Here is a 144,179-nt window from a genome sequence, read left to right as displayed (position 1 = left end):
TAGACACCTCTTTAGAGAACACTTCGAGGAATTTATTCACCACCCCTATTCTTTCAATTCCTCCATCATAAGTAGCATGAATGAAATGAAAACCATATATGCCTGGCATCCATGTTGGATACACCTTGATGCTTACATCACAGATAAAAACCTTGACTGACTCGATTTCACTGTAGGTGCAATGTACATTGGCAAGGATATCATCTTTCTTGCACAATCTAGCATCGCATTATTTGCCGATAACCAGTCCATGCCAACTACTACATAAATCCCAATCATGGGTAGGCAGATTAAATCAATGGCGGTCGATCTCTTTTCAAACCTCAAGTCAATATCCAAACAAGCGTGGTCGGTTTTAATAAAAATTCTTGCTGGCGCAGACACTTTAATCATATAAGCTAGGGTATGCACAGACAATTTCAACATCATCACACAATCATCAAAAATACAAGAATGAGTAACACTCAAATTAAACAAAGCATCTATATCATAATTATGTAGAGAGATTTTTTCTCTAATCAATTTGGAGACGCACCTGCCTCCTCTTGAGGGAAGGCGAATACCTCCCAAGAACAGTCGATCTCTACTCTGTGGTACCTATTCTGCCCTCTTTGCAATATTTGGCAATGTGTCCCATCTTGCTACACTTGAAGCAAGCCCAACACTTTCCTATATGGCATCTTCTATACTTTGAGCACTGAGGGGTTTTAGCCGTGCTAAGAGTCGGTACAGGCATTATAGAAGCTTGTTGAGATAGCTGTGTACCACTGGCACTATTCTTTAACTCACTACTTGAAAAAACCTTGAATGTGATCCCTTCTGAAAGGTCTTATTCTTCGCGAAGCTCAAGAACTACCGGAGCTAAAATTAGATCTCTTACTAACTCTACCAGTTAGGCCAAGCGATTGTGAGAATCTGCCCTAACTATCCCTTCTCTTCTTAGTCTCCGCCTTTTTGCCCCTTCTTGCAGCTATTCTCAACTTATTGCACATCTCATTATAGGAGGTAATCTCAAATAGAGCCAACTGTTGTTGGTGCTCAAGCCTTATCTTCTCAAGTAGCCTCTCTACCTTCTATTTTGAGTCATCATTTCCTATGAGGTAAGTGGAGTACTTTGACAATTGATTGAACTTAGTAATGAAATCTTCTTTATCAAAATTTCCCTACTTGAATTCATAGAACTCAGCCTCTTTCTCTACTCTAAAGGCCATTAGGAAGTAGAAGTTGAAGAACCTCACTTTAAATTCATCCCATATCCACCTGACTCCATCCATCGATCTCATTGACTTTCACCAGTGTTTAGCCTCCTTTATAAACAACACGGAGCCAAAATCACCTTCTGTTCCTCAAATATGGCACTACCTCAAATATTATCTCTATCCTTTCAATCCACTCCTCGACTTCACCCTCCTTCATTGTTCTGTTAAAGGTATGTGGATGAAACTGTGAGAAGCTTTTCCATGCATGATCCATGAAATTTTGTGAATCACTACTACCCATAGCTCCAGATTGCTTGGGTGTACTCTCTTCATATGCTTCATCCTCCTCTTCATACATGTCCTTTTCATTTTTAATGGTTCTGCTATCACCCCTTGCTCTATCATCCCTCGGTGTACCTTGTCCCTGTATTGTATTACAGATCTCTTGTATCAAATTCCTCATTTCAAGTAAAAGGGCCTCATTACCTTACGGCTCATTCCTCAGTTGTTCCAAGTTTTAATAACTAGAATGTGATTCTCTAGCGGTAGCTTATTGATCTCTGGTACTACATCTATGTTAGATGGGTTACCACCTGTAACAGTTCTAGCTAACCATCTTCTTGCCATCCTCTCTCCCCTCTTAAGGATGGAAGTAACCACACAAAAAGTGAGTACTAAATTAGATAATCATGCAAAGGGAAGGTAAGTGCAATGAATATATATGCCAACTTCTAGACATGAATGCAACAAAAAAGATAATCAAACACTTGAATCACACATATACCAATCTCGAAATGCTTGAAATTGATACCAAATTGAAATTTCCACTTTGACATTACTAGGACAACACTCTAACATGTCATTATGATAACCTAAATTAATTAAAATCCCTAGAAAAAGTTATCACAACCTAAGAGTTTAAAGGTAATTAGTTTAAAACATTAGAATCTCGAGAAAAACATTTTTAAAATATTATTTGAGCTCAAACTATAGTTTAAAATCAATCAAATATGATAATGAAAGCATGAAAATACAATTTTCACTTAAAAAGCACACTTGGAGCAAAAATGAAAAATCTAGAATTTGCACTATCTGTTGTGAAGGATAGCACCGAGAGCCATACCCTCACTGGCTCATACACTATAATGCATTGCTGCTGTCATGAAAGCAGCTACTATCATGATAGTACCTCGGACTAATTTTTCAAGCGTGTCATTTTACCATTCAACGTTCCATTTGAGCTGTTCAAGTGTCTATATGAAGCTTTTTGAGCCCTATAGCTAATGGTACTGGTCTCAAACTCAAATAATCATTCGTTAAAAAGATGGATACTTGAACCCAAAATGGTTCATTTTCACCTCAAATCACATTCAAGGGTGTCCAAATCATACTACCAAATGCTATTAGGTTCAGAATCACTTTGGCCACCTTAAATAGACCACGCACAACACACAAGACCAATCATATCACACAAATAACTAATTATACTCATACACCAAGCCCCTAAGCTCCTCCTCTATCGCTCCCTTCGATTTCTATCTTTCTCCTTTTTAATTTTAGGTTTGATTTATGATTGATAAAATGCAGAGTTTGTACGTGCACTGTGGTGCATTGACATATCGGTGCATGGCATAAAGAGCCCCATTGAAATTCAAACTTCCCTCCATGCCATGGCCTGTTTGAACTTCAAAATAGCCTTCTTTTAAGGCTGTCAAAAGATCCAAACACTATATTAATCTCCCTTAAACAGCATCAAGTAATCATTTATCTAATTTGACTAAAATACCCTTAGAAATATTGATAATTTTCAAATTGAAAACTTAGGATGTTACAATATACACATAAAGACTCAAAATAGAGAGGCCTACTAATAGGATCACAGTCCTATGCCTCAGGTTGTTTTCCTTTATCTGGTCTTCTTCAGCTATTTCCTATAATATTGAAGATAGTGAGATGAGTACAATCACTCAGTAATCAAGGCCTAACTAACTTATACTAATGCATGTTAATTAATTTAAATATAAGTGGCTAATTACAATAAGTTTTTAAATCACAAATCATTCTCTAGAATATAAAATCTTCATTTTCAAGTATAAATGCACAAGCTCAAAGGATCATGATTTGTGAGCACCATTTCATGCAAGAGACATAACTCATCACATAGTTTATCAATATAATTTCTTATGGAACCAAGTTATACTCACATTTATCCATATTAGGGTCATAATATATATAACTATGTGCCACCTCCCTTATATCCTCCTTATTCCTTTGACATGAAATCATGGGCTATAGCACACTGGATAGTCTATAATCCAGGACTTCTTTAGCCCAAACACTTATGAGGGGTTGCTCAACTGAGGCTTTTCCAACTCACTTGTGAAACACGATTTCTCCCATTTCCTCACACTACGGGGTGTCATACTCCCTAAACTAGCTTCCTCACTAAACCATTGGATAGTTAGCTAGGTTCGAGTCTCTTGTTGAACTAGTAGGACAGTCCTTCATTGAACAAATGTGACAATATGTATATAAAGAATTCAGGTAAGCCATCAACTCATATGGGAGCCCTACCATGTGGATTTAATTCTTTACTGCTCTTCCTAGGCGAACTCCTGCCTCTTATGATCATGCGATGCATAAATATGCATTATTACAAATAATCATTTACTCATCATTGTAGCTAATCATAAATAGGACAATCACATAATACAAACCCAATTAATTTATTAAACTTCATTTATCTATTTCATTGAACTTCTCATTCATAAAGTCATTGAGCTCCTTAACCTCACGTTTTCATTAAACTTTACAAATTTTGACTTCAGTACCATACACATATCAGTCATTGAACTCACATGTCTCAAATTCATTGAACTTCATTATCAAATTGTATCATTGAGCTCTAATTTAATCATTTAACTCACAATTCACATCATTTAACTCCCAATTAAATAAGTCATTGAACTTCATGTTTTCATACCTTACACATTAACAATCATTAAACTTCATTAAATCACCACTTCATAGTGGGCTCTTCAAATAAAATAAGCCACATTTGCATTTTAATTAATCTCACACAATTCGATAATCAAATATCAATCAATAAACTAATTAATACATAAAAGTACAAGATAGAATTCTCCCAATTACCTCAAACCTTTAAGAGGTTAAAGGTTTCACCCTCTTCTACTTACTCCCAAAACTTCCAAAAAGCTTGAATGGTGCTAAGGATAGTCACTCTACAAACATTCACAATGAAGTTAATCAATATCCATAGTTGAGCTAATTCTTATTATTAACTTAACACTTCTTCATGCTTAAGATTCATTTTCTACTTGTATAAAAATATTTATAAGATTTCTTAGCTTCCTTTGACCCTCAATAACATCATTGAACTCTTTAATGATCATTAATGGGACTATATTTTCCCCAACCAACTTATTTATGAAAATTTTGCATATTAAATGCTTCTCAACTACCAGGCATCATAACTCCATAAATATCAAGTTTCATTAGATCAATCTACTTCCATTACCTTTATTTAAGTTAATGGGTTCAGACTCATAGCTCATATGGACCGAAAATCATCATTATTAACCAAAACCTAATTTCTACCACTAAGAAAATAGAAGAAAGGAGGAGAATTTAGGTGTATGAAGCTTACCTTTGATATTTATCAGCTTCAAAACACTCCCAATAATTGAACTCTTCAAGCCCTAGTAGAGCATTTTCATCTCTCCTTCATATTCCTTATTTTTCTCTTTGTTGTATCAGTTTTATAATCTTATTATAGCAGAAAATGACCATACGCCATGGCGGATGCACAATACATCATAGCATATGGCATAGAGAGGGCTTCCCTAAGAATGTTAGCATGCATGCACCACGACGCTTGATCCACAAGCCGCAACGCATGGTATAAAACCTCACCCTTTATATTTCTTCCTCTTCGCATTCTCGGGTGACTTGATTCTCATTTGAACTTGTGTTGAGGGCTAGAATTTAAACTAAACATGCATGTTAGGCCTCTCTAGCCACACACCTCACTAATACACTTAATTAATATAATCAGGATTAACTAATCCACTTTAAAAATTGAGGATGTTACAAGAACACCTATACTTGACTGAGTTCTTAGTCTATACACACTCTTAACAGACCTAAGATCTTGTGAATGTTGCATTAGAGTGAGCTAACCTCTTTATTTTCTTCCAAAAGTTGATAGGGTTAGAATTTTTTGGGACTCTTATATAGGGGAAAGTTCATTTGTTCTAACTTTTTCAGTCACTTGACTCTGTCAGTTTGTAGTGGAGGCATTCTTCTTCTTCCATCCTCTTGTCTCTACTGTGAAGGTGGTAGATGGTGGCCTCTATAGTACATAAGAAATATATTAGTAATAATTATATGTAAAATAAGAACTAATTAAATATATGACAACTTGCAAGTTAATTTGTTGTGACCAAGTTGTTTATAAAAGCTGCATGTTTGAGGTCTACTCCTCTTAGGGGTTTTTTTGGTTGAGATGCTGGCAAGTTAAATGGATGAGTTACCTCTGATAAAAGGGGCCCTCTTGTCTATTCTGTAATCCTCTTCCTTCTCCTAGTAGGCTTTTTCATGCTTATCCTCTTTTTTTTTTAGTCTCCCTAGTAAATTAACCACTTCAGGTGGTTCTATTAAGAAAGTATTATCCAACTTCTAGAACCTCTTACCCTTAACAGGCTATAGCTTTGTCTTATAGGTTTCAAGGTATGTACTTTTAAGGTAGTACATCGATATAAGGCTAAATGCTTCAATTTTGGCATGGTATGTAGCAATAATTGCATGTTGACATGGGACTCCAGCTAAGTCCCATGCCTTGTATGTGCATACCCTCCTATTTAAAAATACTATATGCCTATCATTACTCTCTGTGACCTCATATCCTTGGTCCCCATTAAAATGCACTCGATACCCTACTGTTAGCTCCCTGTTACTCTTAAACAAGTTCATACTTTTTGGACTAAATTCCCCTAACCATTTCTTAACATTACTCTCACTATTTACCCACCTTTTTATCATTTTATCCTAATGCTATCAAACATTCTAATGACTGGTAGAAACCTAAAATCATCTACCCAAGCATTAAGAGACTCACTTGAATTATTATTAATAGCCCATGACTAATTAGGATCTAGTTGAGAAGTATGCTCTTAGCCAACATTGTGGGGGGTATGTAAATAAAGAATCTATAACGTCCTTACTTAATCCTCCAAGAGCCTTCAAGCTGTCCTTAAATTGCTCTTTATAAGTTGACCAAGCACAAGTGTAAAATTTCTTCCTCAGCTTTATTCCCCTCTATCTTTTTGACTAGTTAACATATATATGTCTTGCACAAAGTCTATGTTTTGCTATTGAGAGGATAGATTGCACTGTTGTGTTCAATCCCTGTTTATGTGAAAAATAAATTGTTAATAAAGTTGAAATCTTAATGGATGAGAACAAATTTCAGTGTGTGTCCAAACCTTCTGCATGTCTAACATTAGAGTAACATTAGATGATCATCGAGATCTAATGACTTTTGAAGCCATTGTAGTAACCATAACCAGTTAACAATATTTTCTTTTCCAATCAAGCCAAATACTAATGGGAAAAGGGAGTCATCAGCATCTATATCAGTTGCAATTAGGCAGATCCCTCTTGCATGTCCTTTCAAAAAGGTCCTATCGAGTCCTATGAAAGGCCCGCATCCTGCCTTCCATCCAGTCTGCACATAGCACCAGTCAAGTCACTAAAAGATCTAAATAGTTAAGCAATATTAAAATAACTAAAAGTTACTCTTTGGAAATAGATAAGAGCAACTTACTTTTAAAGCATCGAAGTGGAGATACATTCTTCCAAATACCCTTATGCCTTCTTCTAAAGCATCTATGCTAAGCCTTACACTCACATCTAACCTACGATTAGACTCCCTTAACTTATTACAGTAGGCTTCAAGATTATTAAAATCATCCTTATAGCTACTCTCCATCTCCTCTATTATCATTTTCTTAGCCCTTTTACACTTAACGAGACTGACATAAACCTTCAAGTCATCTTGCACATCTTTCTTCATGTTACTTATTTTGTACTATGGTCTTTCCTGCAATTTCCTTCTAAAATATCCTACTAACCACTTTGCAGTTGCCTTAATATTCTTGTAAGCCCTAAGGTATTTATGGTCACAACATAATATCTTCACTTTAAAGCCAAGATTGGACCCATCTTTTGAGGCGTACAGCTAGAGTGGATACCCTTCTTCACATATGACATTCATCCTCTGTGGTTCACTTCAAATTAGTTTAAGACTCACTCCAGTTGAAATTGCATATCTATCTATAGTGTTTATGATCTCCTTTTTGTTGGCAAAAGTCATACCCAACATGAAAAATAGCCTATTGTCTGGTCCATAGTAGTCTGTAGGCCTCCTTGACTCCACTATAGGCCTAAATTCATCTTTAAAGCCCAACCTATCAATGTCCTCAAAGTCATTTTCATCTTTATCTTATTCTGATTCATACATTTCTTCACTTCCTCTTTCATCCCCTTGCTTATATTCTCTATCATTAGATTCCCTATTACTCAGTTCTTCTTCATCCCCCACAGTATTAACATCCACCTCATCTATCATTCTCTCATACTCATTTATTATCTCATCCAAGTTTCATTGCAGTTGTGTACTAGCCTCCCCATAGACATCATCTTTATACCCCTCTGCTTTCTCATGATCTAATTCTCTCCCTTCACTTCCTCCTTTGTCATATTCACTAACCTCGCTTTACTCACCCATGCTGTCCTTACCTATAACAATCATGAAGCCTAATATCCTCATTCTCCTTTACTTTTCTCTCTTTCTTTTCTTTTTGAGTATTAAGTTCATCATCCTTGGGTATAGTGTAATCCTTTGGTATAGTATAATTCTGAATCTCATCAGCAATAGAGGGACACTTATCACACAATTTATCATGTGTCTCCTCCCACTCCTTCTTTCTTCATTCGAACTTAGATATTAGATTCTCTACCATACTCCAATCCACATTCTTACCTTGACCCATATCCCTAACTTTATCATCAGACCTTTCACTCGACATTTTACTAAGACATGCCAGACAAAACAACAATCAAAGGACTTCAGTGCCAAATTTGTGTGATTCTAAAGTAAAACGAGGTGAAAAGAGGTTCACATTAGGGATTCCAATACTAACCTGTAACCTTGGCATAGAGTTCTCAACTCAATGAGATTTCACAATGCTCCTAATCCTAACTAAACACCCATACAACCTCTAGTTTGAGAGTGCTTCTAGAAAGATTGGGGTTCAAAGACAGGCTTGGTACAGTTCACAATTGGCTTAATGATGGTTTAAGAAGGACTAAGGTTTAAAGACAGGCTTGGTCCAGCTCACGATTGGCTTGACGATAGTTTAGGAAATACTAGGGTTCAAAGATAGGATTGGCTCGATAGGGCTCAATAATGGCTTAACAACGATTACACAATAGCTCAATGGGGCTCACAAATAGCTCGACAAGAGTTCAACAATAGCTCGATAGGGCTTAAGAATGGCTCCATGATGGTTTACAAATGGCTCGATGATGGTTCGCTCTAGAAAAGTCAAAAGGTCTTTGTAACATCCCAATTTAAATTTTAATAGTTAATTTAGGTTAATAGAAATAAAAAAAATAATATTTAGAGGTAAGAAAATTAGTAAGAGATGATTATTAAATCTAACTTAGGATATAATTCTAAAAAAAATTAATTAAATAAAAAAATTTAAAAAAAAATAATTAAAAAAAATATATTATTAAATTATTATTATAATAAAAAAAAAGGAAAAGGTTTGCAAAAAAAAAGGAAGAAAACGTGCCGCCGCCTCAATAGTAACAATAGTAAAGAAAAATAATAAAAAAAAAGAAGAAGAAAGAAGAGAGAGAAAAGAATAAAAAAATGTGTGGGACCCACTGAATTTTTATAAAACTCACCCGTTTCCTTTCATTTCTACAATTCTTTTCCTGCGCGCGAGCTGAGGCGGAGAGAAGCGAGTCGCCGGTGCAAAATATCTAAATTTTTAAGGTAAGAGTTTTTAATAGGATATTTAGGGTGTGATTTTAAGCTTTTCAAGACTAAGTAAGTGTTCTAAAATTTTTTCTTAGTCATCCTTCTTCTTTGGTTTCTGAGTTTGTAGTGGTAGAAAATTTAAGATCTGGAAGAGGGATGAATTTATGTTGAATAAATATGATTTTTGAGGTTGTTAGTAGTATAATAAATATTCTAGAGTATAAATTTATTGGTGATCTTTGAATTTGTGGCTTATGGATCAAATTCTAAACTAAATCTGAAAATATATGTTGATTTATTGAGGTTTAGATGATTATTTGGGACGAGAAATGAATTATTATTGTTATAGGATTATGATTCTAAGCTAGAGACTCAATTTTTAATTTTTGGGTATTTTAGGTACGAATTTATGAAATAAAAAGAAAATTTTGATAATAAAAATTAGTTTAGAAGTTGATTTTTAGATTATTAATGTTTATTGATAATTAAAAGAGGAGTTAAAAAATTTACTTAATAGTATTGACTCTAGATTTGTATTAAGATTGAGATTAGGAATTATGTTATATTTTTAATTCTATTATTAGAATTATTTTATTAGTTTCAAAAATTGAAACTAATATTTATAAATAATATGTTATTTGTAGATTGTATTACTGGTGAAGATTGTGGTGAGAGAGAAATTTTAAGGAATAATTTATTGAAAAAGCCACAAGGTAACCATGCTTTTAATTTGTGATTAGTGTTACTTCATGTTAATTGGGTGATTATTGAGAAAATTATGAATTTTGTAATATTGTATAATTGTGCAATATTATTATGAATTTGTTTAGTTATTGTGGGAGGTATTGGGAGATTTGCTATTATTGTTGTATTTATGTGCCACGTGGTACGCCCCTATTGGAGCTCAATAGGTGGCTTGTAAGGGCTCGGGCTAATCTACCTTTGGCCGGGTAATTTAGCACCGAGTGAGGGCTACGGCTCGAGGTTAATGGAGGGATATAAGGATGGTTGTTTGTGTATATTGTAATATTTCTTATATTTGTTGGAATTATATTATTTTTAATTCTCACTTAGTAAGCACACACTTAACTGTTTGTATACACTATCATAAATTGGCTTTGGTTACTGGGACTTTTGAGTCTCATTATGTGGTTAACAATTTTCAGGAGAAGAGCCACGAGTGACATGTGGAGGAGTCCCAGAGGCTTAGTGGTATAGATCCACTGTCTCTTTTGGGTATTTAATTTATGATTTATAATGTGTTATATTGCCAATATTAGGGCTTTTTGTTTATTGTCAATTATATGAATATATAAATGTAATCATGCTTTTCAAACTATTTCTATTTTTGGTACAATTTAGATGACTGTAATTTTAATATTTGGTTTACTTTGGATTAGTTAAAATGGCATGATTATAAGACCAAATAACTGGCTTGTGTTGAAAATTGACTAAATTGTTTATTTTACTTGTTGGGAGTATAAGGATGGACAAATGTGATTTAGTTTACTTGTTGGGAGTATAAGGATGGACAAATGTGATTTAGCCTAATGGCATATGGGAGGTAAAAATTTATCTGAAATGTTATAGTGTGTGAGTTGAAGCCAATTATAAAATATTTTATATCGAAATTATTGATATAAAAATGTGTTGGGTGGCTGTAACCCAACTATGGTTGAGTTAAATTATTTAAAAAAAAAATATTTGGTGTGTTACAGTCTTGGGTTTCATAGGGCTTCAAGTGATAAATGGAATTAGGGCTAAGGGAGTTCACCATTTCATGTTTCTAGCCATTTGCGAGGATGTGGCAAGTTAATACACTTGTCAGGTATGGCAAGTGTGGAAACATACGCGGCAAGTAATGTGGCTACCATATAAGCTATTGAAAGTCAAAATGCCTCACTTAATGATCAAACTGATGCCTCAGTCATGATAGGGCAAATTTGTGTGATTTTGAAAAATGTTAAGGCACATTTGTGCCACTAAATACTTTCAGACACTACATGTGCCTTAGAAAAAACTTCAAGGGTAAATTTATATTTTCACCCTTTAAAATATTAGTTTTTAAATTTTCAAAAATAATTTTAGGTATCAATTGAATTGATGAATTTGTATTTTAAGTTTGAAATCTTATATTTCAGATCTCACATTTGAAATCTTATTTAAAATTATTTATTTAGATAATTAAAAAATTCAAATAAAAAAGATAGATGAATCTCGAAACAAAAGTGAAAAATTTTTATTTTTATTTTTAATTGATTCTAAAGATTGACAGGCCTGAAACCATTAGCCAATGTAGGCCCATAAATTTATGTAACTTTGCTTATAAAGTAATTTCCAAGCCACTCGTACAAAAAAGGCTTTTTTAAACTAGTTAAAAAAGGCATTTTATATCGATTCTAGAATTGGTGTAGAATGAGAAGGTGTAGAATAACATCTTGAATTGAAAATACTGAAATTTTAAGTATTTAAGGTCAAAATTAGTGATCTATGAATTAATAATTGTAATAACCCAACAAAAAATGATTACAAAAAATAAATAAAATTATAGATAAGTATTTTGACTTGGTTTATTTTTACCTTAGAGAAAGTATTATAAGAAAAAATTATAGATAAATATTACCATACTGCCCCTCATATTTTTTTTAAAAGAAACAAGAAACACACGTACACATGTCAGATATCTTTTTCTCCCCTTGCCTTATTTTTTTTTTTTTTGTGAATTCTCTAGAACTAAGCTTGAGGGAGAGGGCGAGCTCGGTCCTTCATTGTTCATTCTCTACCCTTCCTTTGCCTTCTTTCTTGTTCACTACCAACGACTATAAGAGCACCAGAGCTGTCTTCTTCCATCTTTGTCCGAGTAGCTAAGGGGGTGCATCGATTTGCTCTATTTCACTCTTCCCTGCTCTACATATTCTCCTTCATTCTAGCTTCTTCTATTTTCTCCTCCTGTTATCGGCGAGTGTGTGTGTGGAGGCCGAGAAGCCTAGCTTGTAGACACTGCTGACTTTTAATTTTTCCCCCTGTTTTGCAATGCTGCCCTAAGGTGCATGAGAATCTCCACATCCTTCATTTTTTTTCTGATGCTGTGTGTATGGGTATGTTTTGGGTGATTGGAGTTTCCTTCCTTCATTCATCATTTAATTTCTTGAGATGTTAAACCCTACCTCCCTTGCGCTGAATCTACTTATGCGTATGATGAATGTGGCTATCTTAAAATAATAATAAAACTAAGTGCCTCTCATATTCTTTCTTGGTGCGTGAATAGAGAGACAATTAGGATCTAAGGAAGTTGAAAATAAAATTTCAAAGGCATGACTTTATTTATAATTTAACTATAATTGGTTAGTTGATCTTTAAGGAGGATGGGAGTGGATTTTGAATTTTATGTGAACTTAAGCTGTTACTTAATGGGAGATGGGTTTAAAAACTGTTCTACATCTAAGTATTAATGTTGGTGATTATTGGGTATGAAATTGGAAACTTAAAAGGCTTTGGTGAATGGGTTGGAAAATGATGCACTCAAGATGTTTGGCATAACACCTAGGAGGAAATCATATCCTAATGAAGTAATTAGCCATGGCTGAAATTATATGGAGAAACCTTAGAACTGGGGAAATTTAAACTATTTAGGTTGATTTTGATTATATGAACGTTGGGAGGGAATTTATTTAAATTATAGACAGTTTATTAAAAATTTATTTTTGAAAAGTTGATGTTGAGATATTCTATTCTAATTTTCTAAATTTGTTTAGGATTGAAGATTTTAGCTTTATAAAGTGTATAATAGAAATAAATAAATAAATAAAAGATGTTCCTTTGGACATCAAGGAATTAAGGAAACAATGTTACAAAAGTGGCTAATTAGGAGTAAGTTATATTTGGAAATATCTCAGATAAGTGGATAGCGTCTCAACTAATTTTTCCAATCAAAATTTTCTTTACTAAAATATTACATTTTTCTGCAAATCATTTTAATAGCAATAATACAATTATTAGATATTTGTTGATTAAAATTACTTTATTTTGAGAAATTAGCTATACCAGATTTGAAATGTTATTTGATCAATCAAAAGAAGTTTGGACTTTAATTATGAGATTTTTATTTTATCAAATATTGGATTGTTACAGAGAATGATTCATGTGAATTTGACTTTGAAAATGAAAAGTTCATTCATTACTGATGATTTTCTCGCATATTTGCAATTAGATTTAAAAAAGGACTTATTATAGAACACTGATTGCCATTGATAGTTCCGTTAGCCTTTGGCGTGCCATGGTTATGACTAGTTAGTTTAACTTTTGTGAGCATCGCACTCACGTTTGTTATTCGTGGGTCTCATACCTGCGTTTGTTTTCATGGCTTCGAGCCATGTTTGGTTAGCATTATCCTCGTGGACTGTGTGTCCACGTTTACCTCCGTGGCATAAGGCGCATTTGGTTATTTACCCTCGTGGACTGTATGTCCACATTTGTTAATTGTTTTGATAAGTCTCTATAATTATAGTCTGATTATTTAGTAATTTTATATCCCATAGGTTCTTACTTAGTAACTTATTTATAAGTATTTATTTCATTTATATGCTTTCTTGAAATCAAGTGATAATAACATTTGCTATGATAGCTTAATGGTTTAAGATTTCATTTAAAATTTTATAGAGCCAATTTATTTTTAAGTTTATTAAATTTTTATGAAAATTATTATCTCTTTAACTCACATAATTATTTTAAATTTTCCTTTTGATTCATATTCAATTTTTTATTGTTGGGACGTTATTCACTAAAAAAATATTTTTGGCCTTAAATACTTTAACTAATGTTGATCCTTCTATCGACCCTTGAGGACTTTTAGATGTGGTAGGTGAAAAATTTATCGAGATCCCTCCTTTTGATGTAAATACAACCACTTATGTATTTATTTTGAAAAGTATGATTAGATGCTCCACGTAGCCTATAGCTAGATTTTTATTTTAATATATGTTGTTTGCTAGTTAGAAGGAGCTAAATTTCTGACTGACACCATATTTTGTGTGAAATATTGTTATAAAATTTTCAAGAGATTCTATTTACAAGAGAGGTTCAACCAAAATTTTTAAATATATATATATATTGAATCTTTTATTATAATGATTTTTATTAGGTATGTCATTATTTTAGTACAAATTTAACTATATTTTAAAATAAAAAGATTTTTTAATTTAGGGCTTAAGGGATGTGTGATATGGTTTACATCCCGTGTTGATTATCCTTTATTTTTGGAGCTTATGGGTGTTAAGGCTTCATCTTGAAAGCACTTTAAATGCAATACAAGCTTAAGTTATCATTAGGTAAGCTCCGTTTCCCCTCTCTTTACCCATTGTGTGAAATTTTTGAGTTTTAAGGTTTTATAGGATCGATCTCGTGTTTCCTTAGGTTTTGACCAAACCATTAGCTTGGTTAAGGTCTTAGGGAGTTAAATCGAGTTTCTAAACCTTGGTTTATGAATTTTGTAATTATTTGAAATTTTTAATTAGGGTTTAGACGAGCCTTAAGTAAAATTTAGGAGTTTTGGATAATGTGAGTAAAGGATTGGTGTTATTAGTGTATTTGGGTATTAAATAGAATTAATGGGGTTTATTGAAAGTGTTGATGGTGTTAAAATGAAATTTTGGGTAATGTGGGTACTCGAAATTTAGTGATTTAAAGGGTTTAGTTAGAGTGATAATTGATAATTAACGCTCAATCGTGTAGATTAAATTTTGGTCAGGTGATTACGTGAAAGGACCTTGTTGAGCACATATTAGACCATGGTAACCCTTTCCATGACAAAGGATTGATAACTAAATAATTTACTCTATTTGATTAAGTGCTTAATTATGTGAGTAAATATGTAATTTTGCACACATGTGTTTGAAAGTGATTCATATTGTGAAATGAGGATATTGTGCATAAAAAATGACTATTAAAATAATGAATTTATGAATATAGTTTCACAAGTAATTTATAGTTTGATTACAAGTATGTGATCTTATATGAGAAGAGTGAGCATGATCATGATAGAGGATGGAAGTTCACCAATAGGAAGAAGTAATGGAAGTCAATATGACATTTATCTCCTTCGTACCTAATAAAGTGCGATGTTAGAAATTATCTTCTTATTACTCAAGTGGGATACGAGGTTGGAGATTTATACTCCTTAGCATTAATGTGATGTGGTTTTGGAGTAATGACACCCTGAATCATATGTGAAAGGGGAAAACCATAGTCTAAAAGTATGATAAGACATCTTTGGCTAGGTGATTCTACCATTGAAGGTGCGCTCAGGCTAACGTCTATGTGTGCTTGGTCAATAGAGCTTTTGGTTTCAGTCGAGGTGATATGGAGGCTTAGATGGTAGAATTGAAAGTGTATGTGAGTATTTTAAATATTAACATCTTGGGATCCCATTTATAATTTTTAAAATTTATGTATCTCATTTGTAAATTGTGAAAACTTGGTAATCTTTATTGGATTTATACCCTTAATTACCTTGGCTTTTGGAATTAATGGTGATTAGAGAAATGTGATTGCACAAATCATGTGTGATAAGGGGAACCATAATTTGAAAGTAGGATAGGACACCTTTGACAGGGTAATTCTACTACTGAAGGTGTGCTCAGGCCAATGTGTATGTGCGCTTGGTCAATAGAGCCTTTAATTTTAGTCGAGGTGATATGGAGGCTTGGATGGTAGAACGATCATGCTAGATTGTAAAAAAATGACTTATAGAAAAGAAAAATGCTTTAGATTGAATATGTTAAATAGTATTTTTACATATGAGTTTTTCTTGTTTATAGTTGCGCATGTTAATTAATACTTGTGAGTTATTTTGTTATTGAGATGTCCCGTGGTCATATTTTATAAGTGAAGGCTTCGATAAGGGAAAAAGGAAGGAAAGGACTATTGAGGATTGAAGTGCACTAGTTGTATAGCTCTTCCCCTTTCTATTTTGTCTTATAATGAATAACCTATGAATTCTATGCCAACTTAGGTTTACATGCATGTTTTGGGTCACTTGCACTAATACATGTGAATTGTGGGTATCTCGGCTTATGATATTGTGGATTGTAATGAAACTATTGTTAGGAGTCAAGATACTAGCACAAATGATGTCTTTGTAATGTTTTACATGTATGAATGGTTAAGGATGGTTGTGTGAAATTATAATATCACGCCTTCGAGTTGTTGAGAAATAGGGATTTAGATGGCCAAGTTGTTTCTAGAATGTTATTATTGTTGTAGATTGGTTTATCAAGTTGTGTATAGTCCATTTGAGTTAGTCCAAGAGGTTCCAAAGCTATTTGTACTAGATTTGTGGGTTTGGACACCTTTGTGTGTGTTTTGGAATGAAAATAGACTGATTTATGTCCCAATGTCCAACTTTTAAATGGCAAAGTGTATGGGTGTGAGATCAATACTAATAGCTAGGTGGCTACAAGAGCTATGTGTGGACATTTGAATCACTCAAATTGGATATTGGATGGTGAAATAGTGCACTCTAGAAGTTATTTTTTGAGTGATATCTCTGTCGTGACAGCAAGGGTGCACCATAACACACTGCATATAGAAGAACATGGTCTTCTCTACACCATCCATCATAGTGAGTAATACCTGCACTGTGTCGGATGTTGCATTTATGGAGTATTTTTAGAATGCCCCATTTGATATTTTAAATGGTTGTAATTGATTTAAATATTTTTGCTACTTTGTTTAACTTGTTTTAAACTACAGTTTGAGCTTAAACATCTTTTCAAAAAGGGTTTTCTTAAGATCCCAATCTTTTAAATTATTTCTAAATCCGTTTGTTATGATAACCTTGTATAAGATTTTAATTAATCTTGGTTATCATAATAGTAGTTGGAGTGTTGTTCTAGTAATGTCAAAGTGAGCATTACATGCAAAAATTCTTAATTGTCTACATTGGTTATTGAATTGGTGTAAAATGTTTGTTTTACACTGGTTAAGACACCTATGTACAAAGTCATTTAAGGGATGAGAACAAAAAAAATAAGCTATGAGGAGCACTTTCTACACCAGTTATACCAAAAATCGATATAGAAAGTGAAACTTTCCATGCTGGTTGTTGCGTTAACAACTAGTGTAGAAAGTGTTTTTTTTTCAAATATTCTATCTATTTTCTTTCCAAAACTCCTTATTAACATGAAAATCACCAGTACTAGATAGCCAAAAACCGAAATAAAACATCATATATTTATTATTTATAATCTAATCCACTTACAATATTTACATAGCTAATAGCCATTTCAAACAAACAAATAACAATTAAATTACAAATTGTTCCATATCAAACAAATTATTAATTAAATCTAAAACATGATAACACTTAAACTCACAAGTTTGTGAGTTTTAAAAATCCTTCCACCAGCAAGTGCAAATCTCTTTTATTTCATCAAATGACAAAGGATATGTGTTGTCAAACATTTATATTCAAAACCAAAAATCATAATTGGTTACATGTAAGTCTATATGAAAAATAATGGGTAAAAACATAAATACCTCTTTAGAAAAGTTAGTAGTCCTGACAGTGATGATATTGATGAAGTATAACATCGCGTAGTAACTGCATTCAGCACTAAGCTTGGGTTGCCTATATGGAAGAACATATGATTAGTCTTATTTATATATGATAATAGCCTATTTCAACTTGACAAATTAAAACTACCTTAGGCATTATCCATATAGGTTCCTTCAATTGAAATGGTTTCTTTTTGTCTTTCATGGTTTGATAAGTCATCATAACCCTATTTAAAGTAATATGCAATGAGTTATCTTTTATGGTTTGATAGTAACTTAAACATTATAAAAACAAAAGTAACTTGTGTGTTCATTGTCTTCTTTATCTCCTTTCTTGGCTTGCTATGGGTAGAGCATAAAAACAAAATATGGTTCAACTTTAGACAAAGAACGATTAATTTCCAATGATCCATGTAAAACATAAAATGAAATTGATTATCCAACAACAAGAAGAGTTTATAAATCAAAAATTTAAAACTGTTTCTTATAGGTCAATATGTGATGCCAAGTAACACTTCTAGTTTCCTTCACTCAATGTTATCCAAAGAAACTCAATTTTGATTTGATCTTCATTCCTAACATTTTAAATGTGTTGGGGGCAAACAAAGCCTAATTTATGGCTTTTTCTCGATGAGGTACAAAGGTGATGAAGATACTTGCACAAATCAATCATCATATCAGTCCCAAGAGTTGAAATTAATAATTAGATATTAATAAAGAATGCTTACATGAGAAACACATGCATCATTTGATAGGTAACTCTATCTCTCATCAACAATCTCACCAAATCTTCCCTCTCAATACAGACATTCAACTTTTCCTTACCCAAACCTATTGGATCAATCGACAATGTTAAATTAGAGAAAAATAAATAAATGAAGTTGGGCGGTTGGGATTTTTTTTAGGTGGGGGTTGGGAACGAGGAATGTGGGGTTGGGGTGTAGGTTGTGGGGTAAAGTTAGGGGAGCTATAGAGAAATCAGTGTAGAAAGTACTTTTTACATTGGTTATATGCGGAACTAATGTAGAAAGTGTTCTATCTAGTCATTTTATTTATGAAAATGCTACTGCTCACACTTTTTACATCAATTACTTTTTAATCGGTGTAAAAAAGTGTTTTTTTAGTAGTGAGCTTTTAACTAATAGACTTAAATATGTCCTGGACGTTTGCATCTCTTCTCAATAAAGAGCTTTTGTTCCCAATCATCTCAGCCAAGATAATATCTTTCTTGTTCATGAAGTTTTCCATTTTTTGAAAAGGCGAAAATCTAAAAAAGCGTTTAATTTTGCCCTCAAAATGAACATGAATAAAGCTTTTGGTAGATTAGAATGGAGGTTTATTGAAGGTCTTCTCTGCAAACTTGAATTCTGTGATGTTTGGATACCTTGGGTGATGAAATGTTTTAAAACCCCTCACTTTAATATTCAAATTGCTAGTAAGACTATTGCTAAAGTTACCCCTGGAAGAGGTGTTTGGCAAGGTGATCCTCTTTCCCCTTACCTATTTATTATTTTAAGTGATGTTTTTTCAAAAATGTTAAACTTTCATGTAAAAAGGGGACACTTGTAGGGAATAAAACTTACTGAAAATTGCCCAATGCTTACACACTACCTCTTTGCAGATGATACAATCTTGTTTTGAATATCTCTAGACAAAATTGTGGCATCATGAAGGAAATTCTAAACACATTGCAATACCTCAAGATAGAGAATTAACTTTGATAAGTTTTCTCTTTTCTTCTCTGCCAACAACCCTACGAATATAAGGATGATGTGTACCAATTCTTGCAAATCCTTATAGTTGATGATCTTGGCTCATACCTCGGCCTTCCTATACTTTGGGGTAGATCCAAATTTGCTGCTCTGGCTTATGTACAAGATAAGGTTAGGAAGAAGATTCATGGTTGGTGAAGCAAACATATCTCCTTTGTTAGACAAGAGGTGATGATAAAATCTGTCATTAATGCAATCCGTATCTTTCCGATGCTATGGTTCAAGTTTCCTAAAAGAACCTATAAGGAATTAGATAGTATGGTGGCCAACTTCTTCTAGGGCAATCTGAAGATCACAACAAAATTCATTGGAAAGCTTGGCATAGACTATGCAATTCAAAGAGAGAGGTTAGTTTGGATTTTGTGACTTATGGTGTTTAATGATGCCCTACTTGCAAAATCAGCTTGGGAAATGCTCCATAATCAAAATGATCTGTGGGTTAGAATTCCATTTTCTTGGTTGCCTCCACCTATTGCTGCCATAAAGGTTTTGGTGGTTCTTTTTCAAATTCATCAAGTAGAGCTGGTTTTAAATTCAAATTTAAATTGAAATTCTTATTAACCCCAACATACCACTAACTCTTATAATTTTATTTTTTAAAACATAGTGACTGGTATTAAAAGTGTAGGTATTGAGTTTTACATTGGCAGAGTCACATGCAATTGAGACCTCACTTGGGAAAAAAAATTCGTTTGGGGTATGGGTTTTTATATTTTGCAATTTGCACCATCTACTTATTATACTTTACACTCCTTTATTTTTATATTTTAAACTTTAAACCCTTTTCAATCTTACTTTTTTAGCCTAAATCTATTCAATTTTTTAACTCAAAGCCTCATGAATATTAACCCACAATTTTACTATGCCTAAATACTAATATTATTTATTAATCCTTTAAAAATATAAAAAAATCTAATTTGATTAAACTAGACTTGCATCATCTTTATCTTAAATACTATTCAAAGACTAGTCAGAAAAATGCAATGATGAATGAAGATTCAAAATTCAAAAATAAACTAGTAGAATGTCTTTTGTTAACTCATTATACTTATAAGCCCACAATTAAAAGTTGAATTGAAAAACAAAGAGAAAGAAAAAAAGAAAGAGAAATAGTGGATTTGAAAGAGGTTAAGAGGCCTTCCTTGTACTGAGAATTTTAGCTCCGCCATTGTCTCCTGACCTAAGATCTTAGCTTTGCCGTTGGAGTGATATCAAATCAAAGAAAGAGACTGAGTTTTTAGTAAATGTAAATCTGTTCCACCCAAATTGCAGCTTATAAATAGAAGATTATTCTTTGTATGTTTTGGTTATAATCATAGTTTGATAATTGAAACGTCAATTAAGCCGTGGATTGGTCAGAACCTGAATATGAATTTGTGACGTAAACGCGACCAGCAAATGGATGTTTGGTTAATTCGACGTGCTGATGACTCTTACGATGAGAGAGGGTGGGTATGAGAGGGGCCCCGCCATATCACCGCTTATAATATCACTCGCACGTGACCACCTCCCCTTCTACAGTTCTACGACTCATGTTGCATTCTTATCCTGGTCTCTTTTCACCCCAACGCCAAATTAGCTTTTTACAAATATCTTTTTCACGTTCATAAATACATTAATAGTCTCTCTGTTCAAAAAATATAAATTATTTTTAATTTAATTTTATCTTTCAATAAAATAGTTACCTACTTTCAAATTAATTTTATCTTTTTATATTTATTTCTATTAAACACCCTATAATAAATATAAAGTCACTATCAATATGAGCACTTTTGAAAAAAAACAATAATTACACCTCGAAATATTAAAAATAACTTACATTTTTTAACATCCAACTTCTCAAAAAATACCTTATATTTTTTAATAGAAGGAGTATATATTCCAATTAATATTAACATCAAATATATATATATATATATATATAACTTATTTTTCGGACTTCATAAATTATTGTACAATTGTATGCATAAAAAGTTGTCTGAATACAACATAACTTTCGCCGCTTTGAGTTATCTATCTTTTTAAATATATGTTGTATGAAGCAATAGTAATGAATAAAAGTTTGACTTTTGATAAAAAAAATTATCTATCTTCGATGATTAACTCATGATGACAACAGGACATAAATTAAAAAAAAAACATATTTGTGAAAAAGTTTGGTTTTATACCAAGGATTGAGGTTGAGCTCATGTTTTCTTGCCAAAGCTTTGTTAGTCATAACTCACAATCTCATAGAAAATCTTGATATAACGGAAAGCTCTAATTATAAACAATCCCCTTTTGATTAATTTGGTGAAAGAATCAAAGAATTTATTATGTGATTTGGTCAGCCACATATACTCGAACTTCATTCCTCTTCATATATAAAATATTTTGAATTAAATTTCATATACTAATAAAAATTTGTTATTTAATTCAAAACTCATAAAATTATAATTTTTTTCAATTTTACCTCTAATAAATATCATAATTAATATTATCATGGTGAATAAAGTATACAATTAATTTATCTTTCCATTTTCAAGATAAAGGTATAAGTATTCAATTACTTAAAATTATGATAACCCTTTTATATTTAAAAATAATATAAGTTATAAAAAATACTTTATATATGAGGACAGGTATATTATCTTTCAAAAAAATAAACATGTTAACAAATTTGTTTAAATGACGCATGAGATGGATACAAACTATGCAATTACACTAGACTTTGTCTGGAATCTCATAAATGTCTTGTTTTATGACTCAGGCTTTGACTATTATAACACTAATGATTAACTATTATATTTTTACTTTTGCCTTAAGCTTATACTTCTATTAGAGAATTTATGCACCTCAAATTTTAATAGTCAATAATTTCAAAATCTAAAATTATGTAAATAATTTTCATTTTTATTTAATATGTTATTTTGAAAATATTTTTTAAATATTTCAACCGAAAAACTGTAAAATTGTCAAAGTTAAATTAAGAAAGGATGAAATATTACAAAAGTACGGAGAATGGTATGACCTGTGAATAAATACAAGTCGTTGTCGTTTATATAAACCACAGAAGCATGTTCCCGCATACAGGTTCTCAATGCAAATTATTCAAAGCCAAGAGCGTCCTTCCGGCTGACGGCCACGAAAGAAGAAAATATCGTGGATACGCTTTACGCCTCATATGTGTTAAAAACCGATACAAACTAAAAATACCAAATCAAACCGACCCAACTCTTAATCAACCTATCAAAATCCATCATTAATCAACTTCAATTTTTATGACATATAAAGTAATTGATTCAGTTTGATTTTAATTTCAAAATCTGAAAATCAAACCAAACTTAAATCAAGCTTGATTAAAAAAATTATTTATTTATTTATATAATATTTATCTATCATGATATTGGAAGATGGATATTATGTTTTGAATATATATGTATAATGTATGGAATTATAAATATAAGTATTAATATTAAATAACGTAATATTTGAAATTTTAACTATTTAAAATTGAGATATTTGTATGTTTAATACTTGCTATTAGGTGATGAATTTTTTCCATGAAAATTCAAATACTGCATCTAATATAATAATGAAGATGACTAGTTGATCACCATCATTATTTTAATTTTTTTATTGCTTGCAATAATAAAATCAATTTGCATTACATATATATATATATATATATATATTGGATGGCACAAGAAAATTGATGAGATCATGAAGTTGCAATACATTCAAGGCTAATGAAATGAAAAGATTAATAATATTTATATAATATCAACATCTTTAATTCATTTTGAGACCAAGCAAAAAATAAATAAAAATTAAATAAAAAAGAATGAACATGTACCTATAAGATATATAACTAATTAAGATTCAAGAGCTTTCCATAAATAAGTTATGATTGAAATAAAACATGAAATAAGTAAGGACTTTTTCATATAATAAAAGAGCCAACAATATATAAATTAATTTAAATTAAAGAAATCTAACTATTATAAAAATAATAAATAAGTTAAATAAATTTATTAAAGAGAAAATCAATCTAAGGTCCCATGGAAGCACTTAAAATATGTTGAGGTCCCATGAATTTAAGAAATAACTGTCAGGTCCCCAGGGACCTAAGAGTGAATAAGTCTAAAAATAAAATTACCCATTTGTCCTCTAGCATTGAATAGAAGATTTTGCTTGCGTACGCATGTCTCACAAAACCCATGATCAGCAATAGTGAAAGTTGTTGCATATCCATGATTGTTGATCATGGTAGGATCATCTTCACTTCCTCATATCCATGATTATAGCCCTTGTCTTCATCTAAGTGAGTTGGGAGTGTTTCTTCTACAACAGCAGCATTTCATTGACAAAAAATAATTTTTCTAAGTAAACGATTGTTGGCCGTAAACAATTATGTAAATTACTGATTAACAATAGCATATCCATTATTAGCTGGGTAAACAATTTCTTGTGCGTTAATGATTTTATTATTGTTTAAGGGTAGGATAATGCTTTCTGGGTAAACCTGCGATCATTCAGTTTGCATAGCTAATATATGGAATAATCTGGCACAACCCTGATACATTAACAAATATCTGATATAACTATCTCTACATGTTGTCAATATGGTATGAATAGTTGTCAATACACTATACTGTGCAGGCTAACCAGTAAGAAAGCAAGTACTACTAGAAAACATGTATTATATTATGTTTTTTCATATAGGACATTTTATATATTGTTCCCAAGCATTTGAGGTAAGCTTGTTTTGTTGAAAAATCTTTGTTATTAAACAACACTGCGTCTTGTCAATAGTGGATAAATGTGTTGTTAATACACCTTTTCTAGTTGTCAATACACTGTGTGTGGTGTAGGTTGACTTGTAAGATGGCATGTTCTTCTGGAGAACATATATTATGTTTTTTCCACGTAGAGGGCATTCTCAAAATGATGACTAAGGAAGTATGCAATATGTTAGGGGAAGTGTTAAAACAAGAACAATAAAGGAAGGGACAACATATGAAGAATTGACAAAAATGATATCATCAAGTATAGGGAATGAAAGTAATATAATCCAGTTAAAATTCACAGTCAATGTTGATGCAAGCACACTTGTAGATCTAGTTGATGATGATGGAGTAGAACATCTGATCAAGTATAACAAACAAAGTGGACATGTGTATATAGTTACAAATGGGAATGACACCATAGAAGCATCAACAGATTGCCTATTAGAGAACCAACATGTGAAAGTTGTGTAAATTTTTTTGTTAATGTAAATAATGTTGAAAAGTACAATTCTAATATTGTCGTTGAATATAGGATTGACAATTTATTGAGTTTCAGATAGATGCTCTTTATCTCCACCAAGTATCTATCCTGAGATTGAAGACTCGAAATTGGCATGCACTGTACAAATGGTACCTACACCAATACTTGAAATGAATTCTATGAAATGGAAGGATTTGTTAGTAGGTAAAGGGTAGTTTTTTTTCCTAATGTTGATGCCTTTAGATAAGCATTATACAAGTATAGCATCTTCCACAAGTTTTCATACAAGTTTAAGAAGAATAACAAAAACAAGATCATTGCATATTGTAAGTGGAAGGCTGTGAATGGAACATTGCAGTATATTCAATAGGGAAAGATAATGAGATTTTAAGGGTTACAAAATTCAACAATGATCACACCCATAATGCGCAAGACAACCTCATTGTGTCACACCCGACAAGGTCAAAATTAACATCATCAATCATGGTTAATGCTCTAAGGTCTAATATAGACAAAGGTGCCAATGAATTACAAGAGACTTGTATAGAGAGTATGATATGTGATTGAGCTACAATCAAGCCTATAGGGGAAGAGAAAAGCATTGCAGGAAATACATGGTCGTGCAGAAGATTCTTATAGCATAATCCCTTAGATGTGTGATCGATTAATGAAAACTGATCTGATGACAATTGCAAAATAGAATGCCTTAAATAATAGATTTGAGAGGCTATTCATTGCTAATGGATGCTCTATATCTAGTTTTTTAGGAGGTTGCCAAGCCATACTTTATGTGGACGGATGTCATCTAAGCAGTCCATACAAGAAAAAAATGCTATCAGCATGTACATATGATGCTGATAATGACTTAATTTCGATAGCATATGCCATTGTTAGTAGGGAAATATTAGAAGATTGCTCTTGGCTTCTTTAAAATCTCAAAGACATAACAAGATCAGTGGAGTTAACAATTGTTTCTGATCAAAATAATGCAATTATTGGTGCTGTGCAAGCTATATTTAGTGGTAGTGAGAGACATACATTTTGCTATCATTATGTGAAGGAAAATTTTAGCACAGCATTTATGAAAATTAATAAAGGTAAGAGGCGTACCTCAAGCAACATGAAAGATGATGTGTTAAAATTGCTTGATGCAATTGCCTATACAAGGCATAAGGCTAGATTTAATGTTGCAATGGGGAATCTAAGAATGTTTTGTCCATAGTTGGCACAATGAGTTGAAAACCAAGGGGATGTAGATTGATGGGCTCAATGCAAGTTTGGATATAAACGATGGGATAACATTATAACTAATCTTGCAAAATCCTTTAATGATTGGATTGTGAAAGAGAGAAAACACAATATTGATGTCTTGATACATAAGCATAGAGAGAAATTAGCAACGAAGATGGTTGCTAGCAAAGCGGCTATAGGAAATTGGAAACACGGTGTCGAGCCTAACGTTGAGGCAAAAGTTATGGAGCAAGTTCATTGATTGCAAGCTCATTAGCTACTCTCCAATGTTAGACACAAACGACAACACTTTTTTGTATAGCCTCCTTACTTCCTGCAAGACAATTTTTAACTTAGTGTATATACAAGACCATATATATCTATCTATTGTACTCAATTTTATACATACTAGGTGAACAAATGCTGATTCTTGACACACCTTGGTAGATGAACTACAATCTATAGTAGTTGGCTCATGCAAGATGTCTCGGTTGCTCTTTTTCTCTAGCTTTACTCTTGTATTCACTTTATCATCGTCCCAATATTTTAAAGCATCTATGGCTTTTGGACAACCTTCATTAATTGAAAAATTTTGGAAGCCCCATACCTAAAACCTTTACAAATCAATATAAACATAAAAATTTTAGATGGAAAGCTTTGAAAAGCTATCACTTTGGATTAATATAAATTAAACACACACTTATCATTACAAAGTAGATACATCTCCCAACGTTTTTCCTCATCCTTCCCTTCCCTTTGCTCAGCTGTTTCTTATAGTCTTTGACCTCCTTGCAAAGTTCATTAAAAATGAACGTAGCCCAATCATATGCGCTTAGTTTCTTTTATGTCTCATAAATGACCTTTAATATACGGTCGCTAACCTCAAGACTTGCTGTTGGCAATGGCAAGGTTCCCAATGCATACATTATAAAAAGTAACTCAAATTTAGCTGCTTCCTTTCCAAAATTTAAAATCATTATAAACGCTCTTTTAATTTCCATTAATCAACACTTTAATTATCCAAAATTTTAATATCTTGCACTTAAGCATAACCATTAGGTTAATTAACTCCCATAACTCTAATTAGCTCCCATTAACTTGAATAATCACTAACATAACACCCAACAATCCAAAATCAAACTTTAGAGGTCTAGGGTTCGTCTAAAATGGATTACTCAAGCTTATAACTTTGTAAAAACTTTTAAACTATGTTTAGAATACTTAAACAATTGCCATTAGTCCCATTTAGACAATGGGATCAGACCCATGGCCTTAAATCAAAAAATCATCATCTCCCAACGTTAAATATCACTTTCAAAATGTGGAGAGGGAAGAAGAAGAGATAAGGAAGGCATATCTAGGTGAAATCAAGCTTCAAACACCTTCAAAATGTCCAAAAGTTGGTACTCTAATAGAGAAAATACTCGCTTGGTCACACTCTCTTTGTTTTCTGGTCTAACTTTCTATTTTTGAATTGATTCGCGTTTTAAAAAAAAAACTGTTCAAAAAATTATGCTAAAGTGTAATGCACTATAAGCTAAAAATCTAATTTGTTTATATAATTTGAGCTCGGATAACCCAATTTACTTTTGAACCCAATCCAAAAGCTAAAGCCAAAATCAATAACCATCTTTAACTATCTTCAAACCCAATTATATTTAAATTTACATAATTACTCTCCATTAGATTAATAAATTATGGAAATTTTTTTTGGAATATTACAATGTGCACTTATAGATATGGATAGTGATCCTAATCTCCTGGGTAATAATAGTCATAAATCAATACATCACTGTATTAGCATATCATGATCAATATATTTAATATAGTTTGGCAAACCGTATTATTAAAAGTACTAATCTCCTGTACTATAAATAATTTGAATTCTTTTTAGACATAAAAAGAAAATGGGAGCAGTAGGTAAGGTGAAAAGTTCTAACGAGAGATTGAGTCCTAAGAATGTAATAGTATTATTTAGGGGTGTTCACGGGACAGGATGGGATTGGGACACCCCCGTCCCCTGTCCTATCTCAAAAAAAAGATCAGGATTGAATTTTGGTCCTGTGTCTTGTCCCGTTCCAAAAGTCGTCCTGTCCCGTTAAGAGTCGGGACAAGACTGAGATAAGATTGGGACGTCCTGCCGTCTCGATAAATGGAATAATATTAAAAAAATCTGAATAATAACGTTCATTAAAATTTTAAATCATATAATTTATTAAGTTTAAAATCAAAACAACACAAGCACATAAATAACAATAATTTAAAATCAATTATTAAATTATATTAATCACAACTACATATTATAATAACAAATACAAGTGATCTTTACGCTATAAGATTAGCAACAACAGGCAAGTCAAATACAACATCAAATCATTATTCTTCTACTTTAGTGAAGATGTACTAAGCTAATTACTCTTCTAAAAATAAGCAAGAAATATGTTATAAATAAAAGTTATTAAATAGATAGATATAAGAATAAATTGTATTAATATAATTAATATATTATAAAGAAAGATATCGCCATGTTTACTCCATGTCATTAAAATTATCAATATAAAAAAACTTTAGTTTTAAATAAGAATTACAAGTATTAAAATTATAATTGATGTAATTAATATAAGTATAAATTATATTAATATAATTAATATATTTAAAATAAAAAATAATATATATAATATTTAGGACGGGACGGGACGTCCCGATGGTAATCCCGTGTCCCGTCCCGTCCCGAACCCCTTTCCTGTCCCGTCCCATAAAGTCCCGTCCCGATTATTTTCGGGCCAGGACAAGACCCGTTTCGATATGATCGGGATGATACCGGGCCAATTGGGACGGGTCCATACTGAACACTCCTAGTATTATTCATAGAACTTTCGGTCAAAAAAAAATCCCAGATTCAATTCACATTAATCAGAGCTGTTGGCTTTAAACACTAAATGATTTGCTGAAAAAAAAATCACTTACACTCATGTACATCACAAAAAGTTATTAACCTTGGAGTCATTAGGAGTCATGTAAGTGGTTTTTTTGTTAAGAAAATTGATTGTATTAAAGGAAAAGAAAATTTTGAATATTTTTTCAATTAACACTTTCTTTAGGGTATATACAAACTTTTATTATATCACTTCTGAGTAATCTCGCTCTTTTCTTGTTTAAGCCACATATTTCTTGTTGTTGTCGTGTCACTATTCTAATCAAAAGTGAAACTTTAAATAAAATAAAAAAATACTAAATTAAAAATTAAGAATATATTTTATGCCAACATGTCATTACTTAATCCTGGCATCAGCTGCTTGTATGGTCCATATTTTGCCTAATTTATGGCATTGCTTGGTACTTCTATGAGTGTAGTGTTATGATCCAAATCTCTGGTATGATCTTAGATGGTCACACACTGCCTAACACAAAAGACACTTAGCTATTTGCTAAATCCAAAAGGCCAAATTTTCCTTGGCCATTGCTTTTTTCTTATCCCATCCTCCATTGAATTCATAAATGACAACTGACCATCATATATATACCAAAAATAAACTTATCAACAATAATTTTTATGCTTTGATTTAGAAAATTCAAAATTAGTAAAAAAACAGAGAGAGAAATATCATAAATTTTATGGGCTTCGTTGCATTCTGCATAATTAGAAAAATGCGTTTAATATTCACAATTTTTTATAATTTAATTTAATTTATTTTATCTTAATATATTGATACCAAAGATGTTTGTATTGATAATAGTAAATTGTTAAAAATATTAAGTGTTTTAGTTTCCATGCAAGGAAATATACTATTGCAATATCAATAACACAAGGGTCTCTGTTTTTCTTAAAAGAACAATTTCTTTAAAGGTAATAAATATTTGACTTGCTAATGGTAATAACATCCCTATTAAAAAACTCAGCTGCACTAGTGAGATGTGAATTTAGGATTATTTTAGCATCATGATAATTAAAATATGCCTTTTTGTCATACAAAAAAGGTATGAACGTTAACTATTATCCTTGTAAAAAATTTATGATCCCCATTTTACTTTATTTTTATTTCTTAGTCCACGATCCCAGGTAATGTCATTTTATGAAACTTGTGTTTGACATGCAAACAAATTGGATATTATTTGGGCTAAATATGAAACGTCACTTGTCAAAGCGTTTGAATAGGCCATTAAGCCATATGGGTTAAGTGATTGAAGAGTCAGGCTCAATCAACAATCTAAACAAATGAGCTAGTCTTGAGCTCAATGGAAAGCCACGACTACATAAGCATGTCAAAATCTCACCAGTTGAAAACCCACTCAGTGGACCATTGGTACATAAAGACATGATCTCAAATGATCTCGGATCTTGAAGGAATAGCATCATTGTGCCCAAGTATCTTGTCAAAATAGGCTGGTTACTAAAAATGGAAAACAATGATTAAAGACCGTGCCAGAAGTTTTATAGAATCCCTTATTATTCATAAGAACATTCCAAATTCTAAGGAAGAAGCTACTATTACTCTATCACTATAAATAGAGCACCAAATTGCAGAAGAAGATACGAACAACACTCAAAAGACTCGTACTTTGCACCCATAATTCTTAGGCTTATTAGTTAGTTTTTATTTTCATTCCAGACTTGTAACCATTTACATTTTGTACCTTTTTAGTAGCAATCAAACACTTGTTCTACTAAGTCTTACGTATTTTCTTAAGCTACCATTACTCTGTCACTATAAATAGAGTACCAAATTGCAGAAGAAGATACAAACAATACTCAAAAGACTCGTACTTTGCACCCATAATTCTTAGGCTTATTAGTTAGTTTTTATTTTCATTCCGAACTTATAACCATTTACATTTTGTACCCTTTTAGTAGTAATCAAACACTTATTCTACTAAGTATTGCATATTTTTTACATTTGAGTAAATTGTGGTAAGAGAGTTTGAGAACCCTTTATTATCAATTGAGACTCAACGTCACTAGCATGCCTGATAATTTATTGAGACTCAACGTCACTAGCATACTTGATAATTTGTTGTTCCTGACGAACAGATACATATTTACAAATGTGATGTCCAAGAATACAATGATTTTTGCGTTCCTAGAAATCTCATTAACTGATTTGACTCTATCCTTAAATCAATTACAATGATAACATGTTTGTTTTTTTTTAACTGTATAAAATTTTTTAGGTCATATTATTCATAACTTATAGATAATATGACATATACGTCTTATATTAGTAGTGGCTTAAAAAATGCATTACTCCTCTAGTCTTATTTATAGGATAAAGAAAGAAAAAAATTTGATCATATTTATAGAGCACTTGTCAATTTTCAATACTCTTTTTTACATTTTTATCCTTATTAAATGCTTTGAATAAGAATACTAGTAATGTGATTTAAGAACATTTATTAGGAGTAAAGGTAAAAACTTGTTAAATTATAAGCCAAAGTTAATAAGGTTTAACATTTTCCTTAGTTATGATGAAACATACTAAAAGTGACTTATAAATAGGACTAAAGAGAGTATTTTTTAGTTTCCCACAGGTATCCTCCTATTAGATATAATTAACCTTTACTACCCTATGCAACATTATATGAATTTAATCATATTCAACTACAAAATGTTTAATCTAAGCTATTCTTAAACAATTACTAAAAAATCAACAAAATTATCACATCAACGTATATTAAAATTGTAGCTTTAATAGTCATGTCTTATAAGGATTGCATTGATTGAATTACATATAAAATGAAACATGTCTTTATTGATTTAAAAAACAAACACATGTTACACCAAATTTCTAAAAATCTCTATGTAAACAACATTTGTTGTAGTAAATGTCCTATGAGGCAAGAGAATTATTAGGCCATCCTTATTCTTAACTATTGATAGTGCTACATATAATTGATCATATGTGAAGACTAGCTTTGGTAGATATAATCCAACATTTCGCACTAATTGGCCTTGACTTTTATTGATTGTTGCTGCAAATGAGACAATAATATGGAATTGTTTCTTTGCATGTGGAAAAACCATCTATTTTTTGAGAAATTCATGTTCATTCAATGAATTAAGACTTTGTCATTTTGCTTTATACCATTCAAAGTTATGGCTTCTGTGACATTTCTTCCAACATAAGTGGTATGTAACCTTATGTCATTGCATTGACCAAAGGCTTGGTCTATATTTCAGAGTAATATGATAAGAGTCCCAACCTTTAAGTACAGCTTATGAGGAGGTAATCTAGAGTAAGTGATTGTGTTAAGAAACTCAGTACTGTATAAACCATCAAAGGAATCACTATCTTCTGTTGACTTGCAAATGGAATCATAACTTAAGAACTCAGCAGATTCACCAGGAAGTAAAGAGCACAAGTAATCATTAACTTGATTAACAACTTCAATGGTAGGAGCAAGAATTGCTATGTCATTGAAATATTGAGTGTTAGATAAATTATCAAGCAAATCTAGATAAGTAGATGACACAATTGTTTCCATTGTGTCATCATAGTCAGAAAGCAATAAATTATGAGAAACCTTTATCTTAGCTACATCATCATGTGGTTAGCCCAAGTTCCTATCACCTTCATTTAATAGCCATTATGAAAATTTCTTCAAATCTTCATCATTGTTATTTGAAGTTGATCTTGATAAATGCATATTCTTCTTAAGTCAAAACTTTACAATGGTCTCACAACGGTGAAGAACTAATGCATGCATTTACAATTGATACTCTTGTTCCTTTTAGAATGACAAGAAGGATTTAATGAAAATCACCACCCATTACAACACATTTCCCACCAAATGGATAATTAAAATGCATTATATCTCTAAGTGTGCAGTCAAAGGCTTCAACATAATAGCATTGCACCATTGGTGCTTCATCCCATATGATTAACTTTGTTACTTCTATTAAATGTGCTAATGCAAAGTTTTGTTTCATGCAACAAATAGAGCCTTTAGTTATTTGTATAGGGATTGCAAATCTTGAGTGTGTTGTCTTACCAGATGGCAATAAAGTTGCTGCAACTCCACTTAATGCCACGATCAAAACTATATCTCCTTTTGCATGAAGTGATGAAGATAATGCATTCCACAAAAATGTTTTTCCAATGCCTCTATAACCATAGACAAAGAATAATCCTCCAATTTGTGAAAATGTTGAGGACATGACAATATTATAAATACATCTTTTCTCATAATTGAATGAACTAATTAGCCGTGAAACTTCTATATACAAGGTATCTCAATCATAGTTCAATTATTGTAGTATCAGATGGTTAATGATTTCAAATATCGAAGCTTCTTGAGGCAATAGTAAATATGGATAATCTTGAAGTGATCTCCCATTACTCTTTAGAAAGCGATCGATCTCACGTAGTGCAGCATATTCTTTCTCAAAGATTGGCACATTAATAGCTATAATGTATAAAAAAATTAAATGATTATTCATAAATATTGTGCAAAACATTTTAATTGATAGAAATTGGATTAAGAAATATTCAAATTGCTTGATAAGCTTTGATCATTTCTAGAGATATATAACAGATCTTTAGATAAAAATTTTAAAGTATTATTCTATACAAAGTCAAGATGACTCAAGCAAGAACATAGTAACATAGTCACAAAATGTTCTTCTCAACAATGTTCCTGAAGCCCAAGTCGCAGCTTCATGTATTGCATTTATATATTTCCTATCATCATCTAGTAACCCTAATGCAAAGCAGGAATCTTTGAATGTTTTATGGACTATTCCATTGACATTTTTAATGGCATCATATGAAGAAGGACCTCTAACCTTTGTCAAAAGAATTCTAAGATAATATAGTTCTCTAGATGATGGAGTTATATGAGTAATCCTATCAATAACAAAACCACATTCCCTTCTTTTCTAGGATCGTTTTATTCTTTGATAAACATAATGATGAGGGAATTCAATATATGTAAGTGTTTGGGCAGCTTCATCCCATTCATTCCTTTTCATCTAAGCTAGAAACTATGATTCATATACTCTCTGTTTATCTAACAATTCAACTACATCATCATTATTAGAATAAATAACAAATTATTGATTGAGAAGATGAAAGCATAATCTCTTAACAGAAGGAAATATGTGATGTATATCAAAATCAAATATACGCCAAGATCCCTCATATGCAAATATGTATCAATAATTATAGTATTGTTAAATCTCATCATAATTGTAATATATTATAGTAACCACCATATCATTCCCTTTGTTTATATACTTAAATAAGTACTTAATGGATGTAGATTGATTACATTTCTCAACATTAATATATGCTTGGTACATGCCTAATAGCATTGGTTTATATGGCATGACATATCTGTGATCAAGAGGAATACCTTTGACTTCAATGGTATTACCATCATCCCTTCTTCTGTATGTAGGATAGCCATCATCATTAATTTGTGTCGCATCATTGAATTTCTTTAAGAAGTACTTACTACACTTCTTATCTTGCATACATGGTGATTTTAGATTGCTCTTCCCATAAGGATCATAGATTATAAATTTCTTTACCAGTTCATGCAGCAATGATGATGATGTTTTATCTGGAATTTCAATCAAAATAATTTTGTCAACCTCAATTGCATCTGTTATTTTATCTTTTTAATCCATGAATAAGAGAATGTGTGCCTGAGGAAGTCGTCACTTTTGAAACTCAATGGTATATATATATATATATATATAAAGAAATGTAACAATATATTCAAATGAAAGAATATAAATGTAGTAGGCAATACATAAGTTTTGAATTCCAACCTGCTTTGATCATTCTAAAATTTTTTTTCTCTTTGGTGATCTTCATCAATGATTGCAATTTCAATTTAAAGATTCTACACATTATGTATGGGTGATCTAAAGGAGATAAAAAAAATGTTTCTAGCAAAATATAGTAATTTCTGCCAAGCAGGATTACATGTAACTGTCAAAAAGATTTTTGGGTATCCCGACTAATGATAAATAGCCATTGCATTTTAGTAATTTTGAATCATATATCTAGCTCCACTAGTGAAAGATGAAGGTAAAATTATTCATCTTCTTGTATAATTGGCAGTCCTTTCACTGTTGATTAAAGCATCAGACAAACTTTGATATAAATCAACCCATAACTCCTTTTGATGAGTCTTCATCCAAAGTAATCTTTGAGTCATTGTATAACCATCAACTATAAATTGCTACAATAATCTACGTGCATGTTGTGTCATGAGTCAAAATGAGAAATATTCCCTCATGCTAACCCTTTTTTTTCTTCTCAGTTGAGCTGAGAGTGTCTTTATAGTGATCAATATCATCCCTATATCTGTCCTCACTAAACGAAAATAGTATGGGAAATTGAAGAGGGATATAAGATGGATGTAACTCATTCATACACTAGGGTGATCCTAATAACTGTTCCACAATAACATGTCTTATACTGAAATTCATATTAATGTCGCCAACAACCAATGTTGTAACCTCTAATGTTGTAGGAAGATTATATATATGATTATTATGTTTTTGAGTGCTAATCAAGCACCACTTAAATTGTTCATGCTCCCTATTTCTTAATAATGCTGATGATGTCCTATATTGTAGCATGAAAGGATTTACTTCATCTAAAACATCCTTTATTTTTTGAACAATTAATGTGTCAATGCTCAATGACTTATGATGATTGTTGCATCATATTATTAATCAATTAATATTAATTTTTCTATTAAATTAAAATTTGAAAGATAATTAAAAAAACAAAGTTTAAGAATTACATACCTTACAACAAAGATTCTTATTTTGCAACTTCATTTTCAGTATCATAGATGTATAACTGTGAGTAAAATGGTTTAGCTCCTTCTAATGGCAATAGACTTCAATTCATTTAGTAATTCATGCATGATATTCCAAAGGAATAAGGCCCACCACTACTATTAATTGAATGATTGACCCTTTCACCTATAGATGTAAAGGAGAACATGTTATTATATTGTCTTATATTAAGATGAAAATTCTTTAACTCATTTGACTTCTTGTCAAAGAATAGCCAATGTAAAAATACTAGTGGTGTATGCATGGTTGGTAATACAATTTTCCCCTTAAAGCAACAAAGTGAGAATGACAAGTTTGTATGGAATTTGTCCTTCTTAACTCTTTCATTAAACCATAGCTGAGCCTAATAATATTGCATGTTTTTACAAGATCTCCTTCATCGATATAAACTGTTTATGATAATAGCTAAGAATTTAAGTCATTCATCAACATAAACTACACGTCATTACTTTTTATATATTTTTTAAATTACCAATAAAAATAGTATAATTGTTATGATTAAGTGTAGGTCGTAATTGATTGCAGAAAAAAGTAACACAACAATATTAATATATGATATTCAATTAAATATTTAGGAAGTAATATTGATAATGATGGAAATAATTCTGATAATATATTTTAATATTGTAAAAAATATGATATGTTGTACTAGTTTCCTTGATCAGTTCCTGAACATCTTTGGATAAGATATGAGCAACTTCTTGAGAATTCTCTAGCAAGTGGAATATAATGGAAAAATGCTTATTCAAAAATCTTAAAAAATAAATATTGTGAAAGAAAGATTATGAATTTATAATAGGATTACCTCTAAGGACTTCATCATTTGCATCACTATCTTCATCTAGATTATTATTGTATGAAAATTCTATTTCTTCATAATAATGTTCAAGACCTATGAATCACCCAAAAAACATTATCAAATTGTTATAGTTCATAAGGCACAAACTATTAGGCATTTTGAGACAACTACTTTTTAGTAAATTTTCCATATTTAGTTAATCTCATATGGAAACTTATCTAGGCTTGATTTTTTGCGTCGTTGAGGAAATGTTGAAACCAAAGCCTAATAAAAAAATCCAAAGAAAAATGGACATGACAGTAAGGGAGTGAATAGGTCTAATTATTCTAAACCCACGTGGTTGTAATTCTTAAAGTAAAAGTAAGAACTCAAATTTTATGACATTTAGTTATGTGGGCTTAAGAATATCGTGGCCCATAAAATAAACACTTCCAAGTAAGTTGGCCTATAAATATATAGATCATTTCATTGTCTATTTTGGACTTTTGGCCCATGCTCATTTCTTTCATATGGTTGCAATAATTCAGGCCTTTTGTTCATATGGCCCATAAGATTCATATGACTGTGCAAGTAGGCCTATAGCTATGCAAAGTATTTTCACCTATAGCTATTTGCTGGGGACTAATTTTGTATTGCTACACATAGGGAACTAAGATCGAAGCTATAGAAACCTCTTGCAAATATTTAGTATTTATCTACATATTTATGAATTACTAATTGTAATAAAACTTTATGGAACTGAACTCAAACATTTAATTATCACCAAAAAAATAAATTGTCCTCTTATACTAAACTCTCCAAATCAAAGGACTTAGATAAATTGATACAAATACAGGTGAAATATCAAAAGGCTTGAAATTACTTGTTGAGTTTTGAAACACTGCAATTTTCCTGGCATTTTCACAAGCTGCGTTTTCCTTATGAACTGTCCAATTAATTGACTTGTCTAAACTCAACATACGTAGGAAGTTGTATCAATTTGTTGACACTTAATTACATTGTTATTTTGACAAACATGCATGCCTCCTTATTTTTATGCACTATCAAATATAGTAAATGAAAGTTAAAATTTTAAAACTCCACCACTGACCTCTTGACATTTCACCTCTTGCATTTTCTTTCTGCTATGTCAAATCTTAATTTTGGTCTAAACTCAGCATTGCACAAAGTCTTTCACTCCTCCTCTTAAAAACATCTAATGAAAATGGTATTGTTTATCAATGTGACTGTGTGCATGCTGTGATTTGGTGGAATGAAAGTAGTTGATAAAGTATTAATAACTATTTGATAAATGCAACCTGATAAGGAGTCATTTGAAAACTTCAAAGAAAGGTTTGTGGCAACATTCATTACATCTACTGGAGCTACTCTTCTTCTTTTCTGTTTGCTTTTACCTAAACCATTTTGCAAATGTATGTCCTTTGGTTGAGTTGTGCATTCCAAGCTATTAATTGGTTGCAAGGATGAACTAAACTTTTTACATGGTGTATTCTGCCAACAATCTTGATTTGTGAAAACTTTTCCAGGTTGGGTGCAATTCAAGTTCTTTGATTAATGAACACAAGAGGAAGAAAAATGCATTAAGGAATAGGAAAATGACAATTAAGTCCTAAAGGACCAATTTTATTCAAGGTAAGTCCCAAGACATTCTGAAAGGCCAATTAACTCCCTAAATCATTGAGTAGCATTTTAATATAATGAGAAATGACCAAAATATCCTTATTTGGCTAATGAAAATTTGAGGTTGCTCCTTCTCTACTCTTCCCTGCCCTGTTCGTCGTCCCTTCCTTCCCTGTCTTGTTTGTTATCTCTTCCTTCCCTGCCCTGTTCATCGTCTCTTCCCTGTCTCATTGCAAGCAAGTAAAGCTCTCTGTCATCTCTTCCTTGAGCTATCCAATAAAGCTACATGTCATCTTTATTCTAGTCCGGTTTGACGTCTCTTCTCTGCCCTAAGTGATCAGTTGCTTAGGTTATTAATCTATAATCTGTTTTGGTCATTAATCTTTAATGGGTATGATGCATTTGCCTAGCTAAAGAGTCTGATCCTCATCAACATTCACCATTTTGATTATACAGAAATTGCTTCTTCTTTAATTTTTTTCCCAGAGTATCTTAGCTGAAGGGGGACTATATAGTTTGTACAAGTGATGACATGCTCAAATGGATTTTAAGTTCAAAGTTATACATTATACCTAATTAATCAAGTTTGCAACTTTGTAACTCTGTAATTTGTTTTCACAATTTTATTCCCAACTTCTAATATTGAAACGTATTATTTAATGTTCAAGTTATACATTATACCCAATCAATCAAGTTGTCAAGCAACTTAGGTACCCAGTTTTGCAACTAGCTCGAGACAAATTTGCCATTGCTTGTTAAAATTTTGGGTGGAAGAACCATTGAATTCTTAAAAAAGTTATTATTCTAGGACAACGCTCCAATAATTTGTAATTCTGACACCAGATTTTGCAACTTTCTTATGAATAATTTGCAACTTCTTTTCAAAATTTTGGGTGAAAGAACTATTGAATTCTTAAAGTTATTATTATAGAATAATGTTCCAGTAATTTGCAATTAAAACATCAGATTTTACAACTTTCTTACAAATAATTTGCAACTCCTTCTCAAAATTTTGGGTGGAAGAACTATTGGATTCTTGAACTTACAAAACTACTAAATTATTTTAGGACATGGCTCTAGTAATTTGCAACTGACATATCAAATTTTGCAACTTTATTACAAATAATTTGCAACTCCTCAAAATTTTAGGTGGAAGAACTATTGAATTCTTAAACTTGCAAAGCTACCAAATTATTTTAGGACATGACTCCAGTAATTTGCAACTGACATACCAAATTTTGCAACTTTATTACGAATAATTTGCAACTCTTTCTTGAAATTTTGAGTGAAATAACTTTGAATTCTTGAACTTTCAAGGCTACTAAATTATTTTAGGACATGGCTCCAGTAATTTGCAACTAACATAGTAAATTTTACAACTTCCTTACGAATAATTTGCAATTCATTCTCAAAATTTTGGGTGGAATAACTTTTAAATTCTTGAACTTGCAAAGCTATCAAATTATTTTAGGATATGACTTCAGTAATTTGCAACTAACATACTAAATTTTGCAACTTCTTTACGAATAATTTGCAACTCATTCTCAAAAGTTTGGGTGGAATAACTTTTGAATTCTTAAACTTGCAAAGCTACCAAATTATTTTAGGACATGGCTCCAGTAATTTGCAATTGACATACCAAATTTTGCAATTGCCATACAAATAATTTGCAACCTCTGTTCAAAATTTTAATACAACATACTTTTAGTGATTACAGAAGATATAAACTGTACATATAAGTTACATGTATTAATTCATCTAATGCATCTACACATATTAGTTGTCTACATACACAAAAGCATGAACTTGGATTTATAAAAGAGGGGTTGCTATGTACCAAAAAAATCCCTTAATACTACTAATATATATGTATAAAAACTTATATGTGTTAACTAAATCTAACTTGATCTAAAACTACCCACATATGTATATCACGCAAATCCAAGTTCATGCGGTAACCCATTTACAATAACATCAACTTGGATTTGGATTTATACACCTCTTCCGTGTACGACCTACTTCATGATAATGAGAACAATGATAAACCTTCTTCTACTGATATTGAGACTCAATCCTCACATGATGAGGTCTACCAGCTGATCGAGATGTTCTAAGAGGCAGCAAAAAGGTTTGGCTTATGAGCTTAGATACTGTCAATACATTTGGCTTTGACATCTCATGGGTCTCAACATGATGCATAGTGCCAGTGTATATTTTCTCCTATGAGCTACGAAGATAAAATGCATAATGCAATACTATACTTGTAGATTGCTTGTCTACAATCATCAACACTCGTAAAAATTTGCCCATGTCTTACTAGCAAATCCTTCTACTTTATTGCATTTAGCTCAGGCATTAGTGTTGGGATACTTTATATTGCACATGGTAGAACTTCAATCTTTTGTAGCAGATGAATTCCCAGCTGAACATCCTGCTCTACATTTCCATTCAAATCATATTTATTACTACCATTCATATTCATATTAGCATAATATTAATCATGCAACTATTAAAAAAACTTACCCATCAATTGAATCTCTTGTTGCCCTTATACTTTGCTGTATCTTCCCAATGATGTACACATGAGCAAAATTATCATTCAATTTCATTAATTGATTTATCCCTTCATCATCTTTAAAGTCTAAAAGAGCATTACAATCAAACTTTACTGTGTACTTCAACTTTATTCCATTTAAATCACAATTCAAGCATGATGAAATCAATCTAACAAGTCCTTCAAGAGACATTCCTTCTCTAATCATTCTTCCATTACAACTCCCCCTATCATAATGCATTGTCCTATGCATATCTTTTACAATATCACCACCAAAATGAAAATAACAACAAATTTCCTTAAAACAATTACTTTCCATCGTACCCAATAATATCAACCTACAATAAACAAAATAAAATGTAATAATATATCACTTAGAAATAAGTTACTTTTGATATAAGTGATTTTTGTATCAGTGAAACAGTGACAGCATTTCATCTTAAGATATGGCCACTCGATGATAAATTCTTACACTTTCAGTTACAAAATGTCGAATCTTTATGCCAAATCTTTAGAAACATGAAATAAAAAAAAAATCTTTCATGTTCAATTGCAATAAACTGTTCCATCTTTTCCCTTACGAGAGCCATTTTGCAAGAAATCAGACCTTAATGGAGTAAACTTTTTTGTTCAAATGTAGGGAAATGTAGGGATTTGAAAAAAAAAAGACACACCTGTCTAAATGCACCAGCACAACTCCTTGAGTTTTCTTGAGTCAATAATTAAGGCAACTCCACCTCTTTCAAGCACAACTCTGTTTTAGGAATGGTATTCTTCAATGTGCAGCCCTACCACTTACATGCAGCTCTCATTAATGACGGGAAAGAGACAAATCGAGAGGGAAATGCTGGAGCTGATAAGTGTACATGTTATATTTAATCATAGGGGCATTTCGTCATTTCCTTCGTAAGTCTGATTTGTGAAAAATAGCATGGGACTTAACTGGCCTTTCAGAATGTCTTGGGACTTACCTTGAATAAAATTAGTCCTTTGAGACTTCATTGTCATTTTCCCTTAAGGAATTAACTTCATGAATAATTGATTAGGGAATGAAGTTCATGAAGTTACTTACCAATGTTAGCATGACAAGGAGTTGAGCTGCATGATATACTTTCCCCCATATTATCATGGCAAGAATATTTTGTAGATGGAAGCAACATATTTCATAAGAAATAAATTGTATGGACTAATTGGCTAATATGTAAAATTTATAAATAAAATGCCATTTTGTTTTGAGGAAGAGTGAAAAAGTAAAGCATATAAGAACAAAGACAAAATTATTGTGAGCTGTCAACTTTAGCATGTATTCTTTTGTTATACACATCCCTAGTAACATTAGGCATAAAGTAGAGGGTCAAACATAATGAAAAGGACAAAAGTAAGGGGGCCCATTTTTTTAATAGCATATACAATTGTTGAGAATTACACAGGATCTCAATATTCCATTCTAATGTTCAAAGGTGAGTAATTGTCAGCTTAGTTTTTAGCGTGTAGCCCACAAAAGGTGTATACAGTCCTTCTTCCAACGAAAAGACACTAAAGAGATTGTACTTTTATGGTTTTGTCTTGTCTTCCAAGGCCCATTTTGTTTTTTAAGCTAACTTCCAGTGTCAAAAGTAGACTTTGATGATATTATCCATTTACTCATTATCCAACATCACATGAGATATATTTCATAAGGCCTAATAAAAATGATTAAGCTGCAAATAGTATCCACTTTTTTGGTTTTGGCTAGAAAACAGTATTCACTTTAGTAATGAATTATACTTGTTTTGGTAAGTATAGTGTTGGTGTCTTATAATTTACATATATGCCAAATCTTAAGGCCGACTTTATTGTGAGAATTAATTAAAGAAATGTAACTGAGCCTATGTCATATAGGATTATTTTAGTAAGCCAATTTATGCCTAAATTTAGTAACATTTACCCATAAATAAATTTCAATTGGTAGCATCAATATAATAGGTGCAAGGCTATTTAAAAATGCATTAAAATTCTATGAATTACTGAGTATAGAAATTGAAATCCACAAGAACTAAAATAAAAGACATAACAAACCATATGGAAACAGCAGTCTGCCTTTCCATCAAAACACTTGCAACAGTTAACATGCAAAACAACAAAACACACTACTAACTACCTAATAAAGACAACATTAATTGAACTTGAAAATAAAATCCTATAAGACTTTTGAGTCTTCTATGAGAAAAAAATAATTTTTCTCCTACTTGATAATCTTCACACTTTTAGGTAGTGGTCTAGATAATTGCAAATTGTCAAAAGATTTAGCAGCCTCTTTTACCAATGGATGCTTCTTTGTAGCGCTTTTCCTCTTCCCCTTAATAGGTGCAGTAGGAAGGACAGTTGGTGGCATTACTAACTCAGTGACTATCATCTCATCAAGCCCAACGTCATCTTGATTAGCCTCTTGTTGACCTGATAGTTGCTCCTTCTAAACAAGCCCCCTCGCTTTTAGTTTCATCCATGTCTTGGTTAATAACCTATAATTACAACATTCTATTAATAAGTTTCAATGAAAATTCCTTTAGATATTAAACATGAAAATAGATTAGACTAAATCTTTTTCAATGCAACTCTGAAATGCATATTGTCTCACTTATAGACAATAATTAAAAGGCATTCATAAGGAGGCAATAAAAACTAATAAAAAATAAATATTTCTTTAATACGTATTAAAATTATAATATATATTATGATTATAATTAATAGAATTACCACTTGCATCTTTGAATTGGCTTCAAATTGCAACAGGAATTAGTGAAAGAAAATAAGAAATTAAATCACAAAAGGAACATCACTCTCTAACACTGTGTACTGTGTGGATACTAAGGAGACTTTCTCCAATGCCATGCCTCACTAGGCACTAAGGCCATGTTTGGTATGTAGGTTTTAATTTGGAGGGATTGAGATTGGGATTGGGATTGGGATTGAGATTGGGATTGGGATTGGGAATAAAGTTTTAAAATTATGTTTGGTATGTAGGAATATTTTGAAGGAATACCTTATTTCATTTTATTTTTTACTTAAATATAAATTATAAAAAGACAAAGATACCCTTAAAAATAATAAAAACAGAAAATAAAAACCAAACGTGATCATATTCATCCCTTTGTCTCGTCATTTCTTCTTCTCACCGATGAACTTCTGCGACGGTGAACTCGAGAGATCTCCGGCTTCCATTTTCGATCGTCGAGCTCCATATTGTGAAGGGTTTCGTTCGCGCCATTCTGATTTCTCTCAGCTCCATCAACTCATATAAGCGCCTTTAAGCCGAAAATGAAGAGCCAAGGAGAGCGTGTCAGGTATGCTTTGAAGCCTTCGGACTCTGCCTTTGATTTACTTCGGACTCTGCCGTTGAGCGGGGAGATGAGCGAGGGGCCCACCTTGAAATCTGAGGTGTCGGTGAAGCTCAGGTACCAGGGCTTGAGGGAGTCGAAGTGATGGGAGACGGTGAAGGAGAAGCGAGAGGAGGAGCAGGAGCCAATCTTGGCCGTCGACTTGAGGGGTCGAATCGGAGGGAGGAGCAGGCTCTCGGGTAAGCCGCCATGTCGTTGAAGTCCAGCGATTCCTCAAAGTCTAAGGACGATACTACCATTGTCGCAGTCGATAACTCCACAAATGCCCGCACTCCCTGCAGCCAATCTTCATGCTCACTTGGTTGGTTGATGTATTTGCAGGTGAAACCTGGTCTTCCTTATTTGGATATCATAAGGTTGCTGAGGGATAATTCTCCTTTGCCAATTGCAGCTTATCAGGTTCTTCTCTGGCTCATTCTATATCTGAATAAGAAATTTTTTGATGAAAAGATTGATCGGATATTTAATTAACTTGGACTAATGCTGTAGTAAGCTGCCTAAAGGTGACTAAAATCTTCTTTTGGTCTCACTATGGTGTGCTACTGATAGTCTTTCTTTTTTGTTTTCTTGAATGGGTTGGGATAAAATGCCTGCTTGATACCTGAAAAGTGAAAACATATTTACGTTCTACTATTTATCTTGTGTGCATAGGTTTATTTATGTGAATTCATAATTTGCACTGCCTATGTTTCTAAGATTGTACTAAGTCGCTGAGTACAATAAGTAGGTCAGAATCAATGTGATTTGATGGATATTGTTGAGGTGGAATATGAGAGCACAGTTTTAAACGCAGAGTCTCAACGCTGCCATTTATCTTTCGCTGCCAATTAATTTCTGTAGTCTCGTGAAACTAAGTAAAAGGATTGAGGGGGAGCATTGTTTATTTATTTAAGAATGTAAAACTTGAAGCTGACTTTAGGATCGATTGAGAAGCACACAAGTGGTGATTGTACTATCTTCCAAGCCGTTAGACTTCCTTTTCTGATTTAGCATATTGCGTGAGGTGCAACTTTATATAGGCTTTTAGACATTTGTAATTATATATAGCTCAAAGTTGAGTATTGAAAGGGAAAAAAAACTCACTTATATTAAATATCTTTAGAAATTCAGCACTATTTATCAGGTAGTGCTGAATCTCTGGCCCTTTAATTGTGCTATGTGCTTATGGTTCCTTTTATAGTTCTTATATGGCGAGAAGGCTTAGTAGAGTAAGGAACAGAACATATATTGCCACTTTGGCTCCTCATTTTACTGTTCTCAAACTTTGATTTGGTTGGTTTGAATTCACAAGTTGTCCATCAATGCCAATGCTTGAAATTGAAGTGCCTCAAAGATGTTTGGTGAAATGTCTGACCCAAGAGATGTGATATATCATTACAGTCTTTTACTGCATATATACGAGGTACTTCGTAGTTAATGCCCCATAACCCTGTCATGCTTTCCCCTCTCTCTTCGCTGTTTCGTTTCTAATTATAATAATATATCAGCACCAATTAATTCCTTTTGCCTCTGTCTCTCCCTCTCCCTCTAGTCCATTTACAAGTATATAATCCTCTGTGGGTCTTTCTCTTCTTCTCTGCCCTTCATTTCTTCCATGTTTTTGAGCTTAAACTTGGTTCAATGAGATTGATATTTTTGGTGTGTCTTTTGGTCTTGCCTAGATCTTAGGTCCAACAACACAGTATCTGCAAGGAAGAAGACATTCCTTGTCTCTGATTTGATTGAGGGCAAAAAGAAGAGCTCAAGTGAGCATGAAGATGAAAATGTCAACAGGTGTGCAACTCCAAGAGGTGCCGTTTTAGCCATTCATCTTGTAGCGTAATGACTAGAGACTCATCCCTACTGGTTCAAATCCATTACACAACAGGTAGAATAATAGACAAAGACCCATCTTCCTTGTAGCGTAATGACTAGGATCCTGTGTTAGTGCTCTAAAGATTATGTGTCCAGTATCAGTTGACTTCTTCAGAGATTTTTTGCTTCACTTCATTACTCATGCTTCAAACATGAAATATATTTTATCCTCATTTAAGATTGCATGATATAATTCAAGCATGTTTAGGGTGACAGAATTAGAACAAACTGGTACAAAAAATCTACAAAGAAGTCAATTGGGTCTGAGTCATATTCACTATATACTCAGAGACCAAAAGGGAATTTTAGTCGACCAAAGTGGACAGTACAGTATGATCTTCATATTTGTTTCAGGAAGTTGTATTACTTTGCTGTTATATATCAATGTAAATTCTGGAAGAAACTAGCGTGTATTACATTCTTCTTCTAGAGTTGAAAAGACCCCGTAAAAGAAAAATGTGATGGAATATATTTCATAAATATTCACAACAGTTTAAAATCACGATACTCCATATGGTTTAAAATCACAGGATTTTTCATAACAGGATTTCTGCAAATAAACATACAAGATGGAAGCTCGCATTCACTTATATGGTTTAAAATCACAGGAGACACTGAAGAAGAGAAAATATTAAGCAGACTTTTATGGAAAAGAGAAGCGAACTGTGGTTGGAAATGCAGGAAATAAGGAGTGAACCTTCAATTGCTCGGCGAGGCATTCTGTTATAGGAAATGAAGCCTTCAGCAGGTTCATCAACTATCCGTGTCATAGTCATCACAGCCGAAGATGAAGCATTCTCAGTGCATTTCCCTTTCTATTTCAAGAGGGGCACTTGGGGGCGAACAGAAACATCCAAAAAAATCCATCAAGAAGCAAGCTTGTGTTCTGTGGCTAAATTAAATGAGGTGTATGTATATATATAATATAGCATTTAGATTTATTTATGAAGTCTGTAGCTATATGGCTCCAATCTAGTGGTTATATCTCTGATTCTGTGGAATTTGCAAGTGTTATATCACAAGTTTTTGTAAATTTTGCAAGTGGTTATAACAGCCATGGATCTTTAAATGTAAGTCTGAACTTGAAGCTATAGTTTCTTTATTTTCCAAGTTTTATGCTGCATCAGTCTCTTCGTCCACCTCATAATTAACATTCAAAAATGAAAATTTCAGTATTGTTATAAAATAAAATCAAATTTTGCAATATTTTGATCAAAACTTCCCCCCTAATTGATAGAATTCCTGATCAAATTCTTTCATTTGATGGCATTTTCATATGGGCAAGGAACCAAGTTGCAACTTTATGATCAAATTAAGCTAGTGTATATATACTTGTATATATACTACTATTATATAAACTTCCAATAGATGCTCTATAAAACATGAAACAAAGGATGTCATTTATCATATCATAATTAATAAGGTCAAGGAAGCAAGATACTCTATATCTTACTTTAAAACAAAATATAGTCAATGGTGCTACTCATATATCCAAGCACCCAAGTAAGATATGCCATATCTTACACAAAAAATTAGACATCTAAACATGACATTACATATAAAGGATCCTCTTGCAACTTTACTAAGGATCACCAAAAAATCGAGATACACCAAAATATCAAGTGACACTAATACTAGCTTATGCTATTATTTCGCGAATCACATCAGCTTTATCCTCTTCAGGCATGGAATAAAAGCCAATTAGCATATTCTCATCACCAATAATCTTCACATATGCCTTGAGACGTTCTTGGTGGGAAAGTCCTTCAACCTTCTTCAACTCAACAAGGAGAGACGACCTCATGCCATCAATACGTTTCTCACGTTCAACTCTATCAAGGTGCATGCCAAAACGCTCAGATGACTCCTTCAACCCATCAGCTAGTGTTTGAACAATCATTTTCATGCCTTCAAGCATGGAAGGTTGAGCTTCAGTGCTGTTTCGCTTCCTCTTTTTCGCTCCGGAAGTTGCATCAGAAGGGGACAGCTCAGTTGGAGAGTTCTCTTGTGGTGAAGTATTGGCATGTGATCCATCCATTTGAGAATCAGTTGGAATGTGCTCAGTAGGAGTATCTTCTACGGGTGAAGTAAACCCATGTTGATCATGAAACTCTTCAACGATATCTTCATACGTTTGAGCATCCTTTCCATTTGCCCTATCCTTCCCAAAGATATTAGATAGCTCATCATAATGGGGGAAAGTCTTGTTTCTCCATTTAGCAGCTTTCTTGTTTACCTGCGACAGAAAAAAACAAATAAACTGCAGAAAGAAACAGCAGAAACTAACAGCCAAAAAACCAGAAAAAATAAATAAATAGCAGAAGTTGAAACAGCAAAAACTGACAGCAAAAAAAACTAGAAAGAACAAATAAGCAGCAGAAACTAACAGCCAAAAAACCAGAAAAAACAAATAAACAGCAGAAATTGAAACAGCAGAAACTGACAGCAAAAAAAACCAGAAAGAACAAATAAGCAGCAGAAAGAAATAGCAGAAACTAACAGCCAAAAAACCAGAAAAAACAAATAAACAGCAGAAATTGAAACAGCAGAAACTGACAGCAAAAAAAACCAGAAAGAACAAATAAGCAGCAGAAAGAAACAGCAGAAACTAACAGCCAAAAAACCAGAAAAAACAAATAAACAGCAGAAATTGAAACAGCAAAAACTGACAGCAAAAAAAACCAGAAAGAACAAATAAGCAGCAGAAAGAAACAGCAAAAACTAACAGCCAAAAAACCAGAAAAAACAAATAAACAGCAGAAATTGAAACAGCAAAAACTGACAGCAAAAAAAACCAGAAATACCAAATAAGCAGCAGAAAGAAACAGCAGAAACTAACAGCCAAAAAACCAGAAAAAATAAATAAACAGCAAAAATTGAAACAGCAAAAACTGACAGCAAAAAAAACCAGAAAGAACAAATAAGCAGCAGAAAGAAACAGCAAAAACTAACAGCCAAAAAACCAGAAAAAATAAATAAACAGCAAAAATTGAAACAGCAGAAACTGACAGCAAAAAAAACCAGAAAGAACAAATAAGCAGCAGAAAGAAACAGCAGAAACTAACAGCCAAAAAACCAGAAAAAACAAATTTACCTTCACATATTCATCCCAAACAGTCTTGGGAGCTGTCACACATTTCTTTTCAGGGTCCCAACCAAAACCAGATAAATTAAGAAGGTCAGAAACCACACCATAGTTAATTTTTAACTTCTTAACTCTTGACTGAATATGGGGATGGGCTTTAATACCACTTCCAGGTATCAAACCATCAAGCATGTCCTTCAAAGTGTTTAAGACACGTGGCCTTAAACCATTGTCAGATACAAGTTCTCCCTTATCATGTAGCACCATCATGGATTGAATTAATAATTCATCCTCTTCGGGTGTCCACATGTGCTTGTCTGATTTTCCAGACCTACTTGACATGTTTGTTCAGCTAGAAGAAGAAAATGTTAGAACTTGAGAAGAGGTTAAATAACAATAAGACAATATGACAATATATTATTATTAAGGACATAACAATAATACATGTTCTATCATACCATACACCACACTCAAAGAAACAAAGAAAATTAACATATTCAAACAAACAATAATGTTTAAATGAAATAACTAATTCATCTAGATATCCTATTAGAAGAAAAAGTGGTGAACATTTCATTAGCAAGAGTATCCCTAAAGGTAGCCCATTCATCAGAAGCATCCATGTTTTGAATTGGGGTGTTTTCCATCCCGTCCATATCAACACCCATTTCTGGAACTTCATTTTCAAGTGGATCTACACCTTCTTGACGAATTAAGTTGTGTAGGAGGCAACAAGCAATTATAACTCGGTTATGTGTTCGAATGGGATAAAAAGATGCGCTTCTTAGTATAGCCCACCTTAATTTCAAAATACCAAAACACCGCTCAATTACATTTCGTGCAGAAGAGTGTCTCATATTAAAGCACTCTTGTGCACTTCTAGGATGTCGCCCTTCTCTCCATTCACTTAAGTGGTATCTTTGCCCTCTATACGGTGCAAGAAATCCCTTACAGTTGGTGTACCCAGCATCAACCAAGTAATAGTGACCTTGTGGAACCCTCAAGCCATTCCTTCTACTTATGGCATCACGAAGAACCCGTCCATCTGCTGCGGACCCTTCCCACCCAGGCAAAACATATATAAAGAAACCATCTTGTGAGCAAACACCCAACACATTTGTAGTTATCTCTCCTTTCCTATTCCGGTATCTTGCCTTGTCAAGAGAAGGAACTCTTAACTTGATGTGAGTTCCATCCAAGGCGCCTAAACAATTCTATAAAATAGAAAAGTAAAAAAAAGTTAATACAAATTGTTCACACAACTTTCAAAAATAATGATAAATACATAACATATATATTTACCTTAAACCACTTCCACCTTTCGTCGCTAGAGTCATCAGCCACTGGCTCTGGTTTCTTCAACAACATATCTCCAAGTCTCATCATACTAGTAAGTACTGAGTTGAAATGCCTACTAATAGTTTCTCCCGATCTACCAAAGTTATGTTGTATTACTCTATTCTTCACATGATGTGCTAGTATGTGTAAAAACATGGCAACTTGTTCATCTACAAGCATGTTCTTACTAGGTTTAAGACCACCCACATCCGTTAGCATAGAACACAACTTATCAAATGTTGATCTATGCATTCTAAGTAAGTTGTAACAGGCTACATCACTGCTAGACATCATTCTCTTTAGGTAAGATCTCTTAGCAATAAAATCCATTTTGTAAGGTATATGTCTGATTCTTCGTCTCCTTAGTATGATAGTCATACACATACAAATACAAAACGCATACACTGCCTCAGTCATGCTCATCCAGAAGAGAAACAAACGTAATAGTATTCTCTTTTCCTCAGATAGTGCCATAACTGTGTACCAATTATACAGATATATAAAAGATTAATATTTAACATATGTAATGGAATAAAAGTAATTAGTGGTTAACAATAAATCACAGTGATAACACTCTTCAAAAAAAATAATAGATGAATTGCTGTGCAATATAAAAGTATAAAATAGTATTAGTATAGCAAATGATCAAGGACCTGTTTGATTTATTTTATTCTGCAATTAGTTTTTCTTCCCAATTGTTTCTTAACTTTGTCTTAATATCAAAACAAAACAAAACAAAAAAACAAAGGTATGGTTTCTATTATAAAATAAAAAATTAGATAAGTGTTTCAGATTTAAATATTTAAAAAAATAAAAACATGTCTTAGAACAGTATCTTTATGTTATTTTATTTTATTTTTTTTAAAGCACGTTATTTATATTTGAATTCAAAACTATCATCAGGTATGGTTAATTATTATTATAAACATAAATTGATTTTTCAACTTTAAAATTGTCTTCACATTAACATAATTATAATTATAGATTTTTTTTAAGTAGAAGAGGTGATGTGTGTGTCCAATAGGTCAAATAGATAATAAGTTATTAACAAATTGGTTAAAATATTGGAAAATTAAGCAGACAGATATTGTTTGATTGATTCAGAGCTGCTTCTTTTTTGTTGCTTCAAAATGCCGTTAAACAATATTTAATACAAAGCTAAACAATATTTGATGCTGCTGAAAATGATAAGTAATGAAGCTGTTGAAAATGATAACACTTTTATATTGCACAGCAATTCATCTATTACAATTACAAAGCTAAACAAGATTTGATGCTCTGAAAATTTAATCTCAGCTTCAAAAACTACAAAATAGAAAATAGTATCCTAAACTAGTAATACGAAGAGGAAAGGAAAAGACACTGAACCCACAGTTGAATTTATGCCTAAGTAAATGAAGAGAATGCCTATTGATTTCTTGACGTATAGACTAAAGAAAATGAGATTGAGGTTTCCTGAACCCACAGTAGGTATGTACGCAATATCTGCCTCTCATATACATTTTGTATTATTTCTTATGCAATCGGTTCTGTTTTCTTGACAGATGTAATAGGATTCTTGAAAGGGTTTGGCTCTTACAATTTCAAAAAATTTTAAAGATTATGCAGATAAAAACCTACAAACAATCATTTGTGAAGGAGAGGACGGAGCAACAGTACCTGAAGGAAAAGGAAAAGCCAAATACAAAGAAGATGGAAGAAGAATATCGACGAAGGGGGAGGACGGAGCAACAGTACCTAAAGGAAAAGGAAAAGCCAAATACAAAGAAGATGGAAGAAGAATATCGACGAAGGGGGAGGACGGAGCAACAGTACCTGAAGGAAAAGGAAAAGCCAAATACAAAGAAGATGGAAGAAGAATATCGACGAAGGGGGAGGACGGAGCAACAGTACCTGAAGGAAAAGGAAAAGCCAAATACAAAGAAGATGGAAGAAGAATATCGACGAAGGGGGAGGACGGAGCAACAGTACCTGAAGGCGCGATGAAGGAGATGGCAACAGGGCAGATCGATGGACGATGGATGAGTCTCTTGCGGCGCCGATGGAGATGCGTTCGACTTGAGGTTTGCAATGCTGATGACTTTTATCAGGGCAAAACTCAACAGGGGCACTATTGTCAAAAAATATTATAACCATGGATAATATTGTCATAAAATATTATAAACCCAGGTTTAATTTTTCAGTACCAGGTAGGAGATGGGTTTGTGTAATCCCACCTAAGTGGGTTTCAGCAAACCCAAATAAGAGCCAATGCTTTATACCAAACACATTAAATTGGGCCTTATTCAATGCCAATGCCAAACCCAACCCTTCAATGCTGCATACCAAACATGGCCTAAGGAGTTACATGCCATATGGACTTTTACTACTCTTTCCTACGGGTAAGCTTCCACCTCCTAACATGATCATGCTCACACTCATCATATTTAACATATATACATTTCAAATTCATTAACCAATCTATATAAAACTTTTACCATTCTCACTGTTTGCAAATAGTTTTACATGCACAAAATCATATTTTGCAATATGCAAGGTTATCAAATCTCAAGTAACAAATTAATATATCTACTCAAACAGTTAAGTAATATAATCAAATACTGTAAGTTATTTTGTTACCTTAACCCTTTGTCACAAAAGGGTTACCATGGTTCAACCTTAGCTCCACATGTCCTCACTCATATAATAACAATTGAACAATTCTTAATCTACACAATTAAGTGATAATTATCAATTATCACTCTGAATAACTCCGAATTCACTAGGTTCCAAGTATCCATAACTCTAAAATTTCTTATTGACAACATCAACTCTTCTAAAACACTTTAACAATCCTATTTAGCATTCGAATATAGCAAAATCATCATATAACCATCCATATTGTCTAAAAACTTCCAAATTATACCTAAGGTTCGACCAATCTCTCAATAAAAATTTCAAATCACCATGAAACCCATAAACCTAGGGTTAAAGGCTTAATAACTCCCCAAGACCTTAAATAAGTCAATGTGTTCGGTCTAAACCTAAGGAAATCGAGATCAAAACCCCCATTAACACAAAAGTTAGAAATTTTGCATAATGAGGGAAAGGGAGAAGAAAGGGAAGCTTACCTAATGTATATCAAATTTGTAAGGCCTCTAAAATCATGTTGGAAGCAAGCCTTAGTAGCCACAAGCACCTTCTTCGTTGTTCCTTTTGATCTCTCTCTTTTTTCTCTCTGATTTCAAGTCTAATTCGTGATTGATAAAATGTAGATTTTGCAAGTGCGCCGTGTGTTGGATAGGGAGGTGCAGTGAAAGATTAAAATTTTAAAGTTCCTATCCTGATATAGACCAAACGAACTCATTTAAGTCAAGGTGGATAGAAGAGTTACCTTTTAATTCTTTGAAGTTAGCACACGCTTAGATCTTAGGAGTTGATAACATAGATTTGCTCCCTCCACCAGTATCCACATGAACAGCTCTCTAACTCAAAAACATGCTAGCGCTCTCAGCGTCTGTTCTTCTTTAAACGTTAATTTTCCTTTCTATAGGGTGTTTCATGGCTCTCAGAGTGTTTTTATCATCAGAACTTTTCTAACTCTCTCATCTTTCATAAAGACGTCCCTATCTATATATAGTATATAGATAAGGGTTTTCATCTTCCACTTAAAAGCTCACAAAAATTTAATTAAATTTATCTCAAAAATTTAATCCATAATATCATATCTAATTCAAATTTATTTTATAAATTCAAATTATAAAACTAACATGATATTATCTCTTATCATATTAGTTATTAAATTTAATCTATTATATAAAATTAAATTTAAAACTAACATACGATAATATAATATAATATAATATAATATAATATAATATATATCACAAATACATATTATATTATATATATATATAAACACAAATATATATACATATATATATATATATATATTATATTATCTATACTTAATTTTATATATCATATTCATATATCATTTGGGCTATTCTTATGTATGACCCTGTAAGCCCATATGAAATTGGCAGTAGGCTAACCATTCTATTAGCCCACAAGTCACAAGTGACCTCTAGCAAGACATTGCAACTACCCAATTCACATGGGGATCGATGATCTAGTGTAACCTATCATGCAACCATATCACATCCTTTTTGTCACGCGATATTTCGGTCAAGTACGAGACATGAAATTGTCATTCTTCTTTACCTAACCATTACTTTCTTAATCTTTGAGTAGACTGACAGTAGCAATGAAAAAAACCCTTTCCATTGTAGTATGCCCATATATTTTCTCAGTTTTACTCATCGAGGGGCCCAATAATATCTCTCACTTAATGTGAGGGACAAATTTCATCTTGACCACTCATATTCCTCTGCATGAATATCATTAAACTCAATCATAGCCTTTATGATCACCCGATCAAAGGTGACTTTTGACTAAGTCAAAGTTCAATGGTCATCATGTAGGAATCTATGATGATCTCAGGTTAAAGGGCTTAGTGATATAGTTACATATGAGATAAGCTTATGACTTGTACCATGCAGCTTTCTCATAGCAGGTTGATCCAGCACCTTGTACTCTTTCAAGTGCCTATGACTTTAATTTGTATCTCTATAATTAATTAAAGTCATACTAGTCTTGTTTCGTCTATGATCTCTCAAAAATGACCGACCAAGGACATTTAGGACAATCACTATAGTTTGTCCAGGGATACAATAATCATATTGAACATGAAATTATTATGATAATGAAAGAGAAATTCATTAAATAACAATGTGCATAGTATAATGATTGGCTCTAAGGCACAATTTCTAACACCGTGGTGCATTGACACATCTGCCACGATGCATGGCATAAAGAGCCCTACCACGTTTTAAACTTCTCTCTGTGCCATGGCCCGCTCAAACTTCAACCTAGCTTCTTTTAAGGCTATCCAATGATCCAAAAACTATACTAGTCTCCCAAAAACACTATCAAGCAATAATTTATCTAATTTAACCAAAATACCCTTAGAAGCATTGATAATTCCTAAATTGAAAACTTAGGATGTTGCAGATCACCTCGGGATTTCTGAGGCTCAAGGAGGAAGTATAAGGAAAGAAGATGAAGCTGGTCTATCAAGATTTAAAGAGGGTTGAATTCATACAATTAACTCTTCCTCAGCTTCTAAAACCCAATCTGACCCACCTCATTCACCCTTCCATATGCCTTCCCTACTTGACCCTTCCTCTCAAAAATAAAAAAAACCTTATCACCCAATAGGACCAAGGATCTTCTATCCACCTATAACTAGAAACTCAACCATAGGATTCAGCTCAACACATAAAGTCACACATTGAATCCCAGAGCCATCAAGACACCTTATAGCCTATTCATCCATTTAATGGCATGCCAATCTCTCAGATTCCCTCTCCACACAAATCCACTAGCATACTCAAATTAACTAAAACTCTAACTTTTGAGGAGCTATATAAAGATATAGCTAATATGAATATTACTAAACTTATAGGTCAACTCACTTAACATGTTAGAGAACCAACAACCCCATCTTCCATCCCTATACTTATGCCTTCACCTGCCCTTTCGTTTGCCCAATCAATAAACAAAACCTTTTAGAGAAAGAAATCCATTCCAAAACACAAACACACTAAGCCTTCCCTTCACCAAGAACACCTAGCTATTGAGAAAACCATTATTGAAGATCCTAAGTACTAAGGAAATGAAGGCCAGCCTTAACAAACTCAAGTCCCTTTAACTACTAAAGGTCAGATTGAAGATCTTGATCCAAAACTTCCACATGATTCTCCTCGAGCTACTGAAGGCTTAGATGTTGCATTAGATCCCATTCCTCTAATAGATCCTAATGATTCTTCTACCTGGGCTATGATTCTTGCTACTCAACCCTTTGATCTAGATTCTCTGTCTAATATAGACGTCTTGAAAGCCCATCTCAAGCATCAAGTTTTCTCTCTCTTAGGAAGGCCTGGATCTTTTTTATGATGCCAAAGGGGGAGAAGATATACTAAAAGAGATAGGCTAGACTTAAGGGAGAGTTATAATAGAACATAAACTTACGACTTGTTTTGTATTTTCATTGATAATCCATTCGATCAACTCTTGTACTATATCTTTTATTAATGAAATTTTCTAAGTAATTCATTCATGTCTTCAAGCTATTGATTGCAAGTTTAAATTTTACTACACCTATAATATTTAATTCTCATATTTGATTAAGGGGGAGTTTTTATATTGAACAGAACTAAAAACCTTGATCTTAAGATTTTGTCATCATCAAAAAGGGAGAGATTGTTGGATCATGTATTTTGATGATTATAAAACTAAGAGAAGAGGTATTTGTTATGTGTGCAGAGAAATAAAGAATTATGGATGAAGACAAAACCTCAAGAACATGAAAAATCAAGAGAAGAAGAAGATTTATAGGATAAGTTATTTAATTCTCTTAGATTCAATGTGAAAACTTTGAGATCTTAATCACATATCATTATCATTAAAATAAATGCATCATCTTTAGCTCATGAGTCTTAATTATGCATATTAAGACTCATCTCAGTATATTCAAGCTTGCAAGTTATGTTATTTTAGCTTGTAATGGTTCATAGAAGTTGAGCTTTTTACTGTCTAAAGAATCACGCATGATTTAATATAATCATATGTGTGAATTGTCATGTTAGGCACACCAACTGACATTTCATACTTGAGTCAGAGAGTGATCCAAGCATGATTTGTCACTTATGTTACCTTGACATTACTTTTTGTATTCCAAATCACGCAAGCAACCCTTAAGTATACACGCCTGAATTGTCAAGTTGTGTTTCGTTGCATTTAGTCAAAAGCCATTTCACGTGTGAGAGCAAATGGTAACCACGCGTAATTTGTCATTAGTCCTTTTGAACATACTTTTCCAAATTGAGTCTTAATCCATTTCAAACCTAATTTAAACTTGCACGTTTACATGATTTGTCATTCATAGTTCCATATCTCTTGATCATGTAAAACTTTCTTGAGTGCATAATGGTTCCACGTCTGATATGTATCCCAAAATGGTTCAAGTTTTGTAACTTATCATTTCATGCATAAATGTTGTTGTGTTCCATGCATAATCTGTCTTCCCAAATGGTTTAGGTTTGACACAAACCATTCCACACATGATAGTCTATTGCTTCCACATAAGTTTTGTTACACAAAATCAACCTTGACATTCTGCCAACCAAACCATACGTGAAAGCATCTCGGTTCCACATAAGTTTTATCATATAGATTTAGCCTTAGCATTTTGCCAGCCAAATCATGCGTGAGGACAAGAGGGTCACACGTAAGTTTTGTCACACAAAATTGGTTTTGGCTTTCTTCTAACCAAACCATGTGTGAGAGCATAAGGGTCACACATGAGTTTTGTCACGCAAAATAGGTTGTATATTCATAAATTTCAAAACACGTGTGAGACACCCTGAGGTTCATGCTTCAATTGTCATATATGCATGTCCAGAACTTTGATACAAGCCATTTCACACATGATTTATCAAGATGTACATAAGATATGTCACCAATGGCTAGTGACACTGTTCTAACGATCTGTCAACTACCAAAACTATATATGTGATGCAATTCAAGCCTTGCATAGAACTTTTAATCCTTGAGCAAACTTTTATTTATCTGAGCATTCAAAAAGCTTTCAAATTATGCTTAAACATTTAGCATTAATTTATCATTCTTGATAAAGTTTGTAAAAAAGTTCTCACAAGTTTATAAACTTTCATTTGTAATCTATCAACTCTTTAGAGAGTTTTTATGTGAAAATTTCTATTATTCATCTAAGATCTTGAAAAGGTATTTTTCAAGTGATTATAACAACTTGCTAGATTGCAATAAGGATTGTTGAATGAATTAAGACAAATTAAGTCTTGTAAATTATACTGTGGTGGCAAGCATCCATTGAAGTGTGATTTTAGTTGAAAATCTCAAGTGTGATTTTGAGGACTTGATGTAGGCCAAGTTTGGATTGAACTAAGATAAATCTCACATATTTCATCTCTTTCCTTCTCACTCAAGTTCCTCACTTTTTAAGTTTTCAAAAATTGTTAAGTTTTACCTAATTCACCCCCTCTTAGGTGCTAGCCTGTCCAATAAATAGTACTTGATAGAGGATGCAAAAGCAAAATTATGCTAATTTAGGAACAAAATATTGAAACACAACAAAAACCCAAGAACAAAAATAAAGGAAAAAATTTATGATGAAAATAAAGAAAGAAATCAAATAAATAATGGGATAACGATCAAGAAGAAGATCCTTTAAAGTACTTGCCTTTAGGAATCTCAACCTTCAAAGATACCAAAAGATTTTATCACACTCTTGATCACATCTATTTCTCATATAGGATGCCACCATAAAGCACTAAGACTCACAAGAGTTATAAACTCTAAAATGAATAATTTCATTCAACTTCTCTTCTGTTTACAAGAAGAAGCACGCTTAATATATATACATATATATAGGCTCATAACGAAGATTATTTTCTAAAATTAAAACCCTAATTTCCTAATATTAAAAAGGAGAATGAAAATAATATAAAATAAAGGAGAAAATATTTAGCCACATAAATTAGGAAATGTGATCCTTAAATTATAGGATTACAAAATATAGAAAAAATAATATAATTAATCCTAATCTTTGATTAGACTTAAAATAGAAAACTATAGCTAGTCTTGCTCTTTAAGAAAGGAAGTCAAGTCAAAGGGCTACTAAATTAGGAAAAAAATTAAAGAGACAATTAAGGGATTATAAAGGACTTAAAATCACATCACCCTTGATCTCTTCACTAGGGTTTCATGTCTCCTTGCTTGCAAGAAGCTTCACTTATAGTCTTCCTTACATTAAGGTCAGGTTTATAGCTCTTGAGCTTAACTCTTCATGGATTTGGATCTTAAGCACATTATACATGCCTAGATGCTCTTCTTTGGGCTTGAGAGGAGTGCTCCAATGCTCTCCAAGCTCTTAGGCTTCTTGTACAAGATTGGACAAGGCTTACTTTGTGGCTTTCGTTTAGGCTTTTATCATTAGATCTCCAATATGTTGTAAAGGGTCTTTAGGCACGTTGGATTAAAAGTGTTGGGCTCTTTACTCCTCACCTTAGATTCCTGTCATGCCACCATGCTCATGCTTGCCATCCTCAAGCTTTGTTGCTATTAATGCTATGTCGTCCATACTATAAGGTCCATCATTCCCTCCCAATCAGAAAGAATTTGTCTTCAAATTTGCAAAATCATATAAAGACAAATCAAAAACCTTGAATGTGGCCTTAACATTGCCATAAGAGCTAGGCAAATCAATCTTATAAGCATGACCATTAATTCTTTCTAAAACTTAAAAAGGTCCATTTCTTTGGGCTTGAAGTTCGAATTTTCCTTGATTAGGAAATCTCTCTTTCCTTACATATAACCAAACCCAATTTCTAAGCTTAAAGATCACATGTCTCCTACCTTCATTAACATGCTTGGCATATTGGTCATTCTTTCACTCTATGTTTGCTCTAACCTTAGCATCTAGGTCTTGCACAAACTCAGCTTTTCTCTTGCCATTAGTGTTAGCATACTCAGAAAAAGATAAAGGTAAAATATCAATAGGAGACAATGGATTGACACTATAAAAAATTTCAAATAAAGAATAAGAAGTAGAAAAATGAACAGCCTTGTTGTAAGCAAATTCAATATAAGATAAACAGTTCACCCAATTCTTTAAATTCTTTTGAATTATCGTTCTCAATAGTATAGTTATAGTTTTGTTGATTACCTCAATTTGACCATTAATTTATAGATAAGCAGTATTAGCAAAAAGTAACTTAGTCCCCAGTTTATACCATAGGGTACGCTAGAAGTGACTAAGAAATTTCACATCCTTGTCACTCACAATGGTCTTAGATAAACATACAAATGAACAATCTTCTTAAAGAATAAGTCGGTAATGTTAATAGCATCATTAGTCTTAGCACAAGCAATAAAGTGTGCCATCTTAAAGAATCTATCAACAACAACATATATGGAATCTTTATCTACAAAAGATTTAAGCAATCTAATTACAAAATCTGTAGTGATATGTTCCTAAGGGTGAGAGGGGATGGGTAAAGGCAAGTAAAGTCCATAAGGTTGGACCTTAGATTTAATGCATTTATCACAGACAGATATGACATCTTTCTGCATATGAGGCTAAAAGAAATGATTAGACAAAATAGCCAAAGTTTTATTTACATTAAAGTATCCTATCAAACCACCACCATGTGCTTTCTTAGTAAGCAACTTGTGCATAAAACAGATAGGAATGCATAATTTGTTTTTCTTAAAAAGAAATCCATCAAATCTAAAGAAATCATCAAATCCATGATTTTCATAAGATTTCTAAATATTTTCAAAATTAGAATCAGATTTATAAAGATCTTTCATAATCTTAAAGCCAAGTAATTAAGCGTGCAAATAGGAGAGTAATTTATATCTCCTAGATAAGGCATCAGTAACATTTTCTTTGCCTTGCTTATAATTAATCATATAAGGAAAGGTCTCAATAAACTCCATCTAGCGAGCATGTCTCTTATTCAACTTACATTAAGACTTGAAAAACTTTAAACTTTCATGATCAGAATGAATGATAAATTTCTTAGGCCACAAATAATGTTGCCACATTTCTAAGGCCCTCTTCAAAGCATAGAGCTCTTTATCATAGGTGGAATAATTCAAAACTACACCATGTAGCTTTTCAGTAAAGTAAGCTATGGCCTTAGAATCCTGTATTAAAATAACACCTATACCAATACTAGAAGCATCACATTGAATTTCAAATGCCTTGAAAAAATTAGGCAAAACACGTAAAGGGACATTATTCAATTTATCCTTTAGAGTTTAGAAAGCCCTTTCCTGTGTCTCACCCTATGCGAAAGTCACATTCTTCCTAACAAATTCATTAAGAAGGGTAGCAATGCTAGAGAAATATCTAACAAATCTCCTATAAAAGCTTGCTAAGCCATAGAAGCTTCTCAGTTCACTTGCATTCTTAAGGGTTGGCCAATCACGAATAGCCTTAACTTTCTCCTCATCCATATAGATTCCCTGTGATCCAATCACAAATTCCAAAAAGATAACAAAGTTCATGTAAAAGAAAAACTTTTGAAAAATTAACATACAGATTGTATTCCTTCAAGATGTCAAACACAATTTTAAGATGACTCACATGATCAGTCAAAGATTTACTATAAATCAAAATATCATCAAAGTAAATCACAACAAACTTACCTATAAACTTTCTAAATACATGATTCATTAATACCATAAAAGTACTAGGAGTGTTTGTCAAACTAAAAGGAATAGAGGAATAGTCAACCATTCATATAATCCAAACTTAGTTTTAAAGGAAGTTTTCCATTCATCACCTTCTTTCATGCAAATTTGATTATATCCACTTATAAGATCAATTTTAGAAAAGATAGAAGCACAATTCAACTCATCAAGCATATCATCAAGTCCAAGGATACGGTAATGATATATTGCAATAATTTTGTTAATTACTCCACAATCAATGCATATCCTTGAAGATTTATCTTTTTTGGGTACCAAGATAATTGGGACAACACAAGGACTAAGGCTTTCACGCACAAAGCCTTTCATTATCAATTCCTCTACTTGGCACTAGATCTCCTTAGTCTCTTCAGGGTTAGACCTATAAGCAGGCTTGTTTGGAATAGTAGCTCTAAGCAAGAAATCTATCCTATACTCAATTCCTCTTAAGGGAGGAAGTACATCAGGAATCTTATCAAGGAATAGATCTCCATAATCCTACAATAAAGAGATAATACTAGAAGGAAAAGTAAGGTCAAGAGTATCAGTAGAAAAATAAATATTCTTAAAAATTACAATCAGAGCTTGCTCACTTATCAAAGCCTCTTGAATCTTACTTTTCCCATACAATAAATTTTCTTTTTACTATTTTCTTTAACTCCCATTATTCTATTTTTCTCTTTTCTCACCTTCTCACTACTCTTTTTCTCTCTTTTGATTTACTCTCAAGTAAAGTAATACTCTCTTTCTTTTCTCTCTCACTCGCGCGACAATCAAGGAGGTCTCTCCTTTACTTGTAATCTTGAGCAATCTTCAGTTGATCTTCACAGGCTTGGATAGGCCTAAGAGGATTTAATTTAACAGTTTTGACTTTAAAAGGCACTTTCTAACACTTTTTAAAACCATCATGGCTAGCCTTATTATCAAACTGCCAAGGCCTACCTAACAATAAATGTCCAGCAAGTATAGGGGCTACATTGCAAAATACATTACAAGTATAAACTCCAATAGAGAAAGTAATCAATACTTGCTTAAAAACCCTTATTTCAACATAATCATTCAACCATTGCAATTTATAGGGCTTTGGCTGTGGAATTAAAGGTAGAGACAATTTATCTATAAGTAAAATACTAGCTACATTAGTACAACTACCAATATTAATTACCATGCTACACACTTTGTCTTTAATGAAGCATATAGTCTAAAAAATATGATCATGTTGCTCATGTTCATCATCCTCCTTTAGTTGAATATTGAGAGCTCTTCTTGCTACCAAGATAGAGTCAACAACACTATTGCATTCAAGCTCATCATTTAATTCATGGGAGGTAGAATGATCATCAACTTTGTCAGCATAATCTTTATCACTTTCATGCATACTATTATAGCCATCATCATCTCTCAAAATCATAGCTCTTTAATTGCTACAATCTCTCACCATATCGCCCATGTTATGGAAATTGAAAAACTTAATAGGAGAAGTGTTAGATGAATAAGAAGAAGGTTTAGGGTCAGAAATTTTACCCTCATACTTGGGCGTACTTTCTTCCTTAGCTTTAGATGTATCTTTAGCTTTGGAATCCTTCCATTTTGAAGTTGCCTTGGAGTCTTTCCAAAAGAACTTGGAATGTTTATTCTTATTTTGCTGCTCCAACTTTATAGCTTTATGTATGAGCTCTTCATTATCCACAAAAGTGTACAAGTCAAGCTTATCTCTCAACTTCAGCCTTAAGCCATCTATAATTCTTGACATTGCTTTACATTCATTCTCTTGAATGTTTACACAAAACTTCAAGATATTCAGCTCATGTAGATACTCCTCTACAGTCATAGATCCTTGAGAAAACATTCTCAATTGTCTATTCAGCTCTATATAGTAGTAGCTAGGGACATAAGCCTTTTTCATGTATCTTTTAAGCTTCTCTCACATTTTAATGGGCTTTTTGCCAAGTTAGGTTCTTTTATACTGTAAATATTGCCACTAATAAATTGTTGGATAGGAAGGCATAGCAAAAGATTAAAATTTTAAAATTCCTATCCCAATATAGACCGAACAAACTCATTTAAGTCAAGGTAGAATTAAAAGATACCTTTTAAGTCCAAGCTTCTCATGTGTTAGCTTCAAGTAATTGAATCTCAAGAGCTGACAACATAGATCTACTCATTTTATTAGTATCCACATAAAAAATTCTTCAACTCGAATAGTATGGTCGCACTCGAAAATGTCCATCCATTTTTTCAAAACATTGAACTACTTTTTCTCTAAGTTGTTTCTGTGGCTCTCACTATGTTTTACCATCAGGACTTTTCTAACTCTCTTAAAACTCACTAAAGCACGTCTTAATTTATAATATATATATATATATATATATATTAGGATTTTTGCCTTCCTATTGAAGAGCCAATGAAAATATAGGTTAAATTTATCTCATAAATAAAATCTATAATATCATATCTAATTTAAATTTTTTTATAAATTTAAAATTTAGAACCGATATGATATTTTTTTTATATCATGTTAGTTATTAAATTTAATCTATTATATAAAATTAAATTTAAAACTAACATCACATAATATAATATAATATAATATAATATATACATATCATATTATATATATACATGAATATATATATTTCAATATATATATATTATATTGAATTTTATATATCATATACAAATGTATATAAATATATCAAACATATACTCACACACATGAATATATATTTCAAAAAATATATATACAAAATTATATTTTAAATTTTATATTTCATATATGAATATTTATCAAATAAATATTCAATTATATATATATATATATATATATAAAATTCATTCTCCTTAGATAAAGCATTGAATCTAGATACATTCTAATAGATTCAATGAATTTGGACATTATAACTCGAGTTAAGTTATTCTTATGTATAACCCTATAAACCTATATGAAGTTGGCAATATGCTAATTATGCTACTAACCCCCACAAGTGACAAGTGACCTCTAGCAAGACATTACAACTATCCAATTCATATGGGAATCGATGATCTAATGTAATCTATCGTATAACCATATCACATCCCTTTTGTCACGCGATATTTTGTTCAAGTATAAGACATGAAATTGTCATTCTCCTTTACCTGACTATTACTTTCTCGATATTTGAGTGAACTAACTATAACAATGAAAAAACCTTTTTCATTATAGTATGGCCATACATTTTCTGAGTCTTACTCATTAAGGGGCCTAATAATATCTCTCAATTAAGGTGAGGGACAAATTTCATCTTGACCACTCATATTCTTCTACATGAATATCACTAAATTCAATCATAGCCTTTATAATCACCTAGTCAAAGGTGACTTTTTACTAAATCAAAGTTCAGTGGTCATCATATAAGAATCTATAATGATTTCAAGTCAAAGGGCTTAGTAATACGGTTACATATGGGATAAGCCTATGACTTGTACCATGTAACTTTCTTATAACGGGTCAGTCTAGTACCTTGTAATCTTTCAATAACTACGACTTTGATTTATATCTCTATAATTAATCAAAGGCATACTAGTTTTGTTTCATCTATGATCCCTCAAAGATAACCAACTAGGGACATTTAGGACAATCAATATAGTTTGTCCAAGAATATAGTTATCATAGTAAACATACAATTGATATGATAGCAAAAGAAAAATTCATTAAATAACAATGTGCATAAGACAATGATTGGTCTTAGGGCATAATTTCTAACATAAATAGCATAATCAATAAAATTCAAAGAAGTAATTTTTATTTTTCTTGACTCAAATAAATCAAGAGTCATGAAGATTTGGTCCATGTTCATTTTCCAATCAAGGTCTTTTTTTGAATTATTACTACCCTTGAATGAATGATATTTTACTTATTGGTCTGGTAAGTCAACATCACATTTTAAGGATTTCTTTCCCTTAGGAAAAGGTGGCTCTTCATACTCCTCATCAGCATTAGGTTCTCATACTTTTTTCCTTTAAAAGAGGAAGTTTCTGGCTCATCTTTATTCCCCTTATAGAACCTATGATCAAGTTCTATACGATACAATTGTGTTTTAATAACTTCTACAATAGAGTTTATATTAACACTAGAAGATTCATCTTTGTTATTCATATTCACAAAAGCATTAGAAATCTTATAAGATAAAATGAATCCTCACACAAACTCAAGTGTTTACTCTCGAGAAATAAAGTCACTCATATTTCACTAAAAGAATAATAACTTTTTAATAATGAAAAACAAACTTACTTTTTACCACTCACTAACCTTGTGGATAGAATCCAATAGTAAAACCATACACAAATCAAGAAACTAAGAAACTATCAAGTGAATATTTTCTAAATTAAGGAAACTAAAAAACAAGCACAGGATGAAAAGAGGATTTTTTTTGGTTGCAAATTTATGAAAATTTAGAACAAACAGAAAAGTAAAATTTTCAAATAAAATCAAGCTTACAAAAGGAAAAACCACATGTGACAAAATAAATAGAAAATGAAGAAAGGAAAGTCAAAGAGTCAAATACTCAAAGACAAAAATAGAAAACTAAATATAATAGGAAAGTAGCACAGATAGTAAAATAAGAGAGTAAAGAATTTGAAAAGTACTACTAAAAATTAAAATAGAAAAGTGACCAAAGTAGAAGACTTTCTTACTACCCAAGTTAACTTTTTTTCTTTAGGTAACCTCTTAGTGACTTGGATTCAAGAATAGCCTTTTTCTACAATCACAATTCACAATAATATATATATATATATATATAATATTGATTGTTTAAAACCATTTGCATCAACTACTATTTGGGTATTCTAAAAAGAGCATCAACTATTAAATTATCATTCTCCTTATATCGTATCTCATAATCAAACCTAGCTAATTTTGCAACCTAAAACATTTGAAATGAATCTTCACCTTCTGTCTAAGCAAGTATTTAGACTTTCTTAGTCATACCTGATTATAAGTCGCTTCCTTTTCAAATATTAATGCCAATGAAGGACAGCTAGCACCATAGCCATTAAATCTTTTTCATATATAGAAAGTTGCTAGTGTCTTTCAACTAACCCTTTGCTAAAGTATGTAATTGTTTGCCCTTGCTGCATTAGAATAACCCCTCTACTAAAACCACATGCATCTGTCTCCACAACAAATTTTTAGTAAAATCAAGAAGAGTATGGACAAGTGTGATTATTAATACCTTCTTAAGATTATTAAATGCCTCAGAAGCTGAATCTGACCATTTAAACCCATCTTTCTTAAGAAGACAAGTTAGTGGCTTTGCTAGAGCTCTATAGCCTTTGATAAACCTTTTATAATACCCTACCAACCCTAAAAATGCCTTGAGTTGCTTCATAGTCTTAGGTTTAGGCTATTCAACAACCGCTTGAATTTTCTTGGGATTTGTTTTAACTGTTCCATTAACAATTATAGGACCTAAATACTCTACTTCAGTTGCTACAAAAGAGCACTTAATCATCTTAACATAGTACTGATGCTTCCTCAAAATAAAATAGACTTCCTTAAGATGTTACACATGGTCATTCAAATTAGCATTATAAATCAATATATCATCAAAAAATAATAGCACAAATCTTCTTAAATAAGGGCAAAATATGCTGTTTATGGTCCCTTGAAATTTTTATCAGGGCATTAGTTAGTCCAAATGGCATAACTAACCACTCATAGTGCCCATTATGTATTTTAAAAGCACTTATAGCATTATAGCATCTTGAGGCACCATCATAATTTGGTAATACCGACCCTTAAATCTAATTGTGTAAACCAGTTTGTAGCACTTAACTCATCAAAGAGGTCTTCTACTAAAGGGATGGGATATTGATTCTTTACTATTTTTTTATTTAACTCCCTATAATCTATACACATTTTCCAAGTACTATTCTTCTTTTTAACTAAACTATAAGAGCAAAAAATGGACTTTAACTTTCTTGTATTACCCTTTTATAGTAACTCTCCTGCTAAACCCTCAATGACATCTTTTTTAGATGAGGGATATCTATAAGGCTTCAAATTTATAGGATTATGCCCTTCACGGAAAGGTGGTAGCCTTTTAAGTGCTTTAAAGATATCATAAAACTCATGTAAAGTAGAAGAGATCACTTCTAAAACTTCTGAGCAGGTTTGTATAGAGAAACTTTCCATCTTTTCTTGTCCTTTAGTTATTAGTTGTAGCAAAAATACTTGATTAGTGTGAAATTTCTCAATTTCCAGCCTCTTTGGATGCACCACACATAAGGTATTAAGAGGAGTAGCATGAAGCTTTCACATTTTTCATTCAAGCCAAAAAAACATAGTTAGAGACTTATAATCTTAGAAAGCATTTTTTATACTTTTGAGCCACTTAAGCCTAAGCATTGAATTATTTGTATGTAATTCAAGAATTCTAAAATCAAAAGAAAATTCCAAGTCATGCATTCTCCATTTGAATCCTTCGCAAATGCCATACACTTTAACCCTTCTTCCTCCAACCACTTCTACCTATGATTTATTAGTTCCATCAGGTTGTCATTCAAGCTTTTTCTCCACATGAAAGTCCAAAAAGTCATGGGTGCTACTACTATCAATTAGAATCTGACCTACCTCTTGCCATAGTACCCTATGAGCTTTATTGATCTACCTTATTAATAGCGTGGAGGGAAATAAAAAACTTATCCTCTTTTTCTTTTGTCTCAATGGCCTCCTCAATCTAATTGTCTTCTTCTAAATTTTCTCGAACCTCTATAAAAGATAATTGCAATTTCTATCTCTATAGGCATTTGTAATGTTGGGAGAATTTTTCATGGCAATAGAATCACAAAATTTAGCTTTTATGTTCAGCTTCCTCTTCTGTAAAAAGAACCATTAAAGGATTACTGCTCATTTTTTGGAAAAAAATTATTTTTAGATGATAAAGATGTTGTTTTCCCTTTCATATGAGGCCTACTATTAGTCAAAACATTTTTATAAGGTGTCCATGCATTTGAGTGAAAGGGTTGTGTGGCCGAGACTGAAGATGCCACGTGTCCTCCACCTTTATTCTAATTTTTCTTCTCACTATGTCTTCCTATCATTATCTCTTGCATTATAGCAAGTTTTCGAGCTTCTCTCAAGGTGCGTGGCTTGAATAGGCAGATTGAACCTTCATACTCCTCTCGTAAGCCAAACAGACACACACACACACACACACATATATATATATCAAAAAGGTATTCTTCAAACAGTCGTGTTTACAGGAAATCATATTAAATTCATCGTTATATTTACCCAATGATCCTTGGTGCTTCAGGCAAACCAAGTCACTCATTATAATCTCATGTATAGGCCTAAAACAATCCTTAATTTCTTTCACATACTCGTCCCAAGTTGATTGCATGCCATCCTAATATTTTTCATATGCTTGATGCCACTAGAAAGCTTTAGGACTAAGATGCATATTGGAAATTTTAATCTTGGATGCACCTAGGGTTTTGTCAAGTTTAAAGTATAAAAATTGTAGCAGTGGCGGTAATGGTAGTGGTGGTGGTAGTAGTAGTATTTTTAGAGTCATATCCTCTAAGGTTTTTGAATCTTTATAGGCATATAGGTTGATTCTTTGGCTTTATGAGATTCTTCACAGGTATATTAATCCATAAATTATAGAGTAAAGGCATAAGCTATTAATGTTTCATCTATTTAGGAAAGTGGTGACAACCTGATAATCCTTTCTGATTCTTACATGTGATGTTTATGGTGCGGATATTTGTAGGGTCATAGTCCTATATATTTGAACAACGTAAAAATATTTCCATACAAGTGCTTAGAAATCTGATTATCTTGTAAGAACAAGATGGCATATGTCACGAAAATAATTAGATCCTGCCTACTTATAAGGTGTCACCATTGGATGTTAAGACTATTTAACTTAGATGTAGAATCTAGAAGTGGAGGCAAATGAGTTTTACTTTAGGAAACTTCAATTCTGTTAGTGCACCATTGCCAATATAGTATGAATGATGCATTGCTTATTGATGCTATCTCACGATTTTACGCTCACAACTCTAAGCATCTAAGGCAAGCTAGCTTCCAAGTCTTGTTGATTCCCTACAACGACACTAAGTTTTCCCAAGTAATAAGTGTTGGAGGGAAAGAAAGCATTCTCAAAAGTAGTGAAGCTTAAAACTATGAGTTGAACTCTTACCTGAGGATGCTCCCAACCGTTAATCCTTGGATATGATCCAAAGTAAGGAAGAAAGATTAAGAAGATTCTCATTCTATCAATTCAGTTTAAATCTATTTACACTATTTTTAGTTTCAATTTAGTAATCATTAAATGATCGAATTACGATACAAGTGATTCATTTACATTCTGATTCAACTAAATAGTTTGAATATTCTTTCTTAATCATCCCTAGGGCCTTATAAAGATAGGGAAAGGGACCAATAAGAAACAAGCAAGGGCCTTCTAATGTAATAGGTAGGGTCGAGCAAAGTGAGAAGCCTCTAGACTAACAAGGCGATAGGGATAGGGTAGATCTAGCTTGACCACAGGGAAAGGGGCAATAACCTATAACTTACGAGCAATAAAAGGGAAATTGAGGGATGGTGACTAAAAGCACGCCCAGCGAACTATTAGGGAGTACTAAGTACCTCTACTTTTGATGCAACTTAGTACCCCCAGAAAATAGCATCTGGACCTACTATTAGTTTAACAGAAAAAAGGTCATCTGCTCGAACTATTGCTTTCATTCTTGCCCTTGTGTGGTAAACTGGCTTTATAGTGGGTGAGACCTTTAGCCCAGTTCTTGGCTTTTTTTGATTCCGCACCCTCTCTTTTCTCTTGCCTACTGTAATGACAAGCTGGGAATCTCTTTGAACTTATAGGAATTGAACACCCATAAGAACCGCCACATCAAGGCTAATAAAATCAACCTCATATTTCACTGTGTAATGTTTTATAATTTGAGTGTTTAAAGAAATGGTTTTACAAATGTTTATATTAGGATCCTAACCGTTCAAAGAAAATGGTTTTAATTAGTTAAGTAGATTGAGCGAAAGGTTGAATGGTAATGTCACTAGGACATTACATGGTCCCACTATATTAGACCACGTAGCTATTGCATCATACATAGCAAACAACTTATTAGCAAGCTTCTCTCAATGCTCCGTTATCAATGTAAAAACTATTAAAAATTGTGCCCTTAGGCCAATCATTGTAATATGAACATTATTATTTAATGAATTTCTCTTTTTTTATCATATTAATTGTATGTTCACTATGATAACTATATCATTGGATAAAATATAATAATTATCCTAAATGTCCTTGGTTGGCCATCTATTAAGGATCATAAATGAAACAAGACTAGTATAACTTTGATTAATTATAAAAATATAAATCAAAGTCATAAACACTTGAAAGGGTTTAAGGTGCTGGACTAACCTACTATAAGAAAGCTGCATGATACAAGTCATAAGCTTATCTCATACGTAAGTATATCACTAAGCCCTTTGACTCAATATCATCATGGATTCCTATATGATGATAATTGAACTTTGACCTAGTCAAAAGCTACCTTTAATCGAGTGATCATGAAAGCTATGATTGAGTTTAGTGATATTTATACAGAAGAATATGAGTGGTCAAGACAAAATTTGTCCCTCACATTAATTGAAAGATGTTATTGGGCTCCTCAATAAGTAAGACTAAGAAAATATATGGCTAAAGTACAATAGAAAGGGTTTTTCTATTGCTATAGTCAGTCCATTTAGAGATCGAGAAAGTAATAGTCAGGTAAAAAAAAAATGATAATTTCATGTCTCACACCTAACCCAAATATTGCGTGATAAAAGGGATGTGATGTGGTTATATGATAGATTATATTGGATCATCGATCCTCATATGAATTGAGTAGTAGCAATGTCTTGCTAAAGGCCACTTGTAACTTGTGGGCTAATAGCGTTATTAACTTACTGCCAATTTCATATAGGCCTACAAGGTCGCACACAAGAACAACCTAACTCAAGCTATGATCTTCAAATTCATTAAATCTGAAATGTGTCTAGATTCAATGAATACAATGCTTTACCTAGGGTAAACGAATTATATATATATTTGAAAATTTATTTGGTCACAATATATATATATATATATATATATTCGTGTGTGCGTATGTGTGTATGTGTGTGATATATAAAATTCAACATATATAACATATGTATATATATTTTTGAAATATATGTATATCCATGTATATGTATAATATAATATGTATATCTGATATTTATATATATATATTATATTATATTATTATGTTAGTTTTAAATTTATTTTTATATGTTAAAATTAAATTTAATAACTAACTTGATATATGAAAATATCATATGAGTTCTTTAATTTGAATTTATCAAATAGATTCAAATTAGATATGTAAATTTTATTTATGAGATAAATTTAATCTAATTTTTCCATTGGCTCATATGAGAAAGTCTAAAAACCCTAATCTATACATATGATAGAATAAGGGGACATGAGTTACTAATAGAGGAGAGTCAAAAAAGTCTTGACAACAACACACAGTGAAAACCATGGAAACACCCTAGAGAAAAGTAACGTTTGATGTTTAAGAAAATAGATAGACAATTAGAGCTCTAGCATGCCATTTAAGTGGAGATCTGTTAGTGTGGATACCGGTATAGGGAGCTAATCTTGTTTTCAACTCTTAAGGTCTGAAACACTTGAAGGAAGGACTAAAGTTCGACATCTAAAAGGAAATTTTATATTCACCTTAACTTAAATAAGTTCGTTCGATCCATATTGAGATAGGGATTTTAAAATTTTAATATTCTATTGTTCCTCCCTATCCAGCAAAAACTTGGTTTTTCCTCTCAATCATGAGCCATGCATTATATGACTTGACTAGATTTAATGTTATATTGTCCCATCTCGTGTGATGGAATCGTGACATTGCTCACTTATTAATGTCTCCTTGTTCTTCAACATACCTTACTGGTGGAGGATTATAAGCTTGCATGTCTTTTATGGCTCTTTGTAACATTCACCCATATCCGCCCGATTTAGGAAAAGATTAACTAAATCACCACATCAATAACACCGATCAGAAATCAAGTAAATTATTTAAAAAGCTTGGACCAAAGACTTGTTTTGCAAAATCATAATGCATTCGATCAATACACAATGGAAGTAAATCACATGCATTCACAACACTCATTGCGTGCCTTAAAAATAGAAAATCAAGTTGGAAAATGAGCCATACACCATGGCATGTGGCATAGAGCCATACACCCAACTTTTTATGCCATGCATCGCGGCATGTGAAATCATGCACCGTGACTCGCCTGTCCGAAATTTTTGCTATCATGTTGACAGCAAAAAGATGAACTCCTAGCATACGTCATTTCCACATACAATGTTCGATTGGAGTGATTCAAGATCCAACATGAAGCTTATCTTATAAGATAGCTAATGAGATAGGTTTGGACACAATCTAACGGTCTGATCAAAATTTAGACACTGGGATCTAAAAAGTCACTTTTTCTAAAAATTTTGTGCACTCAAATACTCAAATCAATCCCTTTTTCTTATTAGACCACACAAGACTTTGAATCAAGTTCAAAAGGACCTAATACAGCTGATTAACTATAGTATATCACTCACACACACACACACACACACACACACACATACTGAAATTTGACCCCTTAACAGTCAATTTTCACATTTCATAAGTTTTCACAATCTAACATATTTTAACACCACTTGGCCTACTTGGCCCTTTTCTCTACTCATTCACATGAAACCACATTTATAACATATTTACAATTCAATATTAGCCCTAAATTACTTATTTCATCATAATTTCATACATGGGCTTAAGATTCATCAATATTTACAACATTTACCATATACGTAACTAAATATTAGCCCTTAATTCTCATTTCAATACAAATATACACAATTGGGCTAAGATTTCACAAAATCACTATTCAATACATACATGTAACCCTATGACAACTCATATTCATAAATATACACAAGTACTCAGTTCATTACACAAACTCAGAGTTCACACAGCTTTGAGAACTCTAAGCCGGCCCAGACTCTTTTTCCTTGCTCTGATCGCTGCTCTGTCCTATAAACATATAACTATGAGGGTGAAATAAAAATCTCAATAATAGAATAACTCACTCTTATTAATTATCACGTGCACCTACATGAAAGTAAAACATAATATATCCTTTAATATCACATATCACATATTTCATTTCAAATATCACTCATATCAATCATTTCATCTCTTTTACACTTATTTTACTACTTTTCTCCTCTTTTACAATATATAGCAATATATAGCATCACATAGCATGATCATTACCGACTAAACCTCCAAATTACCCTGACACAAAATTATAGGCTCGCCTTAAACTAATGCATACTCTCATTGGCCATGTGCTTACCTTTGGTTGTAAAATTACCTGGCTAAAGGTGTTCTATCTTACTTTTAAACTATAGTTTCCCATAATACACACAACAAAGTGTCATTGACTCTAATACTGTATCACACAAATACTAAGAAGTCCCAAATCTCTAACGTCGCGCCTTAATAGGCACTAAGGAGATATTCTCCAACACCACACCTTAAAAGGTACTAAGGAGTTATAATTCTCCAACACCACACCTCGTTGGGTACTAAAAAGAATATACCACATGATCTTATTATCACTTCTCTACTCAGCTGAACTCTCACCCCTATGAACATGCTTTCTGAACCACATAGGTTCCTAATCATTACTTTATATACTTTCTTACACATAACATATATATATACATACCAATGAAATCACATTTTCTTACTCATTTCTTTGCTCAAAAACCATTTTCATGCAATACTCACACAATGCTATAAAACATACTTAGTTCAAAACACTTTTATACACTACATAACATACTTATACATAATTACAACAAATAATCAAACAAAGGAAGTTATTCGGTTACCTCAACCCTTCTATCATTAAAAAGGTTACTCGTGGATTCCAACCACCATTACAGCTTACTACAAGCTTCCTATCTCAAGTCATACGCTCAATATGCCAATCTAAATACATTTGGCACAATTTAGTCATTTGATCCAATTTGACTAAAAACACATTTTTACTACTTATGGTTATATTTAGCTATAAATTATTTTCCATTTATCCATTCTAAGTCAATTACTACTTTACATCATCTCAACTGATCTCATTTCACTTAAACCGGATTTTCACCCTAAAATCTCTCTCTCTCAAGGCCAAATTGAGCATATGGGTTTAAAGCTTATCGTTTAGCTTTAAACCAATTACAAAGCTCTAATTTAGCTCCTAAAAACCTTTTTAATACCATTGGGCAAGAATCAAGCCTTTAAAATTTCACTGATTCAATTTCCCTATAACTCATATTCAGACAAATTTGGATAGAATGGAAGGTAAGGGTTATATATAGGTTACCCGCTAAGTTATCAATCAGAAGCACTATTCAATGACCTGAAATGACTTGCCCTAGGTGACCTACCCTTCTTCTCTTCTCCTTTCATGTGTTTTCAGATCTACCTTTTTGAAATTTGTAACATCCTGATTTTTATATAATAAAGAAATTGTGGAATTTAGGTTTTGAGGAAAAAAATGATAATAATAGGAATTTATATTATTTGAGGTTATTTAGAAATAATATTATGATTAGGTATTTAATTATAAATTTAAAAATTTAAATTTAAAACCACATAAGCAATATTTAGTTAAGATATAATACATAAATAATTTTTTTATGTGTGTGTTAAAAAAAAGAGAAGGTAGAAGGAATAAAAAGGGGGGTGGAAGGTTGTTGTTTCTAAGTCCCACATTGGTTAGATGAGGGAAGAGAAGAGGTGCCTTCATATATAAAAAGGAGGGGGTGTGTGCATTAGGAAGCATGAGAGGCTAAGATGCAATTTAGAGGAAATTGCAACTTTTGGCCCAAAGGTTTGAATAATTAAATTCAAACCTATAGTTTTTTTTAATATAATTTTGGGACTCACAATCCCATTTTTATATTATTTTTCTCTCTTCCTCTCACGTTGCTCGGCGTTTTCTCGCAAGGGGGGATTATTTTCTTTTTCTTCAGGTATGTTCTAACTTTCCTGTTTAGATTAGCATTTAAAAATTTATTTAATTACAAAATTAATTTTATAGTTATTTTTAAATAATATTAGCTTTCTAGTGATATGATTATTTTGTAGGATAGAGTAAATATTTTGATTAGAATTTTTCTATAAGATAGTTAATCTAATGATATGATGGATTAAAAATATAGGTTAAAACTCCTAGGGATATAATAAATATTATAGAATATTTTCTTGAAGTTGAAACTCATGTTTAAGAATTTTTGAGTTAAAATCTAAATCTATACGGTTGAATTTATGTGGAATCTGAGATGTAGGGATAAACCTATGATTATTAAATATTTATTTAAGTATGAATAGGTATTTTTGAGGTTATAGAAAGGTGATTTGAGGCTTCAGGATAATTTTAAAATTTTTAATTTATTTTTGGACGAATTTTTAGAATATAGAAGGATGAAATTGTGATACTAGAAGTGATTTGAGGATAAAAAAATAGTTTATTAGGGTACGAGAATTTTAGAAAAGAATTTGAGAAGTTAAATGAGGCATAAATCTTAAATTAGTGTTAATATGGATTATAGATCTAAGACTTTCTAACTATTTAAATTAGAGTTATTTATTTTAATGTAAAATTAATATATAGTATTGTGAAATAATTATGTAGATTATATTGACAAAGATAGTGGTGAAAAAGGAGTTGTGAAGGGGAACTTGTTATTCAAGACACAAGGTAACCATTATTAATGTGTTGTGATGGGTGTGTTTGTGAATGGTTATGTGTTGTTTTGTTGTTTGGAAAAATTATGAATTATTGAAAATAAATACTGTTATATACTTCTGTGAAATCATTGCCAAGTGGGTTAAAAATTTATTTTTTTTGTTTATCATGATGAGATATTATTGTTCGGATATATTTCTGTTTAGATATTTGAATGATACATGACTTGTCAGGGTATTTTAATGTATGGTGTTAATGGAAATTTCTGTTCGGTTAATTATTACCACGTGGTAAGCCCTCGTTGGACCCAATGAGTGGCGTGTCGCTTGGTCCAACTCACCTTTGGCCGGGTGATTTGGTGTCCGAGCATGGTGAAAAGAGGATATAAGGTGCAGTCATGCAAATTAAATACTTGTTCGGTTTGTTTAAAAATATTGTTCGGTTAAATGTTTTGTGTGCCCACTTAGCAATCGCATGATTAGTTACATCCGCATGCATCATTACATATTAATTTTTGGTTACTGGGACTTTTAAGTCTCATTCCCCGTGGTTAATATTTTTACAGGAGCGAGTCCGGCCGAGAAAGCACCAGAGGTGTAACTATGGTGTATGAAACACCATCTTTTACGTTGCCTCTTATTTTGGATTATACAATGTATCTTGTGCAAACTTAGGACATATCTTCTTTGTGAAGCATGTAAACTCTAATCCTTTTTATTAAAAGTATTTATATGACCATGAGGATTATGTCTGTCCCTCATGGTTTTAATTGCCTTTTTGGATCTTTTAAGACTTGTGTTATGTCTTGGATGTATCATGGTAAGAAAATTTTCTACCATGATAATGGTTTTAATAATTTGCAAAAAATTGGTTTGTATTTTTGAGGGTGTTACAAAATTCACCCAGATTTCACGACTCAAAGGGTCATTGTCTGATCCATGTGCTATGGTGCATGCAGCATAAGCCGCGACGCATGGCACAGTGAAAATAATTCTCACCATGTGTACTTGCTTCAACCTAAAATGCAATCCTTCCACCCATATCTGTTCATAGAACATCCTAATGAGTCGAATTATCAACTAACCATCCAAATCTCTAATCCCACATTAATTATTACTTTACCCTCGATTAACAGGTAATCACGGGATTAAAAAATTCAGGATGTTACATAGGTAAGTTTATTCCAACTAAATTTCATATTTTCAGTTTACATTTGTCATTACTTATTGTATCTTCTAGTTGGTCTCTGTATCACGCTACGACGTGAAAGGGATGTATCTTCCGCATTCATTATTTATGTTTGCCATTAGTTATTGTACCTTAATTAACTTAATGCTTGGCAAACAGTTTTATGTGAGTTTTGGTAGCAATGATTTGTTAGTTCTTTAGGGGATGTCAAGAATGTCCTGAAGGTTGGTCAGAGATCTTTTTTATATAATGTATCAAATCTTTTTTATTTGGAATCTAAATGATGTTTATTTAGGCTTGCTTACTCTCTTGTGATTTGTTATATATATCTTTGTCCTTTCTATTGCTATTGTTGTCGTGGCCTGACTAAAATCTGTGTACTTCAATCTTCAAGCAAGGATAAAGGATATGATTGATTTCTGAATGTAATCATTGAGGCTCATTCATTATAATTCTAATAGCAAGAGAATAAACTTTATTTGCATTAGGCATGATTAAGTTTTAATCTTTCTGCATATGCTGTGTTGCGTCAAACATTTATTCTCCTTTATTATGGAGTTGAGTTGTAATGAATCATGATACTTAAAACATTGAGATAGTGATCTACTTGGATACCTTAAAAGTGGATAATGCTGAACCTTACATGAGAAGGGGCTAATTTGTTTGGTTTATTCAAGGCATGCCATGATCGTTGATGATATTTGGGAGAATCATATCCAAGAACTGCTTAAGAAATTATTCACAAACAACATCACTGTAAAAAATAATTTTTACACCCACTTTCTACATCGATTAAAAAAGAACTGATGTAAAAAGTGTGTGTGATGTGTGGTGATATTTTTATAAATAAATTAACTTGTTATAACACTTTCTACACCAGTTCCGCTAATAATTAATGTAAAAAGTATTTTTTACACTGGTTTCATAAATAATCAATAAAAAATTTGAAAATTAAAAAAATATATGAAAAAATAAAAATTGTTTTCACACTGGTTAAGTGTCTACCCAGTGTAGATTGTCTATTGATAATTTTTCCCCAAAAACAAAATGTTCTCTTAATAGTGTGAAAAATGCCTTAATTTTTTTTTGTTTAATAAAAAATGGAGCACTTCCTACATCGAGCAAAACGCCACCCGGTGTAAAACCCCCTCCTATCGCTCTTTTTGAAGCCCATTAGCCCCGGAACTCATTTCCTCTCTCACCTTCTCTCTTCCCCTCACCCGCTCCCTCTCCCATTCTCACCGTCGACCCCCTCAAAATCCTTCACTCTCCTCAGATTCTCTCCCCTTTCCAACCTTCGTCCCCTATTTGCCCAGCCCCAAGAAAAAAAAATCCCCAATCTCAAGTAACGTCCAACCCATCCTATCCCAAAATCCCCCCAACCCATTCGTCACCCCCCCCCCCCAAAATTCCAAATTCCCCCAACCAAATCCCCTACCTAGCACACCCTAAATCCCCTAGCTCTTCAGCCTTCCCCCAAGTTTGCCTACCCCTTCACCCCCCTCCCCTTCCCACAACTCATTTGCCACTACCCACACACAAAAACCCCAACCCCTTCGCCCCTGGCCCCCAATTCCTCAAGAATTTGTTCTCGATGGAAGTGGGTTGAAGCTCATCTGACATATGTGGGTTGTTTTTATTTTTTTAATTATTTCTATTTGATTTTTGATGTGATTTCAAGATCTAATTTCATTATTTATTGTTTTTGTTTGTGCATTAATGTCTAGAATTTTTCATCTGGGTTGTTTTCAGACTTTATTTAGTTTATGGTTGCTGAATGTTTTGTATTGGAGGACTATAAGATGATTTAAAAATTGTTGATTTTAGTTGTACAAATATTGAAAGGCCAACTTTTAGGGGAGATTTTATCAGAGATTTTATCAATTTTTTTTAGAATTTTATTTTGCATTTAGTTGTATTGAAGGTGATTTTTTTTAGTTAATTTCAAGTTTAATCATGCTTTATTTAGCTAATGATTGTTGAAGTTTTAAATTGGATGGCTGTGAAATGATTTAAATCTTAAACCTTGCCTTATATTGCTGTAAGATTACAATTCCTCATTCTTCATAATTGAATGAAATTATGGCTCAAGTCTCCGAATCTGCGCCTACAAGTGGTATAATGCGTTTTCGCATTATTAAATCTTAAACCTTGCTTTTTATTGTGTTTCGGTGTAAAATTTTCCTAGTACTTGGAGATTATAGAAGATAAGGCATTAATTTGTGTGCTGCTTATGTCCAATTATTGACTACCCCACCCACGCCCATATCCCTCCACAATCATTCAAATATAAATTTTCAAATTCCAAGGACCTGACAATTTATCATGTCTAGTTACAAACTTTTTTATCAGTTTTTTTTTTTTTTTTGGGTTTTGTTTCTACTCCGGGTCGAGATGAATAAAGTCTATTCAATATGATGTGCCAATTTTTCATACCCATCGAGTTGGAGTGATATGTCGTTTTAAGATGAAAAACTTCCACGCCTATTGCTGATTAAAGGCGTGCTTGGTATTTTATTGTATTTGTTGTTTTAGAATTTAGTTCTTTAGTCTACATGTTTGCGTGTGTTTATGGGAATGCTTGTTTGCATGTTTGTGTTTTATATTTCATCTGCATTTTCAATTTAAAGGAGTGTAAGTTGCTTGAAGAATTGCTTCACGAGACAGCAAACAAGTATTCAAAATCCCGTCCTAGCATTCATTCTTCTTGTAAGTGGTTTATTATTTGCCAATTCTATAATGTATTTTTAGTTTGTCCAACAGGAATGAAATTATTATTATTATTTGATATCTTCTTTAAAAGTGTTAACCATGATATTTACATTCACGGGAAGAAAGGGCTAAAGATCTTGTAGTTCAAAGTGTTGATTATAACATGTGGGTGTATTTTGGACGTTGACTACAGAATATCTCCCAGAAAAATTGCAAAGACTGAAATGGATGGAACTAGTTTGGTAATATTTTTTTACAAATTTGTAACTTTAATTTTTTTTTTTTTTGTGTGGTTATAATTAGACAAATGACCAATTGATTGCAATTTAATGGAATTTGAACCAATCTATACTTCTGTTTGAAATAGAATGACATCCCCTGACGCTACTAGAAAGGAGATCTAGTCATCTCTTGCTCATGGTTTCTATACTTCTTCCTATACTTCCCATAAAAAAGCCATTGACGAATTAACAAAATTTTGAAGTAGTTTAGTGTCATAGTGCCAGATTTGTTTCAGACATGCATAATCAGGTCAATAATTTCTTGAGCAAATTATTCAATTTAGCATTTCTTTTTATATTTGTCACTCTCACTATCATCACACACACTTTGACATGGCTTGTGATTTACGCATAACTTCCCAAGTCCAAATTTCATCTATTATGTGTGTCTGGTTTTTCATTTGCATCTTGGCCCTTCTTGATTTTCCAGTACTCCTTGGCCTCAAAATTGAAGTGGCATGTAAGAATTGAAATTTGGTAGTTGAAATTAATTAATATGACATTGAAATTTTATGTATTTTCTTAACAGGTGGCACATGCATCCTTTGATCTCTGGAACCAGATTAGGCAGCAATAGACTGGAAATAAAAAGTCCGACAAGCAGACACAAGTTAGAGAACCCAAAATAAGGTAAATGGATACACAAGCTTTTTGCAATGAAGCATTGAGTGTTAATCTATGGTCTAAAAACATAAGCTCTTTGTTGATACTATAGTTGGATCTTGATTTTGATTAGTGGAGGATGGAATCATGGAAACATACTGTTCTGTTTTTTATTTTTTAATCATCTGTATATTGTTATTGTATAATTGTGAAGGGGTTTAGCATTATTTTCTGATTTGACACTGTGAAATTGGTTTTGTCATATATTATATCTATACCTTTTCATTTCAGTCTTTTGGGCCGAGAAGGATTGCTCTCTATTTTAGTTATTGCATACCTTTGTATGATTGGATCTGGAATGTTATATGCAGTAGTGATGTTACAGATCTTAGCAATTTTTTATTTTATCATTCTGTGGCATCTTAATTATTAGTCCTTTCAGTGATATCTGACATGTATCTTAATCGTTAGATCTCTTTCATATTTTACTATTTATTAGGTTGTTCATAGTAATTATTATTATTATTATTATTATTATTATTATTATTATTATTATTATTATTATCCGTCATTAGCAAGCTTTTGTGTTTTTGATATTATTATTATTAATAGGTTGACATTTGTTTTTATATTCTTTTACCATTTACTTATATATGCATTTTTTTCATTACAGGATCAACCAAGTATGGTGATTTAAATAGATAATAGGCTCCTTCTTGTTTAAATTATGAAATTTATTGTATTTTAAATATTGTGAGTATTATTAAAATCATGTAATGACTAGAATTTATGAAATTTATTTTTTATGATATTTATTAGAAAATATGTAATAGTAAAAAAGGAGGCACTTTTTTGGATTGGAAGTCATTATGAAATTACCTCCAATCTAAAAGGTGCGACCATTTTTTAGTAAAAAAACATTTTTTATGCTAGTTGTGATTAGAATAGGTATAGAAAGTTAACTTTTTACATTGGTTGAAAAGACAACAGGTGTGGAAAGTGGACTTTCTATACTGATTTTAGTTATAATTAGTGTAGAAAGTATACATACTACACCGGTTCAATAACCGATTTAGAAAGTTTAAAAGTCAAAACTTTCTACACCCCTTTTTCTACACACCAGTTCTAAAGTTAGTGTAAAAAGTATTTTTTTAGTAATGCAAAGATCAATACAGAATTCTGTATTGTTATTCAAAATGGGAATATGGATTTGCTTTTCCTCAAATTGATAGAAGTCCATTATTGGTATATAAAAGACGGAAGAAGGATTTAAATCAAAATACAGCAAGGAAGTTAGTTGATAAGGGAGTTATTCATGCTGAATAACTACTTATGTGCTGCCAGTATTTTAATATTGCAGTTTATGTTTCTCATCTTAAGAATGCTGAGTTGTCAAGTGTTAGGACGTCAGTTTGTGTGTGCTGTCAAGTTATGGTTGTAACTGCCACTTCATGGTGTTATTTAATTGTAAGTTAATTAAGGAATGGATATGGATGATTTTTGACTCTTTATTTGGAGATTCTCCCTCTTGGCTTTATCTAATTTGAACGAGTTCCTTGTCCAGATTTAGATAAAGATTAACTTCCCGGCTTTGTTATTAAGATTTAACATTTTTGGTATCCGAGCCTGGTTTTCCCCAGGATGGTGAGTACTAGAAACAGTTCTATCGATCCCACTGCTCCTCCAGCAACCTCCAATTTATTAGAATCTATAGTCCAACAACTAAATCAACTTTCTTCTTGTTTCAATGTGGTGGATAAGATTTCTACAGAAATAGCAACAGTAAAATTACAGCAGCAACATATCTTAGATGACGCTGGGCAATCTTCTCAAAACAAAGGCAAACAACCCGAGAACTCATACTCTGCAGCAGATGAAGAAGACAAGAGAAGCATACCTTGGTGGCTTCGAAACCCCACAAGGAGACCACATACCAATGTTGATTTTCCAAAGTTTGATGGAGGCAACCCTAGAGGTTGGATACTTAAAGCAGAAAAGTATTTCAAATATTACCAAACTCCCGAGGATGTGAAGGTTGATGTTGCAGCCATGTACTTAGAAGGTGACGCATTAGATCTTTTTGCATGGGCAACTTCTGAACGCTCAATAATTTATTGGGAAGATCTTGTGCGCACTCTTCAGGAGAATTTCGGTCCTGCAGAATTTCAAAACCCTGATGAATTCTTGTGTGGAATTAAGCAATCTGGAACAATACAAGAGTATCGACTGGAATTTGCAAAGAGATCTGCTAGAGTAAAAAATTGGCCAGAACATTGTTTGTTGGGGGTTTTTCTTAATGGGCTTAAAGAAGAATTACGGGCTGATGTTAGAATTCAAAAGCCCAGATCTGTTTACAAGGCCTTGAGTTTAGCCTTAGAATATGAGTCCAAATTACAATTTGCAAAAATTCCTAAGACTTATGGAACTTCCCAGGGCAGTCGCACGCACGCAGCAACCACATAGCCTTCAAAAGACACTCACACGACAGGTACAACAGCAGCACAATCTTCGACTAATTCCTCCACTTTTTCACAGCGCACAAACACGAACTGGGATGCAGAAAAATAGTTAAGACGAGATAAGGGACTCCGTTTCCGTTGCGGTGATAAATTTATTCCAGGCCATTGCTGCAAAAATGCTAATTTGACTCTCATGGAGATCACTGAAGAACTTGATACAGAAGCAGAGAGGTCTGAAGAAATGAACTTAGAGGGCAAACAAGAAGTGCATGCAGAGATATCACTTCATGCTATTTTAGGACACCCTGCGAGTACTACCATGAAGATGGAAGGCATCGTAAATCATCATAAAGTGCTTATTTTGATTGATAGTGGTTCCACCCACTTCATATCTTCTATATTGGTGCAAAATTTGCAGATTCCTACTAAACTGGTTCCTTCTTTTGGAGTTCAAATTGGCAATGGGCATATAATTTATTGTAATAACATATGTCCTCAAGTCACCTTACGAGTTCAATCATTGGAAATTATTGAAGAATTTTTTCCCTTCTCTTTGGGTGGAGTTGATCTAGTATTGGGAATCAAGTGGTTATCTTCTCTAAATACAGTTCAAGCAAATTGGCAACGGATGTTCATGGTTTTCTGGGTCAATGGCAAAAGGTACAAACTCCAAGGAGTCCGCACTGGCAACCAAGCAGAAGCATGTTTGCATTCGATGTCTCAACAACCTATTATAGACTCAGACGCCTTTCAACAGTCGTTACAACACCTTCTTGATGAGTATGTTTCTATTTTTGATACTCCTTCGGCTCTTCCTCCTCTTCGGCACAAGTTCCATTCTATTAATTTGCAACCTCAGGCTACACCACCAAATATTCGCCCATATAGATCCACATTACCAAAAGGATAAAATTGAACGCCAGGTGGCAGATTTATTAGCCAAGGGTTTTATACAACCTAGTGAAAGCCCGTTTGCAAGTCCTGTATTATTGGTCAAGAAGAAAGATGATTCTCGGAGATTCTGCATTGACTACCGAGAATTAAATAAGTTAACTATTCCTGACAAATACCCCATTCCTAATATTGATGAACTCATTGATAAGTTACATGGGGCTACTGTCTTCTTAAAGATTGAATTGCGTTCCGGATATCATCAAATTAGAGTTAAACCTGATGACATTCACAAAACCGCCTTTCGTACTCATTCAGGACATTATGAATTTACAATCATGCCTTTTGGTCTCACTAATGCTCCAGCTACCTTTCAATCTGCTATGAATGATCTTTTTCGACCATATTTAAGGCGTTTTATTCTTGTCTTCTTTGATGATATGCTAGTCTATAGTCCTACAATGGCTGACCATCTAGTACACCTTCGTACTGTCCTCTCAAGACTACAACAGGATGCTTATTTTGCTCGTGGGAAGAAATGCTCTTTTGGTCTACCTCAGATAGATTTTTTAGGGCATGTCATCTCATCTGGAGAGGTTGCTATGGATCCTTCCAAGATACAAGCTGTGTTGGAATGGCCTAATCCGACTACTGTTACTGAATTGCAGGGATTTCTTGGTCTTATAGGTTATTATAGAAGATTTGTGCATCATTATGGCCAACTTGCTCGTCCGTTACATGACCTCACCAAACAGGGTGCTTTTCATTGGTCTTCTTTGGCAGAGCAATCTTTTCATAAACTCAAACATGCATTAATTAATGCACCTATTCTCCATTTACCAAACTTCAACAAGCCCTTCATCGTAGAATGTGATGCTTCAACTTTAGGCATTGGTGCCATCCTTATCCAGGATACTCATCCCGTTGCCTACTTCAGTAAAGGGTTTACATTTTCTAATCGTGTCAAATCTGCTTATGACAGAGAATTATTAGCTCTCGTATTAGCTCTGCAAAAGTGGCGTCATTATCTCCTTGGTTGCCATTTTGATATCTATACTGACCATTACAGTCTTCAATATCTAATGGATCAACGACTTTCAACTCCGGATCAACAGCGGCTTATAATGAAGTTGTTACCCTTTGATTTTACCATCAAACATAAGAGTGGCTGTAATAATAGTGGTGCTGATGCTCTTTCACGCCGACCTCAACATGCTGATTTTATGGCTCTTGCTATTCCACATAGTACAGATTTTGATGATATCGAAGCATGGATTGATCAAGATCCTTCCACTCAACACATTAAAAAAATCCATTCTTCAAGACCCTACTGTTGTTCAACATTATGCTTTGGTCAATGGAGGAAATTGTTTTATGATGGGCGTTTAGTCATTCTTGATCATCCTACTCTTAAATCCAAGTTGTTGGCAGATGCACATTCATCTCTTATAGGGGGGCATGGAGGATACCTTCGTACTCTCAAATGATTACAAACTCATTTCTTTTGGCCTCATATGAAGCGAGATGTCAAGCTGCATGTTCAAGATTGCCATGAGTGCCAAATTTCAAAATATCAAACTTTGTCTCCAGCAGGATTACTTCAGCCTATTCCCCCTCCATGTCGTATTTGGGAAGATGTTTCCATGGACTTTATTGCTGGATTACCTAAGTCATGTGGAATAGATACCATATTTGTTGTGGTTGACCATTTTAGCAAATACATTCATCTTATTGGTCTCTCTCATCCTTTTACTGCCAAGTCCGTCGCTGCCGTTTTTAGTCGTGAAGTGGTCCGACTTCATGGTGTCCCCACTTCCATCATTTCTGATCGCGACCCAGTCTTCCTAAGTAGTTTTTGGCAAGAACTCTTCTGTGTTAGTCACACTCAACTTCGGATGAGCACAGCTTATCACCCACAAAGTGATGGTCAAACAAAAGTGGTCAATCGTTGTGTCGAAACCTATTTACGTTGTTTTGCACATGAACAACCAAAATTATGGAGTAAATATCTTCCTTGGGCCGAGTACTCTTTCAATACTAGCTTTCATACTACTACAGGCTTCACTCCATTTGAGATTGTCTATGGTCGTTCTCCTCCACCTATTCTCCCTTATGTGTCTAGTGAAACCAAAGTTGCTGATTTAGAAACTCAACTTTTGGAACGAGATGCCATGTTGCAGATTATTCAGGATAACCTCCTCAAAGCTCAATCCAGAATGAAAGCTCAAGCTGATGCTCACAGACGTGATATTTGCTTCAAGAATGGGGACTTGGTCTATCTAAGAATCCAGCCTTATTTCCAATTCAGTTTAGCTAAGAGAAAGTATGAGAAGCTGTCTCCTCGCTTCTTTGGCCCATATCTAATTGTTCGTAAGGTGGGACCTGTTGCTTATGAGTTGCTCCTACCTCTTGATGCCAAAATTCATCCAATTTTTCATGTCTCAAGGTTGCGCCCTGCTCATGGCACTCCTTCTTCTTCCACACCACCTCCTCTACCACTTTCAGACGCTTGGGAGCTTCAGTTACAACCTCACAGTGTCCTTTCTCATCGCTGGATTTCTTCAGGTAGCTCCAACATCCTTGAAATACTTGTTTCTTGGCTTGGCCGTCCTCAAGATGAATCAACTTGGGAGGAATATGACCTGATTCGGGACCAATTTCCTAATTTCAGCCTTGAGGACAAGGCTGTTTTTAAAGGGGGGGATACTGATGGAAGTCCATTATTGGTATATAAAAGACGGAAGAAGGATTTAAATCAAAATACAGCAAGGAAGTTAGTTGATAAGGGAGTTATTCATGCTGAATAACTACTTCTTATGTGCTGTCAGTATTTTAATATTGCAGTTTATGTTTCTCATCTTAAGAATGCTGAGTTGTCAAGTGTTAGGACGTCAGTTTGTGTGTGCTGTCAAGTTATGGTTGTAACTGCCACTTCATGGTGTTATTTAATTGTAAGTTAATTAAGGAATGGATATGGATGATTTTTGACTCTTTATTTGGAGATTCTCCCTCTTGGCTTTATCTAATTTGAACGAGATCCTTGTCCAGATTTAGATAAAGATTAACTTCCCTACTTTGTTATTAAGATTTAACACAAATAGAACTGATTATTAGTCATTGTCAAATAAGTTTCTTTCTTGAGCGATCCTTGGGTGTGATTCTCCCATAATACTTTTGCCAATTGCATTACACTCTATTTCATTTGAAAAAGATTCGATGGGTATGTTCATTTTACTTGAGATGATTTTCGTCCACAACACACAATCAACTTGCATAATTGTATATGCACTTCTGTTGGTTCTTTCTGCAAAGCCATGATTCGAATTTTCTTATTGCAGGATGTGAAGAAACCAGGTAATGTAAAAAAAAAAAAAACCCTTAAAAACATTGCATGGTTTGTTAGAATAAGAGCATAACACTAGATTTGCAATGACATGAGATGTTGGAAATGATTTTGTAATTGCAAAAGTAATCTTTTGTGATTTTTTTTTTTTTTGTGTGCAAACATTGTTGCAAGCAACATAGTTGCATGGACCTGCCTGCTCACGAGAAGATTTACACACAAATGGTTTTGTTTTTTATTATTATTATTATTTATAACTGGATTTGTAATGACGAGATGTTGGAAATGATTTTGTCACTGCAAAAGCAATCTTTTTGTGATTTTTTTTTTTTTTGTGCAGACATTGTTGCAAGCAACATAGTTGCATGGGCCTGCCTGCTCATGAGAAGATTTACACACAAATGGTTATTAATATACACTTTTGTTACGAGCACTTTTTATCTTGTGCTGCATGCCATTTTCTTCTCCCAACTAATGCCATTTCGATGATATATTGTTTCGTCTCTTATGAAGCAAGACTACTATTGTATTAAGCATAGAGATTCATTGATTTTTTTTAACATGTGCATGATATATTCTTCTTGTCTTATTTTACCTGCCATGTTTTGCTTCATGTGAGAAAGGTAGCGGCTTTTTATTTATGTGATAATGGCAATTTTATTAGAGCTAGTAATTTAAGTAAATCGGGCTTATTCGGGTCGGCTCAATTTGGACTGAGCTTATTCGAGTCGAGCTTAAAGTATCTTACTTTTTTTGAAAAGCTTATATAGCTAAGTTTAGATCTAACACTTTCGGACTTCAAACTTATTTAAGCCGGCCTAAATATTCAAAACTTTTTAAAAATATTTTTTCTTTATTTTTGAAACTAATTTTAATTTTTTTAAATAATTTTGTTAGGCATAAAATATTATTTTAACTTTGAAAGAATAAAATAAAAAATAATAATTTATCAATTTTGTGCTTAAGTAATTTATTCATGAATGTTTTTTTTACTTGTAACTTAATGTCTTAATTATTTAAATATTGCTTTTGTCATAATCATATATAAATTTTATATATTTTAATTAAATTATATTTTTTAATTATGATCAAGTTGATCTCTATTCAATTATGATTAGATTACTGATTTAAAATTATTGTCTCAATTAATTTGAAGTTTTTAATAACTTTTGGGTAAACTGTACTTTTTATTTTTAAGAATATAAAAAATAACCATCATTATATTATATAAAATAAAATCATTTGATTATGAGTAAAGTACTATTTTTAGAATTGTTTTTTCTTTAACTTTTTATATTATTTAACCCTTGCATACAAAATTTTTTTACTTTTTATTCTATATTCTTAATTTTTAACCAAATTTAGCATAGATGATAATCAAATAATTATTCAAGAATATTTTATTTATTATGTTTATTTAGTAGTAGAATTGAAAATTTATACATGTTCAAATTTTATTTTTAAAATTATTTTTAATTTTATCTTTATTTTAAAATTAATTATGTTATTTTATAAAAAATATAAAATATATTTTTTTGGATACGCAAATGATGTATAGGATTCAAAAAATTTTAAAACAAAATTGAATTTTAAAATATAAAAATTAATATTAAAATATATTTTAAATATTATTTTGAGAGATTTTATTAATTTATAATAATGAAGATATGAAAATATAAATATTTTAAATTTTTAAAAAAATAATTATAATAATACAATAAAATATGTAGTATTTTATTATAAAATGATATAAAACTTAAAAAATTAATTACTATTTATTATATTTTTTATTTTTTAAAAAATTATTTTATTTATTTAGGTATTCGGGCCAAGCTTGATGCTGATTGGATTGGATCTGAATTTTCTTGAGCCTATTCTGACCTCCTGAATAAGCCTGAACATTAAAAATTAATATTTTTTGGGACTTGATCTTAAATTCTTTGGATAGGTTTGGTTTAAATTACCGATTTTAAATTTTATGCAATATAATTTCTAGTTTTAAACAATCATTTAAGGTTCATTTCTCTTCTCCAGTGCAAATCATGAAGAATAATATATTTTCAATCAACATTTTGTACACAATTTTTTCACAGATTTTTACTTGTCAAACTGTAATAGGATTTTGTAAACTTTTGTTATCAACACTTCCATGTCTTGTGGGCCAAAAAACTGTGAGCAGAAGTTACAAACAAGTTCATCTTTGGGGAGGAAATTTAAAGATTTTCTTGAAAAGCTCAAGTGTAATTTATTCCTCATGGGAAAAGCTTTTCAAATTGAAATGTAAATGAGGTTTAAAACTTTGAACTATTGCTTCAGTGTTTATATTTCATATTTGCTAATGCGTACACATTAGTTGGAGCAACTAATTTATATATGTTAAAAACAAGGAAGAGATATAAATATCATTTCTGGTACACATTAAAGGCTTTGATTAGAGGTGAAAGTTTGGTTTCCCTATTTCATCATATAAATTCTTATATTCTCACCTTGCTAAAGCTGGTAAGCCAATACTGAATCTTATCTTTATTGCCCTATTTTGTCATATAAGTGAACTATTGCTTTTTTGTCCAAACCCTAGCGTGTTGCAAGTTTATACTTTTGGTACCATCAATTTTTCAGATTTAATAGCTTGCAACTATTTTTTTGCTTCTTTGAAGAGAATGAGAATTTCAAGAAGATTGTAGTGGAGATTAGATGAAGGTAGAATTGTACTTTCTTGCACTATAAAAGAAGACGGTGTAAAGATAGCAGGATGAAGTCTTGCTTTAATGGTGAAACATTTGTGCATTTTTTTTTATTACATTTATGTACGTTCTCTTTTTGATCATTTTGGTCTAGACTTGTTGGCGGTATGGAGGTAAATCGTGAGCTGCTTGAGTCATGCTTAGAAGGATATTATTTTTAAAAACTATTTTAGCACGCTAAGATGACGGACTGGGAATTCTCTAAGATTAAATAAGCACGTCTTGCAAAACGCAAGGGCACGGAACATCAAACACTAGCAAACTCAGATGAAGAAGAACATAGTGGATGAGGAAAGAAAGCCCCAAAAGCTCAAGAGGCTAGCACATTATTCTATTTACACCCATAGCTATATATAAATCGAAGGTAGAGACATGAACGTTGGGCTCATAATCACCGGATTAAACACCATTATACTTCGATTACACGAACATAAAGTAGCTTAAATCCTCAGTGGGGACAAACACATAATAGACTTGATTAATGTAAATCCATTTAAGAATTCATTTAAAAGCCAAAAAAACGTTTAGGGTTGAATTCAAATTTCAAACGGCTAAAAACAAGGTTTTCTGATAAGCTCAATTATTTATTTATTTTTTGTAAAAATAATCTGATAAAAGAAACCTAGTGCCTCTTGAACTCGCGTACAGGGGGCTGAATCGGTTGTTTTTAGTTGCGATTGCCTTAAGTTCACTTGTTTCGTGTGTGCGAGCTTACTTTTTCTCTAAACTCATTTTACTAGCTCATTTTATTTTTTAACATTTATATATTAAGAGCACTTTTCATTCAGATAATGTGAAGCTTCTTTTGGCACATACATTCAATTACTACAAGACTGTCATGTGAATGTCTGTGTACATGTTTTTAAGTCCGGTCTACCTTGCCCTGTCATGCTTGACAGAAAAAAATTGTGTAAATCATATATCCAAATAAAATGCTGAAATGAAAAGGTTTTATTAGCATCAATGTCACTCCTAATACTCCTCCAGCCAGGCCAGAAACAGTATCGGCTCCAGACTCGAAAGCTTGTAGCAGTGAATAGTTCTTAGCTTTCACTTGCGTGTGGCTCTGAACCCGTTAATGGAGTACTACACGGTATTCCTTTTTTCAAATTTAAACCCCTCATTTTTTCTACTCCAAATACATCTCTCTTTATCCGTTCATTTGTCAGCTTTTGCAATTCCATACATTTTCTCTCTCTCCCAGTCTTCCTTCTGCTCTCCGTTGGTTTTGTGCATTCCTCCTCTCTCTCTTGCCGCCACCAGTTCTTGATTTCTTGCTCCCTCTGATTTTCCTCGCAAGCGACCCTTGCTCTTCGCTCATTGTAAGAGATTTCGTGTGTTACTTTCCCTCTTACTCTCTTTACCCCGACTTCTCCCAAAAAGAATTGATCCAAGTGGGTGAGGGAAGAAAGCGAGAAGATCTAAAGTAGTAGAAGGAATAGTCCAGGGTTTTGTTCAGTGACGGCAAATATCACTTCCCATTGATTTTGTTGGTTGGTTGGTGGTCATTTATTTCGATTTATTTCAATTCTGAGCAAGTAGTGTTCATCTATTAGTTCAAAACATGGCCGTAAATGTATTCACCCTTTCTTTGGCTATTGGGGGATTTAACGCCAGTTTGAGCTTTGATTTATCAGCATCGCGAAAAGTTCAAACGTGGCCATCTGCGTGTGCTTGCAAGGTGACAAAATGTAAGTTGTTGGCACAGCCGTCTCTCTGAGCTTGTGAAGAACTAGTGCTTGTGTGGAATCTAACAGAACTAGCTCTTCCCAAGAAGGTAGGAATCGTGTTCTTCAACCTCTTCTCCACTTTCCTTTTCATTTGTTTTCTCTATGCTCCACAAATACTCATTTCATTTATTCCCGTCAAGTTATTCTCATAAATTGACATTAATAGTCCCCACCAAGCTCCCTTCATCTCAAAGTTCTTTGTATTCACTGGATATAATTAAGCAAAATTTGATCTTCTCAAATTTTGAAGGTGACTTGCTGTAAAATTTTATCTGCCAAGTAAGAATAGGAGGGATTCACAAGGAATATGCCTCTTAGGCAAGGTATTTGCAAAAATTACCTATCTGTATCAATGTGTTAAGAAATATTTGTTTCATCTTTAAATCTGGATTTGTCCTTCAAATTCTTTTAAATGAAAATGATTAAAATGAAAGCCAAATTCTTGAACTTTTTCCATTGCTTCGTTCGCATGTATGTCATTCTTGTAAGGCTACTCGCAGGTAATTTTCTTTTATAATATGATATGTATTTTTGTTTGACTCAAATACAGTTCAATGAATTTGCTACAAGAGGCAATATGTTTGGTTTAATTCATATCTGTAGCCTTAGAAATTCTTTGTTTGGTTTAGGTGCTCATGGAACTTTGTTGGTATGTCTTTGAAATAAAGAATACAGAATGAATGGGATAATTCAGCTCAGCTTAATGCAATTGCGCGAAGTTGATATATATGTTCTATAATATGCATGCCTGATAGATGTTTTTTGAGATGCTTGTGAGAAACTTTTTATTTAGGTATTTCTATTTTTTGGACTTAAATATTTAACAATGATCTCTGTTCAAAATTGTTCCTTTATGTGTCGAGGGCTATGGAGGAGGGCTTTTATCCATTTTGAAGGAGAAAAATGAATTGCTTAATTATATAAAAGAATTAGGAAAGTAAATTAATGTGTTTGGTACTTTATTTTACTTGAAAGTTGTTGTTTATAAGATTCTATAGATTTTCAAAATCCTTCTAATGGTTCAACATTTTTTATACTTGACAAAGTAAAAATTTGTGGAAGTCAAAATCAGTCTCTTAGCTTTTGCTATGCTTTCTTAAACCAGGCAAAGTGGTTGGCTGAAAGCCAGGGGAGGTTGTCTTATGTTAATAATATTTTGTCAAAAGTTGGTGTTTGATTTGATAAATTGACACCTAATGAGGTTGATCTAGGAGGTGCTTGTGGGTAAGTTCAAAGATTAAAATCATGTTTAGCTAGACCAATCTGTTTGTTTAAATTTAATAATGATTGTAAAATTGATTGTATTATTAAGCTTTACTTGAGCCCAGTTATTAGAGTTACCTTCGGCGTCTCTTTCTAATTATTGACCTTTGATTACGAAACAGTGGTGATTGAACAAGTGTTCATTGATTCTTGGTTTGAAGAATTTTTTTTTTATATCATTCGTGTCTTACTTTTAACTTTTTTTTGTATTAGGTTGTATTTAGTGAAAGTATAAATGCTCCTTTTATTTTGTCACACTGTTGGCTGGTAAAGATCCTTGGCCATGGAAGTAGTTCAAAGATTCAAGAAACTTCTGCATTTACAAGGAAAAAAATGAAAGGGGAAAACACATACGTTGAACATGAGCAAGAATAGATGTCAGAGTGTGTCTAAAGGGGTTTGAAAAAAAAAAAGAGCAATGGGGGGGAGATTCAAAATTTAAAATAACTTTTATCTCTTGTAATACAATTAAAAGATATCTTATGTTGTGTACCCAAATGTTATTTTTGCAAAACAGCTTGAGTACGATTGATAGGTGCCCAGGAACATTAGAAAAAGTTGGTTTATGACTTCTTATTTCATCTTGAATAAATCTAAGAATTGATTATTTTGTCACATAGAAATTATTTTATTATTTTTAAAGTGGACTATGACATTGTGGCCAAAAAAAAAAGTAGACTTTGACATTAAAAGGTGTTGTTTTGATTGCTTGGACTTAAAATTATACTTTATGATAGAGTTGGAAAAAAGAATTGAACCTGCCGGCTAGCTCATTTAATCATCAGAATTTGAGGGGTTGGGTTGAAAAAATTGACCTGTTTTACCCAACCTACAAAAATAGCAAGCTAAGACGGGCTAACCTAGCTAGCATATTTTAGAAAAAATAATATTTTTAATTACATTATATCTTTTTATAAATCTACAATAATGATAATATTTTTTAAATATATAATTTATAACTTTTGAATATATTCTTTACATTTGAAATATAGTGTAAATATTTTTTATAATTTACAAATAAAATTTTTATTATAGTTTGTGAAGATGATTTATTAATTTTTATAGAATTATTTTAAATATATATTATTTATTAATCTCATAAGGTCTATTGATTAAAATTATAAATATGAATTTACTGAGAAAAATAATATGGGTTTATATTTAAATTTTTTTTTTCAATGACAATGATAGTACACCTAGGCAAGAAGATAATTGATAGTAAAAATTTAGCAAAATAAATTTACTTGGTTGAATTTTATATTTATTTTATTTATTTACAAGTTTTTTAATTGTTAATTTTTTTTTTAAAATATGAAATATATATATATATATATATATATATTTATATTATATAAATTTTAAATTATTAAAAAAATTTTGATAATTTTTTACAAGTGCGTTAGTTAATTTACTGGAAAATGAATTGGGTTAGATTTTTTAACTTAATTTATCTAGCAGGTTGATCAAACTCAATCTACAAAAACGTCAGCTCACGAGTTAGCTGCTGGCTCGTAGCTCGTTTGTTCAGCTACTCTATGAGCCTGCTTTTCAGTTAAATAACTCACTTTTCGTTGCGAGATGCTATTGTTTTTTTGTCAAACCAGCTTTTGGGTTGTGCTGAGAAGATTGTTGCTCTCGGTTGGTACTGGTGAGCATTATTTGTATTTATTTTCTTCTTTTTTTTTCCCTCTATGGCCTTTATTTAAATTGCAGTAACTACATGTAGCCTTATAGGATCAGGCATTTTCTTTTCCCCAGACATCAAAAGGTGAGACTTGACAGTGGGCATGTGAAATTAAGGGCTTTTGGTGAGTGCATATAAGTTTTTACGATCATCGATATATTTATTCATACTGCCGACATCGTTTACGATAGAAGAAATATAGCACATGTACTTGTTATGAGTAAAAAAAAAAAAAACTTAAACTTTCTTGACCATCTATTAGTTATAAAGGTTATCTTTTCCTTTCATTTTTCATAAGTTGACATGTGAAGTGTTAAACTCAGTTTCTTGGGCATCTCATCTTAATTAAATAAAATTGTGCTGATGTAGGGTAGTTCAAAGTCATGGGGAAAGAATTGATTCAGGATCAAGAATTAATTTCTATGTATGGAGCATCTATAAATTTTTTTTCGTTCTAATAGCATGGATGTTAGTTGTTGATATATAAGCAGTATTTATACTTCTGTTCTAATAGCATGAATTAAGTTATGAATTATTTAAAATTGTGTTTCATCTCCAAGTAGTTAGATTAATTTCTATTTATGAAGTATTTGTAATTTGTTTCTTTTCTAATAGCATGGATGTTAATTTTTTCTCAACGCAAGCTGACATTATGATCAGTTATTCAGGCCAATTCATATAATCCAACCTGTATTCCTGGTGCCAATTTATTATACCAAATTCATCTAACATATTCATACAATCTGATTGTTCATTTGTTGTTTTCACCGTGATAGATCAATGTGCAATCTTGACATTTTTTATGTTTGGCCTCTCCATCCTTATTAGTTAAAATTTTCATGCTTGGCTTCTCCATTTACTAATATATTGTGTTATGCCTGATTTGAAAATTTTTGAGGAAAATTGAATAAAAATAAATATTTAGGAGTCATCATCAAAATTTTAAAGGGTAATTTTTAAAATCTTTTGAACATGTGGTATACGGATAGAGAAAAGGGTACTTGAGTTGATTGTATGTGGAGAAGGTATTAGACATCTCACAACATTTATTCATGTGAATGGTTGCCTTAAGTTAACTATATAAATTTAAATGGTTTTAAAAAATATATTAATTATCTGTAATAAATAATAAGATGAAAAAATAAGAAAATTGAAGGGAAAAATTTTATTTATTTATAAGTTGGATTTAATCTATGATGAACCCTAAGACGTATGTGCTTGTTTGAGGGATTAAAGTTTATGTAGTTTGGGGTAAAAATGTGTATATCTTGATTGGAAATTTTTTAAGAAAATTTAATATTAATTTCTTATAAAATAATTTTTAATGTTGGTTTGCAGTTTTTATTTATGAAAGTATTTTATTTCTTTACTTATGAGAAATAATTTTGGAAAAAATATTTTAATAAGATTTATGAAAATTTTATATATTCAAAATTTGTCTTCCAAATATAATTTATTTTATTTTATTTATTTTAGAAAATTTTTTATTTTTATTTAAGGATAAAATTTTTAAAATATGTATTAGTGATAATTTATCATTGTGTAGGATAAATCATTTGACTTATGAATTTGAGAAGATTTTGAAAGTCTCATGCAACTAATAATTTTAAAACTATGTATATATAATAATTTATTGCCATGTAAAATGATAAATTAATTAAATTATAAGTTTGCGTGAACTTTGGAAGTCTTTCACAATCAAAAAAAATATGAAATACTTTTACTGATGTGCTGTGATTATTTATCACTACTCATGATAAATTAAATAATTTAAATAATGGTGAAGACTTTAAAAGTCTCACATTATTAAAAGAATATAAAATATTTTGTAGATATATATATTAATAATTTATCCTCAAATTTAATTAGTTCAAAGTAACATATGGTATCAAAACTTTTCAATCAATTTAATTAGTACACACACATATTACAGCAACACAAGCAAAATGTCAATTACAAAATGAGATGTTGAAGAGTATATTAAGCCATCATTATACACATTAAAGTTAAGGGCCAATCAAGTGATTTTTTCAAGGGTAGATAGTGATTTCCTCCGCACATGGGGCCACACATGAAGACAAAAGTATGAGATGAACATTTAAGGATTATTCAAGAGACGACAAATAGCTTATGTGCAGGCTAATATTTAATATAATGATAACCATTAAAGGATTTAAGATTTAAAGCTTTAAGACCTAACTTTTTAAAATCTTTTACTAACGTACAAGTACATCTATAGCTTAAGGAAAGTTTGACTTACTTTTGTGAATCTCGATTAATTTAGATTTCTGTTATTTTTTCTTTCTTTCTTTCTTAAGTCTCTCTGGCCGTCCCTTACTTTTCTTTATATAAACCTCTATTCTAGGGTTTTTTAAAATCTCAATTGTATCATGATTTATGTAACTATTTTTTATATATTCTTATATTATTATTATTTAAAAATTAGATATTAATTGTTATCTTATTTATCATTATATTCTAATTATTGTATTATTTTAAAATCTTCAAATCTTAATATTAGATATTATATTATCTTAAAATCTTTAAATCATAATATTAGATTAGATTATATTCTTTTTATTTTGTGATATTTAAATATTTATAGCTCATTATTATATTCGATTGTGATCTAGCTTGATTATATTTGTGTCATTTTTTATTATCTTCATATCCAATACCTTTTGATTTTTTTATTTATTTATTTTCTTGTTATAAAATATTTTTCTTATTTGCATTCTTATTATTTTCTTTTTATTATTATTTTATTATGAATGTTACCGTATTTATTTATTGAGGCTTAAATAAAATACGGTGTTCATAATTAGCATAAGGATACATATACTTCATTTTTTTTATTTTAAATATAATGATTGATATTATTAGCCTATCACTCAAATTATAATATTTTGAAATTATATGGAAGGTATGAATTATTTTGAAAATTATTTTTTAAAAAATAAAATGCAACTTTGATATTTTTTTACATATTTAATTAGCTGATTTTTTGCACATTTATCTTATTTAATCATCACCCAATACTTACTAATTAAATAAAATTATCAATTAAAAATTATTAAATTAATTAGTACTATTATTTTATCGGTAAATATAAAGAACAGTACTTCATAATTAGATTTGAATTAAAATTGTCAATCATATATAATGACCAGGTATTGAAATTGTCAATAATATATTCATTTACATATTTGATTTTTATCTCATTTAGATTAATATGTTAAAAATTACCAATTCAAAAATAAATTATATTTAAATTCAAATGCATATTTTAACCTAATTCAAGGATAATTTTTTGTTGATTCAATAACATACTAATTTTTATGCAAGAATTTTTGCAAATCAATATAGCTTGATGATTATATTAATATATTTTTTATTTTAATTAGATTAATCATGTATTTACAAATAAAATATTAATTTTTAAATATTTTTAAATTAAATTAAATTTTTATTCAAACTCAAATTGAATTTTAATTTATGTTATGATTCGAAAAATCAAACAAGATTTTAATAAATTAGTTGCTTTCTTCAAAATTAGAAAATTAAACATATGAAGGTATACATTCTTTAAAACACTCTTTAAATTTATATATTTAAAAATTAAAAATGTTATCCTGGAGCAACTTAGGAATCGACCATCCATGACTCCTGAATCATATAAATTGTAGGGAAGATACTCCCAAATATAGAATCGTAGAAATATCATAAAAGCTAATCCTACTTTTATTTTCATGTAAACATTATGATTAAACAAGATAGATTGATTACATAATCAAAAAATAACTGAATAATAGGCACTTTCTATTATTGTTGACAAATATAAAATAATATCTGTTTTTTTTTATAAAGTCTCTATAAAATATATCTTTTTTAAAGATAACCCGTTTGCTTCAACTTATTTTATAAAAAAATCAATTTTTTAAAAAACAATATTTTATAAGTTTCTATGATGTGTGTTTCTTATTTAGCCAAATTTTATGATGTCTATTTAAATTTTTAAAAATAATCAAAATTAAAAAAAATAAATTTCTAATTATTTTAGTTTCCTCTTGTTTCATATTTTCTCTTGAAAAATGTTTTATTTTTTCAAAAAATCTATTATTTGAGATTTTATTGTGCTTGTTTAAAATTTTAAATAATATATTTAAAATTCAAAACCTGATATTTCATAATGTTGGGCTATGAGTTCATAACAACGTTTTCAAATAAATGAATTTATATTTTAAAAATTTAAATTTAGTTGAAGGCAAATAAAAATAATATATTATATTTAAAAGATATACATATTATAACTACTTTTTTAGTTTGTATGTGTAAACTTAACCACAAATCAAGATTCAAGGTCGACTCAGCTCTTGAAATAAAAAATTGCAAAAAAAAAAAGTATCTAGAAACATAGAATCATAATAAGGAAGCACATGCCTATGCTAGTGTTGGAGGAAATTTTAAATGTGAATTATTAATAAAAAAAGTTTAAATTAAGAAATAAAAATAAAATAACCATTTAAAAACCATAGTATGAAGATGATGTTGATTAATGTTGATATATACATGAATTAAAATTCGAGCTATCAATTTATCACTTTAAACACCAAACTTTAAAACTTCATATTTTTACTAGTTGCAACTTATTAGCAAAACAACTCATAAAAAGCTTTCAAACAATTATGACAATTTGATCACCTTATAAAAAGGGAGCACATGCATAAATTAGTTAATAATATATAGAAATGAAACTGGCATTATTTTTATGTAATATCATAGTCACAAAGACTAACTTGACATCTTGAAATATTAACTCCATACCATTTGATTTGTTTGATAACTTTAGACAAAGCATTTTTAGGAATGAATTACCCAAATTGTGATTTGTCATTCTTGATTAAACTAGTTGATAGTATGATTAACATGAAATCTATATGCCAATGCTATAGTGGAATGAGACGTGAAGATAGACTTGCTATAAACAAATAAAAGATAAAGTAAATATTAGTGATGAAAATATATGAGAGCCACTGAAATATAATTTTCATATACTATTTGCACAATAGGCTTATGAATGATACTAAAATTAATCAAAGCTGGAAGCATAAAATGAAATCGTAGTCAAGCATATTTATTTATAATCAATATTGTATATGTGTGAGAGGAAAATTTGAATTTAAATTGCTAATCTAACCTAATTGCTAGATTTTGAAATTTAAACTAGTCTAACTTAAAAATTTATCCTTTTATTTAATTTGAATTTTGGAATTTAAATTAATCCTTTTTATTTAAAAAAATTGAAATAATCTAATTTGAAAATTAAAACTCATAATTTCATATTGCGAAATCATGATGATGTATTTAGATATTCAAACATAGATTCCTTTTTTCTAAATATTTAAACATGTAGATACTAATTTAACTTTAAATTTCAATATATATGTATATATATATATATATATTCAATCATATAAACCTAAATTTTCTACATGACTTTAGAAAATATTAATTTAAATTTAAATATGATCAGATATGAATTTTAAATAGGTAAAAAATAATTTTTATATATATTTAAAAATTAATAATTTATTCCGTACTTAACACAAACTTAAATAATATATTTTATATATATTAAAAAATAATAAATTATCTCAAATCTAATTCTAAATTTGACTCTAAAACAAAAAATTATAATAAACTTAAAAATAAATAAGTGATATTTTCTCGTAACTTTTAATCAAACATTTATATATATAATAATTTTATTTCTAGAAATTACTTGCATACATTCACCCTACAAAAATTTATGACACAATGTAAATAACGAATTCCTTTTCACATAACTAGAAAACTCCCTATTGCACGGGATCAAATAAAAATTATTTTTATTTGTTTGATTTTAAAAATGGTTGAATTTGCATTCGGTACTTGTTAGTTAATGGGTTAAAGAAAAATTAACGGAAAAAACACAATAAAAAAGATAATATTAACAAAATATCATTAATAAAATTTCATTTTTAATCAAAATATATATTTTAATATAACAAATTTCTCACAAAATGTCTTATGAAATGAGACTGGAGTGAGTATTTCATAGTCTGTATGGAGCATTAATACATACACACATATTAAAATCATTTTGGCCAAAGAAGCCTCATTTGCAACGGCTGATGATGGCACTGCACTCAAAACAGTGTTCTCATGAACAGCGCCTGCTTTTTGGAAGAAGCTATTTTTTATCTTGGGCTCCGTGTTATAAGCCAAATGTATAGCCATTGAGCCTTCTTCAATGCTACATATCCGCTTTCCAACGGCGGTCCCTTTTCGCCACTTTCTTGTCTCCTGTTTCTTTCTCTCTTTCGCACCCAAGTCCTGACATCCTTGAGCTACACGAAACTCTTTCTCCTTATCCTCATTTTTTCTGGTGAGATAATCACAAACTCACCTCTCTCCTCTAGATTTTTTACTGAAATTGGTTGTCTCGTCACAATCCTAGTTTAGGATGCTCCGTCAAGTTACAGATAAGAACATAGAAAAAGACGACCAAGAGGCAAGAAAAAATAGATTTCAAAATATTAATGTTTGCGTGCTTTGCAGTTGATAAATAAATTATGCACGTGTCCCTTTCCAACTATTAGACATAAAGGCACGGTCGAGATTAAAACACCTCTCGAACAATGCACAAATTCCACTGCATAGGATCCAAATCCTGCATTTTGGGCCTTTGTGTTGCTTCTCTTGCGTTTGCTTTTTGTATTTCATATTTCAGGCCTAAAAGAATAAAAGCTGATAACCTCCCGTGTAAACGTCTATTCATACCTCACCTTTCCTACTCTATTTTCTGAAGAAGCGCCAGAAGATGGAGGATCTAAACCCTAGGGTTTCCTCTCAGAGATGGTTCTTCTTCGTTGACTAGCACCAAGTTAATAAAGAAAGAAGGAAACCCAGAAACTGGAGTAATTGAGAGGAGTGTTTAGAATTTTTTGGGAAAGAAAGAAATTCATGTAACTTATGTCGTCATTATAAATTTTTTAAATCATAATTTTTTAAGATAAGCAGTAGAGAATACCCTTTCAGTCTCTTTCAAGCTGTGAAATGCAGAGCTCAAAACCATGCTGTTACTGTTCACAGTTCCAGCAAGCGATACTGGGGACCGGTCTCCCATATCTAATTCTTAGAAATAATTATCATCTGCCAATTAATTATTGTTCCTACCTAAGAAGCAGAAAAGCATCGAAGAAGTGTATCACTCCATTTTCTAGTATCAGAAGGAAGTTTTGTATTTATATATCCTGCCTCGTCTACTTCTTTTTCAAGCTTCTCTTATTCCTTGAAACTTCTCAACTCAGGCGATAATGTGTCGTTTTTTCAAAGTTCTTATCGTTCCAGGGTGGGAGACTGAACTGGTAAGTTTCTTTATAGCTTCTTCCCTGAACAATCAATAAAGTGCAGACTGAACTCGTCGGCATCCTCTCCTCCTCCACCTCCGATGTGCCTCGCTAATGGCGCCCTTCCTCGCCGCAATGAACGTGGTTGCTGACACACAATGCTAAACGAGGGAGGAAGCAATGAACTTTTTGTTCTGAGGGCATTTTTATTATTTTACTTTTTTATATTTTATTTTATTTTATTTTTTGGTCAAATACTTTTTTATATTTTATTAAATGCAAAGAAATTTCTGATGCTAAAATTCAGAAGAGCTTTTAACCCCAAAATCTCATTTAAGATGAAGCTAAACCCCGTTGAAGCTAATATATATATATTTTTCCGATTTTTGTTGCAGCGAATCCCTCCTGTGTTTGTCAGTAGCTTCTCCAATCTTCAGCCTAAAAGCACGGTATTGACTGATGTTGTCTCTGGGGTACCGTGGAGAGTTGAGATTGAGGAGAAAGATGAAAGAGAGTTGTACTTCACAAAAGGATGGAATAAATTTGTAAAAGACAATTGTTTAGGGTATGTTTGGATTTTAATTAAAAAATTAATTATAAAAAAATTAATTATTAGAATGTGATGATGTTTGGATAAATTTTTAGGAATTGATTTTGATAAATTAAATATGTTTGGATGATTTCTTGAAAATTAATTTTGAATGTGTAAATAAATAATATAAAGAAAAGGAGTCAAATAGAGTTTTGCAAATGAAAGAAATTTCAGCTTTTTTAAAATGAAGTTTTTCAAATCAAATAGAATTTTGTAAAATGAGAGTGTTTGGATAAACTTTTACAAAATCATAATTTTAATTTCAGAATTGATTATCAATGAGTATCCAAACAAGCCTTTAGAGTTTGGGGACTTTGTAGTTTTCACTTACGATGGAGAGTCTATGTTCCAAGTTTTAACATTTGGAAAATCTGGGTGTGAAAGGGCACTTGAGAGAAGGATACTTGAGAGCAGAAGAATTGAGTGATGTGCACTTATTGTCTTAACATGGAGATGTTATTTTTATTTTATGGGTTGTATTTATTATTTCTTTGAGTTAGTTTTTTTTTTCCCACTTTACCTGTCTTTAGGATGCACTTGATAAAAATATTAATCTTATTTTTTAAAATTTCCACTTATTTTTAAAAAATGCAATTTTGTCTCCTTATTTCTTTATCTCTCTGTATTCTTGTCAATGAATAATGATAACTGCATAATCTTTTTTTAAAATAAGGTATACTTTTCTTTTGACCAACCTAACATATAAATCTTTAAAATTATTAGTATTTTCAGGCTTTTAATTATCCACATATTTATTTAGTATATGTAATCTTAGATCATGTTTGGTACATTAGAATTGGTCCAAGAGAAATGAAATTGAAATTGAAATCATACTTTTAATGGTTTGGTATGCATGAATTCAATTCTTTATGTATTTTAATTTTACCAAAATATCCAAAATTCAATTCCATCTCCATCGTGATGGAATTGCCACAATTCCATGAAATTATCATAAGTGCCCTACATACACACTCCATCATGATGGTTGAGTTTTTATTTTTTTTATAAGAACATTTTGGTCTTTATTTATTTTAAATACATATATTTATTAATATTATATTCAGATTTCATCTCCACACCAAACATACATTTATAATTCAATTTTATTCTGATATCAATTTTGATTTCAACTCCGATTCTAATTCTGATTCTATCAAAAACCAAACGAGGCCTTATATTTTGTAAATTCCGTTGAATTTACAATCCTATCTGTTTTTTCTCCAGTAGACGGAATCTTCTTACCTTTTGTAAAGTGCGTGATTTTACTGTTACATCTACAGTGTAGTTCCTTTAATGCCCTCTTCAGTTTTGGCTCCAAACAATGCCTTTATGAATTTCCTTTTCTTAAATTTGATTGTTTTTAATTTAAAATCTTCAGTGTTCAAGATAAAAGTGCATTTCCTCACTGTTCTTTCTACAGAAAAATTCCTTTGTCGCCCATATACAGTGTTTAAATCTCAATTTTTTGTACATTTGCTATTGTAATATTAATTCCTTTACTAACAAAAAAAAAAATTACTTGCATCTAAAACAATATTTATATCCGCATTTATCATTGACAACTATCTTGATACTAAAATTTGTTATAATACCCATTAGTTTATTCAACAAAATATTATATATTCATGCAAATTTGATTTAAAACACCATTCATTACAAATTCTTGGATGAGGTAACGTAAAAAATGCAAAATAAATATCCATATAAAAAATTATTGCAAAAAAAAAAAAGAAGCAGAACTTCCAAAATATGAATGTAGTTTCTAAACAAGAGTATGATGACCTGCAAATTTTTATTAATTTAGGAACACCACAATTACCAATGTTGGTTACATATAAACTGGTTCAATTTTTTAAAATCATATTGTAAATCAATAAAATTAACTAACAAAGTTTTAAAAAAAAATAAGGTGGAATTAGAACGGAACAAAGAGAAAATCATCCTCTTAAAAATTTAACAATCACTTTTACATTGTACATCTTACACACACACACACACACACACAAAATAAAATGTAAAAAATCGCTGTTTGAGGAACAATAGAATTATCAATAATTGTATGACCAACCAACATTTTTATGTAAAAAATTAACCTTTTTTTCTCAACTTTGCTACAGTGCTAGCAACAACTTTTTTCTACAGTACGTTTTTGTTATGCTTAATTTTTATTTTGTTAAAAAAATAAAACATGTTTAACTGAGACTACTAACATTTAAAAATTAATTTTTATATTAAATTTTATGATATTGTATTTATATATTTTGTATTCACATAGTCTTTGAATTATCTTTTAATTTTTTTCAGTTCAGAAATAAAATGATGTGTTTATATTTTTAGTGTGTACGAAAGTAAAAATAATTTGTAAGAAAAAAAAATAACAAGTTCTTTTGACTGATCATCAATATCCTTTTATCAGAGTAGTTGAATCTGACGTAAGTAGATTGATCAAGGACTAATTATTATGTTATAAATTCATGGTAGTTTACTCACATTTTATTAAATTACTGTTTGGAGAATATTAACACGATAGGCTCATCAACTCTATTTTATGGAGTTGGCTAATTGTAACTTTGCTCTGCCTATCACGAGTATAGTGGTCATGTTGGAGTTGGATAATACACAAGGCAATAATAGAGAAATTGGTCCAAAGAAGATTATATTTAATGATAATCAACAACTTTACTGGCTATGCTTTTTTGACTCAAAGTATCTTTTAATATTACTCAATTCATTTAATATGTAATTAACGTATTTTTTTTAAAATGTACTAAATAAATAAATCACTTTATATTTATTTTTAAGTAAAACACTCAATTAAATAAAAATAAATATAATAAAATTGTTTTAATTTGAAGACAGATAGTTACTTTATTGAGTAAAATTTAATTAAAAATACTTTACATTTTTAATAGAAAGAGTATGACTACTAATCAAGATTTTTTCTTTTCTTAACCTATGTTTTGTTTGAATTATAGAGAAAGAGACACAAGGATGAGATTTATTATTTTTTCAGTTTCACATAAATGACTTTCATTTCTTTTTTTTGTTCCCGTCTAATTACTTCATCTTGTATTCTATCAAGGCATCTAGATTTTATATTTTAATGCATATGCTCTTATTATTTTTAAAAATATCTCCTAAAGCCCGAGCAACAGATACAAAAATCCACTCTATTATTTTTAATTCAGCAATCATAATAATATTTTATTCAATCTAATAGGTGTAGAATTTGCTAAAGAAAATTTAAAAAAATATCAAAAGACAAAAAAAAAAAAAAAAAAATTCCGTGCATCGCAAGGAAATTTTTCAAGTCATTTAATATTTTCCGTTGAATTAGTGTTCTATGTACAGTAAAAGCACTGTACTTTTTACAGTAGAAGGAATTGTTTAATATTTTGTTATATTTTTTTTTAACTATAACACAAAAATCCACAAATATATAATAACTAGCATTTACCCCCAACGCACGGGAAGCATACACTTAATCAGAAGAGTTTGATGAATAAAGAGGTTCTTTGGTTGGTAATTTGAAGACTTATCAATTGGTTATATTAAAATGAAGGAAAATTAAAAATATTTCAATTAATAAAATTATTTCAAAAACAATGAAGCTCCCGCAAATTTAACTTACCTTTCATCTTGAAAAATCAATTTTGATTTTATTAATTCCAATGTAATGATGGCCTACATTTGGAAGTGATTATATCACTATTTGTTTGATTTTTTTTTTTTTTTAACTAACGAAGGGAATAAAGTAGACATGATATAAAGTATTAGGCATTGATTCAATTAGCTAGCTTTAAGTCCCTCTCCTGATCATACTATTTTTAACATTCTACTGTTCTTTTAAAAGGGGTGTGCTGCAAGCACGCTAGCATACAATACCAATGATTGATTGTTGTATTTTTTATTTCAAGATAGTTGAATGAATTGTCACTAAAAAATTAAAATAAAAAACAATTAATTACAACATATTAAATTTAGATGAAAGTAACGAAGCTACATTTCCAACTCAAGTCAATGAATAACTATACCCAATATTCCTCTCTCGTAGGGCATCACGATCAGGAATAAGTACATTGTGATTTTTTCTCTCTCCCATACTAAACATCCAATACTTGTCTAGTTGCCATGCTTTTTTTTTTTTTTGTTTAATACAACATAAAGTACATGAAGAAATCTAATTGACAGCAATGAGGGATGTATGATGAGAAAGAAAATGGAAGAAAAAATACACAAAATATACAGCTTGGATAACACAATATCTGTTCTAACACAAATATATAAAAATATAGAAGTCGTGTTAATTAGATATAAGTGGTTAACAGTGATTCATCTTAAAATCCTATAAACATATGATATTACTTTACCATAATTAAACTTCCATTGTCCAACCATTCTCTTCTTTTCTCTCGAGGTGACGGTAATTTTTCTGCTATAATTTTAGTAGTGCTTCTGAGTTCAAGGAGAGCCGAAAGCAGAAGAGGTTGGTTGGAGTATTCTGCTATATATTGCAGGGGTTACAGTGCTTCACTGGTTGACTAAGGCATTTGAGAGAGCAATAAGTGAACTGAGACAATATGCTTCATAAACTGGTTTATATAGTAGTGAAAGAGGAAGCTGAGGCTGATAGAACATTAAATATATGCATAAACTAAAAAGACCCAAAACAGAACACTTGATGGCGGAGAAAGGAAGAAAAATGATTGTTGAAGAAGAATGGTAGAGAAAGGAAGAAAAATGAAAACTATAATGATAAGAGGAAGGTAAATTAACAAATTAAAATGAAAATAGAAGGGAAGCCATGATACTGAAACGACTCGAGCAACCAAAATTTTGCAGAAACGATGGTGTGCAGGCTACTTCTTTTGATGGGTAAGCTTTTGATATCTACATGTGCAAGAGTTTATTTTAAATATAGAGCACTGATTTCTATTTCAATATCTAAACTTATCTACCTTTCCTAGATACAATAAAAATGAAGTCAAACCATTGCTTGATTTTTTCCTCCAGGAGCAACTCTACTATCAGCTACTTCCAATATAATATATCATACATTCTTTCTCTGATGAGATGTAAGGCTAAGCATCTATAATTCCATGCTACCTAGAAGCAGCTTTTTTCTTCTTTCACATTACCCTTCCCTTCTGATGTGACTACTTCATAATGTTTGAAGATCATGCTATCTCCCTCCCCCTCCTCTCTTCTAAACTCCTAGAGATGGCTGACAGATATGCTTTTGATATACGTACATGTCTTGGGACGAGGCAGACTGTTTTTAGAGCTTGGCGAGTGACTAGTCACATGCATGTCAAGAGAGCATTATAAGCCTGTAGCAAAACCTTATTTCTCAATTCTAGCATTCTGGGTTCTTATACTGAGCCATGATCAGTAACATCTAGGTTTTGATTTCTTAGGGAAAAAATGTGGATAGAATCATAATTATTGTAAATATTCTGTACCATTTATAAGAGAATATCTGGTAGAATAGTCAAAGATATTAGAATCATTAGTTTTATATTTCCTCTGGAATCCCGATATCCTAGGCTTGATCATGGGATTTCATTTATTCCAAAATCTGTATATTGCCTGTGTCTCGAGGAATAACAGATATAGCATTCTGAACCACATGGTATCAGAGCCAGATAACTTTCACATCTCCAACAGTGACTCTGACAGCGACAGTGACAGTACCTCAGACAAGTCGAACTCTCCGTGGCTTATGGGTACAACATTAGACCTAATGTTTAAGACCGTGGGATCCTCATCGAGAGACTCGAGCAAAGTTGGTAGTCTCCACAGGTCAATTGCTGGCTTCAAGGGTCTTCAACATTGATCGTCACTGACAAACTAAATAGGTCGAACTAACGTGAGTGGGCGCAAGCTATCAAGTTAGCAATTGGTGGCAGAGGCAAGATGAATTTCCTCACTGGAGCTGCAAAGATACCCAGCGAAACAGTATCTCAAGCCTTCACATAGTGGCACACAGATAATTCACTCATCTCCTCTTGGCTTATCAACGATATGATTCCTGAAATCAAGCGAAGCTTCATGCTTTTACCCACTGCAACAAATATCTAGGTTGCTGCTTGTGATTCCTATTCTGATGGTGAAGACCTTGCAAGACTGTACAAGTTAAAGATAAAAACTTGGTCGTTAAAACAAGGGGAACGCACCAAAACAGAGCATTGGCTCGAGATGACAGCAATTGGGCAAGAACTCAACCTCATGTCTGATGAGGAATAGAAAGATCCAAGTGACGTCGTGAAATATAAGAAGATTGAGCATGGACATGTATTTCAATTCCTGGCTGGACTGAATTCATCACTGCATGATATTCGAATCAGAATTCTAAGTAGATTACCCCTTCCGTCAACTCGAGAAGTCTTCTCAAAAATTCGTCGTGAAACATCTAGGTATAAGGTAATGTTGCCTAACCCTCTTCCTCCTCCATCCTTACCCTTAAAACCATCTGCGTTGGTTAGTTGCAACAATGACACCAATCCAAAGGGCAAGAAAGGAAAGGTGACCTGTGAACATTGTAAGAAGCAGGGTCACACTAAAGATGTATGCTGGGACCTACATGGGAAACCGCCAAATTGGAAACCAAAGAGGAGAGAGTCTCGTGCCTACCAAGCATCCAATGACAATGACCATGTTGAGTCACCTGCCCTCCCTAAGATGGACCAAGAGCGATTAGGTAAACTTGAGATGTTAAGCATCTTACAAAAGACTGACTTATCTCAAAAATCCAAACCTACTGCTTCTATAGCTCAAAAAGTTACATGGGCTTTCCTCTCTACCTCAAATAACTTTAAATGGATAGTGGATTTTGGTACATCTCATCACATGACTTGTGATTCTAAGTTATTTAGTACATATATTCCTTGTGCAGGCAATGAAACAATCAACATAGCAAATGGGTCATCCTCTACTATCGCTGGCAGAGGAAGTGTGGTTATATCTGAGCATATGAAATTAGAATCTATTTTACATGTTCCCTATTTGGCATGCAATCTTCTAACTATTCGTAAGATCACAAAACATGCAAAATGTTGGATTCATTTTTGTTCCACTCATTGTATTTTTCAAGACCTTCTATCGATAAAGATGATTAGCAATGCTAAAGAACATGATGGTCTTTATTATCTAAATGAATCAACCGTGAGTACTCTATGGTCTCGCATTCAATGCAATTTAGTTTCTACCTTTGAAAATAAATCCACTATGGATATTATGTTATGACATAGGAGAATGGGTCACTCAAATTTTCAATACTTGTCTCATTTGTTTCCTGAACTTTATTCTAATAAAATAACTTCTCTTCATTGTGATGAGTGTGAACTAGCTAAACACCACCAAACTATTTTTCCTCGATCCGAATACAAATCGTCTCATCCTTTTTCTATTGTTCATAGTGATTTATGGGGTCCATCACGGATTCCTAATCGAACACATTCAAAATGGTTTGTCACGTTTATTGATGACCACACCAGACTTTGTTGGGTCTATCTGTTACGGGACAAAAGTGATATCTCTTCTATTTTCTTTGAATTTTATACTATGATCAAAACTTAATTTCATGCTTCCATTCAAGTTCTTTACACTAATAATGGTACTGAGTATTTTAATAATCAATTGGGTATTTTTCTCAAAAATAATGGTATCCTCCACAAGAGTACTTGCCCTAACAATCCCCAACAAAATGGGATTGTTGAAAGAAAAAACCAACACCTCCTTGAGGTCGCCTGACCATTAATGTTTACATATAATGTTCCTAAATATTTCTAAAAGGATGCTACTCTTACGGCCACTTATCTCATTAACCGAATGCCAAGTCGAATTCTCTATTTCTCCACTCCACTGGAAAACTCAAAGAATCTCTTAATCTATCTCACTTCACATCCTCAATTCCTCTCACAGTTTTTGGCTGCACATCTTTTGTTCATATTTCTCAGTCCTCTAAACTTGAGCCTCATGCGGTCAAGTGTGTTTTCTTGGGCTATTCTCCCTCACAAAAAGGGTATCGATGCTATGATCCTACTACTAAACATCTCTACACCAGTCTTGATGTCACGTTTGTTAAACACGAACCATTCTTTCCAAAACCTTCTATTCAGGGGGAGTGGCATGGTGAATATTAGTTTTTGAAAAGTGAAGGGGAGAGAGTTCCTGAACCTGTTATGCTGCCTGAAACCCAGACACCTTCCATCTCAACAGGTAAAAGCAAGACTTTACACTAGTTTACGAACAAAAAAGGAAATGTGATAATAATACCATCATGCCCACAGCACTTTCAAAGTCCAATCCAATAGAGGATCCTAAACCCAACCACATGGAACTAGAGGAGGGGGTTGTTGAGGAAGACATACCTACAAATGATCTAGATTTGCCAATTGCTGTAAGAAAGCAACCTAGATCTTGCATCCAACATCTAATAAAGAAGTATGTGTGTTATAAAGCTCTTTCTCCATGGTATAGTGCATTTATTACTAACCTTGACAGGGTGAAGATTCCCAACAATGTTCTTGAGGCACTAAAAATATCTGAATGGAGAGATGCAGTCCAGGAAGAAATGAAAGCCTTGGAGAAGAATGGCACATGGGAAATTGTGGATCTACCTAAAGGCAAGAAGGTAGTTGGATGCAAGTGGGTGTTTACCCCCAAGTACGATGAAAATAGTAACCTCAACAAACTTAAAGCTAGATTGGTTGCAAGGGGATTTACTCAAACATATGGCTTAGATTATGAAGAGACATTTGCTCTTGTAGCCAAACTAAACACCATTAGAGTGTTATTATCTGTTGCAGCTAACTAGCAGCTCCATCAATTAGACATTAAAAAAGCTTTCCTAAATGGAGAATTGAAAGAGGAAGTATATATGTCACTGCTCCCAGGATTTGAAGAAGGAAGAGATGGACAGGTTTGCAGACTCAAGAAGTCACTTTATGGTTTGAAGCAATCTCCAAGAGCCTGATTTGATAGGTTCTCTAGACTGTTGAAGATTGAAAGTTACAAACAATGTCTCACTGATCACACAATGTTTGTTAAAAATGAAGAGGGTAAGAGATGTATTCTCATTGTGTATGTTGATGATATAATCATTACTGGAGACCATGAAGAAGAAACTATTAGAATTAAAGCAGCTCTTGGAAGAGAATTTGAAGTCAAAGATCTTGCAAAATTAAAATATTTCCTGAGAATGGAAGTTGCTAGATCCAAAAAGGGGATCTACATTTCTCAAAGGAAGTACATCCTGGACCTTTTAATAGAGACCGGAATGTTGGGTTGTAAGCCAACCGACACACCAATTGTTGTAAAGAAGAAAAAGAAGACACCGAGGAACAATGAATCAGATGAAGGGGAAGACTTCTCGGATGATGAAGTTGAAGAAGGGAATAATGAACCAGTAGACAAAGAAAGGTACCAAAGACTTGTAGGAAGACTCATATACCTTTCTCACACTAGACCAGATATAGTCTTTGCAGTAAGTGTGGCCAGCCAATACATGTGTGATCCAAGAAAAAAACAAATGGAAGCAGTATATAGAATTCTTAGGCATCTGAAAGGGACACCTGGTAGGGGGTTGTTCTTCAAGAAGTTAGAACAGAGAACTATAGAGGCTTATACAGATGCAGACTGGGGAGGAACTCATGCAGATAGAAGGTCTACATCTGGGTATTGCTCTTTCATATGGGGAAATCTGGTAACCTGAAAGAGTCAAAAACAAAGGGTGGTTTCTAAGAGTAGTGCTGAATCTGAATTGCAAGCCTTAGCTCAAGGAATAATGGAAGAATTATGGTTAAAACGTGTAATGGATGAAATACAAGTCAGAGTGGAAGCTCCACTAAAGCTTTATTGTGACAACAAAGCAGCCATCAATATGGCTTTGAATCCTGTACAGCATGAAAGGTCCAAGCATGTGGAGATAGACAAACACTTTATAAGAGAAAAAGTGGAAGAGAGAACTATTTGCCTTATATATTTGCCAACCAACCTACAAGCCGCGGATGTTTTGACAAAAGGACTTCATGGGCCGGCCTTTAACAACTGCATAAGCAAGTTGGATATGACTAATATCTATGATCCAACTTGAGGGAGAGTGTGGATAGAATCATAATTATTGTAAATATTCTGTGTCATTTATGAGAGAATACCTGGTAGAATAGTCAAAGATATTAGGATCATTAGTTTTATATTTCCTTTGGAATCCCGATATCCTAGGCTTGATCATGGGATTTCATTTATTCCAAAATCTGTATATATTGCCTCTATCTCGATAAATATCAGATATAGCATTCTGAACCACAAAAAAGTGAAAGCAAAAGCAGTTGAGTGCTACAATAAACAAACCCAAAGCTCAGAAGCACAGACAAGTCTAGGTATCTAAGTAGCAATCGGCTTAAAATCCTAAAGGCTTGATGGACTCACTATATACTTGAATGCACATGTTATCAGCACGCCACCTTGCATAAGCGGAAGTAACAGCTAGCAAAGAGATATACCTCACTTTCAATCCCTTTTCTTCCCTGCCCTGTGTGCACGTGCGTGGGAGGCATGCTTCTACATTACTTGAAGACTACTGTTCAACAAAAGTTAAAATGAACATAAAAAACTTGTGTAACCAAATTTCTGCAGAAAAGATAGTGTGCAGGCTACTTCTATTGATAGGTAAGCTTTTGATATCTTTTAGGTAATTGTGCAAAAGTTTACTCTAAACATTCGACAATGATTTCTCTTTCCATATCTAAACCTGTATATCTTTTCCTCATACCAAAAAAAAAAAAAAAGAGAAGTCAAATCATTTTCCTTCCAATAAATATTAAAGAAGTACTGTCATTAGCATCCCAGATTCATCTGAAGAACAATAAATATCAGTACCTCAAAAAATTGGAGCTCGCATTCAAGGTTTGTCAAGGATAATATCATCTCTTTTGTGCAAAAAATATCTGTCATTCAATAGAAGTCCTAAACTTCCATAGAAAATATAAGTTTGTATATCTTTTCCTGATAAAAAAAAAAGTGAAGTCAAATCATTTTTCTCCCACTAGATATTAAAGTACTGTCATTAGCATCCTAGGTTCATCTGAAGAAAAACAACAATTATCATTAACCCAAAAAGTTGGAGCTCGCATTCAAGGTTTGTCAAGGATTGTATCATCTCTTTTGTGCAAAAAAATTAATATCTGTCATTCAATAAAAGTCCTAAACTTTCATCAAAAATATAAAAGCCTTAGATTATGACAAAGAAAAAGATGAGTAAATCCAAACAACAGCATGGACCACACAAACAGTTACGAGCATTAATTGAGAAGGATGGACCACACCGGGAACTTTATATATCAGTTGAATTTTTTACAGAACAACCTATTCAGATCACCTCCTTTTGGGTGCCACATCTAATGCAAATACAAGGACAAAAGCTTTAGTGTTTCTACCAACTGAAAAAAAAACATGGAAAAAAGATATGTTCAGGACAAAAGAATGAGTAATGAGTAAAAATGTCAGTTGACATATCTACATAACAATGGCGCCAACGGTCTATAAATCAGCCTGCAACATTGTTATGGTTGAAAGAACAGAAAGAGAGAAACAGAGGAGTGAAAGAGAAGAAAAGAGGAAGAAAGAAGAGAAAACAGGAGAAAGAGGAAGAGATAAGAGACAAGAGAGAATGGGAAACAGAGAATAAGGAGAACTGAACTATTTTCTCTATTTTCAATTTAGCATAATATCTGACTACACTTAGGATCCCTTATATAGGCTCCTTCATCCCCTTATTCTAACAGAATCTAACACCCAACAAACTAAACTATTCTTTGTTTATTTATTCTTTACATATCAACCACGTTAAACTTTCAGCTAAAAAATCCCATCAATTCCAGAAACTGTTGCATTTGTTTTTGTTGGAATTGGGCTTTTATTCTTTGATCCCATTATCTCAAGGGTTTCTTAGTTTATTATTATTATCTTAGTCAGCTTTATCTTTTAGGATTCAGATTAGTATCTCCTATTTATTTATTTTTTTTATTGAGAGAGGATTTTATGTGATTGTATCAATCTCTCTCTCCCTCTATATATGTACTGGACAGTTCTGTGGAAGAATGATAAGAAATCACACATTGCATTCTCTCATGGTATTAGAGTAGTCCCTCTATGTCATACAAAGCAATGCTCCCCGATCAACCTAGGGTTTTCACTGCTGGTGATGAGGTTCTTCGGTCATCATTGGCGCAGGGCAGAGGCCCTAGAACAGGATCGAGACAGGGGGAGGAGGTCGATAAGGGGCAACTATTCCTGTTCTGACTTCGGGAGGGGGGATTTCTGTACCTGATTCCTTCTCTCAAGCTGTGATAACCCATCATCTAAATGGGAACAATTACTTACAGTGGTCCAGAAATATTCTAATGCTCATCCATGGGAAAAATAAAGAAAAATACCTCACCTGGAATACCAAGCCGCCAGCTATTGGTGACCCTCAATATGAAACATGGTGTGCAGAGAACAACTTGGTGATGACTTGGCTTGTCCACTCTATGACGGCCAAGATTAGTGAGACCTATTTACTCACTAATTCTGCTCGGGAAATCTGGGAATCAGCCAGGTGCACATATTCTATCAAAGAAAATACAGCTGCTATTTTTTAAGTGAAAAGGATGCTTTGTAGTCTCACGCAAGTGGAAAAAACTATTACTGTCTACTATAGTGCTCTCATCAGGCTTTGGCAACAAATCAATCTGTATGAAGTCCACCAATAGTCCTGCTATACAGACAAGGTGTATTTCTGTCAAGTGGTGGATCGCAAATGCTGCTATGAGTTCTTGCTTGGGTTGAATGATAATTTTGAAGATGTTCGAGGACAAATTATGGGCATGAAGCCCATCCCATCCCTGGAAGATGCATTTAATATGATTAGGTATGAAGAAAGTTGTAAAGAACTTGTTCAGAATTCTTCATCTACTCCTTCTATTCTTCCTTCCTCAAGCTCAGAAGCCTCGGCCATGGTGGCACGTGGAAACCAGGGTGGAGAGTGAAAAGGGAAGAAGCATCTCAAATGTGATCACTGTAACAAAAATGCTCAAACCAGTGATTTGTGTTAGGAAATTCATGGGAAACCAACCCATCTAAAGCAACAAACTAAAGGTGATAAGAAGGGCTTTATGGTAAACAACTCTGACGGTGACATGCTCAATAATGAAGATCTCTCTGTCCTATGAAGAATTCTAGAAAAGTATTCTTAGGAAAGACCAAGTGAGAAAACTCCCTCTGTTACCTTAGCTCAAATAGGTACTAAACTTGTCACTGCTTTAAGTGCTATTTCCTGGACAAGCAATATTTGGGTAATTGATTTGGGAGCTACAAATCATATTACTAGTTTTCGAGAATTATTGTTTGATTTTTGCCCCTATTCTGAACATACCCGTGATCAAGTGGCAAATAATATTGATGCCAAGGTTATGGGATCAGGCACGATCACTATTTCTCCCAATATAATCCTTGCAAACATCTTATATGTGCCTGACATACAGTGTAGCTTGCTGTCCGTGAAAGTGTATAGCTCACCAATTAAATTGCTGTGTTATTTTTAACCAAATTAAGTGTGTTTTTCAAGACATGGCTTTGGGGAAGACGATTGGCAATGCTAAGTAATATAATGGGTTGTATTATCTTGAAGGCAACTCCTCAAATAAAGACTGCATGGCTGATTCAAGTTCTTGTTTTTTTACTATGTCTCATGAAGACTTTATGTTATGGCATTTTAGGTTAGGTCGTCCAAGTTTTGATTACATGAAAACTTTGTTTCCCAATTCTATGAATAAAAAGAAGGTTGATTTTCATTGTGATATTTGCCAGTTTGCCAAACAAACTCACACTTTTTATCCTTCAACTCCGTATGTCCCTTCCAAACATTTTGCCCTTATTCATAGTGATGTTTGGGGTCCATCTAGGGTTGCTACTAACTCAAAAGCTAGGTAGTTTATTAGTTTTATAGATGACGATACCTGTTTGATGTGACTGTTCTTGATGAGACAAATCTGAAATTTTCTCTATTTTTAAAAATTTTCATGCATTCATTCAAACTTAATTTCAGACCTTTATCAAGGTTCTTCGGAGTGATAATGGAACAGAGTATCCTAACTCAAACTTTCAAAGTTTTCTTACTGAGAAAGGGATACACCATCAAACATCTTGTGTGAACACTCCTCAACAAAATGGGGTGGTTGGAAGGAAAAATAGACATCTTTTAGAGGTGGCGAGGGCTCCTTTGCTAGGGAATAATGTTCCCAATAGTTTTTAGGGGGATGCTGTCCTCACTGCTGCATATCTTATTAATCGTATGCCCTCCAAAGTCTTAAAATTACAGTCACCTATTGAGAAATTTCTAGCCTTTTTTTTCCTAATTCTCACCCTTTTAACTCTCTCCCTAAGCGTGTTTTTGGCCATACTATTTTTGTTTTTTCTTCTTCAGGTGGAAAATTAGCTTCTCGGTCTATTAAATGTATTTTCTTTGGATACTTTTCCACAAAGAAGGGGTACAAATGTTATTCTCCATCCACTCGAAATACTTATGTCACTTAGGATGTTCAGTTTGTTGAAACTCTTCCATTCTATCCCAAATTACCCATTCAAGGGGATAGTGACAATGAATGGTTAATATGTGACAGCTCACCTAGCCCATGAGTTAGTAACCCAAATACTGGATCTCAAACACTTCTAGATGCTTCTATTCCTGAACCTGAACCTGAACCCGAACCCATTTCACCTGTTACAGCACCCAACTTGCCTAAATCTGATTCTGCTACAGCACCTGAATCTTGTCCTAATTACCCTACCAGACCTGAATCTGAGTCTGACAACCTAAACCATTACCAATGGCCATTCAAGACCAAAATTTAGACTCTGTTGTAAATAGATCAGGGGAGAATCAGCCAGGTCAGCAGGCGCAAAGAGACAATCCCATTATTTTTCCAAGGCAAAGTCATGACTCTCAACCTGAAACCAGTCTTGAAGATATCCAATGGCCTATTGCTCTAAGAAAAGGAAAAAGGAATTGTACTCGACATTCCATTGGCAGGTATGTCTCCTATGATAAACTTAACCCTCAGTTTAAGGCTTTGGTCGCAAGTATTGATAGTGAAGATATTCCTAGCACTTTTGATAAGGCTATGACTAATCCCAAATGGAGATTAGCTATTGAAGAAGAGCTGAAGGCCTTGAGTAAAAAGCAAACATGGGAGATTGTTGACTTACCTCCCGGAAAGTCTGCTGTGGGGAGCAAATGGGTCTTTACCAAAAAATATAATCCGGATGCGAGTGTTAATAGATATAAGGGGAGATTGGTTGCCAGAGGATTCACTCAAACATATGGTATTGATTACCAAGAAACATTTGCACCTATTGCTAAATTTAATAGTATAAATGTGCTGTTTTCTCTTGCAGTGAACTTAGATTGGCCTTTGCATCAATTAGATGTCAAAAATGCCTTCTTAAATGGTGACTTGAAAGAGGAAGTATACATGGAAATCCCTCAAGGGTTGCAGGATCTTGAAAATGTGAATAAAGTCTATAAGCTCCGAAAATCCTTATATGGGCTAAAGCAATCCCCAAAGGCATGGTTTGAGAGGTTTACACGTCCTATTAAGGGATTTGGTTATAAACATTGTCAGGCTAATCACACTTTGTTTGCTAAACATTGTGGCTCAAAAAAAACTATATTGGTTGTTTATGTGGATGATAACGTCTCAACAAGCAATGATCCTGAAGAAATTGCACAATTGAAAGGGAAATTGGCTACAGAATTTGAGGTGAAAGACCTTGGAAGCGTGAAATATTTCCTTGGGATGGAGATAGCTCGATCTTCTAAGGTTATTAGTGTATCTCAAGGAAAGTATACACTTGACTTACTCAAGGAGACTGGAATGCTAAGGGCGAGGCCTGCAGATATTCCAATGGAGCTTAATTGCAAATTGGAAGTAGAAACAGAAAAGGTATCAAAAGTTGGTAGGAAAGTTGATTTACTTGTCTCACATGAGGCCAGATATCTCTTTTGCAATGGGAGTTGTTAGTCAATTTGTGAGTAATCCTCAAAAAGAACACATAGAAGCAGTGTATTGGATTCTAAGATATCTCAAGATGACACCCAGAAAAAGTTTACTCTTTTCTAAGAATAATCAGAAGGGTATAGAAATTTATACACATGCAACCAAGATGACAACCAGCATGGAAGAACAAAACAATGTGGAAATATATAGAGACACAAATTGGGCAGGTGCGATTAATGATAGACGGTCCACAACTAGGTATTGCACTTTTGTCTGGGATAACCTAGTAACTTGGAGGAGTAAGAAACAAGCAATAGTATCAAAAAGTTCTATGGAATCAGAACATATGGCCTTGTCTCACGGAATCTATAAGGCTATGTGGATTGCATGGTTATTGGAAGAACTTGGGATATCAATGAATACCCCAATTAAGATGTGGTGTGATAGCATGGCTACACCCAAGATTGCTAATTATCCTATCCAACATAATCGCACAAAGCATGTTGAAATAAACTAGCACTTCATCAAAGAGAAGGTAGAAAATAAAGTCACAGACTTATCTTACATCTCATCCGGAAGACAAGTAACTGATGTGATGACTAAGTCTCTTGTCAAAACTAAGTTTGAAGATTTTGTAAGCAAGCTGGGAATGATCAACATCTATTTGCCAGCTTGAGGGAGTGTTGGAATTGGGCTTTTATTCTTTGAGCCCATTATCTCTAGGATTTTTTAGTTTATTATTATTATCTTGGTCAGCTTTATCTTTTAGGATTCAGATTAGTATCTCCTATTTATTTTATTTTATTGAGAGAGGATTTTATGCTATTGTATCAATCTCTCTCTCTCTCTCTACATGTGTACCGGACAGTTCTGTGGAAGAATGATAAGAAATCACACACCGCATTCTCTCAGTTTTTATAGGCTCAAATTCATCATGTCTAATAAAATGAAAAGATGTAGATGAAAAACATACTTTCTGCTGCAAACCCTGCTGCTATCTCACTGAAGCTACTTTTGAAATTAGTATTTCTGTCTAATTACTCAAGCAGAGCTGAAACCACAACTTGAATATCAAAAGGTGCTCACGTTCATTACATTATATGATCATGATTGAACTACTGATTTTTGAGAATCTGAAATAATCACATCTAATATATTTCCATTTAATTTACTTATCTAGTTTAGGAATTAGCCATCAGTCTTGAATTATTATCCTCAATCCTCATAACGTATCCCCAATCATTTGCTTTTCAAGGATAAAGATGATTTAGCTTAATAAGTCTAGCCTTTTACAAAGCATAATGCAAACGCCTAGTATTAGCTCAGCCCGATTTACCATACAGGGGTAATGTATTTATGCGGCAAGATCTTTAAAGAAATGCTAAATTTATGACTTCATGCTTCCCATAGAACTATACGGTTAGTTTCAGTCAATTTACAAAGCTATATAGGAACTTTACTCTAGTGAAAATGTCGTGCTTATTTGAGGTAGAATATATCATGGGCTGCATCTTCAATTTAAAGAATTACTATCAAACAGTCAAATACACCCTTGGATACATAGGGGCTACCTGCTTCAATAAACCACTCAGCCATAACAGCATTCTGGCATGTAAACTCAGCAAATAGACGAATACTAAACAGGAAAGAAACAAGGTAACATGATATAACAACTTGTGATTATAAGACACAGTTAGCTTAGTTCTCAATCCCCATTAGCAAAAAATGCACGCATATGTACACTTGACTTAAAACATCTTCTTGTATGCACAATTGCTTAATAATGATGTTTCAATCACTGACTCAAGAAATAATAAGGTCTTTAAGCAATTTTTATTGTTTGCAATCCCTATTGTAAGGAAATAAAGGGTTTACAAAATGTTTATAACATTAAAATGGATAAGAACCAAGAGACATATCTACTAAACTGAATTACAGATTCAGTCAAGATTTTATACATAAGCATTTGAAGTGTTACATAACCTAAAAAGAAGTTGGGAGCTCAATGTAAGTTCAAGGTGAACGTAGTGGCACAGTAGTTTTTTCAAACTTCCTATTTGGTAATTTGAAGTAGCAAATGAAACTTCCCATCAGGAACATTAAAGATGGCCATATTTTCTTTCTAAAGGACCAAGGTAACGTGTGCTTCTAAAATGATCTAAGAAAAGGTAAGAAAAAGTTTGACAATTTTCCTTTCATTGTAGTTATGACTTGAGTCATAATCTAAATCTAAACACCTTTTAATTACAAAGAATACCATCAAATCACCCCTCCACATCTCAAAGGGCTGCACCTTGAGTAAACTGCAACCCATGCATCATATGGAAAGCAAAAAATAAAATAAAATAAAATAACCATATTCTCAAATACTATTGCATTAAGCTTCAGCCCAAGGTAGCCAATAACTTCTACAAATAACTGTTACTATCCTTTTTAATTCCAAATAATTTTATTATTGAAAACAGCTATATGAGGCCCTAACGAAATGAAGACCAACATTTAGTTAAAGGTAGCTTCATAACTGAAGAAAATATACTGCAGAAAAGAAGTGACAGGAAAAAAGATTTCCCTACTTCCAGGTAAAACTTTTATTGTCAAGGCATGGTCACTCTCACTCCATCAAAAAGGAAAGGCATGACAACGCAACTGTAGAAGGAAGGTAGGATAAGATTCACTATAGAGGCTTTATGAAATTACGAAAAGAATAATGTTGAGGACAAAAGATGAAAATGTTGGTCAATACACAACACAAAAAAACATGCACTGATAAAAGATGAAACTGTCATTGTTAAAATAAATAAACACACATCCAAAAAGTTAGATAGCATAGAAAATTTAATGGACAGCAGACACTACCAGCAAAAAAACATCATTTTTCTTATTTTATGTCAAGCTCAATGCCCCCTTTAGTCCTCTCACTCACTCCTCACAAGTATCAAATGTCCACTCTTCATCTTTCAACATCAACAGACCCACCCCATGCCCGTCCAACACCTCATGAAAGATAACTGATGATCAGCTTCTAGGCAGAGAAAAAGTGAAACCATTTCTCTTATGCTTTTTCCTCCTTCAAGTAACACCTCTACTATCCCGTACTCACAATATAATATATTATTATACATTCTTTCAGAGAGATGCCAGAGTCAAAACTGATTCTGCTTGATTTTAGGTCCAAAATGTACTCATAATCCCTCACTCAATATAATTTATGCACATCCTTGTTATGCTCATGATAGAGCACAATGGCGTCTTGCAATCCATGTAGCCGACCCCACCTAGTGGGATAAAGGCTTGTTGTTGTTGTTGTTGTATCCTTGTTATGCTCATACAACTGATTTTATTTTGATAATGGCTACTTTTTTTTTTTTTACCCGCACATCCATATTAAATATTGAATTAAGTTCAACATTGGCCTAGCATGAGGCCTAGCCGCAGTTACCTTCCAAAATAGAGAAAGGATTACATTTGATCATTCAGTCTCTATGAAGCAGCCTAATAAAAACGCAATAGTCAAAATCACATTTTGTTTTCTTTTCTTCTATTTTACTAAATTGACCCTAAGAAATTCAAGATATCCTGAAGGTAAGCTATATATTCCATTTCTATATTTAATTGAACAGACCAGTCAATATTAGCATATATTTTTAAATTTCAAAGCTTATGCTTTTCAATCGAAGCTTATGCTTTTCAATCGAACCTTTTCCAGGGGTACCTTTAAGGCATATCTCAAAATATGATAAACTTTCTCCATTTATTAAATAAGGTTACAAAGTTTTCTGTCCCAAGTTGGGTAACTCTGCACTTCTAATTCTCAATGCCCTGTGTTTGAAAAAAATAAATATTTTCCAGTCTAGATATCACAGAAAATTGTGTACTCAAAAATTATTGGCGAAATAAATTAAGTCTGAGATTGTGTTCATTTAAGCCTTTAAGATTTTAAGCGATTATTGGCATAAGCCAACGGGAAAATGTTCCGGGACTTTAAGCATCACATATCAACAGAGCGTATCAGCAGTGAATTATATAGGACAAGGAAAGCCTTAACATATTACAGGACTTTTGTTGTTATATCTTTTTTCAACATATCTACACTTGATTCGTAATGCATATTTTCTTATAGCCTCAGAATAAAAATAAGGGACACACCAAATAGCTAACTCAAACTTATAACATTTATCAACTCTTATTTATGGTAAAAAAATATGGTACATAGTCACAACCCCAACCTGGCTGTCAATTTACACTATAATTGTTGTAAGATGAATCTCTGATATACCAGTAACTTGGTAACATTAAAGAAAATTGGGTAACATTGTAGATCTAGATACCTAGACTCTGTGACTTGACTTGCCCTGGAAAAAAAAAAAAGGACAGAGTTGGCGTGGTGGAGTTGGGATGGGCATTGCGTGTTATAAGAGTAACATAATATCAGTCCGTGGAAAAGGGAATAACAACAATACCCCCTGGACAAAGCTAACTAAAAAGTTTCATTTTGTTTTCTTGCAAGCAAGGAACAGCCCTGCAGCCCCACCATCTCACATGAAAAAAAAAATAGAAATAAAAAAACAGAAGGCAAGCGGAAACATCTAGGATGTAAGATGAGCTTAAAATTTAAATTGCAGGGTAAAATAGATTATATCGCTAGAAAGTGACAGAAAAAGTCAACAATTCCTCAGTTTTTGAGTTCATCAAATGACTGAAGCCAATACAACTGAACTTATTTTATGTTTATATTATAAAGAAAATAAAAGTGAAAAAATTATGGAAGTGTTAAAATTTATAATTATATATGACTAATTATTTTATTTATAATTATATTCCAGCTTTATCAATTTAGCTCCTGAAGTGGGTTGGGATATCACCGTTGAATCTGCATTGGATCAGACACGTGCTTCAGAAGACACTGCTAGCACGTCATTGGTACTTGAGGGTTTCTTGTAACAAAAATTGAAACTAAAATTAGAACTTGCACATAATAAAATCTGAAGTGCCATATCTTATAGCCAATAGAGTTGTAAACTTAAAATTATGTACAGAAGTTTTTATTTTTATTTTTATTTTTAACTACATTAGAGTAGCCACAATATTTCTTTCTACTGCATGTTTCTACAACATCACCCCATCACAAGCCTTCCCACAGTATTTATCTCTGCTACATATTTTAATTACATAACAATGACAAATTTACGATAAGGCAGTCTATAACAACTTGAAATGTATTATTCTCAAAGCACACATGACCAATCTTTCGAAAAGAATGTGCAGATTACAGGCATAATCAACCTAGGGAAGTAGGTTTAGAAATTAAAAAACGAATCAAATAATAAAAAATTTTGGGGAGATATCAAAATGTGACACAAGCTGATACACCCAATCAGTCATAACATAAATTCCTTTGATCACCAGTTGTTGACAAAATAGACTAAGTTTCCATATAAATATGGCCCAATAAGGCAAGAAAAGTATGCACTTTATTTTAACCTATCAATAATTTTGGTCTAGTAAGAGATTCACACTTTCATCCTTTCACATACAATGTAGGATAAACATGAGATGAGAATCAACCAATTTTAATCAACTTAAATCATGAATTCCAGTTTACCTTCAATTCAGCAAGAATTTTATCAGTGCTTCTCCAAGATGCACAAATGACAAATATAAACCCAAAACTTTGTCTATAGCAAGCATTCCATTCATATAATTCCAACAAAAGTCAAATGGACCACATTGAGGTGACTAACTTTCATTTATAATTTATAAACGGTATAAACGCCAGTTAATTAGTGAAATAATCTTTTCAACAATAAAGACAATAGATATGTTATCTGATGAATCAGCTAAATGGGGACGCAACATGCAAGTACAAATGAAAAATAGAAACTAAATCAAATATTTATAGCAAATCATTTTTTCAAGGATTAGTAAGCAGAAACCAGATTGAAATTTTTATGGATATGCTGATCTCTGAAATAATTTGATAGCAGAAATCAGTATTCAAAAAAATTGAAAAAATAGGAGATTGTGATTAAATAGAACTCCTAACTTTTAAGTGAAAGCAATAAGCAAACTTGTAAGCTAGTACCCGTAGCAGTAGCTAAAGCAGTTGATTGTCCTACCCTCTCATCTTGTCGTCGTCATCGCAGATCCTGGACGCCTGAACCTTTGTTTTCCATCAAGCGTCATCTCGGCTATTTTCTTTGCGGATGTACATTACCGATTATTAATTAACGCCGTTGATTTATGCCAGTACCTGGTGACCACCGTCGCATAAGATGCAGCAAATGAAATATATCGTGCGGGCAAATAATTAGAAGAAGAGGAATGAAAACAGGAGGGAGAAGATGCAATAGAAAAGGACGACGGAAAGAAAAATGGCAAGAGGAAAAAAAAAAAAGAAAGCATGCAAGAATACCTCGATGAATAGAAAATGGAGTGGACTGAAATGGGGTCACGTACCTCACCAGTAGCGGACGGAATTCAATAATATGAATATAAATTATTCCGTCTTTTCCCACTACAAATTCAACCTTGATAGTCAACATATCAGTCTCGAGACTGATTGGCGATTTCTTTTCTTTTTTTTTTTGGGGGGGGGGGTGTGTGTTGTGGTGTGGAGTTGAAGGGAAGGGAGTAAACAGAGAGTAAATCTGAAGGCAACTGTACAACAACTCTTGTAGAAAGCGAGATCCTTTACTGTAGCGCGAGGCCATGCCTTTCCCTTTTAAAGTAATTCCTAAGTTATTCCGGAACAGATCAGGGCACAATGACAGATCGAACTCTGCTTTGCCCAATAATCTTATTATCTTCGTGTTTTGTCAATAATAATACGAAGATCAGGACTGGATTTCCCTACCTGGTAAAATCATGAGCATCGTCGACATTCTGACCAGAGTTGATTCGATCTGTTAGAAGTACGACAAATACGACATTGGCAAGCACAAGGATTCCAATATTTCTGGCGACGATGCCTTTGCTTGACTATACGCCGTCGTCGATGCTGATATCGGGGTTGCTCCTCAGGTATTTTTCTAATTTTCATTCGTTTTGTTTGATGCTAAGAAAAAAATAAGTAGAAGTCGTTGGAGTTTAGTAAGTTCTTGGTTGTGCCAAAGGAGAGGAGGTTTTGTGAGGGAAGGACGGGGAGGGGATTGGCTCCGATGAATGGAGATGGGATGCAGACGGCAGAATTGAAGGAGAGAAAAAAAGAATAGACGAGATGGATTTGGATCCTATGCAGTGGAATTTATGCAGTGCCTGAGAAGTGTTTTAATTTTTGACCGTGCTTTTTATCTGAAGGTTAAAAAGAGGTAGATTTGCATAATTTATTCTCAGTTGCAAAGGACACAAACATTTATATTTTAAAATGTATGTTTTGCAGTCCATGAACATGAATGATCACACCATCAGTTCAACACCAAATATTCCTCATATCACTTCACCTCACAAAAAGCCCATGAAATTTGGGAGGAACTCGCCGCTGCCGCCACATCAAGCTCCAGCGACTTCGCATCCATCACCAACAACTTCGACTCTCCCTTATCTCATCGTGCATGGACGTCGGCACCTACCTATCGTCTTTCCTTTGCGTCTGCAACTTCTGGATCTCCCGCCATCATGAATGCCTCTCCGCTACAGCAGCCTTCTCCGAATACGCTTTTCACATGTGCGTATATCTTTATAAAAAATAAAAAAAATATTAAAGTTATAATTTTAATTTAAAAAATATCTAAAATAGCATGCATATACTCCCTCCCTTAAAAAATATAAAGTATTTTTTTAAAGAGTTGGATATTCAAAAATATAATGTATTTTTAATCTTTTGAGGTATAATCATTATTTTTTTTAAAAGTATCCGTATTAATAATAATTTTATATTTATTGTAAATAGGGATAAATATAAAAAAAATAAAGTTAATTTGAAAGTATATAACTATTTTATTGAGGGTGAGATTCGATTAAAAATACTTAATATTTTTAAATAGAGAGAGTATAATCATGTAGAATAATACCAAGCAAAATATAGGGCCTGTTTGGCAATATGTTTTGGAAACAGTTTTTTATTTTTCAGAATAAAAGAATAAAAAAATTTGTTTGATAACATATTTTTAAAAAGTATTTTAAAGAATAAAAAAATAAAATATTATTTTAAAAAATAAAAAAATGAAAATAACTTTTAAGTGTTTTAGAATTATTGTTCTAGAGAATAAAAAAAATACTTATTTTTATTTTTTATTTTGTTTTCATAACATGTTTTATAAAACATTAATTTTTAAAATAATAAAATAAAAATAACTTTAAACAGCTCTATAACCATTACTTGTACTTTTATTTTATCTTTGCTAATAGTTTTCCAACCTAGGGTTTAAATGCCAAAAGCCTATATTTTTATAATTAAATAAAATAATTTTTACTCTTTTCATTTAAAAATAAAAAACATTTTTAACTAAATTTTATCTCTAATAAAATAGTTATTTATTTTTAAACTAATCATATCTTTTCATATTTATCCCTATTTAATAGGGTATTTTAATCTAAAATAAATATAAATTGATTTATTTACTAGGGGCACTTTTAAAAAAAATAATAATTATACCTTAAAAAATTAAGTGTGTGTTTGGTTTTCAATTTACTAAAAGTCAATTTGCTGAAAGTTTATTTTGCAAGTCAGTTATTGTAATGAAATTTATATTTGTATATATTTTTTTAAAATTTAATTTGACAAATTAAAAGTTATTTGAATTAAGGATAATTTGTTCTTTTAAAATGTATTTTTAAATATACAATGACAAAAAAAATTATTGATTTATGATAATTTATAACTTTTATTACACAAATATATTATATTAGAAGTGTTTTAAAAAATGTGAAAATATTTAAAATAACATAAAATTTAAGATATTAAATAATAAGAATAACAAATATATAGTTTAATATTATATCATTCTAAAAAAATTTTAGAAAGTAACAAAATGAAGCTTTTAAATTTTCACATTCGGCTCATCCTAAAAGAACTTTCAAAAAGCTTGTTTGATCTCATAAATTACACCCAAATAACTTTTCACATTTCAAAAGTAGGAAAATACTTTTGGGATGTAAAAAATGCAATACTCAAATGGTGCTCAAAAATATTTTATATTTTTTTAATATGCAACTTCTTAAAAAATTCATTATATTTTTGAATAAATGGAGTAATTTTTTTATTATATCTAAAACTTATTTTGTAAGAAAAATGTAATTTTTATTTTAAAAGTAAATCACAAAAATATATTAAGAATAAAAAAGATTAATATTATAATATTTAAAAAAATTAATTTCTTAAAAGTAATACCAAAGTATTGGCTAACAACCCATGATCTATAAATATAAGATACATATTAAAAACAAGTTTTTATTAAATTAAAGAAATAATATTCCAATACTCTCTGAATATATTAGCGCTGTATAAAAGTCCTCTGGTCCTACCTACTCCAGTTTGACCTGAGGTGGTCCAGTCCTATTCGGTCTGTATAAACAATAGTCATCCAAGATCAAAAAAACTATAAAGATTAGACTATTTTTTCGATTTGAATTAAACAGGAGACTGGACATCTAGACCACGTGGTCCAGTGTGTTCCTATTAATTTATTTAATATAATTATAATTAATTTATTTTTGACAAATACTTCAAGTTGATGCTGAAGAGATGATTGCATGAAGATTTATTGAGTTTGTTTTTAAATTGTTATTGTAATGTAGTGTTGTTGAAGTTTATTGAGCGTTGTTTTTGTTGAAGTTATAAATTTAAATTATTTGGACTATAATTGAAATATTTTTATCTTCTTGTTAGGAATTATTATTGATTTATTATCATTATAAATGTTTTTATTATTTTAATTGAGTTTATTAGGTTAAAATATATTATTGCTTCTTATAGAGGAAAAAAGAGGGAAAAAAAAGTTAAGTAAATGCTGGACTAACAAGAACAATCTCTCAATTTTATGGGCCAAGTTTAGTCCTATTAAACTTCAAATTATGGGTTGCATAATCCAATTCTTTTTATAAAAGAGATCGAATTTTAGGTTAGGCCAAAATTCAATATCATTCAGTTTTTTGTGCAGCCTTAGAATATATATTAAAGAAGTATTGGTGAGCATAAAATACTAATAGAGATACTTGAGATACAATTTTAAATATCGGTATTTATAGCCCTGCCGTCCCGTCTTTTATCTCCTCTCAACGCGTCTGGCTTCACCATCCTTGAGATTTTTTTCGGCACAGGATTCCCATTCGCCATGCACAGTAACTTGCAGTTCTTCTTCTTCACATAAGTTTATTTCCCACATAAGCTTGATTCATCGTTGCGAAGTCCAGATTTTTTACTGAAATTGGTTGTCTCGTCACAATCCTAGTTTTGATGCCCTGTCAAGTTGCGGATAAGAATATAGAAAAAGAAGACCAAGAGGCAAGAAAAAATAGATTTCAAAATCTTAATGTCTGCGTGCTTTGCAGTTGATAAATAAATTATGCACATATCCCTGTCCAACCATTAGACAAAAAAGTACGGTCAAGATTAAAACTTTTCTCGGACACTGCACAAATTCCACTGCATAGGATCCAAATTTGAAAATGCAAGCCATTAAAACGGAAGAAGCTGGCACAGTTCAATTGAACTGTAATTTAAGAGAGGAGCCGATCTTGAGCCGTTTTTTGAACAGCTCCTTGTCATTTTGATTTATTAGATATATAAATGTATTTTTATGATAAATGAGAGATAAAGTCACATAAAATTTTGGTTAATAAATATAACGGATAAAATGAATTTTTTTTACATATATTAAGCTATTTATATTTTAAACTAAGATTAATTAGGAGAAGTGCTTATATTTTATACCGGAAGGTGTACAAAATAAGAAACTTTTTATATTTAAAAAATTTCATGTAAATGAAGATAGTTGCATGCTCGGATAATGAAACTACAAAATAATGCTATTATAAGTTTTGAAATTTCAGTTGATGAAGTTTGAAACCGTCGTATTAAAAATAGGGAAAATGACAATTAGGTCTCAAAGGACCAATTTTATTTAAGATAAGTCCCAAAACATTCTGAAAGGCCAGTTAAGTCCCTGGGTCCTTGAGTGGCATTTTAATATAATGAGAAATGACCGAAATACCCTTATTTGGCTGATAAAAATATGAGGTTTCTCCTTCTCTACTCTTCCCTGCCCTGTTCCTCGTCTCTTCTTTCTCTGCTCTGTTCATCGTCTTTTCCCTGTCTCATTACAAGCGAGTAAAGCTCTCTGTCATCTCTTCCCTGAGCTGTCTAATAAAGCTGTCTATCATCTTTATTCTAGTCATATTTAACATCTCTTTTCTGCCCTAAGTGATTAGTTGCTTAAGTCATTAATCTATAATCTGTTTTGATCATTAATCTTTGATGGGTGTGATGCATTTGCCTAGCTGAAGAGTCTAATCCTCATCAACATTTACCATTTCGATTATGCAGAAATTGCTTCTTCTTCAATTTTTTTCCCTGAGTGTCTTAGCTGAAGGGGACTATGTAGTTTGTACAAGTGATGACATGCTCAAATGGATTTTAAGTTCGAAGTTATACATTGTACCCAATTAATCAAGTTTGCAACTTTGTAACTCTGTAATTTGTTTTCACAATTTTATTCTCAACTTTTAATATTGAAACATATTTATAATGTTCAAGTTATACATTATACCCAATCAATCAAGTTGTCAAGCAACTTAGATACCCAGTTTTGCAACTAGCTCGAGACAAATTTGCCACTGCTTGTCAAAATTTTGGATGGAAGAACCATTGAATTTTTAAAAAAGTTATTATTCTAGGACAATGCTCCAGTAATTTGTAATTCAGACACCAGATTTTGCAACTGTCTTATGAATAATTTGCAACTTCTTTTCAAAATTTTGGGTGGAAGAACTATTGAATTCTTAAAGTTAATATTGTAGGATAATGCTTCAGTAATTTGCAATTGAGACACCAACTTTTATAACTTTCTTACAAATAATTTGCACCTCCTTCTCAAAATTTTGGGTGGAAGAACTATTCAATTCTTAAACTTGCAAAGCTATTAAATTATTTTAAGACATAATTCCAGTAATTTGCAACTGACATACCAGATTTTGCAACTTCATTACAAATAAATTGCAACTCCTTCTCAAAATTTTAGGTGGAATAACTTTTGAATTCTTGAACTTACAAAGCTATCAAATTATTTTAGGATAACGCTCCAGTAATTTTCAACTGACATACCAAATTTTGCAACTTTATTACGAATAATTTGCAACTCCTTCTCGAAATTTTGAGTGGAATAACTTTGAATTCTTAAACTTGCAAAGCTACCAAATTATTTTAGGATATGGCTCCAGTAATTTGCAACTAATATACTAAATTTTGCAACTTCCTTACGAATAATTTGCAACTCATTCTCAAAATTTTGGGTGGAATAGCTTTTAAATTCTTGAACTTACAAAGCTATCAAATTATTTTAGGATATGACTCCAGTAATTTGCAACTAACATACTAAATATTGCAACTTCCTTAAGAATAATTTGCAACTCATTCTCGAAATTTTGGATGCAATAACTTTTGAATTCTTAAACTTGCAAAGCTACCGAATTATTTTAGGACATAGCTCTAGTAATTTGCAATTGACATATCAAATTTTACAACTGCCTTACAAATAATTTGTAACCTCTGTTCGAATTTTTAAGACAACACACTTTTAGTGATTACAGAAGATATGAACTGTACATATAAGTTGCATGTATTAATTCATCTAATGCATCTACACATATCAGTTGTCCACATACACAAAAGCATGAACTTGAATTTATAAAAGAGTGGTTGCTATGTATCAAAAAAATCTCCCAATACTACCAATATATATGTATAAAAACCTATATATGTTAACCAAATCTAACTTGATCTAAAACTACCCATATATGTATATCACCTAAATTCAAGTTCATGTGATAACCCATTTACAATAACATCAACTTGGATTTAAATTTCTACACCTCTTCCATGTACGGTCTGCTTCATGACAATGAGAACAATAATAAACCTTCTTCTGCTGATATTGAGACTCAATCCTCACATGATGAGGTCTGCTAGCTGATCGAGATGTTCTAGGAGGTAGCAAAAGGTTTGGCTTATAAGCTTAGATACTGTCAAAGCATTTGGCTTTGACATCTTATGGGTCTCAACATGATGGATAGTGCCATTGTATATTTTCTCCTATGAACTACGAAGATAACATGCATAGTGCAACATTATACTTGTAGATTGCTTGTCTACAATCATCAGCACAAAAATTTGCTCAGGTCCTAATAGTAAATCTTTCTACTTTGTTGCATTTAGCTCAGGCATTAGTGTTGGGATACTTTGTATTGCACATGGTAGAACTTCAAGATCTTGTGTAGCATGTGAATTCTCAGCTGAACATTCTGCTCTGTATTTTCATTCAAATCATGTTTATTACTACCATCCATATTCATATTAACATAATATTAATTATGCAACTATTAAAAAAACTTACCCATCAATTGAATCTTTTGTTGCCTCTGTACTTTGCTATATCTTCCCAATGATGTACACATGAGCAAAATTATCATTTAATTTCATTAATTGATTTATCCCTTCATCATCTTTAAGGTCTAAAAGAGCATTGCAATCAAACTTTACTATGTACTTCAACTCTATTCCATTTAAATCACAATTCAAGCATGATGAAATCAATTTAACAAGTCCTTCAAGAGACATTCCTTTTCTAATCATTCTTCCATTACAACTCCCCCCATCATAATGCATTGTCCTATGCATATCTTTTACAATATCTCCACTAAAATGAAAATAACAAAAAATTTTCTTTAAACAACTACTTTCCATCGTACCCAATAATATCAACCTACAAGAAACAAAATAAAATGTAATAATATATCACTTAGAAATAAGTTACTTTTGACATAAGTGATTTTCGCATCAGTTAAACAGTGACAGCGTTCCATCTTAAAATATGGATACTCGATAGTAATTTCTTACACTTTCAGTTGCAAAATGTTGAATCTTCATGCCAAATATTTAGAAACGTGAAATAAAAAAAAAATCTTTCATGTTCAGTTGCAGAAAACCGTTCCATCTTTTTCCTTACGAAAGCCATTTTGCAAGAAATCAAACCTTCATGGAGTAAACCTTTTTGTTCAGATGCAAGGATTTTCAAAAAAAAATACCTGTCTGCACGCACCAGCACAACTCCTTAAGCTTCCTTGAGTCAATAATTAAGGCAACTCATCTCTTCCAAGCATAACTCTATTTCAAGAATGGGTATTCTTCAACATACAGCTCCACCACTTACATGTAGCTCTCATCAATGGCGGGAAAGAGATAAATCGGGGGAGAAATGTTGGAGCTGATGAGTGTACATGTTATATTTACTCATAGGGGCATTTTCGTCATTTCCTTTGTAATTCTGATTGGGAAAAAACAGCATGGGACTTGATTGGCCTTTTAGAATTAGTTGGGACTTAACTGGTATAAAATTGATCCTTTGAGACTTGATTGTCATTTTCTCTTAAAAATAGATAACACGTCAACGGGAATATTAACCTTATTTTTTGTTTAAAGATAATAAAAAAGGGAATGGAGATTTTAGTGAGTTCAAATTTTTTAAAAAAATGGACAAATATGTTATAAATTTTTATTTGAGAGATGTGAAATAAAAAATAAAAAAATAGAAAAATCCCATCCCAACCATTCTCTTTGATCCAAGCAGATCAAATTGAATTGTGAGTAAATATTAATTTGATAATTTTAAAAAATTTCTAGGAAGTTTGAAATAAAATTGTATAGGTACTTACAAATAAATAATTATAATGATAAAAAATAATTATATAGTTTTATAGTTTTATTCCCCAACATATTTGTGATTAGAAAATAAAAATAAACAATAACTTGTTTTATTATAAAATTTGTTTGTTATATCATGTATAATCAAATATAGTTTATTTTAATCTATAAATTGTTATAACCATGTAAATTAAAAATATAAAACATATTAATCTAAAACAAAAATCTAAAACACATGTCTTGTTTGTGGAATTTGTTTCTTTTAAATTGTATGAATATTTTATTTTGCTTAGTATTTATTATCCCTGCGTGCTAAGAATATAAATAACAATTTGTTTTACTCTCGCCTGAGTTATTTTAGAATATAATATCATGTGCATATAAGAAATATAAGCAATTACTTTTTGTTTTTTTATACAAATTATTTTAGAACTTTTTGGTCGTGCAAATTAAAAATGGACAAAACAATTTATTATCTCTAAATGTAAGAACCATACTGTTTAAGGTAGGAAAAAATATTTAAAATTAATTAAATTAGATTCGAGCATTGTTTGACACAATTTAAGATAACCCTAATAAAAATATTTTCTACATTTACACAATATTTTATTATAGAAGTAGAATCAAACCCTGGGCATTGCACAAATATGACTAAAATTCATTTGATAAAGACAAACATAAAAAAATTTTAAATTAGAACATGGACAATAAATATTATGTCATCAAATATATAAGAAGATAGACCTTATGTGTATATTATTTAAAGATCTTGTTAAAAATTTTATCATTTAAAGATTAAAACATCATTTATAAAAAAAAATAGACATAATGTTTTTGATTGATTTTACATGTCATTTATTTATTTAGTCAAATTAAACTATTAAGTAATACAATATCATGAAATTTTGTAAAATCTTTTTAATCACTTCTTTACAAGAACAAGGGTTTTAATGAATAATAAGTAACAGACATACATGAAACTTCTTTATATTATAATTAGTTTTGATTTTATATTTTTTTAAGAGATATATTTTAAAAACATAGTTATAAATGATCTTTAAACTGTTAATTTAAAGTCACAAAAATAATATTTTTAAACAATTGATTATGTAAATACATCTAATACGTCATCTAATGTAAATACATTTGAAGTCACAAAAAATTAATTTATTTCTAACATATATATATATATTGTGTTTTCTATTTTCCATTTTTAATTTTTATGTAATAAAAGCGATATTTTTATCTTATAAAATGACAAATGATAAAAATTAAACTATTTGGAGAGATTTGCCTTCAGAGCCTTCAAATTTTGTAAACAGATGGAGCAAGTCTTAAATCACTATTTTAGGATTAATTATCATCTAACTATTCCCAAAATTTGGATCCTGTAGAGTAAAAACGCCAATAATAATGTCAGTGAAAAAATGATAACTATGGATCTAAACTCATTGTATTAGCAAGCTTGAGAAATAAAGATTAATTACCCCCAACTAATGACCCATGAGCTCCTTAAGATTGAAATTATAACCAAGTTTGCAAGAAAATGAAAACAAAACGTGCGCATAAATATAAGCACCACCTACCATAAAATTGAATTAATAAGTTTCCCAAATTTTAGAATGAAGTCGGGACTTTCAACAATACATCAACAAATAGCTTTCCTGCTTTATCCGATCTGAGAAACTATATTTAGATAAGTGGGAATTTCCCTATGAATTACGAATGAAAATTGCTTGACAAAAAATTTCTTCAAGAGAATGAAGCCATCACATACAAGCACAACCGTTCAGATAAAAAGATAAGATAAATAGGCACATGCCAGGCAAGCCAAATCACCTTAGAATTTCTTGCCTCATTCTCGTCCAAAATGTAGTTTTTGTTCATTTGAAATAAGACCATTTTCATTTAGAAAAATAAATTTTGTTAGAGAAGGGAAAGATGAAGTGCACTAGGTTATGGAGGAGAACAATACATCCACTAAAAGGAGTGCAATAGAAATTAAAAATGGAAAGGTTCTCTTTCTCTTTGACATAAAGTTGCTCAACTGCACTTTCTTGAAATGAAAAGAAAACTAAAAATGTACAATAAAGCTACTCAATTTTTATGCATAGCATAAATTGGAAACTTCCTTTAAAATTGAAACATATACCAACGCATCGGTAATAGGCCATCAATGTGATCATATTTGGGGCAAAAGGCATACTGCAAGGTGGGAGGGGGAGCTGGCAACATATTTAAGGAAAAAAACTTCAATTAACTTATTTTACATACAATTGTTGAGCTCCACAATTCATGTTCTTCATATTCAAGAAATATCACAATATTTGTTGAACAATTGAATCTCATCCCTTGAACTTCCGGTTCAAAAGAATTCAAACCACTAAAGTGCATCCATGATAAGGATCAACAAAGAGCACGTACTAATTTCCCCATGCCTCTAAGTGAAGTGCACAACCGTTCTGGGGCATGCTTGCTGTGAGAGTGGCTAGCTCGGCTTTTCTGCTTAATGCGTCCGCCACCACATTTGCTTTGCCTGGCTTGTACTCTAACCGATAATCAAACTCAGTAAGAAAATCTTGCCAACGAGTTTGCTTCGAGCTGAGCTTCTTCTGTGTTTGGAAGTAGCTCGTAGCGACATTGTCTATCATTATAGTGAACTTACTCCCAAGTAAGTAGTGGCGCCAGGTTCGAAGATAATAGATGATAGCAGACATCTCTTTTTCTTGCACCGTGCAGTGCGTCTCTGTGTCATTTAGCTTGTGGCTCTCGTACACAATAGGGTGCCTTTCTTGCATTAACACACCCCCTATTGCAAAGTTTGAGGCATTGGTGTGTACCTCAAATGGCTTGGAATAGTTGGGCAAGGACATAACAGGCTCTTGCTCGACCATCTGCTTGAGCTTCTCAAAAACATCTTGGCAATCTTGTGACCATTGCCAAGACTTATTCTTCTTGAGCAAATCTGTTAATGGAGCAGCGATGGTTGAATATCCCTTGATGAACCGGCGATAGTAGTTCACCAGACTAAGGAATGATCTTAACTTTGGGACCTTAGTGGGAGGTTGCCATTCTTGGATGGCTCGAAGCTTAGTTGGGTCCATCATGAGCTTCCCATCCTTGATCTTATGCCCCAAGAAGTCCACCTCTTGTTTGGCAAAAGAACATTTTTCTAGCTTACTGTAAAGTTCGTGGTCAGAGAGTACCTGGAAGACTTTCTTCAAGTGTTGAGCATGCTCTTCAAGAGTCTTGCTGTGTACCACAATGTTATCCAAGTATACTACCACGAACTAGTCCAAGTAAGGGTGGAACAACTTGTTCATGAGTGTGCAGAATGTTGCTGGGGCATTCGTCAGTCCAAAGAGCATGACAAGGAATTCGAATGCTCTATATCTCGTCACGCAGGTTGTTTTCAGCTCGTCACCTACGGCGATGCGTACTTGATAGTACCCTGATCGAAGATCAAGCTTAGAGAAGTACCTGGCCTTTCCAAGCTGATCGAACAAGCCAGCGATCAAAGGTATCAGGTACTTGTTCTTGATTGTGATCTTGTTCAAGGCCCTGTAGTCGATACACATCCGAAGCGAACCATCCTTCTTCTTCTGGAAAAGGACTGGAGCACCATATGGGGCTTGGATGGTTGGATGTATCTAGAATCAAGGAGATCTTGTAGTTGTCTCCTTAACTCAGCAAGTTCTAGAGGTGACATAATGTAGTGTGCCAAGGCAGGTGGTTTGGCACCAGGCTCCAACTCAATTTGATGATCTACCTCTCTTCTGGGAGGTAGTTTCTTAGGCAACTCATCGGGCATGACGTACTTGTACTCCCATAGCACCTCTTGGATGCAAGGTGGCAAGGTTTCCCGTGGATTGGTTGGGCCATCCTCTTCCTCGGCCAATGAACGTACGGTGGCAACGTAGCCTTTTGAGTTCTTGAGACCCCTCTTGAATTGCAAGGCAGAAATCGTAGGTTTGGATTTCTCCAAGTGCTTCAAGGGGATCACTTGGATCATGTTGGAGTCGATAACCACCGTAGACTTGGCTTCAGGAATAGGGAAGGCATGTGCTTTACAAAAGAAAGCAAGTCCCAACACAACTTTAAAATCATCCATAGGGACAATAGTAAAGTCCAACTTACCTTGCCAGTCCCCGATCTTCACCTTTACATCCTTGGCGATCCCAAGGACTTGTTTTGCTAGGGAGTTTACCGCCTTGATGGTGCCTTCTCCCTTGTTGAGTTAGATACCTAATCTCTTTGCTTCTTTAACCTTCATGAAGTTGTGAGATGCTCTTGTGTCGAGCATGATAGAGGTAACCTTGCCTTCGATGGCAAGATCAGCATAAAGTAGACCCTTCTCTTCCTTCTTGGATGGAGAATAGAGCCCAGCTAGTGCATTCAAGTGTTGGAGGGAACCAAGGTTGACCTATTGCTCCTTGTCCCTCTTTTCTTTCATCTCAGCAACCAAGGCATTCATAGCCTTGCGGTTGGGGCAGTCGCGGGTCTAGTGTGGACCATCGCATGTGAAGCACGGCTTCAGTGGCTTTGAGGCATCACGTTTGGTTGAGGATGGCTTGTCCTGTTTAGAACTTCCACCAGAGGATTTACCACCATCCTTACAATCGGAGTTCTTCTTTTGTCCTCCTTTATCTCCACCACTCTTATCAGGATTAGACTTCTTGGACTTGGTGGAGTAGTCGATTAGGCACTCAGCAACTGTAATTGCCTCATCTAGAGTTTGCACCTTACACCTGTCGAGCTCTACTCTGGCCCAGTCTGTGAGTCCATCCATGAAGTAGAAAAGAGCCTCTTTGTCGGACAGATCCTTGATCTTAAGCATGATGGTAGTAAACTCCTTGATGTAGTCAGGAATACTATCAGATTGTCTCAACCTACGGAGTTTACCTTGAGCCTCCGTCTCAGCGTTGTGGGGAACAAAGTGCTTGTGGAGTTCTGACTTGAACAGCTCTCAAGTGTTGAGAGTGCAAAGGCCCTTCTCTCACTCGGCATGCTTTCTGCATCACCATAGTTGGGCTACATCCCGAAGAAAAGTCGAAGCATTGTTGATTCTGATCAAGTTATTAGAGACTCCCATGGCCTCGAAGTACTGTTCTAGGCCAAAGAGAAAGTTCTCCACAACTATGGCACTACGAGCCCCATTGTATATGGCCGGCTTGGGCACTTTCAGACCTTGAGAAGTGGCATTTGAAGTACTACCACTAATAGGGCTGCTTACACAGTGATGAGATTCCCACTCATGATGAATCTCATCCATTTGGGAGCATAGACCTCGCACCTCATCTCTGACGTATTTGCGGAGATCAACGAGGTCATGTGTGAGGGAATGAATGTCGTCCCCTAAATTACAGCCAAGTTCTGCAATCATCAACTTGGCAACCCACATTACCTCAGCATTATCTTGGGTAAGATTGCTGAGTTACTCATCGAGTCCTCTAATAATGTTTCTCACTTCCTCCATGTTAGATTCCAAGGTAGAAACACAAGGTTCAACGGACTCACCTACAGGTACCCTGTTCTGGCCTCGCTCTCGCTTGGACTTGGTGTGAGCTTGCTCCTCATGTACGCGAGCTTACTCTTGCGCTTCCATGCTAACAACGTTTCCTTCCTCGGTTGCCATTGCGCAATACCTTCCTTCAAGCATAAAGGTTAGAACCGTGCTCTGATACCAACTGTCACAGGGCTAGTCTTTCGACCCGTGCGGCACTTAGACAATCTTCACTAGAAGTTGCTAAGTAAGCCTAACTTGTATGAAATAAGGATGCTTAGCTAAGTTTGAGGAAAGGGAAAGCTTGAGGGTAAAGGATACTTGGAAGAGAGCTTGGAGAATGTGAGAGTGATATTGCTTTAAGAACTTAAGGGTTGTATCTTACAAATGAGGAGGGGTGAGGCATTTATAGGCCTCCTCCTTAGTTCTAGATATTTCCCTCCTCCTTAATGGACGGTGGAGATTGAATTGATCCTATGGTTACAAATGATTCTCTAGAATCCTCTCCTAGATATTTACAACAAATATCTAGACATTTACATGGAAAGATCTAGTAGCAAATATTAAAATATTGAAGCTAGAGTTGTGTAGACTTCTCTAGAATGTTCTTGCACTCTCTAGCACTCTTAAGCTTGTCCAAGAGCCTTCTGGAGGGTTCTAGAATGTACAGAAGCTCCTTAACCTCATGAAAAATGTTGAATTGTGATAATGAGCAAGGTTGTAATACCTGTTATTGACCAAATAATACTTACTGTCAGCAGATGCGTTATTCTATGGAATCACTTTCAGATAAATAATATAATAGCTTCAAAACCAAACTAATAAAGCACACTCGCTTATGATTATCATGAGCCAACATGTAACACTATTGATCCACCTTCTAACTCTCATGCCCAGACTTAACACCGTATTCATTTGAAACAGATGACTGATAACTCACTCGTAAACAAATGAACTGTCTTTAGGAGTATTCATCTCCATAAAATGATTTCTAAACATCACTTCCTCTTCCTCCCCAGCACAAGCTGTAGCTGCTCTGACTTCTTCTTCAGAGAGACCCTCTAGTAAAAAACTGGATAACGAATGAGTGATCAATGATCCAAGCGTTCCAATTTTCAAAGGAACAAGATCAAATAGCATCAGCTAGAAAACATTAAACACAAAAACCCAAAACAATGAGTTGGAAACAAACATTTTCCTAGATTCTTGGAATTGTTGCACGCGCGTGTTTTTTTGGGGGCGAGGGGTATTTAAGCATGCCTGCAATCATGTAGGAGTTGCAGCGGCTCTTGCTGCCTCGTCCACTTCTTGCTGATTTTTGGCAGCTGTATTTTGCTTCCCAATTTTTGTAGATAGTCCTCAATTTGCGTTAAAAGGATGAAAGCACAGCTGTATTTTACTTGGGATGCTAGTCTGCTTCTCAAGCAACATCTCCTTGTATCTGTCAGCATCATTAATTTTCAAGGATTCCATCCTTTTATTCCTATCATCATCTTTATGCTTTGAGAATTCCCTAAACATTTTCTCATGATATCTAAATTTAATTTTAAGTAGCAATTAGTACATGTTTGTGTATATTTTTAATTTTAATTTTAATTACTAATGTTTCCTTCTGTTGGTTCGACAGCAAATATTTTGTAATAATTGGGATCACAGTAGTGAATTTGAGTTTTGGCAGCCTTTTGTGGTTGAAGACACTGCCACTCAATTTTACTGGTATTATTATTTTTAAATTCATAACATTATTCACATGCATAAGTTTGATACTTATTAACTTTTTTTCCTCAGTTATTAAGCGATCATAAACTAATGGATTAATCACATATGCTGCGATTATTGTAAGTGAGGTCATTGTCTATCTTGGGTGTGCCAAGGGACCGGTAGCACCAGGAAGTAATAATATCAGAGAATCCTACAGAGTCTTATTCATTGCAGTGCTTTCAATGAATTCAATCCTTTACACCATTTATGGCTTTGCTAAACCGAAATCTGTGGTACTGAATTTTCATTACCTAGCAACACAGCTCATCATTATTTCTGCAGCATTTTGGTTAAACAATGATGCAGGAACACACTAGGCTCAAAGGGTGGGCCCATCTCTATGTCTAGCAACGACAACATTAGTGGTGAAAGGCTTCGCTTTCGAGCTGATCGTCCACGAACATGTCTTCGACAAATATAGCACAGTGACGTTATCCTTAGCTGGTACAAGTCTGTTGAATGCATCCTTCAACTTCTTGTCAACCGATTGAAGCAGCGTATCTAAGATGTTTCTATTATCTTCGATGGAGACATAGGAAAGTAGCTGGATCTCTTGGCTATTTGAAAGACGTGGAAAGGTTTTCTTGTCTGTTTCTGCTTCGGTTTTTTTCCAAGATGTGTGGTGAACTTTTGTGTCTAGTAAAAGTGTTGTTAGACGACAAAAAAATTCCCCAAGGTTTAAACATAAGGGGCAAAAAGATAAGAAGTCCCTTGATAATCGCTCAAGAATTTAAGCAATCACTTAACCTAAAGCTTCATGAAATATCAATCAATAATAGAGCAACCAAAACAAAACAGGGTGGAGAACATTAATCTCAAGAGAATGCCATTAGAATGTGCAGCCAATTACTAAGCAATTACGCAATTTTAATTTATTTCTAGCTAGCATGTCAAAGACTCAACGCATTCAAACATCAAATTGATGAGTGAAATATTTGACTTCCAAACTTTGGGGATTAAGATAGTCAGGAGGCACATAGTCAATGGAAAAAAGATATGAAAATAATGCCACCAAACCCGTTGAACAAGAATTATTGGAGGCCCGATCAGATCTTTCAAATCACGGCATGATGTACGCAGCGGATGTCCATACTCGTGCAAGATCAAAGAATGCTGACTCTGGAGAACATCACATAATGAAAAAGTATGACGATTAAAAATAGTGGCTTTCTCCCAATTTGAAAATGAAAAATAAATTCAACCAGAACCAAGCATTTGAGAACCCAGTTGGCGCAGGCAAATGGGATGACGATCGAGACTAGGAAGTTAGATCCAGCCCCCCGCTCGAGGAGCGATAAGGCTTTCCTTTCCTTCTATAGCCAGAAGCTCTGTTCACGCTATCCCAGAAGAGGGCTCGGTCTGTTGGTGACACTGGCAGAAATGTGAACGGCAAGGTACGAATTGCTTGAGTCTTGCCCAGAAGGACACTGTCTTTAAGAACTATTTTGGCACACCTGAATGACGGACCGTCAATTCACCAGGATTAAACAAGCATTTCCTGCGACGGAGCAAGGGAATAGAATAACAGAGACTAAAAATAAACACAAACGAATTGATGAACAGAAGACAGAGGGAGGAGAGAATGCTGGCGCCCTGTTCTGTCCGCACCCATGGCTATATATAGGCCGAAGAAGGAGACACAAACGCTGGATTATAATTACCGATTAATGCTTCAGTTATACACACATTAAACAACAAATGTTCATGGATTAATGCTTCAGTGCATGTCCATTAATCTGAAAACACGTTCAGCATTCATTAATCTAGAGACGTTTGGCAGATAAAACATTAACCCACAAAATTCGGTTTTCAGAAGAGTTTAATGCAAAAATTTGGTTTCCTGAGTAAGCTAAAAATAATTATTTATTTAATCATTTTTGTAAAAATAACCTGGTAAAAGGAACCCAGTGCCTCTTGAACTCGCATGCAGGGGGCGAATCGGCTGATTTCAACTGCGATTGCCCTGAGTTAGCCTGTCTCATATGCGCGAGGTCATTTTTTCTCCAAGCCCATTTTACTAAACCACTTCATTCCTTAGTATATATACACTAGGAGATTCCTTCCTTTAGTCAATGTGGGACTTTCACACACACACTTTTGACACACATACAACACAGTCACTGTCGATCCAAGTACTTATATAAACGGATCCATCAAGGAAGAAAAATATAGGGGATGGATCCGAAGGGAGAGGTTCGGATGGAGGAGGGATCCCGAGGCGTGAAGATCGCCGTACAAAGTTAGATGAGTTCAATGTACTTATGTTTTGGAGTCCGGTCGCGACATGTGAAAGACAGCAGGGCTAAGCTACATCTCGTGTTCAGGGCTTTTTCCTTTTTTGCTTTTTGATAAAGTACTTATTCTTCCTGTCAATGTTTTCACAACCACTGAACGGAGAAGATCAACTATTCACAATTTTTGAAT

At 32.6% G+C, this 144,179-nt stretch overlaps 1 protein-coding gene and 4 long non-coding RNA genes across 9 annotated transcripts; 3 read left to right on the top strand and 2 right to left on the bottom strand.

Moving 5' to 3' along the window:
- Positions 1 to 47,581: 47,581 nt before the first annotated feature.
- On the bottom strand, positions 47,582 to 52,813 carry LOC129305256 (protein ALP1-like). 3 transcript variants are annotated; one of them, XM_054945264.1, is made up of 3 exons: positions 52,488 to 52,813; positions 49,188 to 49,530; positions 47,582 to 48,329 (listed from the first exon to the last, which is right to left on the bottom strand). In XM_054945264.1, exons 2-3 carry the CDS (start codon positions 49,518 to 49,520, stop codon positions 47,733 to 47,735), a joined length of 930 nt encoding a protein of 309 aa, XP_054801239.1. In that variant the 5' UTR covers positions 49,521 to 49,530; positions 52,488 to 52,813; the 3' UTR covers positions 47,582 to 47,732. The 3 variants fall into 3 exon arrangements, with proteins under 3 accessions (XP_054801239.1, XP_054801238.1, XP_054801237.1); XM_054945263.1 differs by lacking the exon at positions 52,488 to 52,813 and adding an exon at positions 50,481 to 50,605; XM_054945262.1 differs by lacking the exons at positions 47,582 to 48,329; positions 52,488 to 52,813 and adding an exon at positions 50,481 to 51,077 and having other exon boundaries at positions 49,517 to 50,392.
- Positions 52,814 to 75,811: 22,998 nt separating this feature from the next.
- Positions 75,812 to 77,390, top strand: LOC129305020 (uncharacterized). The gene is made up of 3 exons (XR_008591850.1): positions 75,812 to 76,000; positions 76,663 to 76,728; positions 77,282 to 77,390. It is a non-coding gene; the product is annotated as an uncharacterized LOC129305020 (long non-coding RNA).
- A 1,669-nt stretch (positions 77,391 to 79,059) lies between these two features.
- On the top strand, positions 79,060 to 82,353 carry LOC129304643 (uncharacterized). The gene is made up of 4 exons (XR_008591745.1): positions 79,060 to 79,529; positions 80,535 to 80,613; positions 81,427 to 81,527; positions 82,174 to 82,353. It is a non-coding gene; the product is annotated as an uncharacterized LOC129304643 (long non-coding RNA).
- Positions 82,354 to 89,962: 7,609 nt separating this feature from the next.
- Positions 89,963 to 96,469, top strand: LOC129307414 (uncharacterized). 2 transcript variants are annotated; one of them, XR_008592357.1, is made up of 3 exons: positions 89,978 to 92,714; positions 92,918 to 92,990; positions 95,389 to 96,469. It is a non-coding gene; the product is annotated as an uncharacterized LOC129307414 (long non-coding RNA). The 2 variants fall into 2 exon arrangements; XR_008592358.1 differs by lacking the exon at positions 92,918 to 92,990 and having other exon boundaries at positions 89,963 to 92,714.
- A 27,332-nt stretch (positions 96,470 to 123,801) lies between these two features.
- On the bottom strand, positions 123,802 to 126,630 carry LOC129307302 (uncharacterized). 2 transcript variants are annotated; one of them, XR_008592336.1, is made up of 3 exons: positions 126,491 to 126,630; positions 125,754 to 125,887; positions 123,802 to 124,571 (listed from the first exon to the last, which is right to left on the bottom strand). It is a non-coding gene; the product is annotated as an uncharacterized LOC129307302 (long non-coding RNA). The 2 variants fall into 2 exon arrangements; XR_008592335.1 differs by having other exon boundaries at positions 123,802 to 125,887.
- Between the last annotated feature and the right edge of the window lie 17,549 nt (positions 126,631 to 144,179).

Source organism: Prosopis cineraria, unplaced genomic scaffold (genome assembly GCF_029017545.1).
Source record: "Prosopis cineraria cultivar Desert tree isolate PC_DT_omini unplaced genomic scaffold, ASM2901754v1 PC3, whole genome shotgun sequence".
In the NCBI taxonomy this organism is placed as follows: Eukaryota; Viridiplantae; Streptophyta; class Magnoliopsida; order Fabales; family Fabaceae; genus Prosopis; species Prosopis cineraria.
The sequence above is the reverse complement of the archived record's forward strand: the minus strand, read 5'-3'. Positions and strand labels throughout refer to the sequence as shown.

Bases quoted from the DNA above. Each gene is read 5' to 3' on its own strand.
- LOC129305256 (XM_054945262.1), bottom strand. From the start codon at position 50,990: ATGGCACTATCTGAGGAAAAGAGAATACTATTACGTTTGTTTCTCTTC. The intron at 50,393-50,480 runs GTAAATATATAT...TCTATTTTATAG, and splicing joins AAAGGTGGAAGTGGTTTAAG to AATTGTTTAGGCGCCTTGGA.